The following is a 144,179-nucleotide window of genomic DNA, read 5'->3' on the forward strand; positions in this document are numbered from 1 at the left end:
GGACCACTAGATGTCAGGCAGAGCGAAGAGTTCACCCTGCCTGATCCGGGGTGAATTTCATCCCGCTGTCGGGGATTACTGCAAAGCCTGTGAATCCACTCGAGGAAGGGAGGAGGAAACAAGGTCACAGCCCGTGGGCGGGCTTTCCCTGCAGGACTGTATGTCGCATCCGTCACCCAGACTTCCTCTGCACTTCTCTGTGTGGTGAGGTCTCCCCTTACTGGGGTTGCAATTAGATGCTGTAGGGACAGTGCATCTTTGGCACAAAAACACCCTGATGAAAGGGCTTTAAACCTCACCGATTTAGTGCAGCTTTTAGATGCAAAATTTCTGGTGCGTGGGAGCTAAAAAGTTCTGTGCTGCTTCTTCTCTGAACCAGTTTCATGACATGAGGATAGATGGCCACTGCCCAGTCTCCAAGAGGGACAACAAGAAGCCTTTTTGCTTAACAGGCAGTGTACATAAATACAAAAAAATGCCAGTCCTAGCTCCAGAGAGCAACAGGCAGGAGGGAGAACTGAGTAAAGAAGGAGGGAGATGAAAAGGGGCAAAAATTAAACGAACGGAACTCCTGTCCTTTATGGTTTATTATGAATGTATACTTCATTCTTGATAGCAGCTGAAGAAATGTTTAATCTTGGCAAAAGTAGCTGATCGGCCCAGTGAATGATGACCCTGTGACTGGGTTATAACTGCTCACAGCCCTGACCTGTTAGGGGGAGGGAATCGTGAGTCTCATATTCTCTCACGCTTGGCACACTAGTTGGAACGGAGATATCACATTATACCTGGAGCCCCCGGATTTTACAACTAACGGTATTTGTGTCTATGATGAATTCTCCTAAATAAATGCTTTAGAGGTGTTCAAAATCAACATGTAAGTCTGATTTACCATGTACCAACCTGCGTATTTTTTTTCAGAACTGCTTTTCAACACAATAAAAACTGGTAATGCTCAGTATGTTGCAGGACAGACAAAACTTCACAGCTTTGTAGTATGCCATTTCTAAATATGTTGGATTTTCTAAGTGATACGCTTTTAATAAAATGTTTTGATAGATTTGCTAATCAACAATAAAAATCCATAAAACATTTGCACAAGAACATTTTTAGTAATTATCTGCATTAACAAGTTCCTAATAGTTTAATTTATAAAAACAAAAATAATTTGTATTAATGAAATTTTAAATTAAAACCTGAGTTCTACAGTGATGACAGCACTTTCATTAACAGATGATGAATAACTGTACCAAGTTGCTGGCTTTCTTTATCTGTGTTGCTTTCCCCAGCTGAAGGAGTGGTATGAATCTGGAAAGAAGTCTGTTTTCTGGAGTTTTTGCTTTCACAGTCCAAATAATTTGCCAAGTTCTTCAAGAGAATATTGCATGAAGTCCCAGAAGCATCAGAATCACTAAAGATGTATTTCAGGAAAGTACATGTAGGTGAGCTGAAGTCTCTGTGCTTCAGACTTTGAGCTTTCTCTGCATGAGTGGATTCGTTGGAAAATGGCAAAGCGCAGCTGTGCAGCTTTGTGCTGACACTTACAAGGTTGTTCTGAAGGTAAGCTGGATTTGCTGAAATTGTTTAAGGAATAGAAAAACAGGAGATGAGAAGATGTGACATAGTTCACCTGGTCTTTCTTACATTGCCCAAACTGCAAAATGATACTTACTGAGAGCTCTAAAAAGCAGGTCTTGCTGCTCCAGGTCTAGAAGACAGGTCTGTGCGGGTGGAAGTCATGTCAGTTTTTTAAGAAGTTTAACAACTGAACTTTGTAACATGCTGCAAAGTAAGATAGCATATCATACACATGAGCACACACAGCATTACAAGTGTGAAAGCAGAAAATAATTCTTCCTTAAAGATATTAACCGTCAATTTGCAGGTGCAGGGTAACTATTTTATGCAGAACTTCAAGGCGTGAATCAGTGAAAAGCCACAGAAGGAATTACTAGTGCCATAGGATACTTATTAGCAGATGACAGGACAGGCCATGTTGTGTTGCCCAAATGCCTGCTGTTGTGGGACAGGTAGAAAAAAGTAAAAACATTAGAAATGTCCTGCTAATTCACACCAATACTCTTATAAACCCAGCATATTCTTACTGCTCTGCAGTAGAGACACTATTTAGTGAAAGCATGTGAGCTGGCTACTTCTGTGGGTGACTTGCTTAATTTCCAAAGTTGTTGTTGAAAGACTGCTGGAGGATTCGTTCTTCCTTATTCCTTTCGGTACCTGCTCTTAGGCCTGTTCATGAGCGTATATAATCCCTTTTTGAATGTGTTGATCCTGTTGCTTCTGCTGTGATACAGTCTGCTTGCACGTCCTGTGGCAGCCTAGTTCCAAAGTTCACTATCCACTTTGTAAAGCTGTACTCTCTTTTAGCTAGTTTAAACTCTGCATTTTTAAATACTCTCCCAGTAGTGTCATCAAGTTCCCCCTGCATCTAGCGGTGTTGGATATGGTGGATAGCAATTCTACATTTACCTGATCTATTGCCTTCTTGGTTTTGTTACTCTTCATCATACAGCCTCCGCAAGTAAGGAGTCCCAGCCTTTTTGTATCACTTCATAAGGCAGCTGGTTTATTTCAGTGTTCATTTTTCTGTACCTCTCAGTTCTTGTACATCCTCCTTGAAAGGCACAGACTTGTACTGTCTACAGAACCTGAGGTGTGGCTCCACCAAGGCCTTTATATAGCAGCAAATTGTGTCCTATGTTCTTGTTTTGCCTGTCTTTGCTGAGGACACCCAGCATCTTGCTGCCTTTTTTGGCCAGTGCATTGATTCAATGATTTCAGGAAACTGTCAGTGACAACTCTAAGATCCTTTTCTTGGCTCATAACTGCCAGTTTTGAGTTCAGCGTCATGTAGACACGGTTTAGTTTTTTTTCCATAGGTGCACTGCATTGTCTAAAGGGAAGCTTACCTGGCAACCTTCCACCCATTCAGTTTTGTGAGCTCCTTCTGGAATTTGGCACCATTGGCAAGGAGTTTAACTATTTGAAAGAGTGTATGTCATCTGCACACTTGAAGAGATTTCACTGCGAACATCCTTCTCCAGGGCATTGATAAAGTTGTTCAATAAAACTAGTCCCAGCACCAATTTCTGTAAGGACTCACTTTGAACACTTCTTCATCTGAGTAATATTAGTTAAGCTCTACCATTTGTTTGTTATCTTTTAAGAAGCTTTAAATCCATAAAGGACCTATCCTCCACTCCATGGCAAGTTAGTTTCTGTATTAACCTTTGGTGCAGGAAATGGTCAGTGGCTTTTTGAAAATCCATACATAGTGTATCCACTAGTTTCCTTACTGGTGCACTTACAGAGGTCCAGCAGGTCCATGAGGCAGGTTCTCCCTTTGCAGAAGCTATGGCAGCTCCTTAGCAGTACTCTGTGTTTGTCCATGTGCTGGGTGGGTTTATCTTACCATGGCAGGAAGTCAAAACTGCTGCTGTTTGGTTCCCAGTATCTCCCCCAGCAGGCTTTTACCCTTCCAATCCTGTCTCTATTGTGTTCACAGCTGAGCTTCTATCTGCAGAGTGCTTTACCCACCAGACTGAAGTATACTGTGAAAAGTCGTGAATGGAAAGGAAAGAAGGAACAAGCAAAGCTGGACTCTGTTACTGCTTGTGGCTCTGAAATAGAAGAGCTGCTTTAGGTTAGCAGTAAAGAAAGTCCTGCTCGTGATCCTGGAATTATTTTCACAATTTTAAAACTCTTCTCTATATTTTTAACAAGTGATGCATTTTTTGATAGTGGTGGAGTTTCATGGTGGTTTTGTTGTTGCTAAACTGTGTAAGTCCTCGTGCAGTTTGACAAAGACATTAATTGACAAGAATATTTGTCGATATTTGCTGGAGTAGCTTTGGAGGGATGTTATTCTGGTAGGATTCAGTATCACAGATGTAGGATTCAGTATTACAAATGTCAAATGTTCAAAATCATGAGTTGGGCCCCTTTAAGACTGACTTAAAAATAGTAATTTGGATCTCTTTTTCTTTACTTTCTGATCCTTTATGTCACACCATGTTTTTAGACAGAAGCAAGGACTGGAAATGTATTTGAAGACAGCATAAGCAAAATTCTCCTAATTCTGAGTCTAGGATTTTGCAATATAGTACTTTGTAAGTACTGCAAGAGCTGGCAGCACTTCTGTTTTGCAAAGGAAGAGCTCAGGCCCTGGCCTGATGCCACACAGCGTGTGCTTCATGCAAGCATGGAGCAGCTGCATAGCTGGTGGATGTGGCCTTGGAAGATCTCATCTGACTCGTCTGAATTCTGAAGCAGTTCAGAGCTTTTGAGGCAAATTGTTGGCCCATGGAGGGGGAAACCCAAGGAAGTGCAGTGCTCATGCTTTGTACTGAGGGGTCTGTAAGCTGCTGGCAGGTTAGAGCAGTTGAGTCAGGGAACTAGCCTGGTCTGGACTCCTCTAGAGTTCTAGGATCTAGAGAAAGGAAACTGAAAAAGTTTTGTATGTTCTTCTCTTCATCAGGCATACCAGATGCTGTTTGGCCACAGCTGACAGCTTGGATGATACTTTTTCAGTTAGGTGTTACCCAGGGGTACCTGTAGAAGGATTAACATTTGGCCTGACCCTCAAGTCCCTTCAAAATGCATTGTGTCAAAGTACTGTCTATATGTGTCAATAGGGACAAGGTACACATTCCAAGGGTACATATCTAGCATTTTTGTAGCACCTTGGGGGACATCAGATCATCAGATTGCTAAGAGAAAGCCCCGTCAAAGAGAAACAACTGGGGCTGGAAGAGATTAACAACTGCGTGTAACTCCCTGGTTTTAGCAATTCATGTTGATGCATTAGCCTATACACCGCCGTTCCCCCAGTATCCAAAAGGATGCTCTAGGAGCCGTGGCACATGTTTTCCGTGTCACACATTCTCGTCTTGCCTGAGAAATGCTCAGATGAAGCACAGGCATATGAGCACACACATGCAGGAATCGATGAAGGAATGAAGGTGTTCACACCTGAACTTCTTTAAAGCCACCTGGCAGGCAACAAGATGAATGACTGTATTCTTTATGTGAATAAATTGGATTATAATAATAGCATTCTGCAGCTGAAGCAAACTTTAAATGTTGTGCTCAACCTTTCATGAGAGGATTTAACTTAATTTTCTTAAAGGGAAAACGTTACTTCTTAACAACATGTGCCACACGATGGCAGCATAATCCAATGAGACGAAAATTTTGGCTGTCATGGCTGGGAAACATCGCAGTTTTTAGGAGACAAATGCTGTCTTACAAAGCCACAGTACGTCTGAAAATGAAGCGCTGGCAGCGTCTGAATAGCTCTTTTGCACTGCGGAGGCTAAGTGGCACAGTGGGTTAGTACCATAGCCTTTTTCTTCTGGAGACTCAGCCTTACATCCTGACTGAGCCTAGAAATGAAAGCACGTTGGGTGGTCTCATCTCAGTCCCCATTTGTGCATATCACAAAACCACCAGGCAATTTGGCATGGCCAGGAATTGCTGCCTGGGAGAGGAGCGGGATTCAAATAAGAGAGGAACTGCAGGTCACAAGCAAAGCGAACCACCAGATCTGTGAAGGGAGGTTTGTGTAGCACCTGCTCCAGCTGAAGGACAGTCACCGTCCGTAATCAGTACTAATTTTATTATGAATAAGTTTGCACTGTAGTTTATTCTCTCTGTGTGAACTCCAAGTCAGATCTTTATTTTATCCTTCTCCCTACTGCTGTTCATGGGAGTTTTGCCAGTGAGAGGAGCCAGCAAGCACCACGGGATTTGGCCTGTTTTTATGTACAATTATGTTGAACAAATTCATTTAGTTTTGTTTTGAAGAAAGGGTAATATAAATTCTTAAATACACCTCAAGTATCTGCAGCACAGGAGATAGTAGTGCAAAGGTACTGTGTACTAGGGGCAGATCTGCAGGGTCTGGGTGGTACACGAGACGTGACACAGGTGTCTCTCCTCCTCCGTTGCACAGGCTCCCCACAATCTTGATTTGTCTGGAAACAACCCTGGTACTAGGGCAATGCTATTGTCCCCATTTTATTGATTGGGAACTAAAACACAGAAAAGTTAAATCATGTCTATGTTTATGAAGCAGACCAAGAATACTAGTGAGACCTGAGCCTGGGTGTATGGAGACCTGCTGCTTCTTGGAGGAGAAGCTGTAAAAATGAAGAGTATAGCCAAGCGACCAAGTGGGATGGATGGAGAGAGGAATAGGGTACTGTGGAACGTGAGAAACTGCTCGAGGCATTGAAATGAAACATGATGCAGGAAATGGATACAAGTTTAGGAGGAAAAATAATAGTAACAATAGAGGAAAAATATCAGGGAAGAGTTATTTTGTATCATTTTTTATCAAATATCCAGGAGTTTTAAAAAGCTTTTAGAAAGCCAACAGTATAATGAAGAAAAAAATATAAGCAAACAGGAAAAGCAGAAAAATGTGCAATATCTGGAGAAAGGAAGTTGTAAAGAACAAAGAAAAAACATTAATACAAAAATATACTGCTAAAAATGCAGTTTGAAGCAAATACTTTTGAAGCTGTGCCAACTTCTGTAAATACAATTGCTTTAAAGTGAGGAGATACTATAGAGAAGTTGAAATATTTCATTTTGACATTTTCCTACAAAATGGTTCAATGTTTTTTTTTCTGAATTACAGTTCATTTTACAGCTGAGTTTGTTTTAATTTAAAATACAGTAAAAGGAATCCAGAAGTGAGATAGGATGTTTAGGATGTTTCAACAAGTGGAGAATGAAACATTTCATTATACCTGAAAGAGACTTTCTTTTTTTTTTTTTTTTTTTTTTTAAAGCAATCAAAAAATTGTTTCATGGTGTCCTGGAAGAATATTGTCCCCAGTTTTTCAGTTCTCTCACTGAAGTGAAAAATCAATTATTTGTGCAGCCCTAGTTGTGTAATGAGGCATGTTGAAGAAAAACTTTGGTTAGAGTTGCAAGTGCTCCTGTACTAAAATTTTGGAATTTTAGATATATCTGGGTATCTGAGAGACATCTGAGGAGCCAAGTGGGGGAAGAGGGGAAAGGAAGAAGCTCACCACGCAGGATTATATCATCTGACTGCAGCTCTCTTTGTTTGAAGGAATTTTGTTGCTTCACTGATGTTGCAATTCTGGGTTTTCAGTGTAGCGTGGAGGTGGACAAGTCCTTCTCCATCTTCTAAGAGTCTTTCCATCTAACTCCATCCTTCCAGGGTAAGCCATTCTCTTCAGAAAGATGACACTGAAGTCCAGGAACGGAGTGATCTATCAGTTCTTCTCAGATTTTTTACCCTGTTCTGGGAAATGGTTGATCACACTAAAAGCCTAAACAGATCACACACTGTTGATCACACCTAGCACACCACCGATCACATCAGAAGCCACTCTTCTGTACCATTTCCATTGTAGCATTATTAAACCAAGCATGTGTTATAGAGTTAGTTGAAAAAAATGCCCTAAATTTCTTAGGAGTTGCGACTGCATTGGAACACAAATGTCACTTTGCAAATTCAGTCCTTCAGAAGGGAAGACAGAAATACTTCCCTGTGCCAGTAGCTGATTACATGCATGGTCACTTTGCTTTATACTGGCCACACACCATTACAGACGCATAAATTCTTGCCCAAGGATGGCATGGCTGTTTTGTACCCTGATTTCCAAATGAAAACACTGCTGACAAATTATGGAATAACCAGAGATCTTTGTTCTGCATGGGGGTACAGAAGACTAAGCAAGGCCACTGTGCCAGTAATATCTCCAAGTGAGGCACTAACGCTCCTTATTTAGCTTTTCCCATCACCATAGTAATTCTAGAAACACAAAGATTGTTACCCGTATTGAGTAAATGACTGTGTAGATAACTAGAAAAAAACTGGGAAAAGCTATGCTTATGTAGTATAGAACACCATGTCTTCTCTGAAGTTTTTTTACAAAACTGGTTGCATTATATATTGTTTTCACTCAAAATGCTACAAACAAATTTCCTAGAGGTCATTGTCCAGTGGCTTGTCATTGTATGTTCAGGAAAGCAGGATTTCTCCCTGCTGCCGCCATCTGCTCCAACCAACACAACTTTCCAGATGCAAGTGGTTCAGCTTGTGTTTTATATACCTTCCCAGCCCTTCTGACAAGACATTCCCTTTCATTAGATGATAACTGCTAGCTGACGTTGTTGGCAAATGAACTCTGACCCCATCACAAACCACTTCTATGAGAAAAGCAGGGGATTGTCTAGGCTAGCTGTAATGTTATGACTGTCTAATACCCCGGTCAATGGGTGTTTTCCACCACCTAATTATACATCCCAAATGAACTGGCAGCTTTGCAGTAGCTGAATCATTGAAAATGTAAATACTTATTTTTTAATGTGTTTTGCAGATATCAATATGAATTTATATAATTTAATTTGAACAGGATAAACATTGGTTCTTTTAATTTTTAATGTTCTTCCCTGTCCCCTTCTACTTGTTTATTTTTGTTCATGAAACCGTAAGCAGAGGTTTGAAGTGAGGAAGCCTTGCTATATCAAAGCCCTGCAGTTCCTGAAATGCCATATTATAAGTTTGTGAACTCTGAGTTTGTGTGAAGCTTCTGTTATAGACCCTTTGAAAGAAACTTTAAATCAGAAAAAAGCAGTAATGTAAAACTATTTTTATTGAAAATACATCTACAAAGTAATGTTTCACAATCCACTCTGGATGCATACAATGCAGTACCAGTGAGGGATGGGGAAGGGAATCTTTCTATAATACCTGATTTTTGTAAGAACAAAGTTAGTATAAAAAAAGATCACATTCTTTGTGACACAATTCATTTTTCTCAGCTGATGTCATAGAAAGACAGCCATTTACATTGTCTTTGCAATGTATTTCCAAACAGAATCTTAACAAAAAATTAAATTGTTATGCCATAAATTCTACAGTTAATGTTTATACACACATTCTGAATACAGTATCTATATAAAAATATCTCTAAATACATATCAGAAAATGCCTGTCTGTATCCTAGATTGGCATTTTGTTAGAAAAACCCCCAAACCACATTTGTTTTCTTTTAGAGACCTGTTTAGAGCTTTGTTGGTTTGATTGCTCAATGCTCTGTGTTAAACCCTGCACACTTCATTCACTGGAGAGTTCCTGCTCATACAGTCTGGGTTACCCAGCTGGAGGAGATGGGCAGGAGTTTTCAGTCCTAAAAGAAGTCTTGCCTGGGAAAAGATTTGCCTTCACCCAGCATGCTAACATTTTCACTACAGTTACTTGGACACAGTATTTATGTTCTTTTAGTGACAGAAACAACATATTGAATGTTTTTTGAGAGGTAACTGGGGCATAGCAAGGGAATCCTTCATTTCCATCATCAGAATTTTTTGGTAGAGGGAGAGAGAAAGAAGAAAACTGAACATTTTAAGAAAAAAGATCACTCAACACTATCGTGCCTGTCGATTAGTATTTTTTCATTCCCCCAACTGTAACTGCATTATAAAACCTTCCACTTTAACCTTTATAATAATACAAGGCAAAAAGGAAAAACTACATAATTTATATTTCTAAAAAAGGGCTTCATCAGGGAATAATCTTGAAATTAACAAAAAATGCCACAAGATTACAAGTGCATTGTCTCCCTTTTTTCATTCTTTTCTTATCTTTTCCCTGAAAGAAACCTACAATATTGCGATTTAAAATCCTTTCTAATTAAAACTTCAACGTTTATTATAGTACTGACTATTTTGCAATTTATATATTTTTCCTAGTAAAAAGTAAAAAAGCACCCATTAGTTTTGCTTTCTAAAGGGTTATTTTTTCTTTTTGAGATGCTACTGATAAACACCAGGATTTCAAAATTTCACATTGACATAGGGAGCCTTCTTCAGATGGAAAAAAGTAAATCCAGCTAACAGCTCTGATAACTTATCAATGGGATGACCAAGCATTTGGGAGGTTTCCAATCAGAAAACCTCCTGTTGGTCTCAGGGGTTCAGATTTAGAATCCCGTCCCTTTAGGATCTGAGCATCTCACCCTTCTGCACCTTCTGCAGAAGGCTGGCACTGCCTTCTACTCCTATTATTGCTTATTAAGTAGATAACCAGTGTATCCAGAGTATGCTATAGGGTTTTTTTTTCCAAAATGAGATGAGATGTTTTCTGTCCCAGAGGTCCCAGCCTAGGACCTTGCTCTAAAGAACAGACACACAGATTGTTCAACTGAGTTGTGGTGTTGAAATTAAGGGGAAAAATCCAGACTGGAGGTACCTACATATATGTAAATGTTTGCAAGCCAGTGGGAGCTGACTAGGCTAAGTTTTTGTCAAGATCAGCTGAGGCTAATATGAAAAACTGTGTCTAGATAAAATAACTTTCTTAGAAATATTTCAACTCAGCCGATAAAAGAGCTCATCTAGGGTATATTTTTTATTTATATATCTTCCCTCTTTTTATCCTTTCGATTAATGTCCTTCTTTTTATTGTCTTGTTACTATTTTAACAATGATATAACAGTAGAGAAAAAAATCAGATAAAAAAAGATCAGATAAAAAAAGCAAAAATCCTGTAAATTTACTTAGCTGGATGCAGTTACCAAGTTAGAAGTATTGCTTGTGTGTTTAGATGTTAGGAATTTTGCAACAAGTATTTAAAAAAATAAAACCGTTTCGGTCTCTGTTGTCTGTTTTTACTTTCCAGTTCATGTTAAAAAAAAGTTTCACAGGACTGAGTAACATATACACTGAATTTTGTTTTTATTCTATTGACAATCTCTCTTTTTTTATCCCCAGTTAGCACATGTCTAGCAGGACCAGTGTTGTTGCCTGTCAATATTTTTAAGTGGGAAGTCAACATATAACACGATCACTGCTAATTAATTCTTTCCAGTGCTACTATAAAGGGAGAAATCAAGGAATAAATGAACTCTGTGATTTTAAGATACAAAAGGCTGGGAAAAGTGTGTATTTTCCACACTTGTAATGTTGGACTCATGCTTTCTCTACCCTACATCTTGGTTTCACTATCTACTGGCTTCTCACTCTCATTTTCTTGTGAGATCAGTTGGTATGGTTTCTTCATTTCATTCTCCTCTATCACAGAATTACCCATTTCAGCATCCCTGTTCTTCAGCTCATGCCGTGATAAATGTTCAACAATTCCTGCTCCAATGGAGTCTCCCAAGACATTGGTAGTGGTACGGAGACGATCCCTAAGGAGAAATAGTAAGTTAGCCTTGATTTCACTTGTTCAGGGAAACATGCAGGCTAGATGTTAAAATGGCCTTTAAACAGCTACTAGATGATTCAGCTCTTTTATACATATTTCTTTCTCTGAACTGCTAATGCCATTATTTCTTCTACAGAGATTAACAAATACACTAGGATTTGGAGTCACAAACACGTTCATACTCTTGGCAACTTCACAGCAAGAAACAGCTGAGTGATGAAGATAACAAAGGGAGCATATGGCAGATGCTTCTTGGAGGCATTTTTGTACTTTGGTGGTTTGGGTTGGTATCCTATGAACATGTAAGCCAATGAGAATCTACCTTGTTAGGGTCATTTCTCTCCTTACCATGACCTATGGTCATTAATTTAGGGTGGAATAGTGCTGAAATAATGAAAATTAAACTACATCTCAGCCCTCTCAGAAGGCTTTGCCCAGAAGAGGTAGGAGGCAGATTGGCGGGGAGTGCCTGGCACTGTTACTTAGTAAGCGTCCACATATATAAGGCTGTCTGTGGGCATGTGACTAGACAATCGTTTGAAGACACTATGTTCTGATAACAACATGGGCAGCTTCTTGCAGGGATCACTTAGGAAAACAGAAGGGTAAAAGCTTCTAGAAACTATAACTGATAGGTGTTAGACGAAACAGAGGTCAGAGGAAACCTGCCTTTGATTTTCCCCATATACCTACAGGTGTCAGTTAGTTTTCCACAGACAGAGGAATGGAAAAACTGAGGGGCAATACATCTGATGGCTGGATAAAAGAATTAGACAACTGGTTTTCATTTCTCTGTCCATGGAGTGACATGTAAACCTTTCCTAGATTAGATAGTCAGCAGGGCTGCAAACAACCGGGTTGGATCTGAACCAGCTCTGAGCCTGATTGATGGGAAGGTTTTCATTGCCATCCTACAAAAATAGAAGACTAAAGCAATTATTTGCTAATTTTGTACAGTGCATCTGAAATTTTTCTTAGTACTCTAAGGATTCAGATTTTTAAGTAACCCTTTTGCATGCAAGAGGAGTCATCATTAACACCCCTCACCATCTGCTCTAATGCCTTAACCACAAGAAATTGTGATTCTTTTTAATACTTCCTTCCAACTGTCTTCCACAGCAAAAGTACACTGCTGATTGCAGTATTGCCAGAATGTCCCTGGCTATTGTACTTCTAAACATGGTCTAAGCCTTTAGTGACTCCACAAAAATACTTACAAGAACCAGTCCACCGCAATGATAAGAGTGATATCATCTGTAGGCAAACCTACTGATGTAAGCACAATGACCATGGTGACCAGTCCAGCTTGAGGAATGCCTGCAGCCCCAATACTGGCAGCTGTAGCTGTGATGCTGTGCAGAGATGGGAAGAGCAATTAATTGCATTCCATAATAAACTCCCCTTATCACCTGGCAAACATTAAAAACAGATATGAAGCAAGAAAGCATTTGCTCAGGAGTACATAAAAAGATGATCCCTGTCCCTTACCTGAGCACTGCATAGCTGCAGGGGGGTATGGATCTTAACTCAAAATGTTTACACTAAACCTTTATCCAGAACCCTTGAAACAGGATTTTGTTAGGTGTAAATCCCCTACTAGATGCTAAGGGCTAGACAAAAGCATTATAGCTACATGCCCACACCCACTGAACAAACTCACTCCACAAGCTTGAACATGTTAAAAGAGAAGTTGAGGAGGTAATTTTGTCCTGGCAGATCTAATGCAAGAACTTTTGTTCTCTATCCATCTCACTGTAACTTCACACCAGATGAAGTATCTGTCCTCCAGCAGCTGGCGTTCTGCCATCAGAAAAGAGAAAGCTGCCAGAAACCCTGTCAAGATAGTAACTTGACAGAAATATTCACACCTGGTTTGAGAAGAATTTATTTTGTCAGGTGGTTTGGCAGGGAGTAGCTCTAGTACTAATGAACAAGGAACTATTGCCCTAGAGTGTGAAGACAGTTAGGCCTTCTGTTGATGAATATTGAATTACGCTGGTGGTTTTTATGGAGAGAAGCACTTCTGCTTGAAAATCTTCTACATTCCTGGTTCCACCGTATGTGTACCATCAGTGTTCCAGAGTGAAAAATACAAGTGTGTCTGTCCTGCAGTGTCCCTCTCTCTCCTTGCTGACATGTATTTCTTCTGCACATGTACCCATCACCCTTTCCTCTTGAACTGTTTGAGTAACATAGCAAAATTAATGCATATCAGTTATCATTGAGTGCTGTTTAGTGGGTTGTTTGCTGTTCTATTTCAAACATGAAGACTTGTGTGCTTGAAAACATACCTGTTTTCTCCACCTCTGTCTGTTGGTGTAATAAAAGATGCTAGTGCCCTTTACACAGCTTTCTCTGCTTGTACCCTGAAAACATCAGGACCAGTAAAACACTATCTCTCCTAGAATCAGCACTGCGATGCTCTTATGCTGCTGCTTTGTACATGTATCTGGTACTGATTGTAAGTCTGTAGCTACCAACAGCTGCATGAGCCTTTAAGAAAACTTAAAGGCCATTAAAAACTGTTCTTATTGACTCTACTAAGCGCAGTGATAGGTGTGTCATGTTACAGGTTTTTTTAAGGTTTACCTAATGGACAATACATGCTGGGGGGCATCTTCTGTGCAGAAGATGTGATTCATTACAGTTACTCATCTGCTGTTAGCAGTTCTTGTGTTTAGCACTAGATGGTTTCATTTAATCCCACATATAACAGCAAGAAGGAGTCAACACAAAGGTGCTGTTATTAGACATAGGTAATAATGGCTTCTGTACCTGATTGTGATAATCTGCCCAAAGTTCAGATCAAAGTTGTTAACCTGTGCAATGAAAATTGCAGCCAAAGCCTCATATAAAGCAGTTCCATCCATATTGATTGTAGCACCAACTGGGAGTACAAATCTCGTAACTCGTTTGTCCACTCCGTTTATTTCTTCTAGACACTTAAATGTAACAGGTAGTGTTGCAGAACTGAAACAGAAAGAAGGTAATATATGATATAAATTCTACAAAGAGGGAATGAAAAGAGTGTCAGGCATTGTGATGACAAGAGAGATTGTTCTGTTTTTCTTAATTTTTATGTGATCTACCAGAATATTTTTTTTTAAACATGCAAAGGCTGAACTTAAAGACTTCTAATGACGGACATTCTCCTAATGCTCTTGGAAACTTTTTCTAGTGGTTAATTACTGCTACTCTCTATATAGTCCCTAGTCTGAATGTGTCTTAACTTCAGTATTTTGATATGAGATTCTTCTGCTAGGCAGAGGAATCTATTTAAAAATTCCTACTTCTCATTTTTTATGTTAGGATTCAGTCATCCCTAAACATTGTTTTCCTGAAGTTATACGAAATAAGCTATTCAGGTCTTCAGTAAACAGTAAGTTTTCTTTTTTTTTATTTGCTGGGCATTTTGTTGGACGGTTACATTACTTTACCACTTGTGGGTTAACACCAATAGGCAGCTAAGCACCACACAGCCACTCGCTTACTTGCCCCCGCACCCTGAGTGGGACAGGCAAAGACAAAGAGAACAGTAAAAGGATAAAAACACAGAGGCTGAGATATATATAAAAAAAATATTAGTGCATCAAGGATAAGTGGAAGAAGAGAGAAAGAAAACAAAGCAAAAGAAATGATGCAAAGGCAATTGCTCACCACCTCCCACAGGCAGACCAATGCCCAGCCAGTTTCTGAGTAAAAGATGGCTAGCCTCCCTAAAACCCCCTCTTTGACCTTTTTTATTGCTAAGCATGATGTATATGGCATAGAACATCTCTTTGTGTACTTTCGGTCATATGCCTGGTTGTGTGTCCTCCCAACCTATTGCGCGCTCACTGTTGGGCAGACTGAGGAACAGGGGAGTCCCTAATTCTGTGCACTCACTGTTCAATAGCTAGAGCACCAGCGTGCAGTCAGTGTTGTCTTGGTCACAAATCTAAACCACAGCACCATATGAGCTGCTATGAAGACACTTAACTGTCCCAGCCAGGGTCTCTACACCACTTATTCTTGTTCCCCTGCTGCTAGATCCAAATAAGATATAAACTGTAATTCCATTTGAAGATGAATTCAACTGAACATTTGGGCTTCCTGTGCTACAGGAGTACCCAGTCGGCCCACGGGATGCCAAGATCCCTTTCAGAGGCACTGCCTCAGGAGGAAGGATAAGGTGGCTGCCTCTAGGAGCTGCCTGGGCTTGCTCTTCTTAAGGATATATCTCTGTATCTGATCACACCAAGGTAAAGAGGTTTTTCAAGACCCAGCAATTCAGATTACTCTATCTCAGTGACCTCTTCATTCTTAGCTACTTATAAAATGTAAAGTAAAAAAGAACTGTGGAGGATTGTGCTAGAAAAAAACTCTTTTCTGATGGTCAAGCTACAGTTGAACTTTAAGCAATTTTTAAATCCACTTGTAGTATATTATGCTCTTTTGCATTAAACCAGGTTCTTGCTGAGAATCTCGAGCACACCAAGTGCAATGTCTTACAGAAGCTGGAACACATCCTTTTAACACTGTTACTGTTACCCACTGAAGTTGTAGTTTTGTTTTATTTTCTCTTAAACCATGTTGACTGACATTAGTTTTATTAAATCCTTTTAAAAACCATTGCTAATCAAATTCTCTTTTAGGTGTTTCACAGATTTGCAAGGATTGATATCAATATGTCAAATGTGAAATTAATAATTATCTCTCTCTACCAATTAATGTACTGTCATGATTTTCTTAAGTCCTCAGGAGCTTTTTCAATGGTAGAAAACTTAACCAGATTCTACATCAATGCTCACAATAGCTTCTTATCCAGATCTTCGAAGTAATTCCCAACACCAGGGACTTGTATTCAGTAATATAGAATACCTGACCTAGAACATCTGACTTCAGGAGACAGTTTTAAAATCTATTAAAATGAAAGGTGTTTTATGAAAGGTCATATGGTATAGAAATGTATATTTTATTACAATAATGTTTCCTGTCACCATAGATGCAAACAGTTTTTTTTATTCACATGACATGCCTATGACTGCCATCAAAAAAGAGCCAAAGTGGCATTTCTGTTGCAGGTTGTGTATCAATCACTGGCTACCAGGATTTTGAGCACAGAATGTCAGCTGCAACTAAGGGCTGTCAAGCTCACTCAGAACCCCCACTGAACTTTGTTGTTTTCTGATCCATTTTGCCATGCATGTCCTTTGCCAGCTGCATCCTTTACCAGCAAGCCACTACAAACTGCTTAAAAATCTCAAACACTGAGGCTAATCAAAATCACAAGTGTTCCAGCCATTCAGTCAGCATCAGCAAACAGGCTCATTTAATCTCTGTTCAGGGATTCTTATAGAAAATAGAGTTCAAGTCAACATAATAATTATCTCTATCGGAGAGCAGCAGGTCTGAAATAAAGTGTCCAAGTGAATACTTGAATACAGAGCTAACCAACTACATTAGGCATCTTTTTTTCCTCAAACCAGTAATATTATAAAAACAGTATGGCCTTAAGATACTGTATTATACCTTGAAGATGTTCCCAGAGCTGTGACTAATGCCTGGATTAAGCCTCCAATAAATACCCAAGGGTTCTTACGGGTGATCAGGAAGTAGAGAAGAGGTAGGACAATGACAGCATGAATTAGCAAACCAATGATAACTGTTACAGTGTACATGGCCAGCTGACCACCGATCACACCCATATCTTCCATCTCAACAATTTTTCCAGCAATCAAAAAGAGGATTCCAAGTGGAGCATACCTGAAAATAAGAAATCAAATCAGTATTGTACTGAAGAAAACAGAAATTCACTCCTCCATTCATACCTTTTGTGTTTATACACATGCACGACTGTAGGATTTCACTGTAGAGGTGACTATTAAAAAGAAGTTCAACAGTTTAACTCTTTAATTCTTAACTGTTCAACCTGGATTAAACCACAGCAGCAAATGTTTCTGATAGGCTCCATTGGATTCAGGATCTGGTAAGGGTTTCAAGATGTACAGCATGCCTTTCAGACATGTAGGTAGATGAGCTACCTTTGGAATTCAAGTGACATTCAGAAGCTAATTTGGCCAATTCTGTTATAATTCTGTATGTATGCAGGAAGGCTCAGCTGACATAGTTGTAGACTATACAAGTGCTCAGTTCTATCATCTCACCAGTGCTGCTTCCCATGCTGTTGGAAAGGAATGCACAGGGAGCACTGGATAGATACTTTAGCAAGAAGCCACCATTTACAAAGGTTAGCTGCACTGTGGGGCGGCCACAAGGGTGGTGTGATCTGCTTTTTCCTATCGGTGAGCACAGCTACAGATGAAGAAACGGCTATCACTGAGCATAAACTAACATAATTCTGCTGCATCTGGGCTTTTGGTACTGCCTTATTTTTATAAATGTCCACTTGCTTTTTCACACTAAGTTACCATAGAATAAAATTTATCCAGAATATCTCAATTGCACTTTAAGCCATCAAATCCATGTAGAAATTTCTCAGATGTAACAATTATAATTCACTGCTTTATCATCTTAATCATGCTTGTAAAGAAGGAGGAAAGATTTTGGTTTCGTATAGATGCTTCCAGACGGAATAGAATTATTGGAAAAATACTGTTAGTTTTGTATCTGCTATTGCAATGTATCTGTGTGTGCTCTTGGGTATGCTTTTAGACTTGATTTGTTTGTTTGTTTTCTGCAGTAAAGGAGGGAACGAGACATAATTTCCTAATTACCCTTCTACCTGACAAATAACAAATCTTCGTTGTTGAAAAGACTTCCTACCTAACGTTTCAGTGAAAAGGTATTGGATTTATTTATCTATTGAATACAATAAAGAAAGTAGGGAAATTATGTGTATGTGTAAGCAGTGCAGCTACAATGCAAGGATGTGTGTATATGCTATGCAACTGCAGGAACCAGTTTGGTTGGAAACTAACAATAACAAGGTCTTGCTGCATAGAAATAAGATCATGGCAGAGGTTTGTCTGTTTCCTTTAGTGAAGGCAGATTAGGATATAAGGAAACTTTGATAGCATACTGTTGTGATTGCTATCTTTATGAAGACATAGAATGGCTCTGTATGTTTAACAAGGTCTGCCACAGACCCTGATTTTTCTCATGTCAAAAGCTAAACACACTGAAAGAGTAGGTGTGTTCAGGCAGATTATTGACATACAGAATTACAGTTCTTGTGTTGGTTTATGAAAAAAGCTACAAGGTAGTTAAGAACCTATTGTCTGACTTCCTGCCAAACAGACTCTTGCTATCCGATACCTGACTGTGATGAAAAAATATTGTTAGTACCTTAAGACGGATTTTATCAAAGGGGCACTTACCACATGATTAGAGCTACCAATCGCATGATAGCCTCATTGAGGCTATCAAAGAAGTCTTTTAATGCCTGACCTTGCTCCTTCATGCTTCCGATCACCAGGCCAAAGCTTATTGAGAAGACCACCAAGCCAAGGGCATTCACTCCATTTACAGAACCTGGAACGGGAACTATTTCCTCTTTCATCTGGGTGAGGGTTTCCATTGCTTCTGACACATTGCTTATTATGGAAGCCACTGTGGATGTGTCATTGGATGGAATACCTACTTTAAACATTCTCTTTTCATAGTTAGTTTTGAACTGTTAAAACAAAAATAAAGATAGGAATTCTGTGAATTACAGCAAACAAAGGTAAAAATCACACATTAAATTATTAATTATTATTGCAGGACCTTTTAATTCTTTGTGTAGTATTTGTTGGTAAAACGTCTTGTGATAAAAACCTGGCTTTCCTGAAAGCAACAAAAATGTATATGAACTTCAAGAGCTAAGTCTTTTACCTCTAGCTTCCAGAATTCATTTTCTCATAAATATGTCAAAATCAAAGATGCGTATTTGTCATTCTCATGAGTTTTGTGACAAAACTTTTGATTATTAGTTTGCATTGTTATAAATTGCCATTTTTCCTACCAATATATTTCCAACTGTTAAATAAAGAGGTCTCTTTTGGCTAGTGAAAATACTTTCATGAGCTCTGGAATTTCTTTCCTTTTTCATCTCCTTGAATTAGAAAAAATTAGACTGAAAGTATCTTAAATGTATCATTCTTCTTTTCTCCTTTGCAATGGCAAAAGCCGTTAGTTTTCTATGCTTTGCCATAGCAAATCACTGCTTTTCTTAATTAAGAAAAGAGTGCTACCTTAAACAGTTCCCTTATGGAATGGGCAAATCAATTTAAAAATCTCAATATGCCCCTAAATGTCTGCTTTGAAAACCCATCTTTCGCCACCTAATGCTTTTCCAAAGAGAAATGTGCATTCTGAATATTTTGTCTGGGCTTAAAAAGCCCTGCAGCCCTGTCCTGATTAAATTCTCTTGAACACAAAGAATACTAATTATCACCAGTAAAATATTTGTAATATATCTCAGGATGCTAGATACTCTACTAAAGCAATGGGATGCTGGTGTCAAGGTTATTCAGGAACTTTGAATTTTTATTCCTTTAGGCCTGCCAACGAAAGACAAACATTAAATCTAGGAGCTGTAGTATTATCAGTAGTTATCTGGAGAATGTTTTGCACTTCAAAAGTATTTGAGTGAAATAGAGTACTTCTGACTAAGATGGGAAACTTAAATATCAGCATCTCTCAAAACTGACCTAATTTTCTGATATTCCCCACACATGAATAGTTGTATGCACTCCTTTCACATATTTGCTGTATCCCCCTGAAGGCTTTAAGTCTTTCAGAATTTCAAATCTAACTTGCTTACAGGAGAGTTATGGAAAGTTTCAGATTAAGATGTATCAGAACAAATCTCCATGGAGGCCAAATGCTCTTGAACTTTAAGTGAAATCTGCTGAAATGTTTCAAGATTTGGGCTCTGGTGAGAGGAGACAGCTGAGCTGTTCGAACAGTTGGCTGACACAGAAAAGCCCAGTTCCACTCCCATCCAACCTGTGATAATTTCCCATTGGTGTCAGTTCTAGTTGGATCTCTCAATGACCAATTCTACTTTTTAAAATGGCAGAAAATTACCAAGCAAAAAAAATCAGCCATTTTTGGGTAAAGGCTATGGAGGTGAAGTAGCTCACTGACTGATGAATGCAAGGGAGGGCAAAACATTGAGACTGGAACTACAGAGCCAGGGAAGGAGGGATGCAGTTACCTCTTTAAGTGACAGAGAAATATTAGAGTGGAAATGGAAATTCTCTAGAAGTTCTCACTAAGTTGTTTTTAATTCAGTCCTGACAGGAATGTTAAATTATTGCCTAAGGCTGTGTATTAAACACTTCTATTTTTTTTTCTTTTAAATCTGTATAGGTATGACAATTGTGTTATATGTATATCTTTGTTACTGTTTTTCAGTAGAAAAAAAAATTGGGAAAATTTCCTTAATGCAAATATCTGAAGGGTGCAATTATGCCAGACTTGTGGGCATACAGATTAGACAAACATAAAAAATCAAGCTGTTTAATGAGGATTGGAATTAAAGCCTAATTTCCTAATGAATTTTCTATTAATTTCCTACTTCCACTAGCACTTCGTAACTGACTTTGTCCTGATTCTCCTCTGTTACCCTCAGGTCCTTCTCTCATTCTGTTTGAGTAGGTCAAAAGCGACATGTGAGACGGCTGTTAGACGGCATTAGATGTGTGCTGCCTCGCTGCTGCCTGTTGGAACAGGCCACGAGTGCGGTCATAAACTGCTTTCCTTTCAGTGGCAGCACAGCCACGGTTTGTCTGAAAATCACCCCCCTCATGTCAGATTAGGTTGGAATTGGCCACTGGGCTCAAAAACAAAGACAGGACTGGGAAGAATTTGGGTAGCTACAGGGGAGAAAGCACAATCACATCAAGTTTCTTACCTTTAAAAACTCCATCTAGAAATTATTTTAGCTTGTAATATTCGTATTCTTTCCTTTTTTGGTGCTAATTCTGGAATGCTGTCCCGGCACGAATATGCTTTTAATTCTTTATTAGTTAAACCTCTTTAGGGTTATAGTATAGATTTTAGGACCTCACTTAGCAAAGTCCATTTCCATTTTGGCTACTAGGCTGGTATAGAGAGATGTAGATACTACCTGTTGAGTCACCCTGCTGGTCAGACTTAAGTATTCAGAAATGTTACTAGGGAGTATCATAGTCTTTCTAGACACCCCCCCACCGCCCCACCCTGTGGAGCAGTGGAGAAACAGTTTATTTAGAGTGAGATTCAGAATGAGAATCAGAGCAACAGGAATAGGAGCAATCATTTGCTCTGGGACAGTCACTGGAGATAGCCTTTCTTTCATCATTGCTACATGAGGTTAAGGATAACTCTGTGGATGTATCTGCCTTCTTATGCCTAAAGTTGTCTGTCAAAGGTCATGAGAAGATTCCTGGTGAAGCAAAAGAAATTAAAGAAAACCAAATACATGAAATGCAAAGGGGATGTCTATTGAGGAAAAAGTGCAGGTTGAGCTTTATTCTCATTAGTGCTTTTTCAGATGACACTAAAGGCAAAATACAGGATTGCTTGACAACACAAAACAAATATTCTGTGTGTGGAATGGTGAAAAAGCCAACTGTTTATAAGAAGTGACAGGTTGAAAGACCACCTTCAAGGTGACAAAAAATGTCAAAGGTTTTGAAATAGATAATAGAAATAGGTAATAGTGGAGTTAACTATTACTGCTCTGCAGAGGAACTGTTGATAAGAGATCAGTTTGTGAGCTTTTATGAGATCCCTACTTTCAGGCAGATCTTTGTCTTCATGGGAATCAGTTATCAGCTGTTCACATAGCTTGAAATGACATTTTAATGTCACACTGTGATTCTGCTAATCCTTGTTCTTTTGCAACAGTAAGTAATGCCAGAAATTAGACAAATTAAAACTGCTCATATGATAGATCGTAGGCTTAAGGGTCTCAGAAGAGCTGCTTATGTTTTACTGGAAGTCCACACACCTACACTGATAATCTGTGATGGGCTAGACAACATCACTGAAATCCTGTCTTTCTGAGGATGGTTGGTGCATTTTGTCTCCAGGCAGAGTTATTTTTGCCTGGTAAGATATTAGATGCAAAATACTCTTAATTTTTCCTTAATTTCATGTATAGAGAACAAAAGAGGAACAAGGTAAATATTATTTAGAATGTATTTGAACAATCTATTTTTTCTGCAGTAAAATATAAAAATAATGGCATTTCTGAATTTTTTTACAAGACACAGTGCTAATGAACAACTCAAAAATGAATTTTAATTAAGTTAGCTCATTATGAAATAGACAAAGTAATTACATTGTTGCATAATATAATGAATTAGTTGTTTACATTTCTATTATAATTTTGTTTTCGTTAGTGGTACAAGATACCCACAGTCATTTGACTTGAATATATCACATGACTTTTTAAGAAGCAACATTATAACACGGTAGTAGCACATTCCACTGCTTAACTTGGAGACAAAGTAATTGTATGGGTAACTGCTCTGAAAACTAGTAATTTAAGTCAGTGCTCTGAGATAGTGTAATCAGCACTGTTTGTGCTAAGTCTGTGTGATGGTGTAGTCTTTAGTGAATGGTGATATTAAAAGCAACAAGTTTGGTTAAATGCAAGCCTGAAAAAAATGAAAAGAAATTAAAATAAGGCAGTGATTTCCCATCTTCCTAATTAATTTTTTTTCTTTTCCATATAGACATGTCTGAAAATGTTCTTAATTGTCTGCGGAAGACCTGATGACACAGGTCAAAATATATCTTAACTAGCCAAAATTATCATGAGGATTAGACAGCATATATTAATTAATATTCACGTCTGGATGTGTGATCAACACTTCCAGTCCCCTTGATAAGGATGAGTTCAGGAAAGAATATTTAATTCAAAATATCTCAAAAGAAGTGCAAGTATCAGATGCACCTTTCCAGTTCTTTAAACTTCAGCCGGCATCAAATTCCACTTATTCACAGTAGAATGACCCTTCCCAAATTGTCAGACTGATTCTGTTTCTCTTGTCCCAAGCTCACTTGTATTTCTTTGACTTTTGATATATTCCCAGAGCACAACACAAAGAACAAGCCGTTAAAAAAGCAGATTAACAAGCAGACTGTTTATGACTGCTTAGCTCTAGGCTAGATAGCATATTTTAGTTTAGCAAAGAAAAAAATGAGGAGATAATGACCAGAGCTGAAGGATATAACCAAAGATTTTTTGAGATATCCCTAAACTGGGAGTAAATATAGTGGTATAGAGAAAATTTTGAACAAAGTAACCTAGTTTTAAGTAAGTGTGGAATATTTATCTGCAGTCAGCCTTTTGAGATTCTCGACATCCTGATAAAAACCACAGAAGCCCCCAAATGATCAGTGCATAGTGAAAGCAGCAACATATGTCATATGAAAAGAACGAGCATCAAAAAGTGTGCTGTTTGGATCAATGATCTGCTGTTTCCAGCAATCCCTATCTGCCACTGATATATTTGGAGGAGATCCTGATAGAGACAGGGTGCCAACAGGACTTTGATCTTTCACAGGGACAGTGGGAGTGATGAGTGAAGAGCAGAGTGAAACTAAAGCCCAACTTTTCCCAGATTATTGTTCATGACTTGACCTGCTAGGCAAGGTAACTCTTTGTCCCTTTAGACTTTCCTGACCCATGGGGCTGAATGCCACCAGATAAACTTGAAATGGTTCTGCTCCCTCAGCTGAAAGGTTTGATTGAAAGGATTTCTTTAGCTTTTCTGTGGGCTCTTTCTCTCCTACAGGGACTCCTCCTGGCTTCTGGGCCCCACAATGGGTTGCCTTTTTTTTTGAGAGGAAGGAGCATTTTGTTCCACCACTCTTCTTGTTCCTAGGGAATAAAATGTGCAAAGAAGGAAGAGAAGAAGAAGCAAGAGGAAGAAGCTTTGCCTCATAGACTTGCTGGGAAAAACGAACAAGAAAAGGAATCCAAAGGATCAGGAGACTGAATGAGGAACAGTAGAAAATTTAGGAAGAGCCTTCCTAAATAAGTCCTTGGGTCCAATCTTCCTTCATGACTCTTCTCCCAGCAGCAATCCTGTAAAAGCTTTCCCAGCTCCATCTAGAAGCCCTCCTCATGTTGGTTACCCTCTCCATATAGCTCCATTTCATTTTGCATGAAAGCAATTCCATATCCAGAAAGCTAGTTTTACCTTGCTGAAATGAATTATGCAAAGGAAAGTACAAATTTCCATGCTTTGGTGTTACAAAAGTTGAGTGATGGTTGACCTTTTGAGGTTAAAAACTTGGGAAATTATAGTTGGTCCTGTGTGGAGCTGCTTTGGTGTTTTGATGCTTGCTATTGATGGGGAAGTAACAGGTTCAAAACCCGCTGTGGGTACCAACACAGTCATTAGGGGACCTGTCTGCTGGCTGTGGTGAGAAAGAAACAAGAACCTTCCAGTGGGTTTCAGTGCAGGTCTGTCAGGAAAGAAACCTGCCTAGGGATGCTACAAGACAGATATGTGCACCTTAAATATCAAAAGATGTGATTTGAATGTGTAATGTATATGCCAGTGATGGTTTCCAGGTGTGCAAAGCTGTGTGGGGGTCAGTATTACACCCTTCAGTGTGTGACTATGAGTGTTTTGTGTTTTGGCCAGCAAACAGTGTTACAGAACCAGATCAGTGCCAGATGGATCATCCATCTTCATAAATCTTCTAAGAAACATATGAAAAACCTGATGTGAACTTTTGAAAATAAAGTTATGGAGTTAGATGGACAAAGTCATCTGGATACCTATGAATCTTACATATACTTGTTTCTCCTGTCTGCTACAATAAAATAACTTATACCTAAAAATCTAGATTTTGGTACCTGATTCAAAAGGTAATAGTATCAGTATGACAGATTCAAAATCCTGGTGCTTCAGTAAGCATAGCTGCTGCTGAAAGTGAGAAAAAACTTTCACTGAACATTTCCATTTTTTGGAACCATTTTTTGGAAATCCCTTTAAGCTGTAAAGCACATGAGAAATACAATATACTTAGTGTAAACAGAATCTGCAGGAGATCTTTGATTAAGAACATAGATTTAGGACTGCCAGTCACAGAGTCAAGTTTCCTGTTGCTGTAGGATATTTTATTGAAAGAATTCTTCAAGCTGTATCTTAAAACTGATGAGGTAGTTTGCTACCACAACTCCTAACTGCAGATTTTTCCAGGACCTCATGTAGGTAATGAAGATTAAAACCTTTACTAATTCCCACTTTAAATTCAGTCATAGTGATACCCACTTCTTACTGTATAAACGTTTTTCTTCATCTTATACAGCTCTGTTCCCACTTTGGTTTCTGTACCCGAATACTTTTAAATCAAGCTTCTTTTTGCTTTGTATGCTGTGTTCTTTTGATAATACCAGCAACTCCTGTCTCCATTGTAATTTTGCATGAATGTTACTGTGTAATGAGCTGAACATACTCAGTATTCCAGCCACATTCCTCTGGCTTTGTTTCTTTTGTTGTAGTTATGTCACCTAATATATCCTAGAGCTGAATTTGAAGGGGTTTAAATTTTGTTTTTCTTTCCATTGATGGCTTCCCATTTCAAAGCAGGAATTACTGTTTATTTCTAAATGTTTTATTCACATGTGATGAAGAGCTATGAGGAGATAACCATAAGATAACCATCTTATGGCCATATCATTCATAAAAGTACCAATTAAGGTACACTCATTCTTTCAGTCCTTCTATTGCTATCTCTACAAATTTACAGTTCTTACAGTAATCTTATCCCCTGCTCAACTATTTCACTTCCCTCATATTAAACCCTTTGTTTTACGGAAGTCCAAAGAGATTTGATCATTGTGCTTCCGTGGTACACACACACCAAAAAACGGAACCCACAAAGCCCCACAAAACCGCCAAACCAAGCAAGAGAAATCTTCTGGAAGAAAGGTGGAAGAATATTCTGGTACTATCTAGGTTTCAGAAACCCATGTTATTCTTCACCTTGTTGGTTCTTTTGTTGTGGGTTTTTGTTTTTTTTTTTAATGTGTTTTTCATTTTTATTTGTTATGAAGCCTTTACTCTTTCCTTCAAGGTACTTACATCCTTCAGTACAACTGAACTCAAGCTAATATGTTACTAACCACTTAAATAAATTCCCAAATCTTGTTGAAATTGCAATTTGAAAGGCACTATGATTGCTTTCACCAGTTACAGATAATAACTTCCCAATTTGAGACATTTATTAAAAAAACTTGTGGCCAGATCTGTAACTTTATGCCCTAATTCTTTCATTATTTTGAGATATAGATTGTGTAATTCCCTGACTTCATTACATTATATTCTTTGACTTTTGTTTCTGGTTTAGATACAGACTTTTGTATTTCCATACTGTTATTCTGCGTCCCTGTCCTAAGTTCATCATCATACTTACTGAAAACAGAGGCACAGCATTTGTTGATTTTGGATCTGGGTGTAGTTTATCTTTAATGTTGACCAAATCTTTAATCTAGAAAGCCACAGTTTTTATTACTCTCTATTTATATAACTAAAGAAAATGTTACTGTTTCTTTTCAATTCTTCCACAAGACACAACTCAGCTGCACTTTGGTTAAGTTTCTACTTTATTCTCTGGCTTCTTGACCTCCATATTTCAGCCTTTTTTTTATTTTATCGCTGCAGCAATAACTGGTAAAGAATATCAGTTCAAGACTGTCTGTAGAGTCAATATGAAGCAATTAGATTATGGAAATACATATTATAGGTTTCATTGAATCTATAATGTTCTCCTTTTAAAAAAAGAATGTAACTAGTTACTATTATTTTCTCCATAGAACAGTTAAGGTTAAGACTAGGCTAATGATAGAGGAGTTTGGGAAGCAAAATAGAAGAGCATTCCTATGTACCCCTACCATAGGTCACAGAAAGTCCTCTAGTTTGATTATTTATTGATGCCCACAAAATCATTTCCTCTGTTTCAAACCTATGCATGTTTTGAGCATGACATTCCTGAACATCCTCCAGCCTTTGTGCAGATGAGGCGTATCTCAGTATATCTCCATTTAACATAATACTGGTTGTGAAAAGTAAATTCTGTATTGACTTGAATGAAGCTTCCTGTAGACTTATGAATTTGACATTTTGAAAACCTCTTTTGTTTATTTGCTGTGCCAGGTGTGTTTTCTTCACTTTTTGTAGCACATACCAAGACAATATGATTGAAAGGAAAGCACAGATTTGGCTGGTTTAATTTGAGGGGCTTTTGACAGTTGGCAGCATACATAAGATTTGTTACTGCTGTAAGTACGTGATATTCCTAAAAAAAAATGCTATTTCATTTCAGTTTCTTACTTTGTTATGATCTGGTTGGAAATAACAAAAAATTTTTACCTGTTTAAAGCAAGCTTCCACCAGATTTGGAGGGAACATGTTTCTGTGAAAAAGAAACAAAATAACATGAGATGTAATCAGACTGTAGTGATATCCCAAGTAGGGGCACAGCTAATAAAAGAATTGACCAGCTCATTTTCAAAGGAATCCTAAGACAAATATGTAATTATGTATACAGTGAGTAGAGCTTTGCATATAGCATTGGCCTGGTTAGTGGGTTGGATAGATCCTAGCAATTGCAATCTGTGTATCCAATATTGTATAGAGATCCGATTATGGAGCAGAATATTAGCTAAGTTACCAAATGAACAAAGCTCTGTGGGTCAGTGTTGACTTTTAGTTTTGTATTTATTGATGCTTTCTGAATCCAGATTAATAAAAAGGTTATCAATATTTAATGTATTTCTACTTCTCAGTTTCTGCAGGCATGTAGCTTAGTACAACATGACACTTATCACTCAATTTAGAGTCTTGTCATGATTAAGAGATAAACGTTTCTGAACTCTGAGTATTCTTTAATAATAACACATAGACATATAATTATATATGTCTCTCTATATTTGTTACAGATGGGGGTTTGTTTCTTTGCTTTCCAAAATGGTGACATTTCTGAGGGAATTAGAAGCAGCCTAACTGAATAAATCTTGAGGAATCTGAGTGCAAACCTCTTCATGGGTCTTTCTGAAGTCCCCCTTCCTGGCAGCATGACTCTTGGAGGCCTTTCTCCATGTCTCTGGTTTCTCCAAATGGGTTAGTGGAACACAAAATTTTGGTGGCTTTACCTGTGGAAAAGCTCCCGAGTTCAAAACCTCAGCTTCCCTACTCCCTGGAATACATCTGTGACATATTAGCTCTATAAAAGAGGCATTGCAGAGTCTCTGAGCAAGGAGAAAACAAGATTTTATATCTGTGCCCCTCTATTTCAAGCATTTTACTTGCCTGTTCCTTGGATTTATTTCCCATCCATACAATTTAACACGTTGAGTAGATGCACCCAGATTGGTAGCTACAATTCAAAATTAAGATGAATAGCTAAATCAGGAATTCAAGTGAAGTAAGAAAACTGTAAAAGGTTGGAAGTAAAGGAAAGCAGAGGATTTTGGTAATAAGGACTGTGCTTTGGAAGGAGGGGAGAAGACCCATGCAGATAGCAGAAGAGAAGTCTTTCTTTTGTGTATGAAAGAAAGAATCTTTCTTTGAATATTAAAAGTAGTTTCTTCCCTTGCAAGAGCTTGATTGGAAAATAAATGCATGTATTCTTTTGTAGTGTTATAGTGTTTAGAGATATTGGTATCACATAGTTGAAAGAAATTTAGCTAGTTTATGCAGTCGCTGTCTAAAATTTCTACTTTGTTTTCACGTGAATCTAAATATTATTGTCGTTGCTATTGGTACAGAAAATGTGCAATGTCATAGCCATACCTGATTAAATCAAGAAAGGCATCTGCTGCTGTCACTTGCACAATTTTGCCTTCTCTGTGCATGTTTTCTTTAGTACCTTTCCCAGGGTGGATGATGACCACAATGATTATACCAATCAGTACAGCAATGATGGTAGTACTCATGTAGTAGACTACTGCTCGGATTCCCATCTTCCCTGATGCTTTACTATCCAGGGCAGCAATTCCTAGTAAATTTAAGCACAAGGATATTCACCTCATACAGTTGTGAGTAAAGAGTGTAAACTCAGCATGATGAAAACAGTTTTGTGGGAAGAGTTTTGATGACTAGTACATTTAAAGCTACCCAAGGTAAGTTGGCCCTCTTTTGCAGCTCATAGTGCCGCTGTTTTCCCATCCCGCCCCTAATGCTTGTTATAATTTTCTATTAGAAGACTTACAGCTTTCTGCGCTTTGTTAACACTTCGTTAAAAGCAGGAATTATTGGTCTGATGCAGCGTGGCACTGTCCATATTCCAGTGAGCCAATTCATGGTTTTTGATTAGCATAGTTAGCATAGTCTGAAAAATGTGCCTTAGAAATGTGCTGCAGCTAATTTGTAATAGTAAGAAAGAAAACACAGTACTCTCAGGTAATGTTGATAATATTTACTTGATATTGTTGATAATATTTAGTTCATGTGTATGAAGTTTTCTTCATACCCTAATGGAATGACCTCAGTTTGCCTCTGTTCCAAGCCATGGGAGTTTAAAACAGATTAAATGCTGTTAGCTTGTTTCAGAAAATCCTTACTATTGTATGAATAAGCATTTAGAGTCTTTTGTAAGCTTTGCAAAACCTGCGACATTAATCCTAATTCTTGGCTTGTCTTAATGCATCTGATCTAATGTGAATACTGGGGTGCTCACAATGGCATCTGCTAAAGTGTTCGTTTGTGAGATTGCACCAGGAGGGCTGCGATGTGTTTTTAAAATGAAGGTGCAGTTCTGCCAGGGAAATCTCTGAGTCTCTGAGAAGGAGTGTCTCATGAGGACTGTCAGAAATGGAAATGTTTTTTCTCTTTCCAAGCAGGTCCAGTTAATGGTGTTCTCCTTTAAAAGCTCCTTTGGTGCTTCTCCTTAAAAGTAAAGTCAATAACTTCCCCATACTTCATCTGGAGGGCTACGCCATCTGTCCCAAAACATTGGTGATGCTTCTTGTTGGAACCAAGCTTTCAAAATGCATAATGAAAAAAAAGGTCAGGAATGGGTATCTTTGCTTTATCATCTCCTCCTATGGACCCCTATATAACACTGTCTAATCCAGACTTCTGTGGACTGCCCAGACATTTATTTTAAATGCCATCTTTGAACATACAACATACAATGAAATCTGGCCACCTTCTTCTCTGGGTACTTGTCTCAGAGGAGAAGTGTTTAAAGGACTGCATTAATAGAAATAATACGGAAACATTTGACTAGAATCACGACCTGGCAAAACGAAATGTTTTCTCAAATCATTGTAGATATATTGTACTTCTGCCTGTCTTCTAAAGGAGAAAATATGTGCTACTGGAGTTACAATGAAAATATTCTAGTCACTGATGTAACTGAGATCAAGGCTGTGTTCCAGGCTCTGATCAAATCTGGAAAGTATAAAACCAATCACATGCTTCATACTTACCCTTGCATTTCAGCTGGTGTTTGCCTGTTGTTTTGACAGAAGCCATTAGAGCCAGTAAGATCTGTACCCACAAAATGAATTGCAAAGGGAGATCACTAGATTTGCACCCCGAATTGCTTGATTTTCGTGTGTCATTGTGGTGGAAGAACAAAAGTGTTACAGGCATACTAAGAGACTGAAAATGGAAATCCAACGTTTGAAGCACTTAATCCTTCATTTCTTTGCTCAGCTTTTCCATCTGTAAAGCCTGATGATAATGTTTGTGGTAAGTTTACCTATATGTTTTGAAATTCTGTGAAGAAAATGGTAGATAGTACTAAGTAATAGATAGTTTTCCTATATTTACAAATAGGAGGTAAGTCCTTAGCCCTCTTGTCAGTGGATGAAGGATTGACTTTTTTTTTTTTTTGGCTCCTCAAAATATTGCAAATGCAAAATAATACAAGTAAAATTATGCAATTCATAAAAATATATATTTTTTTAGAATTTCAGATCTGCTGCTGAGTTGCACAATGTTTCTGTCAGACAGAATTTTATTTTCAAACTACCTGTATGCAACTTAAAACAAATTGTAATTTAAAAAGTGAAAAATGAACATAAACATACTAGTCCAGTCAATTTTATCTTTGTATATTTTAATTTGTTTTTAATGTTCTTACTTACTGTTTCTAAAGTAGCAGCAATGGGCTATGTATTTTTTCATTTTAGCCAAGCTAAACTTTTTAAGCTTTAAACTTGGTTACATCCTAAGCATGAAAATGTTAACATAGATAGTTTGGTAAGAAGGTTTGGAAAAGCACAGGTGTTAAATCAGTCAGTTCCCAGTACCCTGCCCTTGTCAGATAATAGATTCAGGGCCAGATGCTGAGCACTGTCAGTCTAGAGGGTTTTGCAGCCGTATGTGCTTACTGCTTTGAGCAAGCAAGTCTTTCTTTGTAATCCACATTGGCCACTAGGTTGGGTCTTCTGCAGTTGGAAAATCACTAGGAGTCAGTGTAGGGCACATTTCACCACTGAAGATCGCTGTGTTGAAGGATTAGAGTTTGTGATCCTGTTTCTTTCTTGGACAGATTCTGGGATTGAGTGGTGAACCATGTGCACGTGGTATGTCAAGGAGCAAGAGTCATGCACTTTGTCTTTATAAGCTGCTTTCCAGCTTGGTTTCCTATTATGCACTCTGGCTGTGAGTACAGGGCCCCTTATTTTAGGTTGCTCAGTCTCATTCCTGCTCTTGCTATCACATAAATGACTTCTCAGCTTGAAAGTAGAGAACAGCAGTTCCTCTCGTCTGGAGCTCTAACTGCTCATGGCATATATAGCAACAAGCATTCAAAGCATAGGGATGACAAGCCTAAGGATGAACAGAAGCTGTATGAAGAGGAAGCATGTTCTCACCTCAGAGAGCCCTTACTGGGAAGCTGCTGGGCAACCTTCCCTCCCACTGAAGTTAGTGGGAACTCAGGGAACTCACAAGAGGGACAGTCGGTACCATCCAGGGCTGAAACTGCAAAAGCTTCCAGCATACCAACAACAAGATTTATCTAAAAAAGTGTTTAAAATCTGTTTTCAAAACATGGGAAAATGAAAGGGGTTGAGGTTGTTTTATTTACACTTTTAAGATGTTGACAAGATTACTTAGCACTGAATGGGGCTCTGGAAGGGTCCTTGACGGAGAAGCAATAAAGTTTGCTCCAAAGCTTTCATGTGTCACAGACTATTGTATCCTCAGTGTGTCCTTTCACAGCCGGCCAGCAAAACTCCCGTTGTCCCACGGGAGATGTATGTGCCGCTTTCATCCTGCTCGCAGCTCTCTCCTCCACATTGCTGCTGGCTCCAGCACCTCTGCCTCCGCTCTTCCCTCCCCTTCCCCAGGGGGCCTGGGAAACTCTGCTGTGCCACCGGTCCCCACGCACAGGGATGCCTTGGAGTTGTCAAGGCAACCTGGAGCAGAGTGCCTGTAATTTTTCGCAGCGTGTGCGCGCACACAACATGAATGGGAATGATTTTTTAAGTGTTGATGGGGAGGGAGGGAGGCAGGGAGGGAGGAAGGGAAGAGAAGAAAGAAGGGGGCAGGCCTAAGTCTGTGGAACTGCAAAGAAACCCAAGCCCTTACCCCTGTCCTCTCCCTTCACCTACTCTTTCCCTCTCTTGAGAAGTAAGTGAGGAATCAGTCACACTGTGGGTGAAATAAAGACATGACAAGGAGTTCTCCAGTGTCAGGGCAAAAAGCAAAGCACTACATTGTTCTTTAACAAAAGTGTTAAGAGAAGAAAGGGAAATATTTTGTGTCATAGGAAAGGCAGCAAGCAAGTGTCATTGCAAGAGGAGGAGAAAGAGAGAAAAGCTGAAAGGAAAGGAGAAAAAATCTGGTTAAGGCAACTTGTTAAAAATTCTGAATTGTTAATCTGATAGTTCTGATCAGTCACCTGGCTTGATCATGTTTCTCTACATGAACTGATGGTGCAGCAACTTTCCTGAATAGCTACTAGACTATGTCTGGTTTTGTGTCATTTATATTCTTTTATATTGTATTTATGATTCTAGATAATACAGAATTCCAAAATTGACAAATCCAGAGTTGCTTTATATTGTTTTTACTTTTCTTGACATTGAAAGCATGCTGTGCATAATGTATGTGTAGTCTTGGACTATACTAGGGCACACTAACACAGAGGAATGGTACTGTACTCATAAAATATACTAAGCATGTTTTCTTTAGATAACATTTAAGCCAATAATAGCTTTAGATCTGCTTGTTCAAAAATAAGTTCCAAGGCATCATTTTAAAAACCAAAAAGTAAAGCCTAAGCTAAAAAGTCCTACAGATTCAGAATATTTTCTCCTTTTAATTAACATGACTGCATCAACCGATTTTTTGCAGAACAGTCCAATGTCCTCAAGTCATAAATTATGAGCTATTTCAGTCTGAGATTTGAGTTTAAGCACATACCTCATTTTCCTGTTACAGTACCTACGAGTTTCTGTCTGTGTTTTTTTTGTTTTAGGAAGAGGGAATATTCATATTTGCACCATTAAATGGAACAAGCATATTTTTATTTCTAACTGAGCCCCTATTTCTCTGTGTAAACTTCTAGTCAGTAAAGCATTCTTGGACTTATATTTGTCCTTGATGTTAATCACTAACTAAAGTGGTTTGATGAATCAGGGTCCATAACTACCTGTTTTTAAATGGGATCTTTTTCTTTACACTCAACAATAAGTAGTATGCCACTGAAGAACTGAGCCAGTAGCAAGATTAATTTTCTTTTGCTTTTCCTAAAAAAACCCAGTCGCTACTTAGACTGATCCTAGTACCTTCAGTGATTTGTTCATTTCTCAGAGCAAGCAAGACCCTCTCACTGGGATGAGGGGGTGTGCATGTGAGTATATGCATATATACATGTATATAATTTTAGATTGAAAACCGTTAAAATGCTCAGTTACCACTTTTCATGTTAAAGTCCCTGTTTCGGAAATCTTTTTGCTGACCTTCAAAAACTTTTGGAAAAACTAACAAGTTTATGTGATTGCTTTCCTATACTAAAATTCTTGCATTTGTAACAACCATCTAACATTTTGCTCACAATATTTTTAACCTTTGGTTTCTGTAAAATTACTTTTGATGCACAGTGATGAAAACTTTAAACATATAATAGAGTAGTTCAGCTGGAAGGGATGCACAACGATCACCTAGTCCAGCCGCCTGACACCGCTTCAGGGCTGACCAAGGGTTAAAGCTCGTTACTAAGGGCATTGGCCAAATGCCTCTGAAGCACTGACAGGCCTGGGGCATCGCCCACCGCCCCAGGAAGCCTGTTGCAGTGTCTGACCACCCTCTCGGTGAAGAAGTGCTTCCTGACGTCCAGTCTGAGCCTCCCCTGGTGCAGCTTTGAACCATTCCCGCGTGTCCGTCAGCGGATCCCAGGCAGAAGGGATCAGCACCTCCCTCCCCACGCCCCCTCCCCAGGAAGCTGCAGAGAGCAGCCGCCCCTCAGCCCCCTTTGCTCCAAACCAGACAAACCCAGAGCCCTCAGCTGCTCCTCATAGGACAGTAGTAACCTTAGTAGAGGAACCACAAGTTCAGAGCCTTGATGTGGGCACTTGGCTGAGGAGCCACTGGCACAAGGCTACAATCTGTGGGTATATAACAGAATGCCTCTACTTCGTAATCCTGCTGAGACATAGCAATATGTTCTTAGAAATACATAAAATTATGAAGCAGTTCTGAATGAGCATGCAGAACAAAATGTGCATTCCAGTCCTTCTAGATAATGGCTACTGGAAATAAAAGAAAGCATTTCTATGATCATGATGAACCTTTATTCGACGTGTTAGAACTGAATTGACGGCACTTCCTTGCTAATGTAGATTTTAACATAAATTTCCTTTAGAAGTTTTCGACTCAGTCTTTAAAAACAAAACAGTATGAACAGAGCATCTCTTAATTGCAAATTATTTTCCTGTTTATTTTTTACAGTATCTTCATTAGGAAGTTGCAGTTGCTTGGTAAGGCCTCCTGTGGTGGACCAGTAATAATGGCAACTGGTGACTGAGGAGTGTTGCCCTAATTTTGTTTCTTTAAAGTTGTCTTTCAGTCTCCTAATAAAGCAGTCTTAAATGGGCTACTCCCAACCCCCTACATCCCCTAAGTACTGTGTGATGAGTAAACTCTCAATGTGAGACCATGAGAACAATCCCTCGTGTATGTTGATGAGGATTTGTGGAAATGAGTAGCACAGTGCAAGGTCATGGTAAAATATGCTGGCAGAGAAATTGTAGGGAAAAGCAATAGTTAGGTAAAGACAGCAAAAGTATTGCCCAAGTTTAATTAACAAGATTAAGCTCTACAGCTTTATTCTGATAGCTGCTAAGCATGTCCTGAGTGGTGCTGAGCATTCCCAGAAAACAAAAGTTAAATGGCATTTAAAGCTTTGACAAGAATTTAAAGTCCTTCGCAAGGCCAGGTCCAAAATCAGTCCAAACTCTAGATTATTATTTTTAATAGCAGTAGTAGTAAAAGAATAAAATTGCAAAGAAAAAAAGCTAACTAACATTTTTGAGGAACTATATGCATTGGTGAAGTTTATATTAATTGAATACAGCTAATGACTTCCTGAAGCCACATGAAATATGTGCCTGAAACATAGTTCTGTATGCCTTTTTGCATGAACTGATGGGACAAGCTGCCCCCAAATCTCAGTTCAACTTACCCTTATTTGGAATATGGAAATTTAAATAATGAAATTAGGTATTTTATTAACTTTTCCAGGTCCATTAGGAACACTAGGCAAACACCTCACAGGAAAATTAGCAGTTGCATTTGATCCAAAATCATGTGACTGTGATTAAGCCAAGCTGACTAATGAAATGCATGGCTGGGATATAGCAATGCAATTCAGTTAGCCAATTAAATGGCTAGGAGTGGCTCCTAAAGGACTAGACCTGCCCCACAGCTTTGTAGTCCTGTCCCACCCCTTGCCACCAGGAAGCTATTAACTTTAGGGTTTGTAGGGTTAGTTTTTCTGTCAATTTGTTATTCTGAATCATCTCAGAATCATGTTATGTGAACACCAGATCTTTAACAAGGGAAGCAGAAAGAAGGCATGTCAGGAAGCAGAAAACAAGCGTTTTGTCAGCAGTCTGCCATAACTTCCAGTTGGCTGTATTGTTAAACTGCATTCTTTGGTGGCAGCACTGCTAAAGCAAGTTAAGCATTCCTTACTTCTCCCTGCTTATCTTTAAACTGGCTCTGTTCTCATCAGGTAGCTGAGAAACACCGCCCACCATCTGATGACAAGGAGAGAGCACCTGGGCTCAGGAGACATCTGGAGGGCCACAGCTGCTCAAGACAGTGCTGCCTTCAAAAAAAATTAACAGAAAAATATACCACTGTGAAGGTACAGACATGTTCCTGTTACACATAAGAAAAAATTTCACTGTGTGAGCAAATCAGAGAAATTACAGACTTTTAACAGAAAGATGGGATTTAACAACATGTGAAAGAGTCCACATAAGCACTTAAAGAAATCAATGTACTTTTCTTTGTGGATCCTCCACTACCACAGCGAGGAGAAAGGTTGTAGATGATCAAAAAAGACTTCAGAAAAAGGACACTAACTTAACCCTGCCATACATAGTTATTTCTGATATTCATAGAATACTTGTTTTGAAATACCCTTGAATGTGGATGCTGGATACCTACCTCTCAGTGATTCTGAAAGCTTTTGCATGTGCAAAAGTGATGCAAACTGAACATTATACTCTTTCTGTTGGTCCCATACTTCTGTGTGGAAACAGCCTAAAAATAATGCCAGCAAACAGATGTAACGTATGCTAGCTTCAAATATATTTCCTCCAGCCCTTTCTAATTCTTGTTAAGGGAAAATATTTTGTGACGGACCATACTTTTTCATTCTTTACACTCTTTGCTTCCAATGATGCCCTTCTTAGCCACAGTTTATTCATCAGAACGAAAATGTCAAACCATGATAACACAATGCCAGAACATCACTGACTGGGATGAATGGTAGAGGCCCAAGTAATCTCTGGTGGCTTTACAGTGGCTTTCAGTTAACCATGAATAATGAAACACCATTTTGTTGTTATTCATCACTGTGGAACAACTTCACTTTATGAAACTCTGCTCAGTTTCAGCGCATCAAAATTCGTTGTTATCTTATTAAAAAATATGACAGTAATCTATGCTGGGAAGTATTTCCTGGCTCATAAAGTATAGCATTCTGATGCAGCAGGCAAATATATTACAGTCTTAGTTAGAAATTTATTGAGCTTGCAGTTCAAATCAGTTGCTATTTTTATCCTATTTTCATGGTGGGGTTTTCCACAGCCTTGCTCACTTCTTACTTGGCTTGTTTCTATGCACAAGTAACTTGACTGATCAACAGCTCAATATCCAGATGGAGGTCAAAGACAAGTCATGTCCCTCAGGGTTCTGTACTGGGACAAGTTCTGTTTAATATCTTCATCAATGTCATAGACAGTGGTATTGAGTGCACCCTCAGAAAATTCCCAGATGACACCAGGCTGTGTTGTGTGGTTGATGCACCTGAGGGATGAGATGCCATCCAAAGGGACCTGGACTGGCTTGAGAAATGGGCCCATGGGAACCTCATGAGGTTCAACAAGGCCAAGTGCAAGGTCCCGCACCTGGGCTGGGACAACCCTGGCCATCAGTACAGGCTGCGGCAGCCCTGTAGGGAAGGATTGGGGGTTACTAGTGGGTGAAAAGCTGGACGTGGCCCAGCAACGCCCACTCGCAGCCCAGAAAGCCGACCGTACCCTGGGCTGCACCAAAGGCAGCGTGGCCAGCAGGGCGAGGGAGGTGACTGTGCCCCTCTGCTCTGCTCTGGTGGGACCCCACAGGGGTACTGCATCCAGCTCTGCAGCCCTCAGCGCAGGGAAGACACGGACCTGTTGGAGTGGGTCCACAGGAGGGACACAAAGATGATCAGAGGGCTGGAGCACCTCTCCCGTGAGGACAGGCTGAGAGTTGGGGTTGTTCAGCCTGGGGAAGAGAAGGCTCTGGAAAGACCTTTCAGTTCTTAAAGGGGCTTATGAGAAAGCTGGGAACAGACTTTTTAGTAGGACCTGAAGTGACAGGACAAGGGGTAGGTTCAGACTAGGTGGAAGGAAGAAATTTTTTACAAAGAGGGTGGTGAAACTCTGGAACAGGTTGCCCAGAGAGGTGGTAGATGCCCCATCCCTGGAAACATTCAAGGTCAGGGTGGACGGGGCTCTGAGCAATCTGATCTGGTTGAAGACGTCCCTGCTGATTGCAGGTTGTTGGACTAGGTGGTCTTTACAGGTCCCTTCCAACACAAACCATTCTATGATTCTTCCTTTAAAATTCTTCTCTGTGTCAGGAAAACATCAGTCACTGAGGGCAGGGAAGAATTCCGTAAACCTCCCCAGCCTGTGCTTGCTGTTGCTAAATATTTTATAGACACCAAAGTGTTACACCTCCCAGTAAAATGAGATATGTAAATATGGTACACTCAGCTGCTTCATTTATTGAGTGTCTGTGATATTTGCGTTACTACAGGAAACCTCTTACAAGAATATGCTCTACTGTGCTGAGAAGTACGGTTGATTTACTTTTCGGGTTTGCAGTATGACAGAATACATTTGGAGAACCAGTAGGAGAGTACATTTCCTGAAACTCACATCTGCTGGAGAAAGACCCTGCTGTGGGTCTGTTTAGATACCCATTTAACTCTTCGCATTATTCCATCTTTTGCTCACAGTATTGGAATGTGCCAAACAATATGCTTTTTGAAAGGAAACTAGGGAGTAATTTATCTTCTTTATGTGTGCTAAGCAGAGCAGGAGGGAGAGGCAAGCAGGGATTCACAGCAAGCCATGGAGCAGTGATTAGTAACAGCTGACAGTCTCAAACCAAGACTCTCTTTCTTCGGTTACCTCATTGTAATAACAGAGTACAAAGGACTGACTGTCTTCAAGCCAAGAATCAGAGACCCAGGAACACAGAAAATAGCAGCTCACAATTTTTTTTGGTAACAAAACACTGCTGCTACCTGCACAGTGCAATTCTGAAAAGACATCCTTTTATGTCCAGACATTTGGACTAAGCTTTCCTGGAAATGGGATTCTTCTGTTGGGCATAAAGCTGTTTATTTTCTGTATCATGAGTGAAATAAGCAAGTACATTCCCTGAAGAAGAATCATAATGTAACACGGTAAATTATTTCAGTTTAATTAGGAAAAAAGTTAACAGTCGTATCTGATAAACCAAGCACATTAAGTTAGCTTGAATCCTACAGGACATGTTGTTACAAGACTGAAATAAATAAGCCAGTAGTTGTAGGACTTCTTCCCAGTTCCCCAAGGATGAAAATATTAATTTTCGCTTATTCTGAACATATTGCCAAAAGTATCTACTTTAAACATGAAACGCACCACATGCTGGCAAGATACCAGTGATAAAGATACATTTGCCTTCTGGATGGTGTTAAGCACATTACTTAGCACTCCATAAAAATCCATCATACAGTTTCGTAAAATACATGTGGTAGCTTTTTATCTGCTAAAATGCTGGTCTGAGCTTTGGTACACTGTGCCTGGTGTCCTTCACAGACATGTTGTTGTATGTGCAGCACTTACTAAACAGCATTCCACAAATGTACAGCACTCTGTTATCTGACTGGCTGTATACCATGTGATGAAGCTGTGAACTATTTACTGTGCTATATCACTCCTGATCTGCTTTAGCTGCTACTGAAAATGACAAACTTGAGAATACTTATGTGACATCAGAGGTATCATTAAAGGAACAGTCACTCACAATGCATCCTAATGTAAAAATGCATTTGCTTTTACATCTTTGGCATGTAACAGATGTCTGAAGACACACTTCTGTTGAATTTCTAGAAAAATGAAGTGAACATAATTCTAGTCAGAGAGGTGCAAGATTTAAATGGCCTCTTTAAAAAAAAGATAGAGACATATCTCTGTTTACAAAATGACATGGGATTTGGGGTATGGGATTGTACTGATCTGTAACTTGTCACGGCTGTACACTGGAGGCATCACCTTCTCACTCAAAATGTGATCCAGTATTGTTGGCCAGCTAGTTCTTGGCTTCTTCACTAAAACTTCCAATAATAGACTCTACTGCAGTGATAGTGTCTTTTATTTGGATGATTGTCTACTAGGATCTGACACTAGTTAAGTTAATTTTATAGAGTTCACGCAGAAGCCATCATTTGGAAAGAAGCTTTGCCCAGTTGGATGTGACTCAAACTAAGATTTGAACTAATGGTAGTGTGTTACTAATACATCTGTTAACAACCTAGCTTTTGGATTTCTGCTTGGAATTTTAATTTTAGCACAGTTTTTAAAACACTGAGATTATCTGTCTTTGCTAATATGACAATATTAATATTTTTTGAGTGATCTGAAGTTCCTTACTAAAAAACCCTGCATATTTTTATTGTTGCAGTAGCTACCATCTATTCTTGTACCAGGTTTACTTACTAGCAACAAAACTGCTCTGCCTTTTTTTTTTTTTTAGAAATCTTGTCAATGACACAACACTGGTTGGTGCATCTATGTCCAACTTAAAAGTGATACATTTTCATTTTACTTTCAAGCTAGCAGTTCATTTGTCTACTGCTGTTTTATCCATTGATCTTCCAGAGAATTTGTCTGAGCTGCTCATGGAGCTGTCACTTTCCTTTTTGTCTGTGTTATGCACACCCTGCTGGTGTTTACATGTTCGTGTAATCCTTTTTCTTTGTTATATTTGTTCCCATGTGCCATGCATTTTTTTCCATGTGTGCTGTTTTGCAGCACTATGTATTCTTCCATGGGCTGTTCTTGATGGATTCACACTTCCTTCACTGAGTTTCCTCCTCTCATGCCTCAAGTATAATTGTAATTTCTGCCAAGTTGTAGTGCTATCTGCATTTGCATGAAGCAACAGAAATAATCTTGAATGGAGCTCCATGCTGCTGTTGCTGTTCTACTCCCCATATTGATACAAAATGAGCTCAGTTACCTATGACAGTGAAGTCAGCAATGCCAACATAAAACCTTCTCAGTGTGGAGAAGTCTGTTCTGAAAGACATTACCCTCAATACTGTATTGACTTGTGGTGCAGAAGCTAGTATAGTGGGGCCTCAGTCCTCTCATAGTTCTGGTAGAACTGAGATGCACCGCTACGTAGTATTATCTATCCATATCAAAAGCAACTGCATGGAGCTCCTTCATGTCTCTAAGTCATTATTTGCATTAGAAATTGCAGAACAGTAACTAATTTAGCAATATAGAGTTCTTTTAGATTCTCATTATTCGAAGAATCACACTTAGTTGGTTTTGATAAGAAAAATTCTGCATAAAAATTTGTATATGGCATGAGAAAATGTGTTATTAAGAAAGAATCTAGAAACAATCTGAGACTTCCTTTATCAAGTATAACAGTCTATTTAAAGATTATGGGATTGGATGCAGACATAATTAAAAAAAATATTATGTAGACTTTTTAAAATTTATAAACTAGCAGCATTTTAAAACACCACTGATAATCCATAAGTTAATATCTTAGTAATAACATACTAAGCATTTTTCCTTTTTTTTTTTCATGGGCCATAGGAGTAAATCCTAATGTAATTGCACGCTAAATTCCAGCCCCCCTACCCCCCGCCACCCCCCACCCCCACCCCCCAAATTTAATGGGTGACAATCAAATCAACTTTAGGAAAAAGATACTTCCTATTTGCGAATTTAAGGTCCTCTGGTAATATGCCGTGTGAATACTGAGGAGTCATTACTTTAGCTGCAATTAGTCTATTATGTTTAAAGCTGTCGTTATAATTTGGGTTTTTTTCACAATTCAGTAATGATGTTAAGGCTGTTGTGTGAACTCATTATGAAAGTGTGGAATTGGAGTTTCATGTGAACAGGCTTTTGTTTTCCTCCTTTTCTCTCCTTTGTTTTGGTGACCTCTTGAACTTTGGGTCACTGATTCAGTTACAGCCTTGCAACATCAAAGCCGTACATTTTTTATTATGTCTTTCTCCACCTTACAGACTTGTAGGAGGCAAGGGAAAGATGTTAAGATTTCATCTGGAATGCCTGATAGTAGCAATCAGTGTTTTTAAATAATATCATTCAGCTCTTTTCCAGGATGTTATAGGGCTAAGTACATTTGGCTTCCACAATTCAAGTACTATAGAGCTGCCATCTGGGCATCATCTGCTCGCAGGCAGGATTGAGGATATGAATTGCGATGAAAGGTCTGGGGTACCGAAGAAAATATCAGCTGATTTTAAACTAAATGGATGAAAGAGGGGTTTTTTTGATCACTGTTATTGTTGGACTGTGATATTCTGCAAAACAGAAGAGACGCCTATTTACTTTTTAATGAACTATTAAACCTATTATCTTGAATTTGAAAGATTTATTTTCATTATGGATGTGGGTGTTTTGCACAGCTTCATTAGCCTTCAGACAGATATTACCCAGGCTTAGTAAGCTAATGTTCTATAACTTTGTTTTCAGGGATTGTAGAGTTAAGACATACTGCAATTGTAAATATTGGACAAAGATGATTTTCAGTGCAAGAATGTATTCATTAATGAAGGAGCCATTCATTAGGTGAACTCTTGACCAAACCCATTCTCTAGCTCTGAAAAGAAACTATAGTCACTGGAGAATCTCTGATATTATCTAGGTATTCAGATCTAAGTTAGAAGTGGGTGTTGAAATATCAGAATAAAGTATTTAGCTCTGCATACAAGTAGAAAGAAAATAAAAGCTGCTTATGGAGGAAAGACTCAGCATCAGTATGTTAATTCTAGTGCAAATAGTGTACTTCTAGTACTATGATGTACTTTTCTTTTTCTTATCTACCACAGCAGGGAGCTAACAGTATAGCTGACTGAGGATGAAAAACAGATACTATCGAAAAAAATGTTAATTCTGTTTAAGTATGTAATTATTACAAACTGAAGCCGGATCCTGAAAACAAGCCTAACTGAGGCATCCAAATAAATGTATGTGTCAATGTACTTAGTCCAAAAACCTCTTCACAACTCGTGATACACTTGAAGACCTTCAAACTCTTCAGTGAAGCAGAGAAGATGAATATTGCTTAAAGATTAAGAACAGATCTGATAACTCTAACCACTCAGGCACTACAAGTCATGCTTTCCAAACAGTGACCCCAGCATTTTTTTCAGATAAGTTCCCTTTGTTGTGTGACTCCTGAGTTTTCAGAATATAGTCACAATCTGGTTTTGAGCTTTTCTTCACAACCAGGGGGCCAGGAAATTCAATTTGCTTTGTTGCTTGACTTCCAGAGATGTTGGGTTTTTAAGAATAACATTAAGATCTGAAAGCTGCTGTTGGCATGCAGTTGAGCACTTGGCTGTTTTCTTTATTTGCATGTTTCTTGCTCAGTATTAGAACTGAATTGCTATTCAATTGTGTGAAACTGTAAAGAATTTTATCTTTTTGTTCCCATATAATATGACCTCAAAAATAATGAGTCCTTTTTTTGCACAAGTCTTTCTGTATCCTAGTAGTTCTTCTTTTTGTAGATCAACATTGGTATAGCTAGTTTTGGTAGACTTCTGCAGAGAAAAAAGTCCTTTCAAGACACTGTCAGTAGAAGGAATATATGGAACTTTCGTATGCAGTGAGCAGAGGAACCAAAATTTGAGAGCTTGCCATCCTAGATGCTTTTCTTGCTGCTTTGCTAGATACAGTCTTCACAGTAGCAGGAGCTGAAAGCTTGTGGTGTACTAAACAGCCCTCTTTTACTAGGTGCAAAAACCTGTGAGGAATCTGTATTTGTACTGATTGCACATGTCCCTCTTTCAGATGGAAATGCCATGCTTAGCAATGATGAACACTTGGCCAAGATTAAAAATACTAAATACGCAAACTTTGCTGACCTGAGAAACACTGAGACAGGCAACTCAAGAAAGTCAACATTGAGAAGAGGTGGGGGCCTGTAGGAATTTCTTTTTCCCCTTTTCTGGAATTCATATGGCGCTTGCTACCTTCCAGAGACACACAGGTGAGTTTTTAGGTAAATTGGATTAACTTTGCTGTGGTGTGTATTGGTGGCATCATTCAGTTAAACTTGGGAAGATCAAGTCCCAGAGAGAAACAAAGGAAGAAGGTCTTGTGTAAATGACGAAAAATGTCATCAGGGTGGCTCAAGTAAAATATCTGAGGCAGTGCATAGAATTGACAGACTATGCCCAGACCTAGCCAAAACTGGTGTTTTCTAGAACAATCCATCACCACAAAACCCAGTCGTTTTTGGAACCGCTGGTATGTTACAAGAGTTTTGCCTCAAAGTTCAGCTGTATAACAGCACCCTGGACCCGCTTGCTTGAAGAAAACTAGATCTGATAGTGTGAGCCTGAAAAAGTTCACATTCAGACACTTTCTGCCTAATCAAAAAAGGCTGGCAACTCTGTAAGGAGATTCTAGGTTTCAGCAAACATTTTGCTGTGCTCATGGCTGCCCAAGGCACTCATCTGGAGGCAACATTGCAACAAAAGAGTAAGGACACCATATTTTACCCCATGCCAGCCACATCTCTGCAAAAATTATCAGCTCTGAAGAAGAACTACAACACAACTGGAAAGCAACTCCTAGCAACGAGGCAAGCTCTTAAATATTTGCAGTGGTATCTTTTAAGAGACTCTTCACGTCATATACAACACCAATTTTTATATTTTGTTACATTCATTTCTCAAGGGTTGAAATGGAGGATATAGAACTGCCTGGAAGAGAAATAAAGAAAAAATATGGACTATCAGGAGTGTCTGGATGAAAGGAATTGTAGCTGATGCAGGATCCGGTTTGTGACTCTCTAACATGCAGCTCAAACCCCAGATATTGCTGATTCATAGTTATATCTGTAGTCTCAACAGATCGTTAGAGATTTCTGTCCTGAATATCTCTGGTTTTAACTTCTTATCCTCCACCACCAGTAAGAGCTGTGTCATGGAGCTGTATACCAGGATGAACAAGTATCTGGGCAGTCTTCCTTCTCTTCCAGACAATCCAGCATCTTACTGGAACCCAGACCCAAGGCTTGAGTCCTGTAGCTCTTGTGGTGCACAGTGACTTTCCTCATTCCCCATTGCTTAGAATCCAGGTAAGGCAGCCAGCAGTGCTAGCAAGAGACAATTATTCAGTATCTCTGCCTCCAGTAATGATGATAATGATGGATCTGCCTTATAGAAGTGTGTAAGCCAAATATGTGGATGAAGGACAGCATGTAGGGGATCCAGCAATTTGACAATTAAATGGAAATAATACATTATAGGTCAACAACTTCCCATTATCAAAACATGGGAAAAAAATCAGGGGTGAAAACAAGTGTGGAGTACTTAACGATAGAATTACAGTCCCTGTTTCTAAAAAATGACAACCTTTTGTGTCTGGTTTGGTCTGCAGGTGGTTTTCCTGTGTAGCTGATGCAGTGATCCAGAAAGAACTTGTTGTCTGTCAGATTTTACAGCACTGATGAAAGGATTATGTATGTTCCTTCTGCTGGTGTGAAAGTACTCCTGGTAGTGTTCCTGGTGTCCCCAAAATGCAGCCACAGGAACTTTCTTGAATTAGATTCTTCTGGTCTTCATGAGCAGTTACGGCACAGACAAACCAACAAGAAAGCAAATACAATGGAGTCGTGCTACACTCGCATGTAGGAGATGGGGACGCAGATCATGCCATTCAGGCTAGAGGTAGATGGGTGAAAGGAGTAAAAACTGAAAGCTGTTAAAGCCTGAACAAAGCCTCTGTCCACCTAACTACTTGTAACTCTTCATAAGTTCTCAGGCTGTTTTTTGTCATACTTTGATAATGGCTATTACACTGTTGTGTACAGTTCTTTCCTTCTTTCTTGACATAGGGTTTGCCTTATCTCTTTTATTTTTAAGTCTAACTTCATGTCAATGGAGTGAGTTTACATTAGTTGAAGGTGAGATGAATCTCAGATCCTCGAAGAGCTTTTCCTTGGTTTTGAGCTGGCTCTTAAAAGAGGTATGTGTGTCAGGAAGCTGGAACTGCTGACAGTAGTCATTGCCTTAGAGCAGTTGGTAGTTGAAAATCTTATCAGGTCAAAACAGAGAGACCCCTTCAGTCTGATATTAAATTCTATGGAGTGCAACAAAATCATAAACCTGTGGGAAATTAGTTTGTCTGATGGTTGGCCAACCTATTGTTTTGTTTTCATTTCTACCTGACAATAGATTCTTACTGAAAGACTATGAGAAACAGAAAAAGATAGCATTCACTCCCCTTGCTGGCCCTCCCTGCATCTAGCCACCAGTGGGGACCAGGGACTTCCTAAATTGCTAGTTCCCCAAATGTAATAGTCAATGATGGCTACATCTATGAACTCTCTAGTTTCATTTTGAAACTATTAATTTCTGGGTTGTGGTGCTGTACAACGCAATTGCTGTACAAAGCAATTCCTTTGCTTTATTATAAATGCACTCTCTAATGGCTTCCTTTATTATGAAAAATAATCATGAGATATACTAATAAAAAGTTACTCCATCTAAGCCTCTACAAATGAGTCATGATTTCTGTGGACTTTTATGGTGATTTTCTACAGCTGTATCTTTTTCAAGCTGAAAACTTGTAGACTGTTTAATCCCTCCTTGCATTTCACTACAACACCATTCCACTAATAAGTCCTGTCACCTTCTCTGGACTGTTCACAAGTCTGAGAACTCTTGCCTGTCTACTAGTGGCCACCTGAGAGCTTGTGATTTGGTAGATTACAGGTGTAGCATATTTCTCTTTCCCAGGTGTATCAGTTTGCACTTGGAACCATTCCAATTCATCTGTCGCATTATCAGAGGGTCATTCATTATTGAAAACATGTTTTTTTACAATTCAATCTTTGATATACCAAATAAAATGCTTGCTCTCAGTGTCCTAATTACCAAAATGCTAAGGATACTGGGTTTTGCATTCTGGACATTTTGCTGCACAAAATACAAACCCAAGTCTTTTCCATTTACAATCTAATGTAGCTGATTTTACATTTAATAATATTTTTGAGGTTTTTAATTTTCAGGTGTGCTTTTTTCCTGTAACAAATTCATATTCATTTATATTAAACTCAAAAAATTGTTTGGAGTTGTCCCTAAGGTGTTTTTAGTCCTTCTGCCTTTGACTGAAATAGAAGTGTTAATAAAGAGACAGTGTGGATTTACAATGGTCCATTGGTGCTCAGGCAAGATGCTTTAACACTTACATATTCTTCCAAATAATTTTTGCATTTTGTTTTGCCAGTGACTTGCCCATCAGCAAGTCTTGATGTCACGCATTTGAACTAAAGTAAAAACCCAAAATTAAATCTTTGTGGATGGGAGATTGTTACCTATTATCAACTCAGTTGGATTCACATGCAGAATGCAAACTGAGTAAGTGTGTGTGACAACCTGTTATTCAATATTTCACGAAACAACTAAAAGTAGTGTTCTGCTAGGAAAAACTATATTTTGCATGAAATTTAAATCAGCCTTTAATTAAGGGCTTCTAGCAAACTTGAATGATTTTAGAGGGGTTTTTTTTTAGTTTTGCTATCTTTGATTATTGAAGACCTTGTTCTTGAACACCCTTGCTGTTTGTGCATTACTACTTGCAGAGACTTAAGACTTCCAAAACTACTCCTGCTGTGTACTTTCTGCTTTTGGATGCTGTATATCATGCTTAGGTTTTCTTTTTTAAGGTATAATCAAATTTTATTTTATACAGTGTCATTATAGCAGGAATCTTACCCCTGCTCTTATTGGGTTTTAATTTTTAGTGGGATCTGGGTTCATGTAGGATTGTTACCTCAGGCTCTGTGAAGATACATTGCTGTGTACTTCCTATTGCAAAATTGTTGCAGAAATAGTTCAGAACTGAGTTCTATTTTCATTTTATGATCCTTTCTGTAGCTTCTTGGTCTTTGTACTTGTATAGGTTAAGTTAGATAACACTTTCTGAGTAAGAAGTTCCATGCAAAGCTGTATTTGTTGTATAAATATGTATGACATTTCATTAAGATTTTCTACCATCTATGCCTTGCACAATGCTTTCCGACTTCCAGCTGAGTATAGTTTGTTTCCTCTGGAGCATTCTCTGTGCAAAACGTTTTTCAGGAAACATATTCAGGAAATCATAGTCAAACTAATAGCCAACACACACTGCATCTGCAAATAGTTCTTTTGTATTTTAACTTGAAAAGTGATGTTTCTGGTGCTGAATATTTTCTAACCTACCTATTGATTTTTAAAAATGTAGCTGACTGCTACTTAAACTCATTTTTTTTAACTTATAGAAGTTTTATCCAAAATACTTCAGAATTACATGATATAATAATTAAACTTATCCTGCCTACATTCCCTTGAAGACTATGGAAGGGAACAGTGTAAGAAGGTTCCAATCTTTTCATATCTGAGTGCCTGTCTAAATAATGATTATTAGAGGCTGTATGCCAGACTTGATAGACATTTGCTTAACACAGTAATACAGGTACTGAAGAGCAGGATGTTTAAAGTAATTATGTGTATGAAGTTTCATGTTTATATAATTTTAGGTGATGTTGGCCCAAATGTACAATAAAGATGCTAGCTTGAGATTAAATTGTTACAGAACTTGGGTCAATACTAGTAATATTTCTTCAATTGTTTCTTTATCTGTACAGGAAATCCAAATTAAAAGTTGACTGGATCTTTACTAATTTAGTAATTTTCATGCCCACATTTTTAGCCAGTCTTGGTTTTAGACATACATAAATAAAAGCATGGGATTTCCTTTATTTGTGGAAAAAATTATTTGGATGTTTACATGAAATAGCACTGTCATCCAGTTATGCAAATTGCATGTCTAAATACTTATATGAATACATATACTGATGTGTGCATGAAATGTACAAGTGCGTAAAATCAAAGATGCCATGCAATTCAGCTTTTATAGTATTCAGCTTTGATAAAACATTTTATTAAAAATTAAAATTTGATAAAATTTTGTAAAATTCAGCTTTGATATGCTTACATAGTATTGGGGGCGGGGGAGGAAAAGGGAAGAGTTGCCTGAAAAATAAGTTAGGTCACCTTTATAATAACATTTTATGTATTAAAATAAAGGTTTAAGTGGAAAAATAAGACTCCTAGACTGGTCATGCATTGGTTACTCATAGTAGGTGTTACTACTATATGAAATATCTACAGGGTTCCTCTGTAGGAAGCTTGCAATACAAATATACAGGCAACTCAAATACTCTGGCAATCCAAAAGGTGCTTCACTTCTGGTGAATATGTCAATTCTCTTTTTTTTTTTTTTGCTTATAACTAGAGTCAACTGAGATCAGTATACACCTTTACATTGATTTGATAAGTTTTGATTATTTTGATTTCTAAAATAACTTCTTTAGGACATGCAAAGAGCAGAGATTTTTGGGAAAATCAGAGAATTTCCAATTTTTAGAATTTAGAAAATGGGTTAATTGCCTGGTGACCAGCTAAATGGAGCACACACGGCCTACTTGTTTCTCAGTTTTCATGTATGAACTATATGAACTAGAATCAGGAATGCTGTATTTCTTAAACTGAAACACAGGAAAGTAAGGCTGACTTTCGTTAATATTTTTGGCTTTCAGCTTTACTGTGAGTACACGAGGTGTTGCACAGGCACTGGTTTTAGGTCTGTTATGCCAGGATGAATTCAAGGGAATTACTGCTAGGCCCCTCCTTTTTCTTCCTGGGAGAAGGATATTGCTGGCCTCACAGTATTTGTTCCCTTCTCTGGAATCTCGCTGAATGAGAGACTTCCCATCTGTTGAAATTACCATAAATATTTGTAGCTGATATGAGACAGCACCTGGGACCTTGTAGTAAGTGATAGCCTTTTTCCTGCTATAGGCTTGTAGGCAAGTAGGCAGGAGAACACTGGAACTTTATGGACACTCCATGCAGTGTGGCTCCTGCTTCCACAAACACAGACACAGGATGGATTCCTAGCCTCTTTTTTTGAAGAGGTGATGCACAGATCTCTTTATGAATAAAGAATGTTGGCTGCTATTAATTTAATGTGTTAATACAGGACATTACAACCGTAAAAATGAAAAATGCTTATCATTTGCTAGAGGATACATGTTTTGATAAGATTTAATAGCATTCACTTCCAGTTACATTTCATGGGTCATTTGCTGCCTCATTCCAAATATTGGAAAGGCAAATGTAAAACCTGATTTCTTAAGTTTAATAACATGAGACTAGAATTATGCCTTTACAAAAGACTGGGTACAGCTGCTATATGGATGTGGGAGGCTGTGCCATTGTATCGCAGTTCCCTGTCTTACAACCTAGTTTAGATCCATCACTCCATATGCTAACTTCAGTAGAAGTTTTTTTTTAACTTCATGGTGTGGTATTTCTACAGTAACTGTCAGTATGGTCCCATATACCATTCTTGCTGTAATTATTTCTTTATTTCCATCTCTACACTGATAAAACTGGAATAGTTATATGCTTTGTGTCTGCTGAGCTGTGACAACTTCATCTACATGCCTCCATTAAAATTTTGATCATGTATAGTCATTTTCTTTTTTGCTTAGTAGCTATAAAAAAACTTCATCAGTGCTACACCCGAAAGGAGAAAGAAGGCAGGGATACAAAAGGGACATGATATGCCTAAGGTTATACAACATGTCACAGCATTAATTTTCCTCATTTTACACCCATAAGTTGCTTTGAGCAAAATCTGGTTTTGCAGCAGTTGAATCTGTTCGTATGCAGATGCTGCATTTTTCCTGACTTACATAAAGGAGTGGCTTGGATACTATTTTGAGTTCAGTTGTTTCTGTGAATACTATCCTTGTTTCATTATAGGTAATTTCAAGCAACTACATCTACAACTTGGCTGCTAATTGTGATCTCTGCTTATGTTTTATTTCATTGCTTGAGTCACTTTGTATGTCTTTCTTTTTATCTTAGTGAGGGGATAGATCATATTCCTTATTACTTGTTTTTAACATTGTCCCCATTCACTGCAGTCCTTTGAGTGCTGAAATCAAAAGCATCATATGTACATCCAGGGTTAGTTAAGAAACACCCACACATGGAAATGCCAGCTTTCTGCACTTTGTCAACACTTTCTATAGTTTCTGTAGTGGAAATACTATGAATATGTTGAAAAAAACCTGAGGAGAAAATCTTGTGTGTCTCAGCCTGCCTAAAGGAAAGGAACTTTTGTCTCCTGCAGTTGTCAATATTGTAGCCTGTTATTGAAATGTTGTGTCAAAGGTAGGGAGGTTTCTGTCTTCCAGAATACATGAAAGATAGTCATGGCATTATTTGAATTAGAAAGGTGAGTACATATAAAAATAGATGTGCTACACACTACATACTAAGATGCTTTTCTTCTTTGAGGTAAATTTTGCACACTCAGTCTTCTAAACTCTTACTATACAGCCTTCTTTTGTGTAAGAAGATTCACAGTCTTTATGTTTGTACAGAATCTTGCACATAGAATCCTTGTGTGTGATTAAGGTTCATTTGTACCATGTTAGTGCTATGCCTATTAACAGTTTGGACAAGCATTATCATCTAATTCACAGTGTGTTGTACTGGTATTGGTGACTGGGATCTTTCCTTGAATCTGTTACAACCTTTGGCGAGACAGTGGACCTCACTGTTCCACTGTGTCTGCATTCCCTTTCTCTTTCCCCAGCTTGATTTATGTTAGTAAACCTATTTTCTTACTGTTCCTGCTATGTACAACAAAAATTAGTCTCAGATCTTGACTGGGATTTTTATGCTTTGCTATATTTTACCAGACAAAGATATTTGAAAGAAATGCACAGGATTTGATACTAGTTTACTTGCATCTAAAAGTAGTGGTCCCTGTATAACTAAATGCCAAGCTTCCAAAATTTTTGGGAAGGAAAAGCAGCCTGTCTATTAAACTGAGCTGAGACAGGAATTGTGCGAAATATTTGCAAATAACCCTTATAAAATTTTTCTAGCTTTAATATTTGTCACAAATGTTATGATCCTACTATGCTTTTTATAAAGACTGATCATGCATTATTTTTGTGAATGTAATTGCAGGAAATATATAGTTTGGTTAAGAAAATTTAACTTGTTCTGATGCCCTTATATTCAACGAATCACTGAAATGTGCAGGTAGAACTTGGCCAGTTTGAAAGGATGGAATTTCAATTTCATTATGGTCTTGCTGTAACAGCTCAAAAAATGTTAATGTACAGTGCTCTTAATGCTGGCGCAAATCTTGCAGCCTTTGCCTACTTCATGATGAGTTTAATTGTTATCATATACATATGCATATTATTTTATATACCTTTTAGGGACAATGCATATTTAAAAATAATTGTGTCAAGCAATTTGTTTATGTTAAATACTTCAAGTCTAATGAAATAAGGAGGTATAAAATATTTTGAACTCCTACAACTGCAGCAGATTCAAAACAGAAATGAAGCAAAATTATCAGACCTATGTTTGCATAAGAATTCAGGTCAGATTTGGCCATAAAATAATCCAAATGGGAGTTTCATCTATTTCTTTAACTATTTATGCTGCCTCCCATATACCATGCTTTAATTTTGCCTTTGGCTTTTTAAGAGATACTAATTGGTAATGCTGACTTAGGAGTTCTCCTGTTTGAAAGACTGTAGAGCATAAAGACCAGCACTGAGTATGCAGGTAGATTTGTGTCTAAACCACAAAAGATAAAGAATACAGATATTCATATAATCATATTTTCCTATAAACAGTGAAAGATGGTGAAAGGTATGCAAGTAACTTCTGTTTTCTCCCAAGCAGCTGTTGGTACATGTCTGGTAACATACATATCAGGAGATAGAATCTCATAGGGAAAACTGCATACTTGCTTGAGCCATGTGTCATAAGGCAAATGTGAGTAAAAACCTCTGAATGTGATTCTGCATTGTTTCTTTCATGAAAGTACCAAAACAGTCTAATAGAGAAATGTGACTGCGTTGACTTCACCCTTTATAGTATATTTTCCCAAGACTCTGTGAATAAACATCAGAACTCTTTACTTGTGTAGCAGAAGTCTTCAGTTTCTCAATCTATCTTTCACTTACATATAACTATTTTTATATAGTTTATACATATATATGTATTTATAAAAAATATAGTTATGTTTTTATGGTTCTAATTTCTTCGACATTCACAAAATTTGCACGGGAATGTAATCATCCCCAGGCTATTTCTAATACCTCAGAGACCATGTGTTCTGATACTGTCATAACCAGTCATATTGAGCACACTTACATAAATACAAATGGAAACCCAGAACATTGTATCTGAGAGGCACTGTCATGTCTGCAGACAGCAAAAACATGTATTCAGTTAATTTCCAATCATAAGAAGAAATTATATAATCAGTGTGCAAGACCCTGGAGGAATCTTTTTGAGCTTAGTTAAAAGGCATCCACTTTGCTTTGCCAAAAAAAATACAGGAAATAAAAGATTTGACTCATGGATGCCAAGATTGGTCTTGAGACTGACTTTAGAAGCATAAGAATTTTACCCAATGAACTATCTTATGATGTGTTAAAAAATAAACAAATAACATCTACAAAATTGCACAGTAGTGCACATGTAAAGGTTATAGTTCATTATTATTTAGTTATTCAATAATACCTGTATATTTACTTGGGTATGACAGTTCTGCAGCAAATATGTAAGACCATCTTCTAAAAAAAATAACTGTGTATGCTATATGAAGAATATGTGTGGAAAACAGTTTATCCACAGTTTTTAGCAATAAACAGGGAAATGTCTTTTAATCCCCTGAAAAAAGACATAGTCCTATTGTATTTTGCAATTTTAAAAAAGAATGAAATCTGTCATTTGTGAACTGCAACCAGTTTTCTCCGATTGTTCTCTGCCTGCATAAAGAAATTTAAAATGTTAGTTATTCACCTTGAAAATTACTGTCTCTACTTCAAAGGGGAACTCCTAGGAATAATCCACTTAATATTACCAGGCACTTGTATGATAATAAGACAGATCTTATAGGTAGATAACATTTTCTTTGCCAAAAACCTTTGTGTAATAAAGAAAACTATTGTTATGAAAAAAAGACATAAAAAAGGATAAATGGCTCCAGAGAATTTAAAGAGAAAAAAAGCCATCAAAAAGAGGGGTACTGTTGAATCCAGAGACTGAAGGTTCTTTTCAGAATAGAATTAGTTGGAAAGTAATTATTCTGAAATTTCACAAAAGACCTGGTGATACAGTAAATTAACCTGTTTTACTGCAAGGCCAGCTCCTTATGACACTTGTGACTCTCTGAGGTGGATTTGCTGATCTGTACCTGAACAAAGTGTTCCTACTTAGAATTTTGAAAGTAAATTTAAATCCTTATGTAAGACGATCTACCTAATTTTCTGTTTTAACTTGAGCTCTCTCAGAGAGCCAATATGGGTGCAGAGGTACAAGGAACTGAGCAGGTAAATTCTCCTGCAATAACTCATCCTACAAAATGGACCATCTGACACTGAAAAATGGTAAATTTGTCTCCTTTTCTGCTTTTAGTGGTTATTCTATCAGTGTCCAGCCAACCTGGAGAGTTCTGCAGGTGAAAGGTACAAGAAAACATTGAGGAGATACAACCTGTCATCAGTTATATACTGGTTGGGAATAAAACCTGTTATTGTTTCCTCTACAAGATTTATAAATTTCTGTCTAATTTCAGGGTTTATTAAACTTTCAGTATCTGTATAATACACATACAGAAACAAACCTTGCTTTCTCCTTGAAATATGTGAAGGCAAATGATTTTGTAAATGTGAATACCCTAGTTTCTGCTCTTATATTAACAGGTTATATATATATATATACATACCGTCTTTGATATCTGTGAAGATGCAGTCTATGTTCATTTGCATTTGTGAGAAGAGATCTTAACATTAAAATATTTTGAAATCAGTGAAATTGAGAACAGCTTATAGTCTCTGGATCCTCTGACAGTTAAGGTAGGGTATTAGGTGTTTAGATCTTAGGACTGCAGAGTGGGCAGTTTTAGTTAAGTTCTCCACAAGTTATACCACTGATATGCCGATAGACCAAAGTCCATGATTTCTTTTCTTCAGATAATTAATAGGATAAACAACACAGATGCACCATCAACATTCATAAAAAAACCTCAGGGCTCTTCCATGAAACTTAGGTGGAATGAAATGGCGTACATCATAATGAGAAATTAAATATTGTATCTCTAGCACAAGGAAAAACTTAGGGCTTGAAGCTTGATAGAATTGATGACCAGGAGACAGGAAACCAGAACTGATGGGAAGAATTTTCTTCCAAACCACTCAGTCTATCCCATCTATCACCTATTTTTTCTAATCTGTTGTTACAAGATTAGGATGTAGACAAATGTTTTACAGATGTGAGTTTATGGTTATTGGTTATTGCCCATGATCACTAGTTTATACTTTCTTGGGTCTTGGAACTGTTTTTCTGAGACACATTATCTTTGATAACAAAAGGACATTGTGGAGGAAATACCTGTTCAGAACATAAAAGAAGAAAGTGGGGAGCAGAGTCAGCTTCATAGCAACTACATACAATAACCTGTACAGTTAGATTGCCTTGGAATTCCATGTCTTCTAGGACATAGAATGTTCATTTGCTATGATTTGGTGTGTGTAGCTTTATCAAGTTATTTAAAAGAAAAAAAAAATGTTTCTTTTTTTACCTGTGACTAAACTGGATACAATTAGTGGCAGGACCAACATTTGCAGCATTCTCATGAGTAATTCTCCTGGAAATGAAAAGTACTTGACTTCCCGATAGCTCATCTTGTATGATCGGAGAGAAAATCCAAGGATTACACCTGAAGAGAGGGAAAATATATCATGACTTTCTCTTATAAAGTAGTAATAACATCCGAATGTGAACATCATAATTTCTTATTTAGTTGACGTATCTGATTGTAAGATGCACTTTTTAGTATGCCCTAGATTGCACTCCCGATTTGTTCCCACAAATACCAACTACTATTATGAGTAGTCCTACTGAAGACATTACATTTTTTTTCACTGTAACAGAATCAGAAGGTTATTCGTGCTGCTATATTTTAAAATCTGGATTAATCTAAAATGTACATCTTGAGCACTAATGAAAAGGAAACAGCCCCTGCTACTGCAGCAAAGTGCTTTGAATTCTGGAATTTTGAGTGTAATCATATATGCAATGCATAGACATACTAACTACCAACCTGCATAAGTCTTGTCTGTGCCTGTTTACTCTGTGGGGCCTGATCCTGCCGATGTGCTTCAGATTGGGTGAGATAACCAGGACAGACATATTTGAGAATGCCCTTGTGGCTTGGTCTTTACACAACAAAACAGCATCAGGAGGTCAGTAGTTTTACACATGCCTACCTTCAGAAACACAAGCACTTGTGAAAAAGTGGCTAATAGGGGTTGGAAGGTCTTACTGAATGATTAAGTGGAGTTTCAGTGCCTGAGGGAGTGGAGTAAGGGAGTGCCTGGATCCATTTATCTTGCTGGGAACAGATAAATAGTGCTTGAGATAATTTACAAATGGAAGTGATAGGTTGACATGTGACAACCTAAACTTCTCAGCTAGAACTTTGTAGATTTTGTGCTATGCTTGACACCCACTGCTTTATTTGCTTCTTTGGTTAGCAAATAACTTATTTTGTTATTATCGTAACTAGTTACGTTTTACTGAATGTCAAATGATTTGGTGCCTATCTGATGTAGGTGTTCTATATCCAGCCAGGCAATACATGGCTTTATCTGGAACACCTTAACCATACAGATGGTAAAACTCAACTATCCCTCCTTCCCATTCCTGAATTCATGTTGTTCCCCACTGTCTAGTACTGGCATTTGTGCTAATTGTGGCTGTATAGAAAGTTGGATCAGAGAATTGATCCTGCTGCAAAAAGAATTTATTTTACTTGGTTAATTTTCATCTAAGTCAATTCCCAGAGATAATTTGTTTGCATGACTGCACAAGTGTTGGTATCTTCACAAGGGAATGTACCTTGGTACATTGTACAAGGTACAAGCAACGTACCTTGGAGTAGGGTAGGACTGCTCTTTTTGGCAGATAGGGAGACTTATGTTTCCTAAAGCTTTTCATGAAACTGTGTGGTCAGTGATGTGAGGCAGAAGAGCATTCAAGCTCACTTCTAGACCATGTTAACACTTGGAGATGTCCTGAAAATGCCATAACATTGAACACTTCCGGAGACTACTAGTTCCAATTCTTAATCACTTTGTGGTTTTGCCTTCTTTTTTTAAATCAGATTTTAGATTGGCACATCCATACAGCAGACAATATCTTCATGCCAAATTTTACTAGCTAAAATATGCTGTTATGCCTCCTACACTAGCTTGCTGCCATCTGCTCATGTAAGGCAAGAGCTATAACCCTTGTGTTAGTGACCACTGTCTGATCATGCTGCTAGAGACTTCAGCAGGTTAGCTAGGTTAGAGTAGTCCAGAAATCTCTTGTGTAGGATAGAAAATTTCAGTGTCATAGAATGGTAGAAAAATGATTAGAGGACAACTGGAACCAAGCACAGAGTTCACACTATGGAAGAAAGCGGGGGGACTAGAAGGCATTTGTTTTAGTCTCATTCATGTTCTATAGACTCAAGTAGTCAAAGTGCATTTTGAATAAATTATATTTTTTTTTAGGTAAAAGTAGATCATAAAATGCAAAGAGGAAGGACCTCTGAATTATTCTTGATTAAAGACCTGCCTTAGAGTTTTCCTTCTTTTCAGTAAGGTTCTAAATTCCCCTGCACTGTTACTCATTATTTTCTTTTTATATGGGAAACACATTTCTCAGATATAAAGAATCCATCTGGACCCATTGTTTCAGAACTTAATGAGCACTACATTTTGACAACAGGATAACAAGCAAATAGAGCTAGGCCAGTCTCTTACTTAGACCACAGTCCTGCAATTAGTTCCACATGAATTAATTTCTGTACTAGTACAAAGCCTCACTGAATTTAGTAAGGGTTTCTGAGGCTGCTATAAGAACTAGTTCTGACTCTATACTATAAGGGCTCGATTATCTGGTCCGCTACTGTCCACGCAGTACAAAGTAGCCTAAGAAAGAATCAGGACCTGAGTCAATGGCTGTTTGAATGAATATTATTGATAGTGAGAATGAGTTTCTGAAGTTCCATGTAAACCTGTTGAGCCAAAAATTACTGCTTTTTTTTTGTTCTAAAGTGCTCTATGCGTAATTACAGGATTACCCAGCACTGAAGTTGCAAAAAGAATTTCTGAGATGTGGGAAAAATGTGCTTGGTAATGTATTCTAGTGAACTGGTTGACACCCAGTAGTTACTAATTCTTCAGCCCTAATCTTAGCACTGCTGTTAATTTATATGCAGTCATGCCTAAGCCATAAGAACCTTTCCCTGACTCAGTTTCTTTCCTTGTAATATAGGTATAGTAGTAGTTGCTTCATAGATGTTTCTGAAAATCGATTGTGTTCACATAATGACCTTAGCAGTGCAAGAAGGAATTTAAGCAAATTATTTCCTCACTGTAGTGTCTAATAATGAAAGCAGAACCGCATAATTTTACCCATCTCTTTTGGTTTTAGAATATATGGTGATGATACTGGGTATTACATCCTGTCTGAAAGTCAAACTTGGCAAGGCAGCTTTGACTTCTTTGACTTCACTTCTCAGAACCAACATTCACATGTTTTAAAGAGTGAGGTAACAGCATACAATGATGATTTAGAGATAGGCACAATGATAAAGTATCAACATAAAATTAGGAAGTTGGACCTGGCAGAAGGTACTAAACCTCTGGAAGGTGTGCAGTATTTCAACAACCATCCATGTCTTTGTGTGTGGTAAGAGTTGTAGTGCTTAGCACCCTCCATGGTCAGGATTGAGAAGATTAAATACTGGAGCTGGCCTTTCTCTGTAAAAGTTTCAAGTTTCTGACTAATTCTGAGAATTTTAATGAAGCAAAGCTTTGTGTGAAACAAGTTCCCACAACCTGTTGTGCAGGTTTCTGACTACCCTTTGTAACAGAGAACAACTAATCAACAATCGACACTATCAGAGCCTGACTTCTCAAATGGTAAATGGTGTACCATTTCTGCACTGCAGGGAGGAGTAGATTTCTCAACAGAATTTGTTAATTTTTTTCTGGAAATAATCAGCAGTGCATGTTTAAGTTAAGGAGCTGAATTCTACACATGTGTATAGTTGTATAACAGAACCACTTTGCTGAATAATTTATACTGTTCATAATGAAGAAGCAAATCAGATTACAGTTATAAAAAGATTTTTGAGGTGTTCTTGTCAACGGTATCATCAAATTTATGGAAAACTTGGTTTGCACATAATCTTGATGACAGAACAATCCTTGAAATAAACCATTTCAGTGCATTTTTATACCAATGTAGATGTTTAAAATAAAATTCAATCTGTATGAATACAGTGAAGAGAGGATTTAAAACTTGAAAGGAGAAGAAGGTGAAAATAATTCTGACAGTGATGGGAATGAGATGGAAATGGCAAAAATGGCAGATATGATTTGGGTTTGCTTATACCTTAGATAGGAATTCACAGTGATGAATGGCCTAGGGTTTTCACTTCTAGATGCTGCAGTTCCAGAAAGGAACAATAAAGTCTTCATGTCAGGCTTTAAAAACTATGGGTATACCTGTAACCACTAAGAAAATTACAAATTCTATATAAAATTTCTTAAATGGATTAACATCAAAGTGTGATGAAGTGATCATTAAACTCAGGATCTGAAGCAACAAGGCAAAACATCAAAACTTTTGTAATAGTTTTTTAGGAACAGATTTGTTATGGAGATGCTGCTTCTTCTTTATTTGTTTTGGTTTTTTCACAGAAAAAAAATATTGTAATGATCTACCAGAGCATCATCAACTTACATAGAATTTCTTAAATTGAATTTGGGAATAAACTTCAAAATCCTCTATGGAGAAAACGAAGTTCTTAACTGTATTACAAAATGCCTTGGTCTCACAACAGTAGAGAGCTGTTTCACATGATAGTTTGTGTTGCATAGAGGAAATAGGTTGCACACCTACACGTGGGTTTAAACCACCACATCAGAAAAAAAAAAAAAAAAAAGAACCATAACTTTTAGAAGATAAGAGATGGGGCTTTATTCAGATCTAAATGCTCATTCAGGAACTTCAGAACTATCCTCCTCCTTGGCTCACTTAGAAAACTTAGATATAAAAATTTAATAGAGAGGATTGCTTTTTTCACTACTTCAAGTAATTCATAATTTTAAAGAGAATAAGGAAGTTTTTAATTGGCATGATGTTTTTAAATGAACAAAAGCAGAAGCTTTGTTGAATAACTGAAGTTTTTAAAATGAATCCTTATGAGCTTCTGGTCTTCATTTAATTTCAGAAACATGCAGGAATTAAGGCCATACCATTATTTGGAGTTAATATTTTCTACAATGTCCATGCTCTCTGCTGTATTTTCATTCAGAAAGTAGAAAATCTAGGCAGTTTCACTTTTTAATTGATCAAAAATCACTCAAGCATATTTCAAGAGGAAATTCCAAGGTGATATATTAATGACAGTACAAGAGCTGCCTTTTCTTTATTAGTGCTTTCCAGTTCAAACAGAACACACCCATAAGAGTTACATACACTTCTGCTCTTTACCGGTAAAACTCAAACCACTGTTGAATGAGGTTCCTATCAACACCTTTTCTGTAATAGGTGAGGTATAGACCTTTTATTTTCTAACACGAAATAGAAAGATTCATAGTAACTGGAAAATAATACCTTAAATTAGGTAGAATAGTGCACTAAAGTAACAGCTGTTAATAGTCCTCTTCCAGAAGACCTTATAACCAGCAAGCAAATAACATTTTGTTCTATAACAGAAATTGGGCAAAAGCCAGTAAGAGAATCAGGCTCCTACCAGTTTAATGGGACACTGTACATTTTTGTTAGCTGCACAGCCATTTCGTTCTTACATTCCTGCAGAGCTCTGGAATGAATGCTTTTGTTCTTTGGGTCATTTATTTCTGCTTAATTTACCATTTTGTTCTGACACCTTTTCCTCCAACAACTAGTTTCAGATAAGGCCACAACTGTATTTGCTTGAGAGAAAAAGTTAAATTAACTTCTCTAGTGGCAAGAAATACTTCAAGTTGCCAACAAAATCACAATCATTCTTAATCTTTTTCTTTGCTTGCCACAAGAACCACAGACTCACAAATTCATTTGCATGCTTCTGATTTTAATTTTTTTCCATAATTTCATATTGAACCTTCCTCCTACCCTCACCCCCCTTGTATATCACATGCTCCTTCCTTACTTTCTGGTTTTCTTTATGTAGGTAGAGAGGCATGTTCCCTTTGAAACCGTTCTGATGAACCTAAATGCTAGGTACCTAATCTAAATATTCAATACCTAAATACTACAGCAGTCTTTTTTTGGTGATTTTTTGTGACTTTTACTGATTATATGTTAAAAATTAGCTCTTACTATGCTAATTATTGTTTAGTTGCTAACTAGTTACTTTTTTTACTCAATTGATTTAATTTAGGACTGCAGCGGAGTTGCTGCTCTTAATCATGAGGACTATTTCTTGTATAATACATACCTTGGTACTGCCTTATTGCATCTTTTTGACCTTTTTTATCCTAAAGTTTTAAGATTATGACCCTCTCTAAAGGTTCTTCACACAAACTATATTTGATGGGAAAACCTAAAAAGTACTGGAGAAATGCCCTTGGTTCAGGAGAGACACTTACAGGCTCTTTTGTCCAAGTCCTGTGTCAGGCGAATTAAGTAAGGTAAGGAAAGGCATGTACAGCTTCAAACTGAGGGGAATAATGCTGTGAACAACACTAGATTGCTACAGTCAGGAAAATAATACAATTTAAGCTGATTCTTTTAATAGAAGAATTAAGTCTTTTAATAGACTAGACTAGAACAGAGTATTTCAGCTGGAAGGGACGCACAACGGTCACCTGGTCCAGCCGCCTGACACCGCTTCAGGGCTGACCAAGGGTTAAAGCTCGTTACTAAGGGCATTGGCCAAATGCCTCTGAAGCACTGACAGGCCTGGGGCATCGCCCACCGCCCCAGGAAGCCTGTTGCAGTGTCTGACCACCCTCTCGGTGAAGAAGTGCTTCCTGACGTCCAGTCTGAGCCTCCCCTGGCGCAGCTTTGAACCCTTCCCGCGTGTCCGTCAGCGGATCCCAGGCAGAAGGGATCAGCACCTCCCTCCCCACGCCCCCTCCCCAGGAAGCTGCAGAGAGCAGCGAGGTTGCCCTTCAGCCTCTTCTCCAAGCTAGACTGACCTAAAGTCCTTACTTCAAAGGACTTGTCAGATACTGAGATGAGCTCATTTGGGGGCTAAACCGGGGAGGAACTATTTTTTACTGGGTTAGATTTCTGCCAGATTAGTTCCCTGTACAGGTTTACTGCTGTGCTAGGTGGTGGTGGTGGTGCTGGTGTAATGGCAAGGGAGGAAAGAAAACATGTGGAAGTGGGAACATGCAACCAGGGACAGAGGTAGGACTGGCTTAATCAATCACAGAAACATACCCTTAAGCAACCTAATCAATTACTCTTCCTATGACAATCCAGAACAATCCAGGAGCTAACAGGTAGCTTAAAATTTCTTTACTTCTCTTCTTCTGAGGCCAAATTCAGAGTAAATGTTTTCCACATGAGCTTTCTTCTCTGTTTCATACATGAAGAAGACCAAGTATCAACTGTCTTAATAAACTAGCTGGTATCCCTGTACAGTTGTCACCTGACAGAGACCCAGTAGAGACTCTCACACGTATAGGTGTATATATATTTGTGTGACATCTTCCTTCTCTTTTAACTGGATGATGCCAATGCAGTAGAGAGCTTAAGGAGCTCTGCACTAAGTAGCTTTTATAGGTGGCTGTACTGAAGTGGAATATGTTGGTTAATTTGGACACAAATAGCTGCCTCTCCTTTGCTTGAGAGTTATCATGAGGGGAGTCACTGGAGAAGTTCCATAGAAGAGCTAGACATCCTAGGCACGATTGGGATCTAGAAGATCGCAGTGGTGGGATATGTTGTGGTATGGGACGGTTCTAGCAGCAAGGTGATAACTTACAGCTTGTTGACAGTTCTGTCATTGAACTACCTGGTTTATTTGTATATAAAACACATACCTGCTTTAGTCAGGGTGCAGTACACTTATTGTGCACAAGTAGACTGACCATGGCAGTTCTGGGTGGCAGGTACTGATTTGTGGCAGGCCTGACACTCTCTGGGAGTGCTAAAGGCATTGCCCAAGGCTACAGCATCTACTGTGCATGCACAGATGCACCCTGGAGCTCTCAGAGACTTCCAGACACCAAGCAATTTAGCTGAAACTGCTGTCTCAATTAAGGTGTGAAAGATCAGAAAACACCAGGCCCCAAACCCTCCCATTCCACCTGGAGAGAATTCCAAGGCTGTAAAAAGAGATATGTCTGGAGAAAAGCAGATGTATAGTGAAGTAAGTTACATTGATGTCAATGAGTTTTTCCATGCATCGGAAGAGAAGTCAGTGTATCATCTTTGCTCAGGGGTCACGACAGTGCCGTGGTGTTCTCAGCTATACTGAAAAGCGACAGAGCAGCAATCACTGTGCATCAAGGACACCTGCCTCCTGAGAATGACTCTGAAGGTTTGCTTTGTCCAGTGACAGCTATCGCCTCAATAAAATCACACCAGACTTCTAACATCATTATTCAGTTCCAATCTGCAAAGATTTAGAGACATTTTATAATATTTTATTTTTATTTTATAGTATTTTATGGGCATTTAGAGGTAAATTAACATAGATACATAGCCATTTAATTTGCAGCTCAGAATTAAGATGCTCAGAACCTCTGCCTGTCACTGCCTAACTCTGGAGGTTGCTGAACTCCTGGAACACCTTCATAGCTATGGCTGGGCACTCAGATGTTTTCTTTACTTGTAGATAAAGCAGCAGCTCCTCAGATTTTGTGGACAGAAGGCATACCATAAGAATGGGGAGTTTGAAGTTGCAAGGAAAAACTGATGTAGCCATCGGTGTTTTATGAGGTACTGCCTAAACCAGGATGCTTCTAATGCCAAATCTGAGGATATAACAGCATCTGTGTGCAGTTAAAACTATTTTAAAAAATCACTGAAATCTGTCCATTGGTACTTCTTGGCTCCAGTGTTACACTCACACATTTGTTCCTTTCCCTCTCTAGTTATTTGGTTCATTTGCCTTCCCCAATTAGGAGGTAATTTTCTTCCTTTGAGAACATGTCCAAAAGATTGTTCTCTTTTTATCCAACTTTTGCTTCCCTGTTTGCCTTTAATTTTTTTCTTAAGTTTTTTCTTGTTTTCCTTGAACTGTTTCTATATTTATTTCCCATCTTTGATTTCTTTTTTGTTATTTATAAGACAAGAAATTGCAGGGCATTTGTAGGGGATTTGGAATGAAGAGTTTTCACTGCTTGCACTGAAGCCTACTGTTCTTTGTGGAATGGGGACATTATTCCTGATTTTATCCACAGACAAAAGGGTTTACTGAAAGACAAGTACTCATAGATGCATGTACTCTTATTAGTCTCTGAGCTATAGAAAATATACTTTTGATGCAAAAAATAATTCTATCAAAATTCAGGAATTTGCTCTTACTATGCATATAAAAAAGATAATGCATCACAATTACGACAGATTGTATTTTGTGAAGTATTATTTAGAGTTATGGTACTACTCAGTGCTTTACAAAGTGACTGGAATAACTAGATTTTTCATGCCTGGGTTTGCTTTGGTGCTTCACCTTCCTGATTAATGTTACTGGTTTTACTCCCATAAAGAATAGTTCCCAGTAGATAAGAAAACTGCTTTCCAAAGGTTTACATAGTTCCTTTCTTGCCTTTACATTTCTGTCTTTCCTGTTTTTCTTCAACTGGAAGTTGACACAGTCCTTAACAGCACCAAATTCTGGTTTACTCTGCTACAATTTCAGCTGATCATCTGTACTATTTTGTCTTTTTTACTGTGTAGATGCACTGAGGAGTTGCATTCAATGGGGTTGAGATCTCTCAGTGCCAAGAACTTTGTGCAAACATGCCCAGAAAATGTGCTTCAGCTGTACTCAGAAGAACTCCTGGTGTAGTTTAACAGAGAGCCTGAGGTTAGACCTTGATAGTTGCATTTATTTGTTTTTTTTAATACCACCTCCGACATACACTACGAAATAGATCATTGTAGACTTGGCTTCCTTGATAGGCAGTTTCACACCATCATTTGTGGGACATTCAAATTATGCATTCATATCTCTATGGAGCAAACCCAACTTTTAATTCCTACAAAACCACCAGTTAATATAACTTAGTGTTGATAGTCTAAATCGGTAACCGAGTTCTTTGCCACTAAGGATTAAGTATTTTGTTGAATCAAGATATGCCTATGCCAGAACTGTTTGGGTCATGGAACATAACTCATGTGGCAGGCTTTGTTGAAGGATTTTAAAGAATTTTCTATCCAGTATTTTGCTGACACATGCAAACAACCTGGACAGACCTGGACAGACAGAGGAAGGTTTTCCTGTTGTAGAATACAAGACTATTGCTATATCAAGTGTAAGCATTACTGCAATCAAAGGATTGTTTGGTTTTTTGTTCAGTTAATTCTTTCAATAAAGAAACCAGGTTTGTGACTGAAATTTGTGGAATCATGTTACCATCTTTTTAAAAGGATAGATAGGAATCCTTCAGTCCCTAGCTGTTCAAATTAGTTACTTGAGCCACTTCATCCCTAAGAACCTCAATATGACTATGAAACTATTTGTAACTAAAACTTTCCATCTATTTGGTTTACTGGTTAACAGCCTCTTTCAACACATGAAAAAAAAAGGTGTTTTCCAAAAGTGTTTTGTTTCAGTTGATTAGAAAGAGGTCTTATGCCTAACTTCTTGTGAGTTAACTCATCTGAAGGATGTGTTGTAGCATAGAGGATTACTCTAGATGTATCCTCTGTATAGGTTATCATACTTGTCTTCTCACTGCTAGCCATTACTCAGAACGACAGAATTTCCCTATCTTAAAAGTCACAAAATTTGCAAAGGGAAACTGACACCTGGAACAATTACACAATAAGTACTTGACTCCCAATTGTGACCTTCAAAGTCCCTCTTGGTAAAAAAGCTTAGTTCTAGAAATCTATAAAGTTAAGAGGCGCTTCTCTGTTTTGGAAGACCCTCCCTTCTCACCATTCTGCTTGTGTTTCTCTTAGAATTGCCATGACCTAAACATCTATTTGCATATTTCCAAATTAAGTCCTAGGCATCTAGAAACTGAACACAACTGGCACATGCACACAGAGAATCACCTGGATTTGGGATGCCCTGCTGCGTTCCTGTTACTTTACAGCCTGGGGCTCCCTGTTGCCTAGCCATTAGGCTAAAACATCAAGCCACCTTTTGCTCTCTTGGCATATGTATTTGTGTTTCCTTCTGCCTGATGACACAACTTCTGCCTGATGATGAAAGGAATGGTGGAATTGCATCCTTCTGTAACTTGCCTTTTGAAAGGAAAAGAGTAAGCCAATTCCTCAAGTGCTGCTGACACCATTCCCCAGGTGAGGGCTCTTATGCTTTTGGATCTTGGCTGGGTGAAAATACCTGGCATGGTCCTGACTCAGAAAGGAGTGGGAGTAGGAATGCAAACCTGTTTGTTTGTTTTTCTCCTGGCAAGTTTTAGGCAGTTATATTTGTGGGGTTGCCCTTCTGAGCCTTCTAGCTCTTGCTCATGTACTAAAAAGACACACAGCTCTAAGATTTGGATTCCATATGCAGCTTCCTTTGCTTACATTTTAGGCTTTGAAGGACTAGATTGTACATCCATGTTTGTTTAAAGTGTGTATTCCCAAGTCAACGTTATTTTAAAAGACATCAAAATGTATGCAGTAGCCTTTCTTATCAGCTGCCTCTGGGTAGTGCTCCCAGGAATTCCCTTATTAATGGTCCTGCTATACAAAGGCAATTTTACTCTTTTTTTAATTTAGTCCTTGTGAATGGTAAAACCAGAGCACTTACTAGAGCCAGTTTGAGGGAGCAGCCTATGTTTCAGTGTAAATAATGCTTAACGCTTAAGCCTCATCTTTTATAGACTTTTTTCGAATTAACAAATTTTCAGTTATGCCAAGTTATAGTAAATGGTGAAAAACAAGGCCACGCTTTGTAACTGTTAAACTGATTTCCATTTATGATCTTCTATCCATGCCAATAGAAAATACATAGACATGTCAAATTTCAAGCAAGAAAATTCATTTCTTCAATGTACAGAACTGAATAACAATTCAAAAGGTGAATATAACAGCTACTAAGAGAACAGACCTGGGAGAACAATGAGATAAAATGAGTAACAGTAACATTTTGTTATTCTCCTGATTAACCTGTTACCCTGATGTTCTTTTCCTCTTTTCTTTTTTTAACTGTTATCCGTTTCACTGTTGTACAGTGCATTGGACCTATCATTTTCCCCTTTTCTTAAAAAATACCTTATAAAATCTTCATCAAAATACATTTATTTTGTATGGATTTTAAAAAGTTAACACACCCCATGGCTTCATCCTGTTGATTAAAAGTTCAAACTGTGTCAGTTCAACTTCAAGTCTGAAGGGCTGACATATTAAATGGAATAATCCAGCTCTCAGCAAAATTTCTCTGGAATAATTTCCATTTGTACTTTCCCTGTTTTCCATAGTTTCTTCCTTATTCCATATTGTCAATTTTTGTTGTATCAATGACTAACTAAAATTCCTTGGTCACAGCCTGGTTGTTTCTGATATATGTTGGAGACACTGTAGCATATTCTATGAACAACACAGTTGCAGAAATTAGTATGGAAGAAACCTCTTAGCTCTTTACTATTTTTTTTTTTATTTATCACTTGCATTGCCTTACTGGTGTAGAGCTCCAGCTTGAACCGAGCTATAATATGCTAAGAAATAGATGTATGACGAAATATGGTAAGTCTTAAAGAATCATAGAACTGGTTAGGTTGGAAAAGACCTTTAAGAACTTCAAGTTCAACCATTAAGCTCACACTACTGATTCCACCACTAAGCCATGTCCCTAAGCTCCACATCTACACATCTTTTAAATACCTCCAGGGATGGTGACTCAGACACTTCCCTGGGCAGCCTGTTCCAATGCTTGACAACCTTTTAGGTGAAGACATTTTTCCTAATACCCAATCTAAACCTCCCCGGCACAGACTGAGGTGGTTTCCTCTTGCCCTGTCACTTGCCACCTGGGAGAAGAGACCGACCCCCCTGCCTACACCCTCCTGTCAGGCAGCTGCAGGGAGCCACAAGGTGCCCCCGAGCCTCCTCCTCTCCAGGCTGACCCCCCCCAGTTCCCCCAGCCGCTCCCCACCAGCCCTGTGCCCCAGCCCCGGCACCAGCCCCCTGCCCGTCTCTGGACACGCTGCAGCCCCTCAGTCCAGCCCTTCAGTGACTGGACTACTGGGTTATAACCTGAAACTTAATGAAATACAAAATCTGAAGGGAATGCGCAGTAAACCAAAGGAACTGGGAAGATGGAGAGAGGATAAACACAACTAATTTGAGTGCATAGATTATTTTATGCAGTTGGTGGTTCCAGAACAACTGTTTTTTTTAACAAGGCATGAAAAAATGTCAATATCTCTCAGCTCTAGAAGTCATTGCTACAGTACAAATTATCACAATCCCTGCATTTATATCTTAAATTTTTAGCATCCTTATTAACATCCAGAATATCTAATTTCCTTATTTAACACTCTTTGATATTGGATTTCTTTGTATAGTGCACCTTATCTTCATTCACCTAAAAAGGTGATATTTTTCCTTTGGTATAATAAAATCCCTGGAAACTTTTAGATGCTTGGTTATTTCAAGAAATGGTGTGAGAAATTTAAGCCACATCAATGAAAGTTTTGGGGATTCATGAACAACTGATCATGCCATCTTCAACTACACCTTCATTGTGGGCAACTCAAAAGCATTCCAGTGCAGATGACAACTCATTCTAGCTTTACAACAGCTAGGGTGCTAGTAAGGGTCTAACAATGTTAAACATTTACTCAGCATACAAATAACTGGCACCTTGCTTGTGTTTCTGATGTTTTGCAATCACCATAGTGACTACCATGCATGCCTGAAACAGGGAAAGGACTGGCAAGCCCTAATACTAGCTCATTTGATGCTGAAATGTCCTTTTAGTCCCCTTTGATGCTCAAATAAAAAAAAAAATTTACAGTCTTTGAGGTGACCACTGTTTCTGTTGTAACACATCTTTTGATAGCACGATTGCTGTATTCTACTGGCTTTCAGGGAATTTTTTGTAAAATTTCTGAGAAATCATGTAAACATCCTAAACATCTCATGCAGTTACTGTCCTGCATGCCACCCAGGACAGCCTTGAAAACTGCTCTGTAAGAAGTGGTATTACATAAATAAACTTAAATTTAATTTCTATAGAGAATTTTGAGAATCTCACCTTCCTTTCCACAAGCTGTATGAAGAGTGCAGTGAACGTAAGTTTGTCTGGATTGTTTTATGACCACTCAGATGTACTGCTTTTGAGCATCACTTTGAAAGCCCACTGATTTGACAATTTAGAGCAAATGAGAAGGTAGCAAGTATACATTTAGTACATTTTATATCTTTACTGTGCATATACACACAGCTGCTCTCTCCAGAATGCTCAGCTGTGATTTGCAATGTAGCCAAGTTTTTTGTTGTTACTCTGTGCCATGTATGGCAATCCTACAACCAGCCCTATTTCATTTCAGTAACAACAGAGTGCATGGAAGTAAATTCAGATTGTGATCATAAATTTACATAATTTTATTCAGCAAACAACTGCTACACTAGCATACGGTTCACATTTTTCAGCCTGGCTTTTATTACTGGCTACTTAAGAGCAGAATTAAACTTTTTTGTATTTCTATACTTTTTCTCCATTTTGAAAAGGATTATCTCTTTAGAATTTTCAAGTGTTACTCTGGATCTGATGATGTCTGTTTGTGTGGGTTTTTTTCCCAAAATTGCAACCATTTCTTAACTTCAAAAAGGAGTAAGGTTTTGCTGAGCATTTTTTTCAGAGTATTATCTAGGAAGGTTTTGCTACTCAGTGAGAAAGCAATTGTGCTGCGCAGGTTCTTTAGAAAAGCGTTGGGACAGAGGCAGCCTCAGAGTTCGGCATATATACAATTAATTTCTCCTTAGCTGTCCCCAAACTTTTCTTGATTTTCTTCTTATATGTTAAACTTCCATCTGTTATCACATTTCTGTCTTTATGTTCTGACATATTCTCTCACCTATGTCTCACCTCCCACAGCTGTTTCCCCCATAGTGATGCATCTTTGCTTTATTATGCAAATTTTAGCAAGGCTGCCTTTGGCAGGCACTGTCACTGTGTTCATCGTCCACGGGTAAGGGGGATCAAACACCCTTCTCTGGGTATGTCAGCCTCAGTCTTCAGTGGATGCAGATGATCTGCCAGTGGCAGGAAAGCTTCAACACACAAGAGGCTGTGTTTTTGGTGGGCGTGATCCAGGATTCTGCCTACCTGTATATTACAGACTTGCAGCTCTTTGGACTCATTTCATTTGAAACTATTGTTCAGCCCAGACGTGCATTGGGGTGGGAGAATCTGCTACTCTGGACAGCTTTTTATGGTTCATATATTTCAGGGGTTTTGTTGCATTTTTGCCTTCTGTATTAAGACAGGCTTTATTTAACTCTGAAATTTTTTCAGAGACATATGGACATTGGCAATGCCTTCATCTCTCCTGTACTCCTGTACAACATTCTTCCTGTACTTTTCAGTAATTTTTTATAACAGTGTTGGAAAGTTTTGGAATCCTATATATGGTGTGCTCTTTTGTAGATGTTATATGTGCCTGTCTACGTTTCACATCCAATGTGAGATTGCCTGCAATTACAGAAGACTGCATTCAGTAACACATCCAGCCCTGCACTCCTTCCCTCAAAGGTGGATAGGTGGTCAGAAAACAGAACTGGATCCATCTCCATCCCCCTTGAGTGTCCCAATGGATAGCTGTGGCGTATAACTTTGGCAGAGTCAAGAGGATTTTAACTAAAGATTTGGAGCTGTAATGGCTTCATAACTATGCAGAAACTGCTTCTTATAGTGCTTGTTTCACAGCCTCCCTCTACCTCACCGAGCCCCTCAGTTAAAACAGTATTTCTTTGGGAACAGCTTCTCAGGATCTCTGCTCAGCAGCTCTCTATGTCTTGATCTTTCCTTCAGTACAAGTTCAGAATCCACAGGAGATTCTTTGGCTTTAGGAGTCTTTGGCATTAGAGTAACGTCTGAGCTCCTGTGGCATTTTTGGAAAATGGGACGTAAGTAGCAGAGAATCAACACAGTCTGCTGAAGGAAGGGTATCTGAAAGGAAGGCAGTTTGGGGACAGGATGATGGAGCTAAGTAGTGTGGGAGAGAGGCATGGGAGAGAGGGCACTGCCTGAGATTTTGCTAGTAATTTGGCTAGGACTACAAAGTTTGTAAGACTTCCTGCAGATTTTCCATGAGCCACAATGACCCCTAGCCTACCTTAAATTGCTCCTGGTCCTCATGACACTCTGAATTTACCAGTGGTGAGCTTCCCAAATTTGTCTCACATAATTGTTCTAATCTATTTGCTCTTGCAAGATCCACTGCAGAAAACAAATTTAGTAATTCTAGGTGTCCCAGAAGAATCTGGAAAACTGCATCATAACTAACTCACTTACTGACCATGATTTTCTCAGTTTCTCAAAAGGCTTGAAAGCAGTTTAAATTTGACTAAAAATAGCAACAACAATCATAATGGCAATGTGCTACCTAATGCAGAATGTGAAGTCAGAAGGACCTTTAATGAGGTTTTTGTGAAATGGAGAATGGTGCCAAGTAATTCTCAACATGAATTATAACTTCTTGCACATTCATAATTAGGTTTTTAAAGATTAATTGGTTCTATATTGTAGCAGCTAGTGAATTCTGTTTAGAATTGGGTTCAGAATCAGAGGAATGGTAGAAGTTAGGGTAAATGGCTATATTTCTCCTTATCGTGTGAATGCCAGAAAATCTCTGCTTTGTCTGCAAGATATCAGTATACAACCCAAACAAAGGCATGTTGCAGCTACCAATTTCATAATAATGTTCATGTTTCCACAGACACTAACTAAAGTACCTGTTGCAAACTACAGCCCTGAAACTAGGGTAAGACATATGATCCTATCCACTTAACGTCTACCAGCATCAATCCTGCTCAACAAATAAATCAGAAATGCTCTATTAAATAGACTTTTTGATGTAAGTGCCTTGACAAAAGAGGCCTGAAAGAAATTTTTCTTATGAAATGTTGCTCTCTTTAAAGCTAAGGTTTTGCTTTTCCTGAGTTTAGCCTTTATGAAGATTGCTGGATGGTGAGTCCTGCACACTGATGTCATCTGTCTATTTAGATTACAGAGCATTAAGCATCATTTCTCATAAATGATTCAACCCTGGCTTGAGTATAGTTTGGTTTCCACCTACCGCACATCCAAGTATCTCTGATAAGACAGCAAGTGGTGCTAATTGATGGGTTAATTTAGCAATGTTGATTACTCTCTGCTAGGAAAGGGATCAAGCCCACCATCTGATTTTCCACAGATCACCAAACAACTGAGAGATGGTAACAATTTAGTCCTTGCCAAACTAGACAGATGGAGTTCAACCACTGAGTGTTTTCCAGACTCTTTCACCAACTGTCCCCTGCTTCTGAATATTTCCACAACAGCAAAAAACTCCAAAAACCCCAAATCTTGCCTTTTTGGGAGCTACCAAATGTGAATTACTGTTCTAATCATACATATGTACTGTAGACTTACACCACAAATAACAAATGTAAGAAAATTTTGGAGTATTCTATCATACTAATGAGAAGACTTTTTTTCACATATGACACCATATATGTCTGTAGGTTCATGAGCAGAACTAGAACAGCCAGCTCATCCTAGGCTGCACATTTTTATTAGTTCTTCAACTTGTGTTCCAGCCTTATTGGTACTCTGACATTGCTGTATGTGGTAGTGGACCTGTGGGCATGCATTTGTCACTAGTCATCTAACACTAACTGGAACATGCAGTAACAGTAAATATACTTGTCCAGCCTACATTTCTGTTCTCACATTGCCAAATATACAGGAGTCACACTGGAGCTAGATGACAGTGGAAAAATTGCAAAAGCATATTGGTCTTCTGCAGTATAGACAGGTGACAATCTAAGAGTTGCACTCCTTTGAGGTTGGACAGCATTTCAAACCCTGTTTAATTTGTTCTGCCTTTCCTATCCACTGTAGATAAAATACCTAAATTTTTTACCCCTCATATTAATGGGAGTTTTGCATGGAGCAAATTCTTATTTAAGAATTAAAATCACTTGTGATTGAATACTGTTGGCAAATATGAAAGACTGACATTTCTATTGTGGCAACAAAGTACTTGATTTTACCAACATGAAAATTAATGTAGTTGTCTCCCAGGCAAAGGCCATCAAACCTGAAATGAATTTAAAAAACCCCTGCAGATGCAGTATCAATGAACGATAGCGGTAAAGCCCTAAAATTTTAATTCTTGAAGAAGTTGTAGGAACATAGCAAGCAGATTTATACAGAACAGCATTATCAAGGACATTAGGCCCTACATAGGTGTAGGATATATACCCTTATCTTTCAAGTGCTAAAATTTGTGTTTTCATGAACAGATTCACAGTTTTAAATTTTAAATTACTTAGAAAATGAAAATGAAAGTAGTACAATAAAGCCATAATATTCTTACTCACACTATGAAGAATGGTATTTCATGAAACACATGGTGTCGTTTAGAAAATCTGTGGTTAAATGAAAATTACCAACAGTGATCATGCAATTATACAAAGGAAAATTTGTTTTAAAAATTGTAAGCCTTTCTCAGAAGATTGTAATGTAAATTCAAAATGTGTAGCAATATTTTAAATTTACATTTTGGTGCATTCCAAATCTAAATGCTATTTGATGTTTTGGATTCCTTCCCATATACACTAAAAAGGCATTCAGTCAGGTGCTATCTTGCAATCCTTTGAATAAGTAACATTGCCTTTGTTACCCCAATTGCATCTGAAAGATGCATGTATAAGATTGTGAGTAACAAGAGAGCTTGTACTTTGGTACAAAAAAAATGTTTTTTTTCCATTTATCAAGTGAAAACTGAAAAGACTGAGGCTGTAATATATACCTTTGCTTAGAAATGTCCCTTAATGTCATTAATTGAGGACTTCTTTTTGTCATTGCAAGGTATTATTTTTTGATAGGCCAGGTAAATAAAAGTTACATCTTGAGTGTTGTGCTGCAGCTGGATTTGGTAGGAAAATATGTCACTGAGAACATTCAGTTATTCTATCTGATTCTTTAAGGGAAGGATCCATAAAACAGCTGGATTTTCTTCACCAAAATTTTCCTTTGGAGTACTAGAATAATTAAAATAGCTCTTCCCTAAACTTCAACATGCAGCTGACAAAGCAAAACTCTCCAAGCCAGAGCATTCTTATCGGTGCAGAAGAATTTGGGATCTCATTTGTAATGCAAATTGCCCAGGCAAATTGTCATTGTCAAATACATTGGAGAACAGAATATTCCTGTTGAACGAATTACTCACCAAGAATCACAGCAACAACCGTGAAAAGCACAAAGGCATTCCTCAATAAGTAACTTTTAACATCATCCTTTGTTATGCTCTGCACTTTTTTTTTTGCCAAAAGTGTACGTTTCCGGACTCCTTGTTGAATGCGTTCCATCCTACTTCCAAGTTTTGGATCTTCTCCGTTACCTTTAGTCATCTATCTTGCAGAAAGTTTTCTTTTGTAATTAACTTCTGTCAGTATCCCTTGAGAGAAGTGGAAGACTCTTTTCTGTGGGAGGTACTGGAGAAACCTGCAAGACAAAAAATATCAAATCTTGCAATAGTATTTTAGAGAAGTGATTAGCCATTTGTTTACATGGAAGTAAATATTCTTCATGTTTCAGTAAAACTTGTATAATTTGTAATATCTAAGTTGTTGATTGCAGATTTTGATACATAGCCTCAATGACTGTGTAAAGAACTCTTTGAAAAAATGATTGTATAGACTGATCATGATGTGTCCTGTGTCTTCTGAAATTAATCTGAATTGCTGTCATACCATAAAAACCAGGAGTACCTCATTTTTTGCAGTTGCTAGCAATATACTAATGTAAAATCAGTACAATTTGTAGAAGCCTAAGGTGCTATAATGTTTAAAACTGCCAGCCTTGCTTTTCATCTGTTTAGCAGGCCTATATTATCTGAAAAAAATTTCTAGCTCGCTTTCACATTAACCATAGGAGAGAAATATTTTGCTTGAACTGGTACATTTAAAATGTTCTGTATTTTCAGATGTTTTTAAATGGTTGAATGCATTGGCTGAATTCCTCCTTTTCACATGGCAAAAAGCAGCAGGAATAGTTTATTTATCCCTCAGCCACTACTTAGAAGATATGACTTTAACAATTTTGTGTTGATAACATTAATCTTTGAAGAGTATAAACTATTCAGAGCACATCTGTAAAACATTGGAAGATATATCCCACTTAGCTTGTTGCTACAGACTAATACAAGTTCACATTGCAAAGTAATGATTGCCTTGGCCTCACAGCAATTATGGGGATATAATCTGATTTTAAGAAATCACGTACTGAATCTGCCTTTAAAACGTTTTAATATTAAAAATCCTTCATTAAAGACATTCTTCTTAATTTTTAAATTATCTTTTTTTGTGCCTGCTTGTGAAGCCTGCACAAATGTATTTTTCAGACTAAGAATCTCATTTTCTGAAGTCTTATTTAATACATTGGCATGCTTTTATAAAGAAATGGGAAATTAATAGATTTACTTGCTTCCAATTTATACACAGTCTGAGCCTAACACCTTACTTTTAATAAATCTACTGCATAAATAACTTTATTTAGAAAGCCCTTAGGATATAAATACACAGAGTTTTCAAGCAGCACGTTTTAGAGGAAATAACAAGTAACAAAATCACTTTGATGGGATTTGATCGCTGTTTCTGCCATATGTTTCAAGACTGGCACTTTAGTGCAACGCCCTCCCTGAATTTTAACAGATGCTTTTTATATGCTTTTATTTAGACAGTGGAAACATACTGAGCTGGGTATTTAAACTAGTAAGTATTGGAGCCTGGACGCGACTACTGTGTGCCAGCAGGATTTTTTTCAGAACAATTAATTTAAGAATTTTGTAAAAACAAAACAAAAAAAACCACAATTCGTTCACAGTGCCTTTTCTTTCCAAGATGAATAATGCAGCTAATCTGTCTTTTATAACTTACATTAAGGTCGAGACAGAACGTGGGTACAGCCACAAGGATCATTGCATTAAGTGGTGTACCAAGGCAGAGAGTGAAAAATGAAGACTTTGTACTCCAAACCCCACCAAATGAAACAACTGTCTCACCTTTTCAGACCTCCGGTGCCCCAAGGAGACGATGGCGGCAGATCAGGTAGTGGTTTCCCAGCAAATATCGGAGCTGCAGAGCTGGGCGAGTGGGAGGCAGGAAACACTGACAATCTGCATGTGCGCTGGCATACAGCAATTTACTATCACTGTAACTTAAGGAAAGGGGAGGAGACTGGCAGCCCAACTCTGGGAAAAAAAAAAAAAAAAAAAAAAAAGAAAACACATTAGAAGAGAGGGGAAAGCTGAGCTGCTGGAATATTGATTAGTCTTGGCACAGTGAAAGCAGGGTCACTTTCTTTGTTTTTCCTTTTAGACCACTTTCACGCTTTGTCAGTTCAGCTTCGTTAGAAATGCAAAATCAGAACCCAGGATGAATTGAAGGATCGCACACACACGCACAGAGCAGGGGAGGCTGGAGCACTTCTTCGTTAGACATTCCAGACTGGAGATCTGAACAGCCTAAACAAAATTATATAACACGACACCTGCGCTTTTTCAAATAAATGGTAAAATATGTGAGCATGCCAGCTTGTTCTAAAAACAGACGTGGTGTGAGGCTATCATGTATATTTTCATTCTTAAAGACAGTTACTCAAGATCTGCTCTCCCCAGGGTGTGGAAACAGGCATATCTTTCAGAAGCAACTGGAGCATTATCAAGAACAGAGAAAAACATAGTCAGCTGTAATTCTTTGTATGTTTCTTGTAGATATTCAAAACACACTATGAGACGTGGCTCTTCTTTAGCAATTTAAACTCACTGGTACTAAGCCCCATTCAGCCTGTATCAATAGCATGGAATGAATGATGAAGGGAAAAGCATAAAACATCCACTTTTGAGAAATAAGTGGCCTTCAGGTTTTTTAGCATTTAAAAGTTTGTACTACTGAAAAGATACTTGCAGAGGAGTGTCAGGGGAATTCCCAAAGACCTTCTTTCACTTTTTAGAGGAACACTTTCATTGTAAATGTTGCTAAAGTCAGGTTAAAATATTCCATAACTATATTTCAGTGTATCTTTCATGAGATTTTTCAGTGTATTTCCTTATAAGATGAACAAATACGGTAAATGGAAATTTGTATAAATTTTTACTAAACATATAGCTTCAGAAGTTTGTTTATAGATGATGTGGCTTCTAATGTGTGGGGGTTTTTTTGGTGGAAAGTAATTTTAAGTGTACAGAAATAATCTTATGTACTAGACACCCAAAAAAACAGTTCGGTACAAAATAAAATTAAGAGCAGTGTTACTTCCACACAGTCACAGTAACGGTTTTACTGAAGTGTTTTCTAATTTAAATGTGCTTCAAATAATGATGTATAATGTACGAAAAATAATCTTACAGTAAAATGCAAACTTGCTCTTGACTAATGCAGGTTTAGAGATTGAACTGTGTACCATGGAATACCAATTTTAGGTATTGAATTTAAGAAAGAAATTAAACATCTGAATTAACTTCTTAATTGACTGAAAAAGGCAAGAAAAAATGTTGACAGCTTGTGTTGCAAAGATAAAAACACATGCTGTATTTTCCAATGCCTGACAGCTTAAACGACTGTCCTTCTTTTCGTGTCGCGGTTTTAACATACTCTCACCATTTTGCCTGGAGATGGGAACTGGCCTTTTAACTGACCTTTGGCCTTTAGTGATCTGCTTGTTTGATCTTTCTTTTTGGATTATGGCATGCTTTCTGCGGGACATTCCAGATAAGGACTTCATTCTGCCCTCTGCTCATATGAATAGTGATGTACCAGTTGCCTTAATGGGACAGGGCTCAGGCCCCAGATGAGGTGATAAAAAAGTATGTCATCATTTAATGCGTTCATTAATAATGGAGTCTGTGAGAAACAAGGATAATCCTGTGAGAGAATGACCTATTCAGTGAGACAAAATGGAAATTGACAATAAGCAGTAGTACAGCTTAGCTTAACTTCAGTAGTGATACTTTTATTAGCTTGCAGTGAGCAACAGATTCTGTTACACAGTGCTTAGAAAAACAGAATATGAAGACCTTTTTGGCAAAACGTTCTTGTTCAAAATGTTTTTCCTCTGTCCTTCATTTTGTGACATTAATTTCTTTTATTGATTTTCACTTTGATGGTGAAATAAAGGAACTATAAGGTATAAAGAGTATTATCCTTTTTATTACAGGAAACATGTATCTTAGATATCAATATAACTGGATAGAAATAAATGAGTCACAGTTCATAGCACAGTGTCACCCTGCAATACAAGAAACTGCAGTGTACTAGAACTTCCTTTTACATATACAATAGATTTAACAGATTTAATATACAGTGTTTAATACTAGGACAAATACAAAATGTTACTGGTTAAATGCTTCTATCTGTGATTTTCAGTGGTATTAATAGTTTCTAGAGGGAGCAACTTAAAACATAAAGTTACTAGAAACACTGTAGACTTGAAATCGGATCAGCCAACACTAAGAATATAGGAAAGCATCAGTATGTTTTGTAGAGTAACAGAGGGCAGCAGCCATTGATGTTATTGCCAGTTTTATAGTGACAAAACAGTTACATGCTTCTATATGCTTTGGTTTTTTTGTTTTGGGTATTTTTTTTTTTCCTCATAAAAGTCAACAGGAAATGACCTAAGGCCTTATTGAGCCTGTCTATGTTGTCATATTAGATCAGCACTCTAATTTGTGCTTGGAGTTTCAGCTTCAGTGCTTCTTTGACAGTGCATCAAGTGGCTTGCAAAGCAGGGAAATGCAAGTGGAAGGTAAGGACTGGCTTTAACCTGAACCTCATCCTCACAGGCAGTGTGGATTCAGCCAGCTTCAACTCAAGCCCTGTTTGGTTGTGGCTAACAACATCAGTCAGTAAATGTACTTTGCATGTTGGCAAAGTATCTGAATGCCTTTGTAAAATAAGTAAAGGTATTAGAGTGGAAGCTGCTGTTCAAACATAAAGCATTGTTATTTTCAGCTGACTAAAGCTGTCAGACAAAAACCCAGGGAAGTCAGTTGTAGCAAATGCAAGAAGTGAAAATGAAGCAACAAATGGTACAACTGTTTCATTTCCCAGAGAGTAATATATCTAGTAGGAGAGTGCACGGATCCCAGCTGAAATAAGCTTTTTAACATTCAAAGTAACCCAGCCTTCACTTAATAAATCAGCACTACAAATTAATATTGGCTGAATCTTTGAAGTTTTGGAGTTTTAGATAGAAGTTCAGTGAAATATTATTGAAACCACAATAGCAAAATTGTAATAGATATCTTGTGAAATAATATGTTTATTCAAGATAAATGGTATGCCAGTATGTTCCCACTCTTCAATTAAGTTGGACAAAGTAAGAATATATGTGACTCCCTTGCAAGCTCCAACTGTTCGTTATTTTAAAAGACAAGCAGATGTGGCGCTTAAGGACATGAACTAGTGGTGGACTTGGCAGTGTGAGGTGAATGGTTGGACTTGAGGATCTTAAAATTCTTTTCCAACCTAAATGATTCTATGATTCTATGATTATACCCCATTTCACCAATGAAGAACGGAGTCTGTAAGAGGTCAAATTTAATCCATACAAGCTACCAAATAGTTGGCAAAGCTAAGACAGAATCATAGGTTCATGAATATTTCCATAAGACCGTAGCATATTTTTATTCCTGACATACTTGGTTGGCTCTTGCTTTTTTAATGTTAAAGTGTGTGTAAGAAAATGAGGTTTGGTGTTTGTTTCTTTTCAAATCTGTTTATCAGAGTGGGATTTTACAAATATCCCAGTTTTGGCCAGCCAAAGGTGAAAAATAGACCTTATTTTTTATTGATCTAATGCAATGAAATTGCTTATTGAAGACACAGGGAAGAGACAGTGTGCTGTAATTTATATACTTGCACATGCTCTACACGCATCAAAAAAGACATAGGCTGTGTTCCGTTAGCAAATATGAAAAGCTGCAGGAAAACATCTGTAGATCCATAGTTGGTATTGTGGACATGACATTTGCCATGTATGCACTGCAGGACTATTACTTTGGATTAGTTCTAACCTTGTTTTGTGGCCCAAACACCCATTAGTGTTTGCACAGTATGATCTGGTTTTGTTTCTCCTAAAGGAACCCGGTTCACACCTTCTAAGACCACCTCATAAATCAAAGCAGGTTGCTGTTAATCACTTTTCACAGGAAACTTCCTTTATTGGTTACACCGAATTGAATTCATCTTTGATGCATCGCAAAGTTCAGTTATCAATATAAATTCTGTTGTAAAACATTCTGTTGATGGTAAGTATCAAATTACTATTATAAAATACTACTATTCCATCAAAAGAACACTTCAAAAGCAAAGTGTTTAGCCTGAGACTAGGCAGAATTTCTCTTTAGTGTCTCATTACAGTCTTAACGTTGCTCAAGCCAGCCAACAAATTCTCCTGGACATTTTTTTCCCTGCATTTTAAGGTCTTGTGCCGTGAGAATAACTGTGATTTTATGCTTTGCAGCTCTGTCGGTTGTCAGTCAGAAGCTGTGCAGCAAAACCACACTATTCCTTTTCTGCTCGGTCCAAATTCCCAGCAGAAAAACATGAACCTCAGTATCTCCACTCAGCATCACAGGCTGTCTGGGCCTGAACACATACTGGATGTCTGACTGGCTGAATAGACAACCTTGTTTCCTTCCAGCACAGGTGTTCAGATCACCCACTCCCTCCCGGGAGAAGGGGGAAGGGAAATGGAGTTATACCAGCAGAGGATGTGGCTCATGAACTTTTCCCCTGACGGTCTTATCGAGAATTCGAATGTCTGTATGTACAATGGAGCGATTCTCACCAAAGAACAGGCAAGGTTGTCTCCGGAGAATGGGAGGTAGGATGGGATTGTGTCATTGTGAGAAGCCTAATGGGATCGCATCAATAGCTGATAGCATTTCAGAGCCAAAGGGCTGTGTAGGATGGCTACACTGGCTTTTCCACAGCTAGCGGCAACCACTTAAATGGGCACAGAGGGACAGAGAGGTTCATTTGAAAAGTTAATACAGCATTGTGGCTAGTTACAAAAGAGTGTGGCATTGGAGCCAGAAACTTGCTACCCCCTTTCTCTCAGGTCCTTCTATTTCCTCTTCCTGATCTCTCTCTCTCTTTTTTTAAAAAAACAAACAAAAAAAAAAAAAACCCAACCCCCCCCCCCCAAAAAAAACCCCAACCAACCAAAAAAAACCCCCAAACACTTCTCTGATGAGGTGTAAACCAGTAGCTTGTGAATGGACAGAACTATAAGAGCCCCCTGGGGAAGCTCTGGCTGGAAGTACACACTGTCTCAGGTACTCTATAAATTGTAACCTCCAATCCCTGATGGTCACAGTAGCAACAGAGCAATGATTCCACATAGGTCCTATTTTGGGATAATAGCACCGTTGGTGGGTGCCCCACTGGCTGAACTGTTTTCTGTCTTTGTTCCCTACAAGACTGTTTATTAAAGAAGCCCATCGTTATACTGTACAGGCTTATCACTAGTACATGTGCTACACTGTGAAGTAGACAGGGTTTCAGTTTCCGTTTTCCTTTTTCCTTACTGTATTTTCTTGACATGATCTCAAACAAAGCAAGGGCAGATAGATGAGAAACAAGACTAAAGAGGAATGCACATTTCTGAGTTACAATCCGATATTATCTGTGCGAAACATGTTCTGTATAAACCACTGCTTTTCATTTGACATCTTATGTCCATCGCTATTTTTGTAATGAAACAATGACTTATCAGCTGTTTAATACATCCTAGTGTGTTGTTAGCATAGCAAGTAAGATAAATACAAATAAAGGCACTCATTTGTATGAAGTTCATTTAAGGAAACTCATTTATTTGGAGCAGCAAGCTAACGTGACTTTTTAAATATGCATTTGCTGCTATGGAATCATTACTGCAATCAAGATACACAAAAATCTTTTGTAAAAATAATTATACTTTAAAAGCACACAGCTCAAAGTTGCTGTTATAATAATGACTATAATAGCAACTGTTTAGCATTTGGACATTTTTTTGGCAGGAGGGTTTTGCATTGTTTATTGTGAGAAAGAAACAGGCTCTGAGAAAAGATGCAAATTTTCAGCAAGGGAAAAAGCAGCATCAGGTTTGGAAAACAGAATGGCAGAAAGTCTTCTATCCTTCTATCTTCCAGTCCACATAGGCTGAGGTGATTTAAAGTCATTAGGTTCTTGTCAATTTAATATGCCAGGGAAGATCTCAAAATATCTCTGTTTCATAGTATCCCTGGTATCCAGATACTCAGGCTGTGCGGTGGTCAGTGGTTTTTTGGGTTTGTTTTTTTTTTTTTTTCCCCTGTGTTTTTCATTCTGGAATTCCATTCTCTGTTGGGATCCAGGGCCCACAGAACTCATTGGTAATCTGCGATTTACTTAAAAGAAAATAAGAACAGTTCTTTCATATTTATTACTCATTGTTCTTCTTGAAATGTTTCAAATGCCTGTCATCAAATCTATAGAAAAATTAAGCATTAGATAGCAGGGTGAATAAGTATGTTTTAAAGGAAAAATGATATGTCACTGGTGTGATATATTAGCTCAATTTTTTCTGTTCAGAAGGACTAGGTTCTTTACTTAGTGTTAGAGAGGATAGGATATGAATATTACTGTTGTAGAAAAGAAATTTATAAAATTGTAATGAAAAAATAAGAAAAAATCAAGAAATAAAAATGTGTCGAGTCCACATTTTAAAACCATCTTTTCTGTAACATCACAAAGGATTGATGTACTGTCCATTGTTTTTATTTTGATTCATTTAGCATACAATGAAAGCTCTTCTACACATTTGTAGAAAGAACACAAACAGTAGTCTTTTTCATTCAGACCAGAAATTATTAAAAGAAAGATGTAAATCAAATATTTCAGCCATAGTTTAGTATCCCATCCTTCATGTACAGACTCACTACATAATACATATCAGGTCTGCATTTTCATGCAGTCAATCCATCCCTTCTCCCTTCTGAACTTCTGTCCCAAGAGAGCACTACCTCCCCCTCATGTCCTCTTTTCCATGGTAGAGTAACTGCTCTCTATGTTTCTGCAGGTTCATTGCTTTCCTTCTCCTTTTGCTTCCATTAAGACTATTTCCCTTTTTACTACTTAGCCCACCACTACTTTCCTTTGAGTCAGAGAAAAATGTTTAAGGACAGGTCTGGTTTTCATTTGATCAGTGAACCTAGGTTTTGAGGGAAGCTTAGATCTTGGCCCTGTTTCGTTCTCAGACACCTACTCCAAACCGTCCCTTACTTTATATTCCTTCTGTGTGTTGTCTGTAATAACACTCTTCTCTTTGTTCTCTCATGTCCCCTTTCCCCTGCAGGCTTCCTTGGCTATTTTGTTCTTTTTCTTTACTTCACTCTAGCTCCTTTTTCTCCCTTAGCTTCTCCCTGCGTTCTGCCTATACCAGCCTCTCAGCTGGGTTGGCAAAGGGCGTTGAAGGTCTCACTCATGTTGACGTGTGTTCATGGAGGAGTTTGTACCACAAACGTGTAGCTAGGGGTGTCTCTATACATCAGTGCATGTGCACTTACACTGCTGAGAGCTGGCTAGTTCCCTTCTCCAGTGAAACCATGACAGAGGGTACGGACAGTGGAACAGATTTCTGTTCTCAGCTGCGGGGGTGTCAGCTCTTCCCCTCCAAACAGGGATGTCTCTTCCACCTACAGACTGCATACAAAAAGGAAATTATTTTAATTAGTTTGTGAAATCAAAGGGAATGCTGGAGCAAACAGCCAGATAAGTTTCAAAACAAAAACATTTAAGCCAAAATAGGGGGAAATAAGAGACAATACATTTGAAGTGCTGCTTTATACAAGTCTTTCACATGGCTCCAAAAATGTCTGTATTTCTTCCAGTTATGTCTACCACCTAGTGTTAACTTCAAAATGGTGATGTATTGGGTGCTTTACTTAGCTGCTCTGTGAATGGATCCCATTCACCAGAAGTCCCAGCTCACTCCATATGCAGGCAAAACTCCCAGTGAAGACAATGGGAGTCCAGGTCTCCTGACTCACATTTTGCTCAGGCAAAACCCCCATTGTCCAGTGGCTGTGGCTGCTTTGCTCAATGAGCAGTGATTCAGAATTGCTGAATAGGAACTCAGTCAGCTGTGCTTTGATATTAATTTCCTGATGATTCATTTATGCTGTAAAATCACTATTTTTTTTTTTTTTTGTAGGATTAGCTAGGAATTTTGGTTCAGCTTAAACATTAAAAACACATCACCTATGACAATGTGCCATCTTGGGAAAAGTATCCCTAAAGCAGGATTATCTCTGAGATCTGAATACTTCTTGAAAAGTATTTGCTATTCTTGACTTCTTCTAAGCCCAGGAATATGAAAGCTTTTGATTCTTTGATTGGGTTCCTGGTAAGTTATTGAAGAGACAATTCCAGCGATTCAGTGGCTCAAAATAAGAGAATAAAATGAGAGATGAATGAAATGACTTGATCACATACAGCTGCTTTTGTAATGCTGTATTCAAACAGCTTAGAACAAGTTATGTGAACTTTGGATAATCACAAGCTATTAAAGTCTACAATGGTTCAGTAACAAACGAAACTCAGAATTCTTGTTTGCACACAAAACATAGTTAGAATAGCTGAAATCTTGTTTGAACTGTAGGAATAATATTTTACTTTGATGGACCTATGTGAATACCATAAAAACAAAATATGCTTTGCCTCAGATTAAATTTTTGTATTTTGTATTTCCCCCTTTTTGTTAGTGATGTGTGAACAGCTTAATTCCCTTTTTTCCTCTGATACCTAAACGTTCTCTAAATGTAGTGCAAAAACCATGTAAAATGCCACTAATTTAACTTCCCATTAATTCCAGTGATGTGAATGCTTGTGTAGGTTGTGTGTATTTAATATTTATTCTGTAAACAATTTGAATAGAGTCTAATATTTACACATTAACAATATACTACAAAATTGTACTTTAAATAGATATGAAGCACAACCCTTAATATATTTCATTTGCATTACCAGGAACTCCAGGAACCATCTGTAGCAATGAGTCTCATCTTCCGCAGATAACTCACTGCTCCATAAGATGTGAGAGCAGTGATCCAGAAAGTGCAGCTCTCTGCCTGCCACAGAACTTCCCCTGGATTACATTAAAAATGCAGATATTTAGCCTCTCAGAGACTCAAGGGTGACAGTGTAGTGTAAGGGTCATGAAGCACATTGTTTATATATCAGATGAATGTCATAGCCGGAAATTTATTAAATAGGAATCTTTAGATAATCCTGGAAAGGCATTTCATCCAGTATCCTGGGATGGACATCAGCTAGGTAGCATACTTCCATCACCAGTAATCAATCAGGTTTTTGCTTTAATTGGGATTCTGGTTCTTTCCTTTCTTTCCTCTTCCACATTAGGTATCCTATCACCCTCTTGTATGAGATAGTTTTTAGACATACTGTTCATATAAAATATTCCAACACTTTCCATCCTTCCAGAGAAAGCTCTCTACTGGTGGTTCTTTTCCTTGTAGGGTTTTTACTTAATTTTAATGGCTTTTTGAGGTGTTTTTTTTCTTTCCACAGAGGTAACCTTTCCCTACCACAGTGTTGGCTATTGTGATAGATACAGGGTAATAACAAGCCTTCTTCCCATACCAAATATTAATTTCCTCAAGTTTCTTCCAGTAAACATCCCACACTAATCTCCATAAAAGCTCAAATTCCCATACAACCTTGAAAGGTACATATAAACTCAGATATTTTTTTCCTTCTGTGTCAGACTGTTTTCTGGACTGTTTTCCTCTGAAATCACATTGATAAATGTAAAAGGACCGATCGCTGCTCTTTTCATAAGTTATTAGTATGTTCTAAACTTTTCATTATTTTTCTTTGTCATTATGATTACGTAGATTAGAATAAGAAAGCTGTTTGAAGAGGCATACAAGAGATATTTTAGCTACCTCTCATTTTTAATTTTTTTTTAAAAAAATATTACTAAACTGCTTTCCAGTGGGAGGTTTCAGCTCTGGACTTGTAAGCACTGTGAGAACTATTTATAGTTCTGTTCATTTTCTGAGTACTTCAGGTAAAAGACATGGAGAAGGGACATAACCAGTTCCCACAGTAGGGCATCAGTATCTGATAACAGCCTCTCCCAGCCTCAAGATCTCAGGATTATTCACTTCATTCTGGTACTTTTAACACAGTGCAATATAGCAGGTTTTTCATAGTCCTCATACATCACTTCCAGGTGAGGTCTCAGCACCCAGGATGCACAGCAATCTTCAACAAGCAAAATAATTTCTATTACAATCTGTCTCTCTCTTTTCTTTTTTTCCCCCTTCCTTTTATTTTAAATTGCACACTTCGCTTCCTTTCCAGTGGAACAGGTCAATAAAGAAAACTGTTTTTAAAGCATGTTACATTTGTTTGGTTTCCTTGGAATACTTGTTTGTAAGTAGGGTTATGAATGAGTATAGTGTATGTGTAAAATAGAATCATAGCAGTCATTTTGAAAACACGATTTGTGACACACTGTTCTTGTATTTTATGGTACATGAGAGTATAGCAAAATTAACATAAATTTTATATTTTTAAATTCATTTTTTATTTCAATTTTTTGAAAAAAATTATAAGCAATAGTAATAATATTTCACTAAGATATTTTTAAATTTTTAAAAATGGAATTTCCATTTATGGCACTTTGAAATCTTTAACTTTTAGTAAAACAGCATGTACCCTTCACTGCTATCCATAGTAAAGTTGTCTGTGAAACAGTTAGGTACATTTTGACATAGTAGATCATTCCTGAAGGCAAAGTAAAGTTCAGTAAGTTTTAGGTCTCATAATATATGCGAGTAAATAGTATTGCCGCAAACGGAGCCCAACATGGAAAAATGGGTTTTGTTTTTATTGATACTTTGTGAAATAGAACTTTGAAAATGTTTTAAAATAATAGTGAACTGTGTGTATCTTGGTGTTTTGCTTTTTCAGATCTGAACTTTAAAATCTGTAGCAGGTTACAGCAGTCTGAGTTCAATAAAATAATGACTTTTAGAGTAACCATTACAAAAGAATGACTTTACAGTAACTACTAAAAAAGAAAATCAGCATAACATTTCTGTATAAAATCAAATAGTAAGATGAAATCTCAACTTACTGTAGAATATTGGTCATTATATTCCATGTATGATGCCACTTTTGTTCAATATGTTGGAATAACATGCAAAATACTTGTATGCACCAACCACACAGGTGTAATTCAGACTAAATAATCGTACTCAGTCTGAAAATTCAAAGTTATCCATACATGCCACTATTTTGACAAATTTCTGAACAAGAAGACATTGGACGTATTCAACCAACGGGCTAACTATTGAAACTTTTAAAACTGTTTGAATATATATTATCGAACCCTTACACAGTACGAACTTTTTCTTTCTAAATGTAAAATGAGAGAAATTATTCTGTAACTTCTACCAGATGCTAAATGAACTATGAGAGTTAGAAGGTTTTGAGGTAATTGTTACGCATCATTTAAAATAGCAGAAACTGTCCATTCTTCCTAGTATAGGTAAATTAGCATCTTTCTACACTGTAATGTTAAGATCCCTTGTAGAGAAAAAGTTTATGATTTTAGTTGGCCTTAGTACAAGCCAGTATCTTTGACTGTGCTGAAAGCTAGATGTTTTTAAAAGGTGTCACTGTGGACGATCCTGTGAAACAACTGTCTAGTAGCTGATTTTTATCTTGTTCAGGTATTCTTCAATCTGAGACAACATGTTAAGGCATACAGCAGTTGCTTTGGATATTTCTTAAGAAAAGGTTTGCAAGAAAGACTGTTACCCTCATGAGTATTTCTGTATGTGGACTTCTGATCACATTACTTGCTAGGAATAGTCTACAGAAAAGGAGACATATCTGTATTTGTCTTTTATTAGCTGCAAAATTTGCAATTTTATATTAACATCTATATGCGGCTTTTTAACAGATTCTTGACCAAGTGAGATTACTGGAATATAACCTGGGCTACAAAGTCATCTAAAAATTGTTTAGGAACTTCCCTATTTCAAAGCTCCTTTTGCTTTGTAACTTGAACAAAATCACGAAAGGATCCAACAAGCATCAGAGCCAGGTAAGAATAAAAGACAGGAGAGTACAGCTGGGAGTAGAAAGGTGGGCAGAGTTGAGGGGAGATGACACTTTGGAAGAGCTGTGGCCTTTGATGATCTCACCCATCTCATGAAATTAACTGGCATAGGATATGCAAATTTTTCCAGAGAAACAAAGGAGCATGTTTAAGCATATGTTGTGTTTACTGACACACACAGCACTGCTTTTCCATTGTTTGTTCATTGTTTATTTGTGTATCAGTCCTTGACTAAAATATTAAATACTTTTGCATCAAAGACTTAGTCTTAACAGTTTTGAAATGTTGTTCATGTAATTTTTTTAAATGATGTAATTTTTTTAAATGCCTTTTGGATGAACTTAATTTCAAAAACAGCTTTGGTGTTATGCATAAACCGAATTCAATCTATCTTTCAGAAAGCTGTAAACAGTTAATTATATGTATAAGTCCATTCATTATTTAATATCGTTAGCTAACACAGGTTTTTTATCATTTGGACTGAAACTACAATGTTTGTAAATGAGAAGTGCTGATTTTTTTTCCCCCTTTTTTTGGTCATAGACAAGATAATGTCTGTGTTTGCTGTGACAATAACAGAAGATTTTAACATCATAGATTTTAGTCTTAAAGAAGATGGTAAATGAAGGAATAGTCAGATTGTGCTTTGTGAACCAAGAGGAACTGCAGCCCACAGCCATGGCTGAGGTGCCCATGGGAAGCTGTGCCAGACGGGCTGGTGCATTACAAGCGCGGGGCTGCAGGACTGGCAGACTGTAGCTGCTGAGTGTGTTTGCCAGGAGCAGGGAGCAAGAGAAAACACAAACAGCAGTGGTGACCACAATCCTGTCAGGCAGCTGAGCGTCAGAGCTTCTTTGGAAAATGGTTGTCACTGGAAATACATAGTTTTCTGAACTTGGAAATTAGCTCATACTTAGTGAAACAGGATCTTGTGCATATTTCTGAAAATAAAGAGCTACCAGACCATCATCTTTCTAGTCAATAATCTGCTCCTGCTCCTGCAGCTGGATAAGTGCTGAGGGCTCTACATCTTTACTTGCCTGTCTTTACCATTATCAACAGCTCTAATAACTCTTGAGTGAGAGAAATACTCAGTGAAATCTGGATCTGCCATAGAGTGAGTACAAACGTTGCAATTCTAAACATAGGCTTCAATATTTAAATAAGCTATATGTGTTAATCTAAAAACTACTTTTCTCATGCTAAGATCTTTGAAGTCTTTCACACTTTGGACAGGAATGTTACTTCTACCACAGGGCAGAGAAAGTAGACACAGTTTTACTTGAAATTAATGAGAGCAGCCACACCTGAGTAGTTTACGTCCTGCCTACCTTGCTGTCCTAATTATATTCCTCTCTTCCTGCATTTGATCACAAACAGCCCGGCCTTTCCTAAACAAACAAGCAAAAAGAGTCTCCCCCTTACCAATAATGCCTTCTCCTTTTCTAACAATGTATGTAAGGTGATTCCCTGGGGTTTTTTGGTACTCATGCATGTGAAAGTCAGTACATGCGCTGACTTTTGGATCACAGGAGTTCTGCGGAAACTGCAAACTTATCAGCAAATATGCAAATAGAAAAGTGCTGGACGGCTGGATTTGGGATACAAAAGTCTTAAAAGGAACCCTCAAAGAATAAATGTATTATGACCACCTTTATATACTATTTCTCTAGTTTTACTGACACTATAGCTTATCCTGTTAAACTGTCTTGATTGTGTCATCTGGAAAATGTTTTTTACAGTATTCGGGAGCCATCAGTATAGCATTCTGTAGTATATTTCAACAAGACTCTTGCAGACAGGAAAACATTCACTTCCGTCTCCCTGTAGGTAGCACTGAATTTTCTCATTGTAAATTCTACCAAGATTAAAACAAGAATGTTATTAGAAAAAATTAATATAGCAATATTTTTGCCATAGGTACTCTCAGAAAATTTTGTGGGAGATTCATCTAAATATCTACAGCACCACTTTTAAGCCTGACATTCTTCTGGGATCGGAAAAGCTTCCAAACCTCTCATTTCCAGCATGTTAATCCATCACTGATTATATGACACACGCAAAATTGAGGGACAAATCTCTAAGCCATATTTTGGCAACCTCGTTAATGTAATTCTGCCTTTCCTCTTTATGCTGCCTCTCCCTTTTGTTTGCAAATGTGGTAATGAGTGAAATCTTCTTCGTATGAATGTACAATGACTTTGTATAGTTAAAGTGGTTTTGTTTTTCTATTCTTCATTGTTTTCTTGATAAATCTGCACTTTGATCTTGAAGCTGCCTTACCCCTGGCACAGCTCTCATGCTGGTGGTGCCTGTGGATTCTTTGTGAATGAAGACTAAAAAGTAGAGTCTCCAAGCACATGAGAATATGAGAGCTGAGATTGAGATGATGTCTAGAAATTTGCTGGTTTGTTTTCAGAAAAACACGCAGTCTCTGGGGAAACTCAAATGGTGATTCACATAGGTCACACAATGTCTTAGCAGAGCTACTGTGAAAACATTTTTTAAATATATAACTCCATCTTTAAGATCTTAACTATATTGAGGCAAGGGCTAAATCCAGTATTGAGCCAGCTGGACACTGATCACATCCAGTGATGCTGTGAATCAAGGTGAGCAGCTTGTCAAGAATAACATGTCAAATCGTCTTTTTCTTTGCTAAAGCAGACATCAAGCATGCCAATATGTACTCAGTGGAAGCCAGAGGTGCTGTCTCTCAAAGAAGCTAGATGATGCCAGTTAGTTAATTGGTGGTATCTTGCCTCTAAGTGAGGCTCTAAGTGTAGAGCCCGGTTGGAGTTGGGAGCAGGGAGCAGATGACTGAACACACTGAGATGCCAGCCCTGTGCCAGCCTGCCAACATGGTCTTCAGAATTAACCATAGCACATCTTTTTGCACCAGCACTAGGGGATGCTGATTTTTCCTTTGTAGAATTTTCTCAGGCCTACTCTGAAGAAATTTCGTATAGAACTTAGATGCAAGTTAACTGAAAGGGTGAAACTGGATTGAAACTGTTATCCCATTATTTGGCATCAGTATGGTATCTTCAATCAAAATTTAAAAATGGAACAATCAAAACAACTTGAGAAAAGCATTGCATTTCCTCAGATCTGTTGCAAATTAAAGTTCTAATTAAATTATAACTGTGAAAAGAGACATTTCAAATGATTAAAATTTCTTTTGTCACAGATGGTTTATGTGAAATTGTACGCCTATAGTATGCACCTTCTCTGCAGCCTCCTCAGCGGCAGGGAGCTGGTGACTGAAAAGGCTGGGAGAGCTGTTGTCCTTGAGCACTGAATTACCAGGGTACCCCTTGGATACACTTCAATAGCTGTCAGTGATTTGAGGTACGCCATAGTGAGAAAACAAACTGAAAAGGCAGTAAGCAAAAACCAGACATTCTTAAACTAGATTCCCCTGCACAGGATTTTTTTCAACTCGAAAAGTATTTTCATCAGCTGTCGTGTATTTAGAGATGCCTAATTTTGGAGGAGAATGGCAGCTGAACCCCCGCAAAGATCTTTTTATTCAGAGCATATGCACTAGAATAATAAATATGGCATGTACTGCTGGCATGATATAGCCTTGCTGCTTCTTATTTTTCATTCTGTATTTGTGTTTACAAAGGTTGATATGTTGACGCAGTGGGAATCCTATGTTTGTGCCTTAGCCATATATACTTCTGTGTGATACAGGCAGCCACATTGGGAGCTCCCTGGTACACTGCCAAAAAACTCAGTCTTGCGATAAAAAGCAGTATTTTCTTCATGGGCAAGAGGTAATTCTGTCTCTGCACATGTTCAGTTAGGGCCCAGCGTGACAAGCAGTTCAGAAAACACACTTTGTATTTGCATGGTTATTTTGTAATTCCATGTGGACAGTGGAGTCAAAACGTTCACAGGGATTTGTTTACCCGCTCACTTGCCACTGTGACTAGTGTGCCTGCAATTTTCACATGCTCAAAAATCCATATTTGAATGTGCCTATTGAGAAGTTTGGTTTCTGGCTATCGGGCAGCTCATATCAGGCTGCATGCAGCTACAAGGTCCTGCATGTGGCAAACTGTGAGCGCGGATTCAGAGGTTGTAAGGGCGGATTCATTGTGCCTAGGCTGATGTACAAGGAGAACAAAGGCAAGGGGTCTTTTTAAAAGAAGAACAAGAAATTTGTTTGTCTATGGGTTTGTATATGGGTGACAAATGCAGAAGAGCCTCAGCAGTCTGATGCGGATGTCTTGCAGGGATAGCCTGGCAATGGAGGGAGACCAAAGCATCTGTCAGAATCCAGATAGCGCCAGGTTCCCAGTGAGGGCTGGGACTTTTGTGTCCTTTAAGCACAGAAAAGAGACAGACTCTCTTCTGTCTGAGGCTTTCTTTCTGCCTGAGGCCGCAGAATAAGGGTAGGTTTTACCAAACAAATCAGCTGGGGAATTGGCCCTGCTCTCAGAGTTGCATGGAATGCACTCTGTTTCTTTTCCTTTTCTTCTGAGTCTGGAGATTGGGAAGGAAGCAGCGTTGAAAGGAATACAGGGATGGGAAACGGCCACAAAATCTTTATAGCTGGAAATCTGCCAGGAGCTTGAGGCCTTACAGGGGGGATTTGGGGGAAGATAAAGTAACTTCCAATGGTTTACTGGAATTTTAAGAGGATGGTTTTCCAAACCACAGTTTCATGATAGAAGGAATTTCAATCATGCTTAGGATTTTGGTGATAAAAGGGAAAAAAAAGGGAATGTAAAGTTCTTATAACAACCAATAATATTTATGGTGTCATGACTTTGTGTATTTTATTTACTATAAATTAGCCCTGTGCTGCTTTGAACTGTTAGGATTTATCTAGGAACTAGACACTCATATAAGTTTCCCACTGAATCCTGTGAACTTGAGTCAGTTTGAGCGAAATGTTTTAGGAGGTGCTTGCAGAGAAGCTCTGCTGGCAGGACAGAAAGCATGGTAGACTCTGCAAGGAGCGCACCAGTGAGTAGCCAGGTACAAGTAGGAGTTGCAGCTGTCTGAGCTGGCAAAGCCACAGCCAGAAAGGACATATACCCTTTGTGTGCCCTAAAATACTCATATTCTGCTGCTGCACGAGTAATTGTCTGCAGTGGAACTCATCAGGTCAGCAAGGAATGTGAGGAAAGAGTGACAGCAAAAGAGGAGAACAGTCTCACCACCTGCCCAGTAGCATAAATGACATAATTCAGATCTGATGTAAACTGATCCTGTCTGTACATCTTCCATACAGGGTTCTACATCTCCATATAGTCATACTGACTAAAGAGCTGGGAAGATCTGTCTGGCATTTGTACTGTCCGAGGACCTAAGACCATGTGGCTGTACTGCTGGGGTTCAAAATTAATCCATTTTCTGGATTCCATGATGTTAAACGAATAAATAGAATAATGAACACCCCCATGCTGTTTTGGGCAGTGACATATTTCAAATATAGTTTACTAATGGCTATGTAAAAGACTCAACAGAGTTGGAGGCAAATAGAGGCTAATAATTTTTCTGAATTCTCTGGAATGTTGGTGCCTTTTTTTGTGCTATGACCAACATATTTTTCTAAAGCATTTTTGATACTGACTTCTATTTTTAGTAGTAAAGGTAATTTAATTTTCTTTTGTTTGGCTCCTCCTATGCAATCACAGTGACATTTACATGACTGTGGTGGTGACTCTAGCAAATGAATATGAACCATGCTCATCTTGTTAAGCAGTTACAGTTCAGTGTCATGATTCTTTCTCTTTTCACAAAGCCATGACTTTTGGACAGCTGCAGAGCATTTTTTGGTTCCATTGACAGGTTTGCACAGCATCTGCACCTGCATTAGCCTCCAGGGCTGACTGTAAAATGCTTATATATGGCAATCAAGAAGACAAGGCGTGCAAAAGCCTCAATAATAAACTCTGCTGTCCTTTCTAGACAGTGAATCTTTGATCATTTTATCTTGATTTTCTCAACAGCTCTTTTTCTCTGAGTTTGTTGTTTTGTTTTTTTTCTTGGCTCTTCTCTTGGCAGAAAATCTGCTTCTCTCTGGCCACTGGTTATAGCCTTATTTTTTTTATTCTTGTCTTTAACTTTTGTAGGGCAGCCAGATACATGGGGATGGGTGTTATATAACAAATACAATAAATAAATAAAGCCTGATTTGCAATGTTCTTGCTGTCCACAGTGAAAGCTGTGGCCATGGAGAAAGGAGTTCATTACACAAAAATGCCCTGCTTGATCCTGTTGGGGCAAATGGCTAAAAAATAGGAGGGGTAGTTTGAACACAAAGTTTGAAAGCTGAAAACTGAAATTAACAAAAAGTCAGCTGGTTTAGGGACAATGACTAGATGACTTAAATGTTTTTGTTAAAAAATGAAATAGAAGCATAAAATGTCCCATTAAGCTAAAAGAGTCACTGGATTTAAATTTAAATTCTTAATCCTTCCAAATTTTAAATGGTTGAAACTTAGGTTGCTGCTGGCACTGGCTGCTGAGAAGCAATGCCAGAGTCCCAGTGTACTGCAGAAAGTTGGTTATGCAGAGCCAAAAGACTGATCAAGGATTCACGCACTGCAAGCAGTCACTGAGTTTATTTGAAACACTAGGATGGATTTTATAGCATTAAGAACTTTAAAAGGGCTTGAAAGAGGAGGTCAGCAGGGTCTGTTTTTGCAGTAGGCTGTAGAGCTTGAGAAGAGGCCTTCGCTAGTGTTGCCAGACTTTCCAGATGCTTATAAAGACTGAAGACTATTTCTTCCCTTTCACCTCTACAATAACTCTCTTGCCCTTTCCCCTACCTTTTTCCATTTTGCCCTTTCATTAGACCCTCTTCCTTTCTTCCCATGCCACTACTCCTCCTGGCTAGCTTCTCATTACATCTGTCCCTTTGAACCATTTCTTTCTATTGCATTCTGCAGTCACTGGGATCAAGTACCATTTGTATTATTTTTCCCTTTAGTGTTTAGGGGGTAAGTTGCTGTCTTGAATGGAGAATGTCTCCTAAGCTGGGCAGTAAAATATAAGAGACGCATAACTGTTTTGTTTGCAATTTCAATAAGAAAGCCCTGATGATACATCTAAGCATACAATCAAAACAGAACCTCCATTTTCACTGACCTTGTAACTCCAGTGTCAGTGTGTGTGTATCTTTCACCTCTGATGGGAGTAACATGTTTTCACAGCTATGCTAGTGTGCCATTGTGGAAGGCCAAACACGTAAACAAGATGACTTTTAGACTGTAGCCAGTAGGTCAAGGGAGCTTGTTTTTCCCCTCTACTCAGAACTAGTGATACCTCAGTTAGACTACTGCATCAGGTCCTCGGCTCCCCAGTACAAGAAAGACATTGACATGCTGGAGTGACTTCAGCAGAGAGCTATGAAGCTGGTCATGGGGCTGGACCATATGACAGATGAGGAGAGACCTTGGATTGTTCTGCCTTTAAAAGAGAAGACACAAGTGAGCAGATCACACTGCTGTCTTTAATTATTTCAGATGTGGGAAGGTGTAGAGAAGGTGGATGCAGATGCTTATCACAGGTGCACAGTGGAAGGACAAGAGGGCAATGGACGCAAGTTGGAACAAGGAAAATTCTGACTTCATATGATTTTTTTATTTTTTATTTTTTGCCACAAGGGCGATAGACTTTGGAAAAGAGGACCTGAGAGATTGTGGACTCTCTGTCAGTGGAAATATTAAAAATCTGACTGGATAAGCCCCTGAGCAGCAACGCCCTCAATCACACGAATCTGTCATTCTGTCGACATACTACTGACTTCTCACAGTGTCATTGTGTTGGGGGCATTACCCTGAAAGACATAGGATGTAATTTGGGCAGCAGCATACTACAGATAAAAAACATAAACCAGCTCAGAAGAGTAACAGGGATCAAAACTGTCTGGATACTAACTAACTTAGTTACCTTTTGCTGAAGCGAATGTAATGTTATTTAAACTTGGCCTGAGATGTGCAGCACCATAAAACAGACTCAAAGTCTCCTTCCATTTGTAAGTCAGTCTAAAGAGAACAATATTGTCTCAACATTGCTAACAAAGACCTGGAGATGGAATGTGCTCCTCATGGACACCAGGACTCAGTGACCCTGAAGGAGAACTGCACGATACAAGGAGTACTATGCCGCTCCCTGATACCCGGCACTGGAAGGAACAACTACGATAAGGCCACATAGCAGCTGTCCAGAAGATGGATCACAACCGTTGTCGTAACAACGGAACAGAACATGCGTGATAACCTGGCTCGAGAAGGCAGAGACTGACAACAATCCACGGGCCAGAGGAGGAGCAAGGTGTGCTGCTTGGCATAAAAGATGACTCCTGAGCAACCGAATTTGGGAGATCTTCCCCACCAAGGATCACAACGATCGGAAGGACAGGCAGGATGGTGCTTGGACCTGGGACCATAGGGACGCCTTGGACCCGTGGCGGTAGCTATAATCCTCTTTCCTTTTCTTTTGATTTTATCTTTTCTTCACTTTCTGTCTTTCTATCTATCACACGCCACTTTATGGGCAAACAATAAAATTGTGCTGTTTGATTGAAACATAACACCTTGGCGTGATCGCCTTGATTTTTTTTGCGCTTCGAGATTATAGTAAATGAACCATCACGAGTCCACTGAGTGGACCGTGACACCATTCTCTTGCTTTTGAATTCCAACAGGGCAGGCTGAGGCATCATGGTGTAGCCCACAGGGGATGTATTTGTCCTGGAAGTTAATTTCTCACACTGCCACACAGTCCTTTTGGGAAATATGAAGAGTGACATGCAAGGAATACACAAAGCAAAGCCTTCATTACTAACACAGGGAGAAAAAATACTCAGCTCTTGCAGGGCACTGGTGGTTTGCTTCTTGCATTCCAGATGTTTGTTTCTCCATTAATATAACTGTATCTCAGTCACTGTAACAGTATCTATTGACAGTGATGGTGTTCTTAAACCAATGTAAGCAAGTGATGAAGGAAAAAAGTGAGCCAGTTTGCTTCTGAAATAGCAAAAAAAATTATTTAATAGCAGAGATACAATATAGCCAGTGAAACCTGCCTTTAGTTATCACCCCAGCTGCATAGATTTAAATTGACTTAGAAAGGTTTTTCTCAAGGAAAGCTTGTAGAAGATTAAACTGAAGTACAAGGTGAGAATTGGAGTGGGTAGTTACAGAAGTTTCTCTCTATTTACTTCTAAAGAATATTAGTGGAGCACCATGTGTTCAAGAAAATGTCTCTGGTACTGGTTGTGATGCCATCATGAATGACATTAGAAATTATTTTATACATTTCTGTTTCTTTCTAAAAGGAAATGCTGTTCTGCACCTTTATATGTTTATTGTCATAGTGCAACAGAGACTGCTTAAATTTTCCTCTATAAATGATGCAAAAGTTTTCATCACTGTTACACTAAGTCCATATATTTGGATATATATAAGAATACAGTCTTTTAAGTGCTAGCTAGGAATGCCTCCCTCAAATTTGGATTTCCATTTTTGCATAGAGCCTAATGTAAATTGCTACATGAGTATCACAACATCTGTATTAATCGATAGAGCAGGGCCATGGTACAAGTTGCAGCACTGATCTGTAGCTTTCCATTCTGCTTAAATGAAACATGCTGCCAGGTGTTTTGGCTATGGACCAGCTAACGCTTTTTCACATGTGGTTGGGCATGGGTCAGATTGCGAAACTTGCTAGGAACTGTTATACTGCCCTGTTTTAGGAGGGATGGACTTAGTCATGTAGATGAGAGCTGTGCTGTGGCATTATATGGCCTTTATGCCATATTTTTCCCTTCTTACTCTTCCCCAGGTTTCATGCAGTCTTTCAGAGCTTTTTCTATTGTAAACTCTGGAAAAATAAAATCAGGGTAAAATTTTAGGATGAATGAAAAACTGCTCTGGTCAAAGCAGTGAGTCCATGGAGACAGTGGTTACACATCAGCCTTTACTGGGTCTGCCACTATGCAGCACACCAGATTCTCTCTTCTGTTGGAAGTTTAAGAAATATTTTTTGCAGAGCCTTGGATGAAGATGTGTACTGGCTACTTACCTCCTACAGAATTTGCTGTGGACTTCTGCTAGCTTTCTGTTCACTGAAAGTTCTGTACAGGTATGAAATCTGTGCTCTCCCATTTTTCATGAGTTATATGAAACTGTGCAGCTAGTTGTTGTTTAATAAAATTCACATTTAACAGGTTACCTGTTCAGTTTCAAGCTGTAAATAACAATTTTGGCCAAGCACCTGTGTAAGATTTCCTCCCCTTAAGGTAGGTCTGTGACTAAGCCTGGGACTTGAAAAGCTCAGGGGAAATTACCACTTTCATCTCGCTCCTACTAGAACATGGGCTGAGTGTTTCTTTAGGGGAGATATGCACATAATTTCTTAGTCTGAATGACCAAAGGTCTGGAAAGGCTTTTTTGGTTACTATCTCATAATTTAAGCACAGATTCTCTGTATGACAGCTGCCTGAGAGTCTCACATTTCACAACTGGTATTCACCATGTAGGTTGAACACCCTGAAAATTCCATGGTTTGCTCAAAAAACACACCCTGCTCACGGTGCAGCCTTAGGGTATTCTAGTTTTGGTATAATCCTTTAAGACGTACTTGGAACAAGTATAAGGCAGTAACACTGGGTGAGTACATAGGGAAGTCACTGTGTGCTTGCTCTGTTCTTTGATGTTTGCTCTGTTCTTACACTTTTCCCTAAGGATCTTCTTTTTGGCCATTACTGGAAACAAAATACTGCACTAGAGAGGTCTTAGTCTGGCCCAGTACAGCCATTGGTATATTCTAACGATGAATTAGAATTAGAGGAGGGGGTAGTTTTTAGCTGTCTTGTCAAAGACAAAAGAAACAGTGTAATATGTGAAATATCTATATATCATTTTGTGTGTCTGTTTCCTTACCCTTTTTGAGATTTGGGAAAACATCCGTTCAGTGTTTAATATTCACAAAGACTTCACCTCTTGCTTCAGGCTTCTTCCTTAGATTATAGTGTTTTCTTTGTTATTTGTACATATTTCCTTTCACTGTCAACTGATAAGGCAGTCTAAAGATTTTCTCTCTTTTTTTTTTCTTTTTTTTTTTTTTTAGGTGGCATGTCCTTTTTGTTCTCAAACTCTTAGATCTCAGTTTTTAAAACTACTATGAATATCTTGCTTCATTGCTCTTTTCTTCCATGTTAGAGACATCTGTCAGATCATAATTATTAAATGCTAACAACTTTGATTGTTTGGTAATTTCTTTCAGCATGTTAAGTGGCTGGGTCCTCTTCAGCCATTTGTGTATAAAGGTTTGGAGTAGTACATGTAATTCATAAACGTCAGAATTAGTCTTTAGCAGACAGAATTAGAATTCTGTTCTGTCTTCATATTTTATCATGGAACAACTTAGGAGAATTCTGATCTTGTGAATAGAAGAGGCTAGGAAGCTAGTCATGCCCGCCACAGGAATAAATTAGTGCTAAGATATCCTAATTCAGTGGTCTAGAAAGAATTCAAATCGCTGGGGCAAATATGGAGAAGATAGGAATGAGATAATTTACACCTACTTCTGTGCTGCACAAACCCTCAGGTCAAATATTTCTCTTAATTCAGAATTTCCAGCTCAGGACAAATACTAGCATCATTCTCTGTACTGCAGAACACACTTCTGACTCTCTCTCTCTCTGTCTCTCTCTCTCTCTCTGTCTTTCTTTCTTTCTTATGACAGAGACAGGGTTGTCTTGCTTTGGGTTCCAGGTGGCCTCAGGTGAGAGCAGGATAGCTGACAGTGCATCTGAAATGCAGACTATGTCAATTTATGGACAGGTTAAAAGTTTTGGCTTAAAACATTTGATACTGCAGATATTGCTTGTCACTAACATAAGTTTTTAAGTTCTGCACAAATTACACTTTGAGTACCTGAATTCTACTTTGATGGGGACTAAGAATGGAAAAGGTGTAAGTATGTTTTGCTAGATTTGATTTAAAGAATCAGTCACCAATATTCGAGTGAGCGGAGGTGATCTTTATTTGGCAGCGCCGGGTGCATGGGGGATCGCTCCACCAAAGCCATGCACACCGAGGGCACCTTTCAGCCCCCTCTTTATACAAGTCACTCATGTCTATTCATTAACTATTAACATATCTCGCACCTGGACAATTAGCACATTCCCATTCAAGGACCTAGTATATCTTCAGCGTTAACAACATTAACATATCTCGTGCCTGGACAACTAGCACACTCCCTATGTCACCCATTCAAGGATTTAGTGCATCCTCAAGTCAACAACAAGGGTCTCCTCAGACAAACATGAGCACACCGTTCTTTAAATAAATCATATACGGCCCATTATTCATTCCCCGCTTTTTTAACAACTATTGTAAATTCTTTTACAACTATAAAAAATTACTATGCCCTATGATTATTCTTTGACAGCACCAAACAAAACATTGAAGTAATACATATATTGGTATTTCTAAAACTATTACAATGAGTATTATAACAAAAGCATGCTTTAAGCATTCCAGATTAGGTAACCACTAAGTTAATTTGTTCCATATAGCCTTAAAATTCCATGATAAATCATCTTTAGTAATTTCATGTAAAATCTGAAACCTTTTCCATATCTTATGGATATCTGTTTCAATTTTATTACTTGGGTCTACGTATATATCCAGTAATCTTTCCACCCATCAGATTGAGAACAAGTGTTTTGCCCTGGGTTTCCAGGACATGCTCCCCGTCTTGCTTTGAGCTTTCCAATGACAGTTATTATCACTTTTCATGAATATTGTGGTGGTCAGGCTTAATATTTGTAAATCAAATCTGGGATCCAACTCCTATGTTTTGTCATCAAATAGGCAATATCCTCCACCATCGCCTGGCTTTTTCCAAAAGTCTGGCCAGGTAAGCCATTTGTCATCAAGATAATTCCAGTTTTGAGAGGTCACCCCATACAGGGGTGTTACCAGGCCTCCTTTAGGAAGAGAGGTACATATACAGCATTCCTTAGCTTTCGTAGCATTAACAATCATTTGCAATGTTTAAGACAGGCATTGTTTACCCATGCTTCAGTTTCTAAAATCCTTACAACTATTACAATCAAGATCAGAATAAATTTACACAAATATCCCCTGATCCTTTTGACAGTCCATTGTGTCTCCAGAGATTTCTTTACCATCAATATTACGTTCCTCCTTTATCTTGATTGAAGTAAAGATGGCCAACAATAGCCAATAGGGTCCATTCCACTTCTCTTGTAGAGGATCACCCTATTATAATTAGGATCTAAAGAACCATAGTCCCATGGGTCCTGCCAGGGTGATGGCCCATGATTTCTCAGGAACCTTCTTTATTGACAGTAGTGAATCCAGGCTGGTTGTTCTCTTATCTTGAGGGCAGTGAAGGCTGTCAGCAGCACCAGATAGGGTCCTTCACACTTTTCTTCCAAAGGTTTCCCTGAAAAAGTCTTTATCACCAAATTTAAAGGAATGGACTGGTTGATCTAACCCTCTGGCCCTTGTTAATTGTCTCTGGAGGGCCTTCACATATTCACACAAATATTCCTTTCCTAACTGCCTTAAATCTCTGGCAAATTGTAACTGGTATGGTCTCCCACATAATATTTCAAAAGGGCTCAAATTCTCCTTTGTTCTCAGTTTATATTGTATTCTTAATAATACCAAGAGAAGAAATTTTGGCCAAGTTAGATTTGCCTCTTGTCCTATTTTCGCTATCTGTTGTTTAATTAAATGGTTCATTTTTTCCACTTGCTCACTTGCTTGAGGCCTACAAGGAGTGTGTAATTGTCAATCTATTCTTAATACTGTACTCACTTGTTGTATCATTTTGGCAAAAGTGTGAGCCTCTATCAGAAGAGATTGTTGCCAGAACCCCAAAGCGGGGGATAATTTAATTTAACAATCCCTTTGTTATCGTTACCTCTCTTGCTTTATTTGTTCGACAAGGGAAAGTTTCTGGCCAACCTGAAAACATATCAGTCGTAACTAATAAATATCAGTACACCTGGTTTTCTTGGGAGTTCGGAAAAACCAACTTGCCAGTGTTGTCCTGGATAATTTCCTCTCCTAATGTTCCCTAGTTTTATTCTATTTGCTACATTGGGATTATTATGCTGAGTCACCTGTTTTATTACAGTATGTAAGTTTCGCCCTATCAATTTCTGATTTAGACTATTATATAACGTATCAGCTCCCCAGTGAATCTTATTATGTTCTGTTAAGGCTGTGGTCCATATTAAATTGGATGGTACCGCTATACGGCCATCTGCCAAATAAGCCTACTTATTTAATTTTATTTTACCATTCATGTCCTGAATTAGCTTTGAATATTAGAATAGTTTGGCTCCTGATCTGTACTTACAGTTTGAATTTTACCATCTGGTATTAAGGATAATTCCTCCTTTCCCACCTCCTCTGCTACTCGTTTGGCCTCGTGGTCGGCCAGGCGGTTTCCAATTTCCAAATCAGTGCCTCAATGGGCCATCTTATGTTCTTCCTTCACGGATGATCCTCTTATAACAGAGGGGGCCATTCCTCACATCAAGGTCTGGCATGGCATATGTTCCCACCGCTCAATGCCTACTGGGTTGCAGCCAACAGCGGAGCTCAAGATTCTTCTTGGTGGCAAACACAGAGGCCAACCCAGTCTTGCCCTTGACTATGGTGGGAGGCACCTGACCAACCTTATTCCTTGTACTTTGTTGTCAATGCAGAGTTTCATCTGTGCATCCCATAACAAGTCACTGTCATGGCAAAACACACAGATTTACATTAGTAGAACTACTACAGAGTGTATTTTATCTCAGTTTTTATGCCAATATCCCCCACAGTCCTGCTGACCAAGGGATACTGTTCTACCTGAACTAGGCAGGCCTCCCCCTTATCATTTTTACTGTAGCACGTAAAGCATTTTTCGCCTTACCTGGAATTTATTTCCAGATATACCTGGTTGAAGGTTTCTTTTATTTCAGGAGGTCCTCTTTTCCACTTTTCTGTTGAATTAAAGATAAGCTCAATATTTCAATTACTTGATAATTTTTAACTTTTAGTTTCATTTTTCCTTCTTTAAACGTCTAGATGTTCTAATAAGTCTCATCCCAACAAAGATTTTGGTGAATTTGGCATTCTTATTTGTTTTCTTAGTTTGTACTTTAAAGGTTTCAGGATGTTTTCCTGGTGGCCAGCAGCTCCCACAACTGTAACAAATTCTTTTCACTGAAGTTTAACACTAAAAATTCCACCTCATTTTTCCTAGTCCCTAGTTCACCAGAACCTCTTGTTGGTTCTTTAGCTTAGGGCAATCTCGCTTCCAGTGCCCACTTTCCCTACAATATGCACAGTGATCCAATTCCATAGGAGAGGGGTTCACTCTTCCACTTCTGCCTGACATTCCTCCTCTGTCTCTGCCTCGTCTCCTCTACCAGTTTAGCACGACCCAGCTCTTCTTCTCTTACCTTCTGTACGCGTTCCCTGTTCCTTCTATCAACATCACGATTACCTAGTAACAATCAACTCGAACCTTTATCTAGTCCTATTAGATCATCCTGATAAGTCTTTCACAACCAACTTTCAAAAATCTAAATTTCCCCATCAAAGATTCACCTTTATTCTCCTCAGACCCATAGCCTGGCCTAATGGGGCCATTACCGGTCCTGTTGTGCTGCAAATGCTGCAGCAATTGGGGTAACTTTTTCAGGTCCTTCTGTTCAATTGTCAGCAACAGCAACCCCCTCCTCCTCACCATCAGAAGGATTGGAGCAGGAGATGCTCTTCCTGCTCTGCAGGTTACACAAGCCTGCCTCTGCAGCAGCACTTCTGCTTTAACTCCTTCTTACCCTGAATGCAAATCTGCTACTCGTTGCTTTAAGTCTGTGTTCTTACATATCATGCCTTTGCAGGCAAACAGCAAACACCCAGCCATACATCCAGCATGACTCAGCCGCACCTTCGTGCGGGTACGGGGTACAAACTCACCCCAACACTTCGACACTTTCACAGGGTCTTTGATTCTCCACCCCCACCCCACCCCCGCTTCAGATTTTACATACATTAGTACAAGTTTTTATCTTACAACGCGTTTCGTTCTGGTTGCTCCGCAGAAGGAACCACAACCTGAGCTTTTTTTTTTTTTTTACACAAAAATTTCAACAAGAACATCTTTATAGTTTAGGTCTCAGTTTTTCCCTATCATTTTCTAGAGCCATAATCAAAGATCAGGTGGTGTTAATCCCGCACTCCTTCTGTCACACAAACATATCTGCACACATTACTTCATCCCACTTTTGTTCTCTATGAAGAAACAGCGTAAGCTGTAAAATTGTGTTGTAATATAAGACTTCCTTCGAGTGGCCATCTTTCACCATCACCTAATGTATACAAAGGCCACCAATTATGACAATATTTTAAAAATGTCTTTTTGTTCAAATTTCCACTGGGATTTCCACCAAATTCTTTCCAATGCTTCAAAATACATCCCAGGGGTGTTTTGGTATTTATTTCTTGGCTCGGTCTGCCCCCCCATCTTCCTAAAAGTCTGGTATTTGTCTACATTGTATTAGTTATTACTGGAGGCACCATACTTATCTCAGAACACACACCACAGTTCAAGACCTCTATTTAGCCTTATTTCTTGGTCTCATTATTTTTTTTATTATTATTATTTATTATCATTATTTATTATTATTATTATTATTATTGTGAGGAGATAATATATCTTAGACACTTGCCACCCTTTGTTCGAGTATACAAACAGCACCTACGACACAAAAAGCAGAGGCTAATTCACGCTTTTTCCAAATGATGTTAGTTCTAATGTTTTGTTCACAGTCTCCCACTCTAATTTCTAATTATGCATTCCAACACTTCATAAATTGATTTTTCAATCACTCCGTCCGTCTCTGGCCAGCCCCTCGTGGGGAACACGGACACACAGATCGGGACTCCCCACTTGCTTCGCAGTGACACCGCGTCTCTCACACACATCACACTCTCCAGGCAGCCCGCAGTCACACAGGCAACATGTTACACGGTACCGTGCACTTACATACAGCTCTAGGAACGCTGACAGTTCGCGTTATCACACAAAGTATGCATTTCAATGAACAACTGCCAAAAACAGATTCTAATTTTTTCTGGCCTTAAGCAGAGTGTTAAGTTTTCAGCTATTTGCCTAGAATTACCAGATTATTTTTTTTTTCCAACATACATTTCTTAACTCCAATTTTGAACGTGTAACAAGACAACACATAGAACAAACAAGGCACAGAGCGCTATTTCAGTTGGTACATTCTACGAATTCCCCAAATCTTAAAACAACCTAAAGGAAGTTTTTAGCTTCCCAAATCTTAAAACAATCAAATAGAGCTATTGCCCTTTTCAGAAGGCGTCCCTTCTTCTCAATCCTGCCAGATGGTGTCCCGTCTTTTGTCTTATGGGGTAAAACCAACTCTTAAGACAATCAAATATTCAAAACAAAGAATAAATATAAATACCTTTTATGTCGTGCAGAAGTCCTTGTCCACCTGTGTGAGAAGCGGAGGGGTAGGGGAGTCTTGCCGACGGAAGATGCAGTCAGGGGCCCTGAGGGTCCCCAGGCCCCTGGATTCCAGCACTGGTGGAGAGTTCTCCTGGCTGGCTCGCCAAATTGATGCCAAAACAGCACAGAGTAACTGCTCAGAGACAAATTTTGTCTTTAAGCAGCAACCCCCACCATATACTCAATAATTCTTTACACTATATGCACTTTAAAACATATAGAGGTTTACACTCACCCCTCGGATGCTCAAGACAGTACTCACACACCCACATTCACACCTAATACAGAAATGTTCTTATATTTACAACATAAAGTAAGTACAATTAATATTAGTCCTATAATTATAAATCCTATGTATACGGATTGACTCCAAATCACCGAATGTTTTTAGTCTCCAGACTAAAACACAAATTTCTGATATTACCTTAATATTGAAACAAATTCTAAAACAGAATCAGAGTTCCGATATTACCTCAGCATCAGAACAAATACCAAAACAGAATCAAATATCAATCCTATGTATATGGATTGACTCCGAATTACCCAACATTTTAGTCTTCAGACTAAAACATAAATTACCAGATCAGAATCAGATGTATGCCTGCAGTGCTAGCTGCCTGGCATATGCCACCCTGCATAAGCACACAGAAATCTTATGACTGACTTACGCATAGTTTTACAGACAGACCAGTCCCCAGAACCAGAAATATCCAGAACAAGACAGTACTGTTCTAAATATAATAGTAATATAATATTTAAAATTAATATAATATTTGAATAAAGGTAGTACCTTTGCTCCGCAAGATGGAGTCCTTGTCTGCTCCTGCGGTGATCCAGATGAGACGAGGAGCCCCTCCGGGAAAATCCCTGGGGGTACCCTAGGGAGTCCCCGGTCTCAATGGGTCCCGCAGCCAAGCAGAGGAGGTCCCACCTGGGTAGCCAAATTGATTTAAAGAATCAGTCACCAATATTCGAGTGAGCGGAGGTGATCTTTATTTGGCAGCGCCGGGTGCATGGGGGATCGCTCCACCAAAGCCATGCACACCGAGGGCACCTTTCAGCCCCCTCTTTATACAAGTCACTCATGTCTATTCATTAACTATTAACATATCTCGCACCTGGACAATTAGCACATTCCCATTCAAGGACCTAGTATATCTTCAGCGTTAACAACATTAACATATCTCGTGCCTGGACAACTAGCACACTCCCTATGTCACCCATTCAAGGATTTAGTGCATCCTCAAGTCAACAACAAGGGTCTCCTCAGACAAACATGAGCACACCGTTCTTTAAATAAATCATATATGGCCCATTATTCAGATCCCAACATTGTTAAGAGTATAATTATTTTCCTGCAACCATGCTTAGAGTATTGAGAAATGCAAAAAAAGAAAACCAGTCTTATTTAATTAATGTTTGAAATGTATTCCTACTCTGCTTCTTCTTCTGAAGGGGTAAAATGAGAAATCATATAAGCTGTGACTCTGGTATCTGCATAACATGATGAAATCATTAGCAGTGACTACATACTACACACTATAATTTCACTTACACATAAACTGTTTCAGCTGAGGGATGTGTGTGAAAATGTAGGAAATGCCTGTATTACTACAATTCAGAACTAGAACATTCTCAAAAAAGTCTAGAGAATCTTGAACAAATATTTCTTTTCTTCCTCTTCCTTTAGTCTGATGTTTTCCTCGACAACATGAAAAACAGGTTCTTTCATTTTGCATTTTTAACACTTGGATGTCTATTATAAAGACTCCTAACAACAAGTAACCAATGCGCTGAATGCCTTAAAACCTGGAGAAAAGTTTTTTAAGATTAATTAATGTTGCATATTAAGTTGCAAAACTGAGGGAAAGTGAAAAAAGAGGTGCTATTTTTTATTCATTATTCAGGTATTTGTGTATCTAAACTAAAGCAAGAGCCCAAAGAACAGGAGGATAATGTCATAACTGTGTTGCATGGATTGGACAGAACAATAATTAAAAAAATAAAATCTGTTTAAATGTATCTGTGCTTGTGTTGGGACAGACTGTACTTCTAGACAGAACAAACATTAAAATATTCTAGAAAGTGAATGATAAATGATGTACCACTTACCTATAGGATAATGTACTTATGTTTATCTAAAAGTTGGGAAACATCCAAGGACCCTTATTGCTAACATGACGGATGTACTAAATTGCTAAGTCCTTAGATTTGCGATCTTTAAAAAGCCTACCTGGTCCTAAGTTCCTGTTGTTTATACAACGTGGCAAAGACAAGGACTTAAATCATGGTCACTAGTTTAGTGAGATATGTAAATAAGTTCCTGGAATTGTAATGAATATGTAAACGATTTCCTGGAAAATTAATGAATAGGTATGAGTTGCTTGTATCTGAAAAATCCCCTGGGTGTGCATGAGTTTGGTGGAGCGATCCCCCATGCACCCGGCGCTGCCAAATAAAGATCACCTCCGCTCACTCGAATATTGGTGACTGATTCTTTAAATCAAAAGCACAATGCAAAGTGAATTCATTTATAGAGGGAGCTTTGATCTTTATAGAATTAACTGCATATACATTTATAAAATCTCATTTCTGGTTCACACATGATTCTGTAATTACCTCATTTAATTTCTGATTAACAGTATGATGCTTTACTCAGATAACTTTGCTGACAACATGAAGACCAAAATACTCCAAAACAAACATTTCATGTGCTCTTGTCTCACATTTGTCTTTCATTTGTGATGTAAGTAAGACCAAAATAACAAACCCCTGCGGTCACTGCAGGTCTCACAGGGAGAAATTGAACATGACTAGCTTTTTCTAATGACAAGGAAACTGCTCAAAAAACTAGACTGACATACGGAATTAGACTCTATAACCCGAAAGTTGTAAAGTAGGTATGTTTATTGCATGCAGATGCACGGGGGATCGCTCCTCCACAAGCGTGCATGCCCGAAGTGACAAACCATCTCACATTTATACAATAAAACAAATGAATATTCAATTAACACCTATACATATTTGTTACCTAAACCCGCTTATTCTCGCTTCCTATGTTAATCAGCTTATCAGTCCTTTGCCTGGAATGTGGTGGTCTTGCAGGTTTGTAGGTGATTCATGTCCTTGCGACCATCTGATCTTCTCCAGCAAGAAGACTTAGCACTCCCTTCCTCTAGATAACATTGGAATGTCTCTCATCCTTTTCTCATCCTTTTTATAAATAGCCCCTCTGTTAGAGGAAGAAGGGTAGTGTCTCCTCAAAGCTGTGTGGCTATGTGACCAGACACCACACCCATACCAGTCACCATACCCACATTCCTTGAGCAGACATACACAATCACAACCCATGTCCATTGTCCCCATTTCACACTATTTATCCATATCAAGACTGTCATGTTAAAGGTAAAACTACCAGTCTCTGCATACATTCTCTTACATTAGGAGAATTCTCCTAATATTATATGTTAGGAGAAAACAATAATCTGTGTGCCAGTACTCAAATGTGTTACTTTGCTTTTTGCTGTTAACAGCTGAAGTGATCTAACACCTACATCGAACAGTTCTGAGCCTGTCTCCACCTTGCTCCTGATGTGTCCTGCCCTGACCTTGCCTCTCTGAACCCCATCACACTCTTCAGTGTTTTGCATAGTATCTAAGCAGACGCAGAGACAGTGGTAAGATCTGACAGGAATGCAACTTTTTCCTCCTCATAATGTTAGTTTAAGGGTTTAGCTTCCTGATCCAGGTTACTAAAGTGTCAAAGAAGCACCATTGGCAATGCAAGAGAAGGACTAGAAACATACCAGCATGGGCAGACCAAAGGGAGACCTGTTCTGCCCATTAGCAGTATTCGGCTGTTAGGTGCACTTACCTGTACCATTATACCATATCCTTAAGCTGCCATTTCTTAATTTCTTTAAGGCTTTGCTCAAGATGCTGCCCAGAGACTTATCTTCCAGAATGAGTTCTAGCCAAGCTAAACAGTTGTCCAGTTTTGAGGACTGATCTGGCTTAGAATTAACATTTTGACATCAATAACAAAATCGCAAATTTTCAGCCCTGTCACCTCCTTGGTTTGGAAGTGGCTCCCCAGGTAAATGTGTAAGTGCCAACAGCAACATGTGCCCAAGGGCTCCGAACTCCAAAGTTTCACAACTGCAGCTTTCAGACAGGCAAAGGACAGCATTCCAGACCGTTTTTTTTCCTTGGCATTTCCTGTCACCTGGATTAGGTGTTGCCTCCTCCATAGCTGCTCTCTAGGTAGGTAACTCCCTCCCGGTCACTACACAGGGAATTTATCTGCACCTTGGATTTTTACCTTTAGGCACTGAAGCATTAAGCATCTCAATACCAAACTAATATTTTTTGGATTCACCCAATGAATGAGATTAGAGGATAACTCAGGAAAGATGATAGAACACATTCCAAAGCTTTAGTGACTCATTTTATTGGGAGGAGTGGAGTGGAGAAAAGGAATGGAATATTCCTGTGTTATTATTTTTGTCTGTAAATAAGTTCAGGTAATTTGTATCATGCCAGCTCAGACCTGACATCACTTAAAAATGTTTTTCAGAAAATAGTTCTTGAAATACGCCTGTGGTTTGGAACCATAATGCTAACTGATACCAGTATGTGACATCATCTGATATTATACAGTAATTATATATACTATATAAAAGCTATAACATCATCTGATTTTCCTTACTGAATACATTACTTTCTGAACTAGGTTTTAGTTTGTTTTTTTGGCTAACGGCATATTATAAATGTATGTGGAATAAATGGCTTCCCTTATACATAAATCCTGAATTTAGACTCCTGTTTACAAAGACACTAATATAAAAATTACTGTCTTGGTCACAATAATTTAAAAATATGTTAACTTGATGTCATTAATTAGCTTGTACCTGTATTGTATGTAAATTAAGCATTCTAAAAACCTGGGCATGAAGAGCTGATTTTCCCTCTCATAACAGTACCCCTTGGAAAGGTCTCTTTTTGATTTGAAGATAGAAGATTTGCTACTGTATTTGCCACTGATAGTTATTGATATGAAATGATATAGGCATAACACAACATGTCCTTTTATTTTTCTAAATTTATTTTATTCTAAAAGGCAAAAAGTACCTGGCATTATGCTCAAAAGACACAAGCTTTCCTTCAAGAATGTTGGAATGTGTGTGTTTGGTGGTGGTGGTGATCTTACTAATGCAGCTAGGATATATGCAAGTAGTATGCTTTTGTTTAAGACAGTGATGAACATAAAGCATTTAAAGAATTTCATAGGAGTCAGCTATGAATGAGGCACAATGTGCAAGCTGGGGAGAACAGCTAGAAATAACTCTAACAGATGAGATGCAGGAGAGAGATTTTTTGCCTAAATGATCCCCCTATGGGTGAAGGTGGCAGAATAGAAGAGTCTGAGCAAGGACACACGTAGGTGAACCACACCTCTTTGGGGACTGTAGGGGAGGGATGCTCCCTAGCAGAAAAAACCTGAAAACAGTGCCAGTTCCCCAAACATGGAGATATCCAAGAACAGACAGAAGACTGAATGGAGATTGCACGACTTTGTGCCTCTTTCCCCACTGACCACCCCCCAGCCCCGTTGAGCTCCAGAGAGCACAACAACGAGTTGTGCTGGAGTCATTCTGACTGATAGGTCTGCTCTGCAAACGACCCTCATTTTTACAGCTTCAGAAATTCTCTACAAGATTGAAAGAGGTTATGTGGATTTCATGTATTGCTCTTTCTTTATACTGCCCTTTTACTGCTTCCTTATATATACTGGACAGGCGGATGGAAGTATCTAGGTCAGTGTGCTACCAACAACGTATTACTTAGCATTTTGTTTCAGCTACTTTCAAATGTTTTCTGCAAGAGGCTGTGACCATAGCAAAGTACTTTCATGATTTTTTTTCACAATAATGTCCTTTCACAACTATAAAATAATGATGCTCTCCTTCATAATTCTGTGCCTTTAATCTCTCCTGTATCACCATCCAGCCATTGCTTAGCCATCATACACTGGGCTGTAGATTTCATCCCAACTTGCACATGAACACCCTTATTCTTTTGTTGATCTTGTCTAAGTAAATTCCACTAGCTCTTGAGCATTGAGTAGGTGTCAGTGACAGTAAAATTGTTTCATGTTCACATTCACAAATTTACGTGATTTATGTGCAATGGCAATCTATATTCAGGGATTTAAAGTGCTGCAGAAAGAAAGCTTCTCTTTGGACCTCTGTATTGCATCTTATTTTTGCAACTTTAGCTCCTTTACGTAAAATAAATCATGAAGAAAACATCTGTTTGGGCAGTGTGATCTGACATCCTGGAGAAACACTGGGGAACCCAAAGAGCACAGCATTTTCAAGCAGTTCCATGACTCTTTATATTTTATAATTCCATTGCTAACTATTGTTAACAGTATTATCTGTTGTGGTTGTGAGTTGTAAAATTGCTTTCTTTCTTTAGCTTATAATTGTATCTGCTTTCCAAGACTGATGACTAAACAATTCTACTGGTTTTGGCTGGGATAGTGTTGATTTTCTTCATAGTAGCTGGTGTGGGGCTATGGTTTGGATTTGTGCTGGAAACAGCGCTGGTAACGCGGGGCTGTCTGCATTACAGCTGCGCAGCGCTCACCCCGAGCCAAGGCCTGTTCTGCCTCTCACCCCACCCCACCAGCGAGGGGCTGGGGGGGCACAGGGGGTTGGGAGGGGGCACAGCCCGGACAGCTGCCTCCAGCTGACCACGGGGGTATTCCAGACCGCACGATGTCAGGGTCAGCATATAAAGCTGGGGGGAGAAGAAGGAAGGGGGGGGACATTCATAGCTACCATCTTTGTCTTCTGAAGTAACCTTATATGTGACAGAGCCTGGCTTTCCTGGAGGTGGCTGAACACCTGCCTGCCCATGGGAAGTGATGAATGGATTCTTGTTTTGATTTGCTCATGTGCACGGCTCTTGCTTTCCCTATTAAACTGTCTGTATCTCAACTCATGAGTTTTCTCAGTTTTACCCTTCCGATTCTCTCCCCCATCCCACTGTGGGGGCAGTGAGCGAGCAGCTGCTGGGGCTTGGCTGCCAGCCGGGGTTAAACCACAACAACAATGCACTAACAAAATAGGTATTCTTAACAATTGCATATGCTACTTCTAGAAATAGCTTCGTGTGATACTCCTGGGCTGCTTATTCTGCAAGTCAGATAAAGATTTCTTGAAAATTGTTATGAGAAGAAAAAAAATTTGCCATTTCTTGGTTTTCTGTTTAGCAGATTAAAAACCCCACTGGTTTTGTATCCAAGAGAGATCATACATTTCAAACCCTCTGGGACAGTCTTTCTGAGTTTGGGTACTTCGCACGTTGCCATACTGATGTCAAACCCCTCTAGTCTACTCACCTGAAGATCTCCTTTTCATGTATTACAACCTCCAGACTTGTCCATGCACATAGCTGAAGTATCCTGTTACCTCCTGGACACCCTTAAGCTTTTCACTGAGATATTGGGTGCCCTCAGAAGGGTCCTGCCTTCCAGTTTTCAAAGCTCGTAAGAATGTGGTGCCCTGTCTTCAAGCTGCCTTCTTACTCAGACTTAATGTGCACCTATCTCTTCTTCAGTTAGGATTTCTGTGAACATAACTTATTAAGAATCTTGACCCTTTCTGGGAGGGTTTAGCATTTCTACATAATGTGTAAAAAAGCTAAGGCCAGCAGTGCCCATATAGGATGTAAAATCTTCAGTCCAAGTAACAGAGAAAACCTGCTAAGAACTATCAATTTTTTAATGAGAATAGTCTTTTCTGCCCTGTGTGCTGGCGTTTAATTTGAAACTTAAAAGTTTAAATTGAAATTTAGAACTTTTATAAACATGGCTATGCTGGTAACTGTTTAATATATAAACAAAAATAACATATACAGGTGGTTTTAAGCCTTCTGAGGCTGAACATGTTAGTGATGAAGTAATCCCGTAACAGATCTAGGTTCCATGACTTTTAACTTAGGCTTCAAGATACCATGATGTCTTTCATACAGCATCTCTGAATGACAAGCCAGCGCATTCTCATTTGCCATGGCTAGGAGCATGCATAAAATGGTATTGTGCCTTTGCTATTGACTGCAATTCATTAGACTGTATGCACTCAGCCAAGTGGCTGATACTTCTGTAACTCGGTCTTCCCTCTGCAAAATACTTGCCCAGCTCACTGGAGTGTTTCTGCAGAAGTGTTTTGAAACTAAATACACTAAGAATTGTCTGGTACTCATGTACTTGCACAATCCATGTAGCTTGTAGAAACAGTGATGATGGCTGATTTTAAACTAAGGTCTATTAAAATAATTTTTTTCACTCAGCAATATAGTAAGAGCTGAAAAGAGTTCTGCAGAGTGGGAAATTTAAGCTTATAGGGTAAGTTCTGATAGCCTGATTCTTCCCGCTAGCTTTTTTCTCCATAATCAATCCTGTGCCTTAACTCACTGGGTGAGAAATGGGAATAAAATCTAGTCCTGCAGCAAGTGAACTGAAGATAAAAATGTTTTATCTTCCTGCAAGATGTCTTTTCTTTGAATCCTTTTCCCTTCTTTTCTTTTTTCTCTTTCCTTCTCTTTAATTTCTTTTTCTTTTCTTTTCTTTTCTTCTCTTTTCTTTTGGCAGCTTATTAAGAGTTGCCATAGCAGTCATCGTTGCCATAGTAATTGTAAACAAATCAATTATGTGACCAAAAGATAGACGAGGTAAAGCACACAAACAGCAGCACTGTGGGCAGTTCCTGTCACTACCAGAGAGTGAAGGAAGATTTTTTTTTTACAAAATGAGTACTCACCATCCTTAAGTGGCACATCAAAATGAGTAGAGGTTCCCTGGGGCATTGTGAGTAACAGGATTCAGTTACAGGTGACAGGTGTCACTTTATTGCAGTATAGTCAAAACTGCAGTCATTGTATGAAAAAATTACATTACAAATGTTATTGCATTTTTCTGGAATTTCCATTCAGACCTGTTTGTAATGTACCAGTGCACAGAGATAGTTATTAAAACCTGCTTCATGGTTTTGCTCTTCATTTTTGCAGCATAGGCCCATATGCTTTTATGAAAAATTCTTCCAATTCTTCCATATATTTTTTTTTTGGTATTGTTCTTCAGAGCACATAAGGAAGTTACATACGTTTTCCTCTAATTTTGCCTACCTGTTATGATTTTTTAGTCATGTTTAGAAGCTGCAGGCAACCCAGTTTCACTGGCTGAATTCCTGCAGTAATGTCATACATGTGTTGGTCTGCCATAAGGCAGCCTCAGACAGCAGGCTGCTGTGCTGTGTTTAGGTTTGTTTCCATCCTGTACTAGCACAATCTACGAGTAAACTAGATGGCAGGGAAATGCTACGTTTCCATGAAGCCTAACATAAAGCAAATATCACAAAATTTGTGGCAGATGATATATTGAAGGTAGTTTTTCACATCTGCCATGAAGTACTGTTTATTTGGATAGGCACATGAGATATATTTTTGCTTTGTTCATCAGAAAATTTCTGAAAAAAAAGACAGTAACGAGAAGATTCGTATTAGTTCAGTTTTCCCCAGTATATATTCTAGAATATTCATGAAGCTTGCTAAAAACATTTCTGTAGAACAGGTATCCATCCAGAAATGATTCAATGTGAATTTGTATACCAGCCAATAAATTCTAGTGAAAAAATGTTAGAAGCATGCAGCAAATCAGTCTGAAATCTCTAATTTTATGAATAACCGAGTAGTTAATATCAGAAACAACAAATAAATCTGTTAATATCTTATCATTCACAAATAATTATTACCAGGAAATGTTTGAATTGCATTGCAATTTTTGCTGTAGGTTCTTTGCCTAGCTAGTCACAAATACTGCCTTCTGAACTGGGAAAAAATCATCTTGTTTTTCAGACAGAACAAAGCATGAACTGTTAATCAAAAGCATTTAATGAAACAAATCTAAATCTTACTCCAATCCGCATCTGCAAGTAAATCTGGATCTGGAATGAGGTGTATGTTGCTTATAGTTTCTCATTTAATTTAGAGAACAGTTTATATGCATTCAGACAAAAGCTTGTTCAGCAAATTTATAGAACAGTACAAAAATACTTAAGGCAAGGGTAGTGGTTTTGACATCTTTAAAGAGGTGGAATGGAGGAAACCTAGTGATCAAATGACAATATTTTGATTTCTATTTTGGTTTCAGATGTGATCCGGAGACAGCATACCTGCACAATCACCAACTACTTGAAACTTGTAACAAAGTCATAGTTTAAACTTCACAGAAGTTAAGAGCTCCCAGTTCCAGTAAAGGGTATGGTTTAGTTTCTGTTCCATTCACTAACTTGATAGGCTACACTTTCATGTGCACTGTCCATGGATTAATGCCAACCTAGTTGAAAGAATTAGGCAAGAAAATGGACTGCAAATTATTTATGACCCAAGTGATAACTACATTTCTTTTGTCCGAGACACTAAAGCAAAAACCCAAAACCCCTCAGAAAATATATCCAACGACTTGAAGAATGACAATATTTTTAAATTAAATAATACTAATAAATTAAGATTCATATGAACAGATGCTACAGTTTTGTTTTATATTCTGCTGTAAAGCTCGATATTACTAATTTCATTGCTATGACATGTAGTATTTTATTGTGTAGGTCAGACATGAACACACAGATTGCTTCTAGTGGAAGGTAGATTGGACTAAATAAAGAGTTTTGATACCTGAACAAAGGAAGAAGATATAAAAGGAGTTTAGCAACTGTAAGTACAGTTAAACACGTCTACTGGAAAGCAGCATTATCTATGGAAATCTGCAAACTTTTATTAGGCCTTCATTTTCAATTCTTAAAGCAATGAGTGATGTCAGGGGACATTTGCGCAGTGAAAAAGTATGTGTACTGAGTGTATTATCCAGGTTATTGTAAACATTTTTCTAAGAATTATCTAATATAATTCTTTTGCTTAAATAGACAGAGACAGATAGAGTTAGTGTTTATGTTTCTGGGCTTTCTTCTCTATTTCTTGCTGTTACATGTGTGGATGAATGCATGAATGCTGCTGAAATCTACCAGTGTTGGTTGGGTAAACTAGAGAGTGCATTTTGCATTGTACAATTCTCTTACTTAGTGAGAGTCTTTTTATTTCTTTCTATGAGATATGGACCAGCCTCAGCCATATAAATCACTCGGGGCCTGCATATGGGTCTCACTAATGTAATTTGGTGCTAGATGCTTTCCTGTTAAAGTTACTTCAGGGTACTTTCAAGTGCGCTGTTAGAATTACCATATTCACAGAGCTGGCTTGAAAAACAAGGTGTGAAAGATTTTCCTTTAGTGGTAGGAACTAGAACTTCAGAAGTGCATTTAAAGATTCAAAAAAAATTATACTTTCTGTTCTTTTGTTTGACTCCTTAAACTCAACAGCTTTTCATGAAAAGGCCCTTCAGCCAATCTGTCCTGCAGTAAAATGCCAAAGCCGTAATGGAAACGAGTAACTCCTGCTGACGCCGCTGGGCTGCATACATCAAGTGCGTTGTACCTTGTGCTGAGCACCACAGAGCAAATTTAAAAGCCCTTTGAGAGCAATAAACAGGCAGTACAGGGGAATTTCGGGGCTGGAATCACACTCAGAAGAGTTACATACTGATCTTAAATATTGCACAGAACTCCGATGTATTTTTTGAGATACCACATAGCTCAGAATTTTCAAAAGTGCCCACTGTGTTTATAGATCATTTGAGAAAGCTGTTTCTTTGATTTTCGAAAGGACTGGGTATCTACAGCTACCATTAAAACAAAGCAATGAGATAGAGGCTCAGCATCAGGTTCTCACTATAAATATTTCAAGTGAGTTTTCTGAAAAATGAATGATTCACAGCTATTTGGGAAAGTTTTGAAAATATAGTCTTTCTGTGCCTTATTCTTTAGCAAAATAAAAGTGAAAAGTCTTCTTCACCTCAGCTGCCAAATCTTTGAAAAGCACTTAGTTGTCCCACAAAGGGAAGTGCCACATAAATATATATTACTCTAGATTATAAAGACAGAATTTTTTTCCATGTAATTTAGACACATGGATTATTAGCAAGTAATCTGAACACTAGCTGAGTTACCTCTAAGGTTTTCAGAGTAAATAAGTGAGGAACACAGGACAGGAAAAGTGACAACACTGTTGAAATATAAATATGTATATCTGCCACAGTGACAATCTAACCTGTTTTCCCAAATCTGTAGAACAGGCTGACAATGGTACAGTTCTTGACATATGATGTACAGATATGATCTATGGCTAGGACCTTTAAAATTCAGCATTTATAAAATAAATGTATCTTTCAATCTTATCAGGCCGAATCACTATATACCCTGTTCTTAGGCTTTTTTTCTCATTTCTATTTACACACAATACACTTTAAACATGTGGGAAAGAATGATAGGTCAGTGTTTACAACTTAATTCAGCTCTAGATACCAACAAAAGAATGACTGTGCACAAAGAAGACCTCTGCCAAGCCTCTGTCACATGACACTACCAAATTTCTAAAGACAAATCCAAGAATCTTGAAAACTTAGTTCAGTAAAGTTTCAGTACTCTGTTTATATTCATCAGGATTTATAAATAATGATGGTTTAATTCTTCTTCCTTTGGAAGCGGAGTAGCAGCAAGAACGGATAATAACTTTTTTTCAAGCCTAATGCTGATTTTCCAATAACAGTTTAAATTGTCACCCTGCAGCTGCTCAACCCTTCCTCGCTGGAGAAAATGCTGTGGGTGTTACGTAGCCAGTCTGCTATCCAAACAGGTGTCTCACATTATTCTGATAGGTTCAATAGTTGTATGTCACACCTTGGAAAGTGTTGCTGCTGTTACTACCACATTTCAGCTTGTAGTAGCTTCTCTGTGCTGGATATTATCTTACATAGTGTCTCCGCAATGTTATAGCATGCTAGCTGCTAGTACCACTTGAATGAAGTATGAAATCAAGCCCTTGCCCTCTTCTGAATAGTGGAAATATTTACAGTACTATTCTTAAAAGTAGGGTTATTACCTTTGTGTCTTTGCTGAGGTTAAAAGTAAAAAAAAACCAAACCAAACCAAAACAAAAACAATCAAAAAAACCCCAACACAAAACCCAGACAATTCAGCCTGGTTGCTCTATGTTGAAGTAACCCTACAATTTTTTTCCCACTCTTTGCTGAGTTGTTGCACGGCATGAACAAACTACTGCATACCTCTTCACAGGGCAGGGGGCTGAGGCGGGAGGGAGGTCTGCACTTCTGCAGTGGGTGCGTTCATTCAAGGAAATTACAAGGATTCCAACACATGTGGGGAGGATTTCAGTTCTGGGAGTTAAAAAGCAGGATATCCTAGAGTTTACATAATCCCCAGAGAATTTTAAATCTATTGCTTATTGCATATTAAAACCATCAACTGTTCACAGATTTAAACCCAGGTTTAAAGTTTTTAAGAATTTCATCAAAATATCCTTCTTAAAGTATTTTCTAATGAATTTATACTTTTACAAGAGGCACTTGCAACCAGGATTTTACTTCTATGACGTGAATTTGAGATACAATTTGGGTTTAGTACTTTTTTTTTCTCTGTGTTAGATTTTAGGTGTATATTTTCATTTTTTTATTCCAAGTACTTTAAACCACTTCATTGCTGTTAGAAGCATCACAGGCTATTCCATGGCTGGCAACATGAGGACCGTGTTTTGTAAGATGGAAACACAGCTGTGTGACATTCTGATAGCAGAAGGACTCAAACTTGCTTGGAAGGTTGAGCTCAGAGCAACACAAATAACTACTCGCACATAACCAAGAGTTGACTATATGGCTTCATTAGTTCTTGCTACATTTTTCTGACCTTGTGGTCCCATAACATTAAGGATTATACTTCATCATGGGCAGCTGCACATCTGGTAAACAGAGAAATATAAAAACTCCGTCAACTCTGCCTGGACAGTATTTTGAATTGGAAAAATTAAGCCAAGGCCCTGGAAGAGTAGGCATGCAGTCTTGCACTCTGTAGAGTGGATCTTGCTCCTGAATTATATGCCAGGCCTGTCTTTTGTGTAGATCTAGATGACAGTTTTTACAGAGAAATGATGGTCTTTTTATTGGGATACAGGATAGAAAAGCGAGGTTGTCTGTCTCCAGCTTTGCCAGGGGTGCTTGGTGTGACCCAGGATAAGTAACTTACAATCCTTAAACCTGAGTATTTTTTCATCTGCAAAAATGGGCTAAAAAGAGACATCTCATTCTAGATCTGTAAAATGCTCTGAGCTCCAGGAAGAGAAGCTAGTTATTATTATTTCACGGTGTCTCTCAGCAAGACAGACCCCAAAATATTTGGCAAGCCATGTCATTTAAATTATCTTCATCCAAGTGGAAATTACCTCTTAGAAAATATGGATTAGACTGTACCAGAATAACACTTAGATCTGCAGTCAGGCATGGTGGACTCCATGCTCCCTGCCAGCCCCCAGGTCTGTCCCACAGCTGCCAGGACAAGACATATACTTGATATATGTAAGATATATACAAGGTATGCTACAAACTGAAACCAGGTGGTGACTTTTGGTAAATAAGGCAGAATTCCAAAATGAAATTTGTCAGAATACTTGGGCCTGTTTTTGCAAGAAGTGCTGAGGGGAGACTCTCAAATGCCTGAGGCTTCATTTTGCAATGACACAGATATGCCTGTGATTAAATTATTGCAACTTTTGAAAATGCTTTATTACACCATCATCCCATTTCTAGTAAGTACTATAAAGCTTTCCTAAACAAATAATGATCAGTTTAAGCCATTAACATAACTAAAATACCACAAGGTAATTTTCTGTGAGAAAGCCTGAAGGTTTGGAGCATAAATCTAATTCTCTGATAAAATCAACAGTTTTTAAAAATAACCCTACTTCATGAAAGTACGTGTTTAGAGTCCCAACTGCTGTTTGATTTTGCACTAGCAATTTACAGTACAATTAGCAGTAAAATAGCCAGTTGTTAAGGCCACCAATAAATTAAAGCCAAAAAACAGTGGTGACTTGTGTTTAGTATGCAGGTCATATAAACCCCAACTGCAGAGCTGAGCATTAGGATTCTGGACACCTGGTCTGCTCTGGTGGTGAATAAAGAGCAGGGCTGAATGTTGGGCTTCAGTAGTACACTTCTAGTAGTTAATCCTCTTTGTAACAGCCAATTTACATGTTAGAAGATCTAAAAGACAGGAAGTACAGTGTCTGGCTTTGAGTCTTGGTCCAAGAGCTTTCTGTTCACCTTCCTATGGCAGGAATTGCAATTTATTGCCCACTATTTTGTAGCATGCTTTGCAAGATTTTTATACATTATACAGTAATACAGCAATTGAAAAGCGTGAATACAGTTCAGACTCTGTTTGCATGTCATATTTTCTACAGCTGAAAATAAGGCTGTTCATAATACATCTTAAATACTGACTATTGTCTAAAAAGTGCAACAGCATTATTGAATATGACTCAAACACAGAAAAAAAACTTTCAGGCATTCAGGTGGATCTCAGGCCACCTTATTTGTAATACACCACATACCTTAATGTAGTTATTCTGTTTCTGAAATTGTGGTAAACATTACTAAAGCTATAAACCAGGCTGAAACATAGTGGCCAGTTACCATGGGTCAGACAAGAGGCAGTGGTTTGCTAAGGTAACCCCAGCCCACGAAACCACCTCTGTGTCACAGAGGGTCTGCGCTCCTTAGGGGAAGCCTGTGTACAAAAAAGCACAAACCCCAGCACCCCCGCAATCACTCAGATTGGCCCCTCTGCCTAGGCTGCCCTCTGCTGAGTGTTTGCCGACATGTGGAGAACCTTCCAGAAGGGCAGGCTGTGAGACTGCCAACAACCTTTGGCAGCTGATGAGGGAATTTGAGCCGGTCAGCACCAGGCACTCTCCATCCCGTCCGCGGTTGCTACGGGCACTAAGCAGAGACCCTGAAAGGCTCCTGGGGTGCTTGGGGGCTGATTGTGGTGGTGGGACACTGCAGCCCCATCCCCTGTGTGTGCCCTGCCAGCTGGGACCACTGCCTATGCTTTTCTTCTGGATCACGCTGTGCCCTGCTGAAGGACGGGGAGGTTGGGTGAGAGACTGTGACACTGACCGCACCGGCTGCATGGTGGCTCTGCACAGCAGGCCAGCTGTGACACTTGTTAACGCTCAACAACATGTCTGGCTGAGCATGGTTCAGCCCATGCTTCATGGTTCATGGTTCAGAATGGGTATCAGAGCCTGTTCAGCCTCCATGGTGTGGGTTCAGTCTCAAATGTCAGTTGGGTGTCAAACAGGCTTGCACAGACCAATGCTTCTGTCTGGGAGCCCACTGGTTTCTTCCCCAGTTGTTGCGTGCCCCTCTGGGTCTCCCTGCCTCATGAGAAGTTCTTCTGGCCAGGCAATCAATTACTTATGATCAGCTTGGGCCTGTATTTCTGTCTGGTATTTCCCACAGCTTTTATCTTTTCCAGCACAATCAATTATGCATATTTTGCTTGCAGCCTATTAGTGAAAAAATTCTGTATGCTATGCTAGATGTTGAATGGTTGCTAGTAAGTGTATCTTTGATCTAGAGAAGTTTCTGACTTCACTTTAGCTGATGGGTATGTTAGCTGCCACCCACTCAGTTGAAATGTATAAACAACTACATTTATTGTTCTTTGACTGGTGGCTAAAACAGAGTGAGACGTCATCCAAATACAAAACCTGGGGAATGATCTGGATTCATCTGGAAACAAGGCCTCTCTGGTTTCCCCAATTAAGAAATAAAAGTTTGACAGGAATTTTTGAAGGATAAATGCTGTTAACATGATACAGACTCCAGCTTCCTTTGCTGTTTCTCAGTGATGCTGAGCTTTGCAATGTGAGCTATTTATTGGGCAGATGAAGGATCGGTGCCCTTTTAGCATCTGAAGACTAGGTTGTTTGTAGATCACCATATGAGATTTTGGATGCGTGCTGTGTCTTGTACAATATCGATGAAAGGGAAGGTGAGGATGAAAGTGTGTGTATGTATGTAAAATATCTAAAGAGCAGAGGGAGGGTGGAAACGCACATACTGTGATACAAGCAAGCAGAGAGCATAAGGGGTTTTTTTCTGCATGCTGGCTGGAAAGACAGTCTTGGGACTTGTGAGCAAGGAATTGCTTGATGTAGTTCAATCTTACTACATTCAACAAAATGACACTTCTTATAAATTCTGTTTAAAAAATAAAAAATAAAAATAAAAAACCAGCAGCATTAGACGTGTCTCATTCCATCATGGGATTTTTTCTATAGGTATTGAAAAGAATCCATATAATAGTTATGCTCTGGCCACAATGGGTAATAGCGTTTTCTCTGTTAATGGAGTATAGTGCATACGAATGCTTCTGTCACTTTCACAGGAAAAAGATTGGGCTAGCTTAGATCACTTTTTTTTTTTTTTTTTGATCAAGTTTATGACCAATAGCATTACAAGGATACAGCTTCTGGCTTTGTCACAAAAAAGAATCTAGTTCAGCTATATAGTGCTGGCTACTTTTCAGAGCCAATGCCTACTGCAGTTGGTCTAGTTCGTCTTTGCTAGCTTTCTTCATTCATCATATGTTTAGAGATAGGCAGAACCAAGATAAACAGTGCAACAAAAATTGTAACAGTAATTTGGTTTGTCTGGGGATTTGCTTTCGGACTGCATCTACTACATTTATCACTGCTTAACAAAATTCTTAAAGCTGAAAAGAAATGACTGCAAATAGAATTAATAGTTTTTGCAAATAAAATTAATTTAAACATGCACATTTTACAATAATCACAATCTATCAGCTTAGCTTAGACAAAACAGAAGTGAGCAAATGGATAGAGATGGGGAAAAATTAGAAAATAAAGTGTCATCTGAAAAAGTAATCTTGGGTAAAACTTATCCAACTCATCAAGTAATTTCAGGCATTTTGGAAACAAAATACAGATTTTTATAAATGTATTTCATAATTTTGTTACTGTTTTGAAATGCCTCACTTTTCCACATTTAATTGAAAAAAAAGTAAAACATCCGAAAGCAAGGGGTAGCATTTTATTTTAACCAACAAATTGTTTTGATCCATCCAACTTTGGTCTTTTTTCTGTTTGTCCAGTGAACCAAAGGATCACTTGTTCACTCAGTTCCACAGAGAGATTTTATGCTGTGCTGGTGTAAAGCTCTGCCAGACTAGTAAAGGGAAAAAAAAAATCCAGAAGTGAAACCAATTAGGCAAAAATTTTCAAAATCCATCAGTATTGGCCTTACCTTACTTTGCTTCCACTGATGTCATCCAAAACTTTAGAGACCTGTCAGTGCAATCTTCCTTTCATTTATGCCTGTACAAAAAATACTGTCATTGGTGTCTAGTTTCCATAAATTCTGTCTGTAAGGATGAACAAACATTGTTAGTCACAAGGCCGGAAGAGAGGTAACCTTTCACACAGCAAGGCTGTTTCTCCAGATCATATTGAAGGTCAGCTACTAAAAATTGGAGGAAGGTCTGGTTTTAAGGAGGTCTAAATGTAAAGTTCTTGCTGTCTTAGTATGCTATATAGATTGCCTTAAGCTGGAGTTCTTTAACAGTAAAACAAGCTTTTTCAGTACATAATGAGATCTTTCTAGTTCCCTGTCTGACCGCGTAACTTACCTTTTGGAACAATATGATTACCCAGTTTCTGCCCATCATCTACAGCTCTTGTTCTTGCATTTCAGGCCCTTCATAATCTCATAATTATGACAACTCCCTATTTGTCTACACAGATTTATACCATATTGTCCCATTACAAATGCTGATAATCTTGACTTCTACTGTGAATTCAACTGTTTCTTCAAACTTCGTGGTCAGTTTTGTTTCTTTAAATTTGTGTGAATGCATTGCCTAAACTAAATCCTGTGGAATTATTTTCTCCTCTCAGATAATTCAGGGAGATGCACTTCCTTGAACTTGCAAGAAATAGGCCGTAACTTGTACAAACTTGCAGGAAGACACACAACCCTGTAGACAACAATAATTATAGTTAGGGCTGGTAGCACTTTCCTTTACGAAAGCTAGCTGACATTTTTCTTAGGAATCTACCTTTGGTTGCTTATAACTTTTTCAAGCTTTTACTCACATTTCAGACTGAAATTCAGTCTGTCACAAATTAAACATATGGAGGAATGTTTTTGTGTGTAGTGCTTCCATTCAGATGGAAGAAACATTTACTCTATTAAATTAGAAAAGTTATCTGTCTTTTCTAATTTCTAATAAAAAGCCCTGCCATCTCTTTACTATGGTACTTGCAGTTTGGCAGAGCGTGCTTACAGCTGTTCGCATGGAGCTCCACTCACACGTAGCCAAGTTATACTTTGAATTATCTCACTTGGAATATGTTCCAACTTCTTAAGAAGTTCAGCACCCTAATCTGAAGACTGATGGAGATGGCCTCTCTCAGTTCTCGATGCTGGCCATCCTGTATGCATCACTCCAAAAACACAGCTGTGCGTGCTGTGTAGTAGCCGCGGCACAAAACCTCTCTTGACATTGTTACTCCCAGCTGCTTGTGGGCCAGCTCAGCTCCAGGCGAGCAGATGCTAGAAGCACCCAGGTCTCTCCAGCATTCAGCTGTGCAGACAATGCAGGGGCAGGAGACACCTGACTGGAGTGCAGTGGAGACAGAGATGGAACCAGGGGCTGTATGGGGAGCCGAGTGTTGAGTTGTGAGGGCTGGATGGGCAAAGGGAACAGAGTATTGAACTGGGGGCAAGGGGTGGAACACACACGAGACAACATTATGGGCAGGGAACTGATAAGAAATGAGCTGGAAAATGCTGAGGTAGACAGATGCGGTTCCTTACAAGAGTGAGCAAACCAAGATGGAGATGTGCCACATCCCTTAATCCCCACTCCCTTCCTGCTCCTCCCTTGCACTGTACCTCCTTGCATTAGGTACATTATCCTATTCCTTTCCGTGACACTGACAATGCTACCCTTAGCTGCCTTAATGCACTATATTCAGCAGAAACCTACCCAGCTTTTTCTACTCAGTTTGTCTTAAGCAACATTAGGAGACTAAAGTGACCATTTAAGGGGTCCAACAAGTGCCAATTGCAACATGAAGGAAGGAGGAATGTAGCTCATAGCACAGAGGGGAGGAGAATGAAGTGCCATCACTGAGAAAGTCTCCATTTTCATGGCATTTTGCTCAGTGTATTTCGTGGAACTGAGTTCACAGAGGGAATTGATGGATGTCTAAAAATGGCTTATCGAAGGTATGGGTAATGGTGAGGGCATCAGCTGCATGTCAAGACAGAGAAATCTGATAAGTTTTAGTATGGAAGCAAGATATGTTTGACTGGAACAAAAAGGCAAGCGATAAGGTTTGAAAAGGCAGTAGAATTTGACTGATACTCAAGAGTTTTGCTGGCAGAGGTAAAGTGAATGGTAAACCAATAAGGTGATTTTACTTCCTTTTTATCACTGTATACTTTGGGTCTGTAAGTCAAAACATGGAGAAAATGAAAAGGGGAGAACAAAAGATAACCCCATTCCATTTGTGGTAGACTGGGTAGGCAAGGGGAATGGGACTGAAATTAAGAAGATACCAGTATATATTTAGAACTGTTTCCCCTCCAAGGAGTGGGTGCAATGTAGATTGATTCGCAGTTTTTGGAAGACCCATGAGTGTCAATAAATGACAGATTCTTCAAAGCATTCAGTTAGCACCCTTTAGCATAATGTGGTATGGATAAAACAGGAGAACATGTGAAGAACAGTATATTAAAGAGCATGCTGGTCCAGGTTTTCTGTGTTTCACTGTTCCTCTCTCAACAAGTATATATGCATCTGGCCAAGAAGCAGTTTGTCTTGGTACCTCACAAGGCCTTATTAAAGACAGCAATTGCTAATGATGTGAGTTACTCCTTCAGCACAGTTGCTGTGCCATAAATCTAAAATTCTTATTCCTCTGTGTTATGGTTTAACCCCGAGTGGCAACCAAGCCCCACGCAGCCGCTCACTCACTCCCCCCACAGTGGGATGCGGGAGAGAATTGGAAGGGTAAAACTGAGAAAACTCGTGGGTTGAGATACAGACAGTTTAATAGGGAAGCAAAAGCCGTGCATGCAAGCAAAGCAAAACAAGGAATTAGTTCACAGCTTCCCATGGGTTTGCAGGTGTTCAACCATCCCCAGGAAAGCCGGGCTCCATCATGCGTAACAGTTACTTGGGAAGACCAATGCCTAATGCTGAATGTCCCCCCCTTCCTTCTTCTTCCACCAGCTTTATATACTCAGGGTGATGTTCAAGGGTATGGAATATCCCTTTGGGTAGTTCGGGTCACCTGCCCCAGCTGTGTCTCCTCCCAATTTCTTGTGTCACTCCAGCCCCCTTGCTGGCAGGGCCAGTCTCTCAGAAACATAAAAGTCCTTGATTTAAGATATACATCACCCAGCAATGGCCACAAACATCAGTATGCTGTCAACATTGTCCTCACACCAAGTCCAAAACACAGCACTGCACCGACTACTAAGAAGAAAATCAACTCTGTCCCAGCTGAAACCAGGACACTTTGGTTTAAAAAATATAAAAGAACAAACTAACAAGAAGAGAAGGAAAGAAAAAAAAAAGGAGGGGGGGGAACCCCATGATGAAACTTGGGGGATTTTTGTTATTTGTCTATTGTTTCTTATTTGCTTTCAGAGAAAGCCTAGGAAATAATGCATACCTCAAAGTATTTGCCTAGAATGCTCAAACACTTCAAACACTTTATTGTATGTGTAAAGTGATACCTTCCCCCTTCATTTCATGAGTGTAGCAAAAGTTAAATTAACAAGAATGAACAACTTAGATACTATATTAATAAATGCCAGAGAAAACACACCATGAAAGGATTAATTCAGACAGGATTTTAATAGTATGTGCCAAATAATTTCCGGAACTAATACTAAATAAGCAGCATTCCCATTATTATTTGAATGAGCTGAAAAAATATTTGTGACATGTAAACAATGCAAGAAAATGCTTACATATGACGAATGTTTATTGCAAATAAAATTGTTACGGTTTATATCATTAAGAGGAAAGGAAAAAATACAAAGTTGTCATGTCATTGGTGATCTCAGGGAGTGGTGGGCTTAACATTATTCCCACACACAAAGCATTGTTTTGTGGTTTAGGCATTAGCTTGAGACCCTGGTTATCTGGGATCATGTCTTGGCTTAGTTACAGACATGCTGTATAACACTATAGTTCACTCACATAGACTCAGTGGCCTTAGTTTCCATCTAGTTTCTCATATAATTTCTCTTCTCTTTTGTGTAATAATTTCAGAACATAAACCCAAGGCAAGAACCTCTATAATGCCTCTGTATGGTGCCATAAGATTGGGAGGCAGCTGGTGTTAGTTATGGTCACACAGAAAGATTTGAATGGCCTCGAGACTGCAGTAATAGAAATGTGACAGTATGAAGTGCAAGGTAATGTATTTCTAGATCATTGAAAACATTTCTAGGACTTAACAGTTGGAAAAATCTTTTTCCAACAGATGAAAAAGGATTTAATGTGCTACTCAGACAAATGTGGCAAATCCAGTATTACAGGCATGGTTGCAGTAGAACTGTATAGAGTGTAGATAGTCTTTTTTTTTTTGCTTAATGTCAGCTTACTTGGGTATAAGCACTTTAAAAAGTATTGTGGTTTTAGCCATACCTTTTTGCACACTCATAGCTTATTTCCTTTCTATCATCTGGTTTGTCTGTGTTGCCATTTTTTCTCATTCCCTTTTAAGTATATGCTGCATTTATATTTTGTGTGTACAGGACTATGTTTTCATGCGTTTCTGTGTGTTTGTATAGCAGGTATATAACAATGTATGTTTGTGAGATGCTGAATCACTTCCACAGTGGATTAGCTTTTATTTCCCCGAGTAGACCTTGTTTTATAATTTTGCATTTATACTTCTATTTTGGCAGCATTTCTGTCCTTTATTTCCTTGCTGCCTTTGATATTTGGATTTCTTGAAAAACACAGTATCCCAGTTGTTTCTCTCCCTCTGTAGGTTTCTAACCTTTGGTGAAGGGCGCTCTGCTCTCCTCTTTACATGAGACTGGGGGGCGGGGGGTAGGAATTTAAGCTTCAAAACATTAGTTTTATAGTGCAGGGATTGCTTTCTATTCTAGCTTTGGACACAAATAGCCACATTATCATTGTTCAGTAAAAACACTAATGAAGATATGCATTAGAGAGTAACAGCATGAGTATACTGTGTAGGAAAATGCAGAAATAATGAGATGCTTCTTTTCTGACCAGTTGACATATTTTTAACAAATGTGCACATTCAAGTATGCATCTGTGCATATTGCAGGAGCTTTTCTGATCTTTTTACTTACAATTAATTTGAAATTCTCCCTTCTTTAATTATAGATGTTTTTCTACCTTATGCTCAGTTGTGCAGCAAAAGTATGTTGCTAAAATGGACACTGGAAGGAGCAGATACAGTAAGTCAACACTCCTCTGTGCGGTACAGTCTTTTTCACTTCTAGGTTGTATAGACGGACATCAACTCATGTTCCCATAGCAAGTTAGGTCTGACATGTGGAATTACAGTAGAAGCAAGCACTAGCTGGACCTCTGTTTTATGATAATGTCATGCGTTGATTTAAGCATCTCAGATATGTAATCCACATTTTTACAGAGCAGGATTTGAGAGTAATGTAAGTTAACACATCTAAGGCAACGTCAAATGGCTGAGCTGAACCAAAGATGAGCATTTTGCAGTTCAGTTTCTATCTGCTAAACTGCACCTAACTATACCAATAATGCCTTTTTCCTGAACAGGAAGGATCACCACATCAGAATATGTGAGTGGCCATTCTGTGCCATACCAGGAGTGTCGGTCAGGCTCTTGTCCTCAGCAGTGGTCATAAATGAAGGCCAGGGCAATGGAAAGAGGAGACAAATGTGCTCTACACTACCACTCAGTTCTTTTCAGCTCAGAGACTTGCTGTGCTTGTTGTGGTGTTGTGAGTACAGTTGAAGAGAAATATTTGTATATAAGAATTGTATTGATAAAATGAAGTGTTGCTGTTCCTCAGAAATGTGCTTAGTGGGTAAAGTAAGACTTGCGAGCTAAAGAAGCAGCGTGTGTATTCATTCCCCAAAACAGAGGGAACATTCTAAGTAATAGAATATGAACTTTTCACTCGTACTTATTCAATCTGTAAATGCACACTAGAGCTACCTTTACAAACAACTAAAGTTACCTTACTAGAGTGAATAGCTGGTCTCACTGAATCAATTGATTTCACAGGAACTGTCACTTGACCTCAAAAAAAAGTTTCCTTCCTTTTTAGGTAAATTTCTTAAATTGCCTCCTTTCATTGCCAGCCTTATCATCTGGTGTTTTGTAAGACCTTTTGAACTATGTGTGGCACAGAAACGTAGCACTGCAGCATCCCAGTTACCTGTAAATAAATCTTCATCCATTATTTAATCCTTCTAGCCTCCTGAAGGTGGCTTAGGGAGTGTCCATCCTCAGGGGACTGCCTGCATTGATGCTGAGACAGGGAATATGAGCCCTGCAAGGTCACTCTGAGGACAGAAACACAACCAACATACTGGAACTAGTGTTGTTACTGTGATCCTTCTGGATTAAACTTCAAATGAGCCCTGCTATTCTCTTCAATTACTGTTGACTAGGAATGGCTACGGCTTGTTCTCATGTCTGAAGGAGAACAAGATCTTATTTTATCAGGACCTGCTTAGTAGCAGTTGTGATTTTATGTATGTGCAGTATGTGATTTTACCCTTTTCTTAGGCAATTAGTAAAAGTGTCCTTAAAAAAATCAGGTGACCATACAGTAATTGCCATCTCTTTTGAACAAACTGCAAATTAGAGACCCCTAAAATAAGGGAGAGAGCAGAATCCTTCAGTTAGTTGCAAGATGCAGAGAGGAAGCACATTGAAATGAAGAAGATTAGATGGTACAATCCCTCACAAAAAATGTGAACACAGCATTACTCAGATCATTGTATTATAAAAGTACCACTGGTCTAAACTGTCAAAACCAGATTATATCATATCCAACCAAAATGTAAGTGTCACCACAAAAATCAAGTTGCCTGAATATTACCTACAGAACAAGTTTATGTTAGGGAGACTTCATGAATGTATTTAAAACTACAGATGATACCTTTGCCTGTTTTAGTAGTTTGGTAAGTGCCAGAATGGCACAAAGTTCCTCTACTGTTTTTTGACAATCTGGAGAAGTTCTGTATGGCTGTCTTTGCCTGCATCTGTGTGTATGTTACAAAATTGTTATTGATAGATTCACCTCACACTTCTGTTAAAACTTTATAAAATCTTTTTTTTCAATGTTCAGAGTTTTTCCCAACTTCAAGTGTCTTGGGCTGGAATCTGCTGTAGAAGCCACAGCTTATCTTTTGCCAAAATGACACTAGAAGAAGCTATCTTTTCCTCACATCATGTTACAAAAACTCAGAAACTTTTTGGGTCAGGAACATGTGATTTGCTGTGGCAGTATATATGCGAGTGTAAAAATACTGTGAACTTGTAAATCTAGGTTTGCAGAGGGGATTTCCTAATTTTTCAGTGCTTGATTTTCCTAACATAAATCAAGTTTTCACAGCTATTTGCTGAATATGGAACTACCACATCTAACTCATCAGTGTGTTGTTTAGATATTGTCTTGTAAGTATTTAAAGCCCCTTGTCCTCAGGAACACAATACCCACTCATGCAATAAACAGGGCTCTATTGTGCTCTTGTACATGCATGATTGCACTCAGTGTACCTGCCCTTATATGTGCTCTTGCACTTACGTATCGGGAGAGGCTGAATTTTCACTACCTGCTGGTGACAACAAAAAAAGTTGTAGTTTATATAGTATTCGAAATCTTAAATTCTTCCATAGTACTGAGTTTGATAACTGTTAACTAACCTTTCAAAATGTGGTAGCAGAGGAGATCTGAGAATCTCGGTTTCTTATCAGGACAACAAATGATTAACAGTTTAAAAGAAAAAAAGAGTATTTCTTCGAGATGGTACCCAAATCAATTTCAGATTCTAGGACTGACATTTTAAGGATGACAGATTTTAGCCTTAGTGGGCAAAACACAGTATGAGTTATTCTGTATTGATTCTCCTGCTGACTTTATGAAATCTGAACCATTTCTGACCATAGTGTTTCAAAGCAGTAATGAATCTCAGTTTCTTTCCAAGAATTCTTTCTGTGCATCCACTGTGTAATATATCAATGACTATGTCTTTGTCAGTCTAGCTGTTTTGGAAACTACAGTAATTCAGTTCTCATGGTTGCAAGAGTGACATCTCTTGGATCTGGATTTCTCTCTCATTCTCTTGTGGAAAAAAACTGCAAACCAACATTAAAAGTTATTCCTAACAAGACATTCAATGGAATTTGCACACTGGGATACAAAAGGAGGCTTAGCCTTCATCCTTAAGATGTATTTTGTTCTGCACAGATGAACTACTTGACCAGGTGTTTTGTTGGAGTTATTGTAATGCCTGGTAAACACTTTGAGAACTAAAGAAAAGTGTGTTGTAAAAGCAGCTCATCTTGTTTTGTGATGTGCTTTATATTTGCATGAAACCAGAGTGTTCAGTGTCTTTCACCAGTGGATAAAGCTGATTTCAAAAAGCCACAAATTGAGATAGCCACAAATTTGCCATTACCACAATCAGTCACGTTCCAAGGTGAAGTTTAAGAATGAGAGGTTTCATAGTTGGTCTGCTGTGAATTTTCACCATTTTTCACTTCTGTTTTAGCTCCACAGGTTCAGTTGTGAAAGTGGATCTTGCAGAGTGATCAGGAAACCAGCATTCATTTTTTTCGGAGATGTTTCAAGAAAGCTTTTCAAGTAAGTGTAAGAGAGGTTATCAAAGGTACCTAGCTGGCATTTTTGGTGGCTACTGTGTAGATGAGAGGAACATGAAAGAAAGCTAGAAAGAAGAGCGTTACTAGGTTTTGGGTGGTGCATTGCCTTAAAAGGAAAGCAAAGAAACATTAAATAAATACTAAGAATTTGGGAGCAATATTTGTATATGTATTATACTTTGCTTCAGCTGAGAAACATGGCAGTTCTGAGCTGGAGCTGAGTGTGAAGGTATGAGTGGCATATAGTATGATATTTTCATGACAGTAACAAAAGCATAAACAACTTCAGTTTTTCTTCTACAACACTTTTTTAATAATGCCTGATGGGAACCATAGGAATGTGTCTAAGATTTGGGAATTATAGTGCATAGGTACATGGAAAAACGGGTCCATCAGCTGCTGGCAGTTGCACGCCCATGTAAAGATTCTCCTTCTCTTTGCAGTAAGTTTTGTACTTTTGACTATTATCACATTCCTCTTCAGTCTTGTTTAGGCTATGTTTTATTTAGGTTGTTTCCTAGGTGTCTGAAAATCCTGCTTCTTTCTGTTAGAGTCTGCCCTGTGGATCCAAGCCTTTATTGAAGGGCAGTGCCCCAGACCAGATACCCTGCTCTGCATACCCTGTGGGTTTATCAGTGCTGATCAGACTAGACAGATTACTTGACTTGTTTTGTGGTATATATTCTGTTTATGTAACCTAGTGTGAGCTTTGCTTCTTTTGTAACAGCAAGCCAATCCTAGGTCATGTTCAGCTTGTGATTTACCCCTAGTTCTTCCATACAGTTGGCTGATTACTCTTGCTTTTATGTAGTACTTTTATGCATCCCTGCTGAGCTTCATTCAGATCACAATACCACTCAATACTTACTCAAATTTTGACAGCTAAACATAAATAAGTACAATCTGGGTATGATTTTCCGACATATTATGCACTCACTCTATGTTAGGAGGGTCAGGAAAAGCACCCCTAAGCTGTTCATAGAGACATCATATAGGACAGTTGTAAAAAAACCTTACTAGCATCTGGAAACATGGCACTAACTGCTGCATCCTCAGTTGCAAGTCCTATTACTTCATAGTAAAAAACTTGACATGATTTCATAGAATCATAAAATATCTCAAGTTAGAAGGGACCCATAAGGATTATCAAATCCAACTCACTGCTCTTCACAGGACCAACTTAAACATCATTCTTGACAATGTTTACAAGCTGTTTATTTATTAGTGGGATTTTTCCAGTAATAGAAGATCTAGTTTTTCTTTCCATCTCCCTCCTCTCCTTTTAAAGTTCTGTATTGCATCTTCTCTCTATAGAGCCTTCTTGTCTCCCAGTTTTCTTTCACAAGTACTCAGAGGACTGCTTATGCCCCAAAGTTATATCAGGTATTTTGCTAAGTAAATTTTGATGGTGCATCAAACTGATATGAAAAATATAACCTATTAAAAATTTTGCTAGCTTGTTCTTTTTTTTTTTTTTTTTTAAGCTAAAGTCATATTTTTTATCACTCGATGAAGTGTTTTAGCTTCCTGTTCACAAGTGATCTCCTTAGTGAATCAGTCCTGAAGCCCTGTAACTTCACATCTCTCCTATGGAACAAAGGTCTATTATCCTTGCTCTCCATATTGTCACTAATGTAATTGTTACTTATTATTTCTTTCTTGTTACTCTTGGTCTTCCTTGCTAATTGCAGCTGTTTGTACCTTGGCCTGAGTTTTTTGTCTTCTGAAAAATACTTGTCCCTAACAGTCTAACCTAATTTCCACTTTCTCTGTGCTCTCTTCCTGTGTTTGGGGCTAATAACAAGCTCATGACTTAGCCAGATTGGGCTCTTTCTACATTTTCCATCCTTCCTCTGCATGGGCCTGTTTGTACTTGTGCCTCAATACTATTTCTTTGAGGAATTGCCAGGTCTCTCCAGCTCCTTTTGCCCATGAACTTGCCTGCCATAAATTCGTAACTAATGTTTCCCTGAGTTTACTGGAATCTACCTTCCTGAAGTTTGTTGTTTTTATTTTGCTTTCCTCTCTTTGGTTTCACTGCTCTTTTATGTTATTCTCGTAACAGATTTATCTGTGGTAAGTAGTTCTAATACTCCATGAAAGCAGTGAAAAGTTTCTGAATATTTAGAATGTGAAAAATCACATCCAGCATCCATGATTTGTCAAAGAACGCTCCCAATTCTCTTAGAGCACTGCATGGTCAGTTCAGTTTTATTTGCTGAGACTGTGTCACGAGTAAGTATTTAATACATCTTTTTAGTGTCTTTTATTTCTGTTTGCAAGGTTACCACCAGCACCATGTGACAAGCCAGCTCTCTGTGGATGACTGCAAACAATAGTTTGAGAACTACTGATTTAGAGTACAGCAGTTGCTCTGTTGAAGCAGGTCCTTGGTCCATTCAAAAGAATGTGGAAAAAAAGACTTAATGACTTAGAATGCAATGCACGCATGTGAAGATTATTCAGGATAAAGTTCAAGAAAGAATTACAGGGAGGGCATAACTGCAGAAAATATTCTAAAGATTAAGTCCTTAAACTCAAGCACTTCATTTTCCAGTCTGATCCAAATTTTATAACCAAAAGAAAATTAACATTCCCATGGACTACACTTAACGTTATTAGAAAGGAAGGTTTCCTTTTCTCAGCTTTCAAACTTTTCTTAGAATTAGCCTTGTTTCATTTTCTACCCAAGCACATGATTTCTCTGCAAACCCTTTTCTCCTCAAAGAAGTCTCCAGCATAAAACCTTCTGTTTGTTTTTAAAAGGTTAATCCATTTTGTCTGAACTCATTACAATTTCAGAAAAACCTGTAATTTTGCCTGTCCTGATTAACCAGTCCTTTCTCTCTTTTGACTCCATGTTCATCATTCTTACCTTTGAAGAAAATATCTTATGTTTTAGGTTAGAAAATGAACCTATTTCTTCCATATGCAGTGCTTTTCAATACTAAAGGATTGTGTAGCAGATGACGCACACACAACAGTGATCTTTTAAAATAAATCCTTGAATATATGTGTGTTTATTTCACTGGTGTTTCATAAGTATTGGGCTTTTTCTTAGAGTGTTTTTTTTTAAATTCCTCTAACTCCTTAGCAATGATAACCTTTATTCAAAAACTTTTTCATTATTTTGTATGCAGTAAGAAAGTCATATCAAATTTCTTTTCAGTGTACTGTAAATTTCCACTGCTTTCACAAAAACCTCAAATGGTTCTGCAGTAGAACCGAGTTTTTTACATACATGTTGGTGAGGCTTGTGCTGGTTTCTTTGACATGCAGTTAAGGCTGTAACAGCAGCTCTTCAGCTTGGTTCTTATCATGTCAGGATGGGGGTTGGAATAAGAAGTACTGAAGTATTAAGAGGATTAAGAGGATTATGTTAGTTAATGTATGTACAGTGCTTGATGATGAAAAAGAACCGTAAGAGTACTAGGCAAATGTAGAAGTTGAAAGTCAGTCAAAAATCTGTAAAACACCATGTAAACATACAAAGTAGGTGTTTGGAAAACTGGGATCCAGAACTGTCCAGCACAGGGTAGTCTTGTAATCTTCATGCTGCTGCTTCATGGATGGAGACTATCAAGCCTCTCAGAATTACTCATGAAAGAATCCTGCAAAAGATTTACGGTTGAAGAAAGAACAGGATGCATATTAATGTTTTAATCTACTTTGTCTACTGAGGGTACACTGGGATGGAAAAGCCCTTATTTTGTAAAATACTGCCTTTTATTTAAGGGAGAGGTTGTGATTTTCTTTTAGTCAGTAGTCTGTGTGTACACTTGCAAAAAACCAAGATCTGTGGTTCAGATCTTTCCGCAGAAAGGACCCCAGTATGCCTCCACATATGAGGCAGCAAATCCTCAGCTCTGTGTGGGCTGAGTAACTCCACATCCAGTATAGACATGCCTTTGCTCTTGTTGCATTTAACAATTCTGCAGTAGCAGTCCCACAAAGCCCTGTGCCAAGCTCTTGGCCAGATCTCTTTTGGCTGAGGTGTGGCTGAGCAGAAGGTACCCTTAGAAGCCTTGAATGAAAGGAGCGTTTCTGCCCATCCAAGTTTTTGAAGAGGAACAAATGTTACAATGCCATTGTGTTGGTGGGTCAAACAGCTGTGAGGAAAGGGCAGTGATCATGTCGGCCACACTTCCCTGGAAACTCTGGGGAAGAAATACCTGCCGTCTGTTGTTGAAGGGCTTTCAGGCACCAGGTGGAAGGGTGGGTTGAGAGGCCACTAGTGCTACATCCTTGCCAGAGACGCTGCAGTGACTCCATGAAACAAGAAGTATTTCAGCGAGCGCTGGACCTAGTGGAGTTTGGTTTCCTGTATGCACTGGTTGAGTAACCGTTTAACCGAATCATGCTGAGGTTATGCTTTTGGCTCAGCCCTTATCAGACATCAGAAAATGAGAGAAAAATACTAGGAATGTCTGTGCTGTGGGAAAGGGTTCCTTTGAAATTTGTGTGGTGTGAGATACCAGAGAGCCTAAGCAGAGGAGAATGCTTGGATCACAAAGACTTGTAAAAAGAAAATGTGATCTCTTGTGAGCCTTGTTTCCTCAAGAAATCAGGCCAAAAAATCTGGAGCAGCTGTTAGGACTGGCTTTTTCTGTAGGAAGCCTCCTCTCCTTCTTTCCATGGCAACAAATACTGCGCAGTTGCAACTGTGCAAGATACCATCTTTCTGAGCTACATAGAGAAGAGATGAAAGAGAAAGAAAAGAACCTCCTAACAAGGGGCAAGGTCTAGGTAGGTGTAATTCAGACTTTAATTCATTTAAGCTCTACCAAACTACAAAACATTAAACTCTACCAAAAGAGGTAGAGTTAGCTCCAGGAAACAAACTAGGGTGAGGACAGCTCTGGTAGATATAAGTTTTCTTCCTCATGCAGCATGTTTCTTTTGTCCTTTGTCCTTCTACCAAATGAGGTAGAAAATAACTCCCTTCATTGCTTATGCGTATACAACAAATAATGCAGGGCTGGAAATACTGTTTATTTTGCAAACACTCACTCCTTTTGCAGTTCAGATACCTGAGCCCGCTGCCACATAATGTCCAATTCCTCTCAGTATGATCGATGCCTGCTCTGTTGGTAACCAGACAGTAGGGATAAGAGGCAAAACAGTGGTGTCTGACTCTGTGGTTTTCTGCTGCCCTACCACAGATTCTTCTAAAGGACCAAATGTGGTCCAGCTGCCAGCACCCTGAGTGACAGTACTGTATCCACAATCACTGGATGTACATACTAGGGAAATGGAGGTCATGTCCTGCTTTTCCCTGGGCCTAGGGCAGGATTTACTGCCTCTGGCTATCACTGACCTTCAGCAGAAAGTTAAAGTAGCTTCTAATGGCAAAACTTTCAGCATAGGCATAGAACATACTTAAATTGGAGGCAAAATAATTGCAAATGTGAACCTGAGAAGAGGGGTAGAGGTTCCTGCACACAAAACTTGCCAGGGTAATGGATCAGGCAGTTTCTAACTGAGGAATCTATCTATAGCTATTTCTAGTACCTTCAGGAAAACAAAACCTTGACTGCATTTTTCTGTGAATAGGTCTGGAGACTACCCAACTCACATTCTCCGTTCCTGATCCTAATGGAAACAACCCATCAGGGCCTTGAATTTTGGCTAACTTTTCAACCCAGCAGTGTGGCAATTGTATAGTGTGACAACGACAGGTGCTGTGAAAAAAGCAGATCATGTCATGAACATCCAAACCTGAATACTGAAATTATTCAGCCATACTGGATTGCCTGTTTCCCTTTAGTTGCAATTCTGAATTTATTTATTTATTTATTTATTTAAAGTGTTAGATTAATTCAGGTTCACAGAATAATTGTTACATCATAGAGCAATAGGTATAGACAGACACTATCCTAACAGGACTGGAGAGTTTTTTTCCTGATTCATCACAGAGTTACCAACTGATCTATAAATTCAACCAAAAGCCCTTACCCAGTGGAGAACCTGAGCAAGACACAGAGATCTGTAGTGAAGGCTACAGGCTTACAGAGCAAAAACCAGGACATATGGCCAGGCAAACTGACCATAGCACTGATATGCATCATGCTGTTTTACATACCAGAATAGTCTGGGTATCTCTGGAGATGCTGTGGTTTGGGCTAGCGGTGAATCTGTGGAGGCACAGACATAACAGAACAACTTCTGGTCTCTTGTGCCTTCAGTCCTGTGTTTGAAATCAGTGAATGGTACCATTTGTTTAAGGCAGTCTAAGCAAAATTTCAGACCAAGACAGGTAGTTTTCAAGAATTTACAAGCAACTGATAACGGAAGGAAAGGATACAATCCTCATGTCTCCGAATCAGCTTTCTATATAGAACGTCTGAAATTATAAATAATAGATACCAAAACCTCTAAAATAATTTCTTTGTTCCTGTGGGATGAAAGATGCTGCATAAATGGAAATGTTGTTTAAAAGAAATTAAGTTTCTTTATAGATTCTGGTTACACTCAGACACCTCACAGTTTAATTTCAAAGAACCCCTTCTGAGCTAATTTTTGAGAACATATTTTTATGTTAACTTTTTGGCTTTAAAAAACATTTTCTTAATCCAAAATGGTAAAAATCACTATTCTCATTAGGTATTTAGTATTATAAACTTAAATAATCCATTCTTACAACACTTTACACGTTCTTTTCTTGTAAAAAGAAATTATAAATTATTTCTCATTGTTTTCTGCATGGACTAGCACTTGAACAGCAGTAAAAACCTATTTCACTGACGGTCTGCATGTAAAATGAGATGAAAGCCCAGGTTAAAAAACCTGGAAAAGTCATCTCCGAACGAAAGTTACTTGTTCCTTATCTTGGAAGTTCAGTCCATCTTTTCAAAACGAAGCACAGAAATCAAATGATTTGGGGGGGGGGTGTCTGTTCTATCATGGGAAAAGTGCCTGAAACTGGAGGACCGCGTGGTGGGTTTTGTTCAGTGTCACATATGCACCACCTCCTGGTAAAAGCTAGTATCTCCCAGTGACTACAGGGATGGAGGCGACCGCATTTGTTTGTTACTTAAAGTCTGTATTTGAATTTATTAGTCTATGACATTGTCAGGTTTTCCACTGTAGCAAGATAAATAGCGTAAATATACGTCTTGATATTAATCATAATAATATCTGTGATAACTATTATTACCAAATTCCTTGCATTATCTCATACAGTAATAACAGCATTACAGCAGTAAGCCTCATTCATGGAGCAGGAGTGCACTGTGTGATTTTTTTTGGTCAAAAATCTCACAATATAAAACAAGCTACATCAGTTACCATCAGACAAATACAAGGAGACATCAAGATACTGTTGGTCAGTATGATAAGCAAACCACAAACAATTATAATGTTTCTGTAGGCAGTCTAGTGAAGAATGTTTCAGAGTGCTGCTTATGAGCATCAGGGATATTTCAGGACAAGGTACCTGATGGAATACTGAAGTCAATATCTCAGTAAAAATGGGAAAGAGTAAATAGGGCTGTGGACCCAAAAGAGTCTTGGAGATAGGGAAAGAGGATGATGGCTTGTATTTTCTATAGATGAAGAAAAAACTGTCAGTGAAAAATTGCCCAGAAGATTTTATAAGGGCCAAAATAACAAGTTGGGAAAAGTTTTCTTCTTCCTACATATGAGCAAGGCAACATATCATCTTCAAAGGCAGAAGAGTCCTAATAGAAATGTGATAATAAAGCCTGAATAGTTTTGCTATGCAAATGAATAGAGATCTCTGCTTCTCAGAAGAAAATCAGTGGCAATCAAGCATAGCCTCAGAGTAAGACTGTGGAACCTTCCTGAACAAAGTCTGAGGTCAAGGCAATGCCCAGGTTACATGGTAATTCAAGTGTGCTGAACCTGCCACCAGCTAGGGCCTAGAGAGGGAGGAATGAGTGGGCTTTTCAACTTCACCAGTTGTTCCATCCCAGGGAAGGGGCAAAACAACTGTTCATTGTACTGCTCCAGTCTACAGCTCTGCATGCAGATGGCAATTGCTCATGGGATAGGGCAGCACTGGTCCTGAGTTTTCTAGGTGATAAGGGAAGTGATTTCATGAACACAAGAAGCTGCTGTTTCTGTACCACCAAATAACCAACACAGCAAAAAGAAAATGTGCCATATTAGTAATGAAGCTATTAAAGAGATAAAGGCAGGCCCGTGTGTTTCTGTGATACATTTCCTGAGAAATACCTGGCATGCTCTGGGCAAGATAAAATAATAAACAACGGTAATTGTTAATGTCATAAAAATGCTGTGCTTTGCATGATATGTCTTTGAACTGTGAGCAAGGAGAACAACGCTGGCAAGACAAAACAGACCTCAGGAACTTCAGCAAACAGCTGCACAACAGGGAGTAGTTTTAAAAGGCATCAGCCATGAAAGAATTGGGCAATTTGTCAGACTGCCTCAAGATTATAGCATTAGACAGCATTTTTATTAGAAAGTTTTCAGTTTGTTTTCTCAGATTTGCTCACAAAAAGCAGATGTTTTAAAGTATTGGGTGTTGTTTATTCAGTTAATGTTTTGCACGTGGTAATAATGCTTCAGCCTTTGAAAAAAAGCATATCAGAGAAAGTAGAAGACTCTCCTTTTCCCAGTGTCCCACCAGGGAAGCATGACAGAAAGCCGCTAGATTACTTTGGAGTGTAATTGCATCAGTCATTATAATTTTCTGTAGATTGTCACATTATGCTTTTTAATATACAAGACAGAAAGTTGCCTGTTTAGAGGAATTTATGATGTGAATTAAATGCTAGTGTCATTGAATACTTAGGATTGGAAGGGACCTCTAGAGGCTGCCTAGTCCAACCTCTCTGCTTAGAGCAGGGTCAGCTAGGAAAGGCTGCCCAGGACTGGGTCCTTTTATGTTTTGAATGTTTCCAAGGATGGAGACTCTACAGCCTCTATGGGCAACCTGGTTCAGTGTTCAATCACCCTTACAGTAACAACATTTTTCCTTCAGTTTAAAGTATTTCCTGTATTTCAGTTTCTTCCCATTGCCTCTTGAGCACCACTGACAAGAACCTGACTCTGTGTTCTTTAGTCCATCATCCCTGCCCTGCCCCAGTATTTATACACGTCGATAACATCCTCCTGAGCTTCCTTGTCTTCAGGCTGAACAGTCCCAGCTCTCTCAGCCTCTCCTTGTGTTCAGACACTCCAATCCCTCAATTGTCTTGGTGGCCCCTCAGTGGACTTGCTCCAGTACTGGTGCCAGTACTGACTCCTACGGTCAAGCGACTGGCTTCCAGCTGGATTTGTGCCATTTAAGGTGTTCATTTGAGCCTGGCAGTTCAGCTACTTTTCTGCCCCTCTCTCTGGCTGCTTACCTAGTCTGTGCTTCATCAGTTTGTCTGTAAGGATGTTTTGGGAGACGGTGTCAAATGCCCTACTGAAATTGAAATAACCACCACCCACTGCTCTCTCCTTGCCCACCAAACCCTCCAGCTGTGTAGTAAACAATAAAACATGCGAAGTAAGTAATACTTGAGAGATGGTTATAGTCACAGCGTGTATTGACTTAAAAAAAAGATGACGTTATCTGGCTGTCTTTTATAGAAAGGGTTAGAACCTTTAATGTTTAATTTGAGGATGTGTGATCAGATCAGAAATTAAGAATATTAATGCTACTGATACAAACCTTGAACAATCATTACAGTCAGGATAGGGTCAGAGTCTAAGGTACGTAAGCATCTTCTGCAATTGCATCAGGTAAAGCAGGTGCTTTTTAGTCTTTAAATGGCTTTAGCCTTTTAAAAACAGTGACTGTCAGGTGCAACCATTTAAGTAAGGCATTTTTGTAATAACTTATTTTAAGTCTCTAAAACATTCAAAAAACCTATTCCAAAGTAGCCATATTTTTCATCTACAAGTGTATCCACTGGATATTGCTTTTTCTTGTTACCACAAAAAGCACAGTGCTTCTAATATGTTCTAGCTCCAGACGTGCTGTCTGCCTCTGGCTTTTTGTAAAAAAGCATGGACTTGAATCTGTCACTGCACGTCTGTTAAGATCTGCATTTTACAATTAATTTAAAACTTTGTTTCTGAGAGGGACCTTTTTTTTTTCTGATTATTAATTGCATCTTTCCTTAAAAGTATTTGCTATGATCTTCGCTATATTTATGATAGTTTAGGAGATGTTTTTGAAGTTCAGAAGATGGTACTGTAAAGGACCAAATGCCTCATATTCACATTCAAGGTGAAAGGTGCAATGCGTCTAAAGCTTCCAAATACCAGCAACTCACAGCAAATTCTTTGTTCTTGTCTCAATTTCAAAAACACCAAAGTGTCCATTTTATGTAAATGTAACTGATTATATCAACAATATTACTTTTGAAAATAATTCCAATCTCTTCTGACATCAGAAATATGTGAAATCCAATGTTGTCTTCTGACCTCTCTTTTCATTAGTTTAGAAAAGTTCTTCTGAATCATTGGTAGTAGCATTCATCATTAAAACACATTTCTTACTTCTTGCTACATTCCTGCCTTATTTTTCTTGTCATAACTGAATTTTAAGTGACCTGAAGAAGGGTTAAAATCTCATTAGCAGAAGCAGAAGCTTAATGTGTTATTTAGGAAAATGTTTACTAAACTCTTGATAAGACACAGGTACACAGTGTCTTAAGAAATGTGATGACGGCATTGTCTCTCAGCAGAAACCTTGCTGTGCCTGGATAGTTCTGTTTGCAAAAGAATGTAGTGTGGCACGTCCAAAGGGAAGGACTTGCATAAGCCATGGAGACTTGCATAATTCGCATTATGGCAATTTATTCTTTACCATGTGGCCAACCAAGTTTACTACCAATTCTGTTAGAGAATGGAAATAGCTCCCCTATCTCCTATTAACAGAACTAAAGCAAATCAGAAGACTTACAAGTTTTTCAAGTTAGATAGTTCCTTTGA

General features: G+C 38.5%; 1 protein-coding gene across 1 annotated transcript; it reads right to left on the reverse strand.

Annotated features, from left to right (window-relative positions):
- Nucleotides 1-8,636: 8,636 nt before the first annotated feature.
- SLC1A3 (solute carrier family 1 member 3) lies at nt 8,637-76,849 on the reverse strand. The gene is made up of 10 exons (XM_056325130.1): nt 76,669-76,849; nt 74,836-75,110; nt 55,833-55,970; nt 28,939-29,143; nt 27,517-27,559; nt 18,529-18,824; nt 16,721-16,954; nt 13,985-14,179; nt 12,427-12,561; nt 8,637-11,192 (listed from the first exon to the last, which is right to left on the reverse strand). Exons 2-10 carry the CDS (start codon nt 75,014-75,016, stop codon nt 10,988-10,990), a joined length of 1,632 nt encoding a protein of 543 aa, XP_056181105.1. The 5' UTR covers nt 75,017-75,110; nt 76,669-76,849; the 3' UTR covers nt 8,637-10,987.
- Nucleotides 76,850-144,179: the final 67,330 nt, after the last annotated feature.

The sequence above is a fragment of the Falco biarmicus genome, chromosome Z, assembly GCF_023638135.1.
Source record: "Falco biarmicus isolate bFalBia1 chromosome Z, bFalBia1.pri, whole genome shotgun sequence".
Taxonomy (NCBI): Eukaryota; Metazoa; Chordata; class Aves; order Falconiformes; family Falconidae; genus Falco; species Falco biarmicus.

Excerpts from the sequence above, each read along its gene's own strand:
- SLC1A3 (XM_056325130.1), bottom strand. The coding sequence starts at position 75,016 with ATGACTAAAGGTAACGGAGAAGATCCAAAACTTGGAAGTAGGATGGAA. Across the intron at positions 55,971-74,835 it reads GGTTGTTGCTGTGATTCTTG|GTGTAATCCTTGGATTTTCT; the intron begins GTGAGTAATTCG and ends CCCTCTCTTCAG. Across the intron at positions 11,193-12,426 it reads ATTGCGGTGGACTGGTTCTT|GGATCGTCTCCGTACCACTA; the intron begins GTAAGTATTTTT and ends ATTTCTCCTTAG.